Source organism: Acipenser ruthenus, chromosome 10 (genome assembly GCF_902713425.1).
Source record: "Acipenser ruthenus chromosome 10, fAciRut3.2 maternal haplotype, whole genome shotgun sequence".
NCBI classification, from domain to species: domain Eukaryota; kingdom Metazoa; phylum Chordata; class Actinopteri; order Acipenseriformes; family Acipenseridae; genus Acipenser; species Acipenser ruthenus.
In genome coordinates, this window is record NC_081198.1 from 9,423,873 (window position 1) to 9,540,615 (window position 116,743).

General features: G+C 35.9%; 1 protein-coding gene and 1 pseudogene across 7 annotated transcripts; both read right to left on the reverse strand.

Moving 5' to 3' along the window:
- Nucleotides 1-293: 293 nt before the first annotated feature.
- On the reverse strand, nucleotides 294-98,735 carry LOC117400738 (netrin-G1-like). Of its 7 annotated transcripts, none has more exons than XM_059031693.1 (10): nucleotides 98,589-98,735; nucleotides 94,606-94,764; nucleotides 88,177-88,812; nucleotides 49,551-50,194; nucleotides 25,889-26,061; nucleotides 17,180-17,206; nucleotides 14,493-14,540; nucleotides 12,198-12,257; nucleotides 6,286-6,420; nucleotides 294-580 (listed from the first exon to the last, which is right to left on the reverse strand). In XM_059031693.1, the coding sequence occupies exons 3-10, from the start codon at nucleotides 88,420-88,422 to the stop codon at nucleotides 333-335; spliced, it is 1,581 nt and encodes a 526-aa protein (XP_058887676.1). In that variant the 5' UTR covers nucleotides 88,423-88,812; nucleotides 94,606-94,764; nucleotides 98,589-98,735; the 3' UTR covers nucleotides 294-332. The 7 variants fall into 7 exon arrangements, with proteins under 7 accessions (XP_058887676.1, XP_058887675.1, XP_058887677.1 ...); XM_059031692.1 differs by lacking the exon at nucleotides 98,589-98,735 and adding an exon at nucleotides 95,154-95,540; XM_059031694.1 differs by lacking the exon at nucleotides 94,606-94,764 and having other exon boundaries at nucleotides 98,589-98,734.
- An 8,532-nt stretch (nucleotides 98,736-107,267) lies between these two features.
- LOC117401318 (protein arginine N-methyltransferase 6-like) lies at nucleotides 107,268-108,492 on the reverse strand (annotated as a pseudogene).
- Nucleotides 108,493-116,743: the final 8,251 nt, after the last annotated feature.

The following is a 116,743-nucleotide window of genomic DNA, read 5'->3' on the forward strand; positions in this document are numbered from 1 at the left end:
AGACTAGCCAATAGCAATCCATCTCACGATTCTCTGAAGCAACCCAGTGTAGCCTTTGCAGCTCGCATTGTGATTGCAATAACTAGTGCAGCTGCCATTACCTTGGTGAGGCTGAAGAAAAACAGTCTATGGACTCCAGACCCTCTCCAGGAGAATAGTTAGTTATGGCTTACTTCACTGGCCTTCATATCCTTGTCAGCTTTATGAAGCAATTGCTCAGTTTGTAATTTTTGTCTTTTCTTGTTTTTTATTTAATATTTTGCTCTGGCACATTCCTTAACACAGCCTGATCCTAAAGCCAGTGGACTGCTTATAAGCTTTTTTTTTTTTTTTTAAAGTGTTGAATGACAACTAATCCCTTGTAGCAGGGCAGTTAGAAGCAGTAGCAGCAGCAGTAGCACTTGGCAGTTGGAAGGAGAGAGAGCTCCCTGGCCAGAGTTTGAGTCGTCGCAACCTCCGTTCTCACATTTCTGCTTCTCGCACAGAATGCCAGTGTATGAGGCAGGGCACTGGCAGCGCTGGTGGTTATGACACACTCCCCCATTCTGACAGCGCAGAAGCTCATTGTCACACACACGGGCTGCAAAAAATCAAGGGAAAGATTAGGGACAGAAAAAGTAGGATGAGCTTTTCAAAAGGCCAATTCTAATTTGTTCCTAGCTAATTCAAAAAATGGGCAATATACAGTATATTCTTATTGTTGTAAATGTCTGTGTAGTTCTTTTACAGGGCATGTAGTGCATATATTCACATGTTGGCCTTAATCTAGGCTATCCAATTACTTTGGTAGTAGAATAGTGTATAGCATTTTCTTTTCTTTGTATTTTGAAGTCATTCTTCTTGATTTGTGCTGCTAAATTCATTTATATATTTGAATGTGTTAGGGCATGTGTCTGCTCTGTTAGAGGAGGAGGACATATTAATTACATTGTAACTACATGGTAAGTACATTGCAACTACACTTCAGGTGTACTGTAATACCATTGCAAAACACAAAGAATCCTCCCTCCTAATGTGTCACGGCTCTCAGGAGCAGTCTAGACATAGGTCTATCTTGTAGTAAAATAAGTGAACAGAACACAAACGTTACTTAACAATTTAAAGATAAAACATGCTTAGTTTAGTTTATAATTATTTAAAATTGATATAAAACATACAGCACATAGGACAAATTCCACTGTTAGAGTATATCACCATGTCAGAGACATTTATCTCTTGTTCTATAGGACAGTGATTCTCAACCTATTCACTTGTGAGGGATGTATATGTGGCTCTCCAGTGTGGCAGCAGACCCCCTACAGCTCATTTTACTACACAAAGAACTCTTCATGACAGGATCAGCACAACATTCTGTACAAGAAAAGACAGCAATCTTCCGACACCTTAGAGCAGATATCAAGTTAGTTTCTCCAGAGCAATTTCCACCTCTTTTTAGGGCCATTATACGAACATTAAAACATTGCAACTATCCAGTTCTTCCTTTTGAAGTGTGAGGTGACAGGGTACTATTTTAATAGGCTCTCACTTGGGCCTCAGGTTGAGAACCATTGTTTCATGGTGTTATAGCAACATATGAGGATTTTACCATACAGAATGTCATATAGCTGTGGCAAATATAGCTTAAAACAATACCATTTTAAATTGGCTTTGGGGTGATTAAAAAAAAAGACTTTTCACCAATATACCACCAACTGTTGGATAGCTCTGAAAATATACAAATGTGTACTACTGTGTAGTATATATTCTTATTATACTTTGTCTTTTTGTGTCTTTGGTTGTGAGTCTGTAAGTATTACCTTAATACATCGAGACCTCAGTGCTGTGAAATACATAAACTTGGAAAAATGATTGTGGGACTTCACTGTCGCAACCCTGAAATCTAATATCCTGGGCTATGTGTGCTAATATCAATGTTTCTATTACAACTGTATACCATGTATAATATTTATGAAAGCATTCAGTTCTTTTTGTATTAATTATTGATTACAAGAGCCCACTGTGAGAAACTTATGGATGTCCAACTGCCCAGAATGTTGTTAAGGTGGAACTTTTTTGTCACCCAGAACATTTGATTAAGTAAAATCAACCATCTAGTGTCAATAATATGGAGACAAATTCCCTCAACCTGTCAGTTCTCTGACAAAAAATGTGAGCTTTAAAAAAAACAAACACAACCCCCCCCCCCTGAAAATGTAATCCTCCTTTTAGAAATGGGGGACAATTTCAAGCTTTCAAAGTTCGCAATCACCTGATTGCGAATGTTTGAAATTTACTAAATTAAATTGTTACTACCTGTACTGTAAATTAAGTGCTTCAAATGCACTTAGAATCCCCCTCTAGTGCCAGCTTGAGTTGTTGAAATTGCCCCCTTTATTCCATTCCCTTTATTCCATAACTATGGAAAAACGTGTTTAGGGCACAGTTCTGAAAAAACTTCTGGTTAATGTGTGAAGCATGTCCTCCAAATTATACCTACTAAAGAAAGAGGTATTTCTTACCAAAGTATGCATAATGTAGTAAAGTGGTAGTTTACAAGCACAGCAGTCTTAGCAAGCCTGTCAAATTGTAATGGATCAGACCTAGTCATTTAGGGACCAAGATTGACGTATTTAATGTAATAACAGTGCTGTACTACTGCATTTGTTTTTAAACTGAACATAACATCTGCTAGCCCCTGAAACCTCCCCTGAACAAAATCTTGTAACATTAGGATATCTTGTACATGGATGACAGCATCTGTTCTAATTAATTAAAATGAAATATAATGATCTACAGGTGTATGAAATAATGTTTTCCCCAGAGCATCTGATGACAATTAAAGCACAATCAAAACTAGACATCTTAATAGCATCTGCAGGATGTCTTGCGAAAGATGGCAGTTCAAGAACTTCCTTAAAAATGACAAGGAACCAATGTTTGTGAAAAACCGTTTGGGTTATGAGAAATGGTTCAAACCCTCATTTGAGAAGATGGAGGATAATCCTATTTTTGATGGCTGGTATGACCTACATTTACCTCTGTAACTGTACAGGATTTGTATATGTGCATGTACAATACACATTTATCATTGGTTTTCTATCTATAATATAATGGTGTATACAGAGGATGGCCTGGTATTTCATGACCTGGGGGTCAAAGGTCACATTTTTGCCATGACCAACTTAGTTTGTGAAATGATGGGGTGTGAAGGACAGATGGATAGATGGATGAAGCACATAGTGTGCCATGCTTCATGTGGGTACAGATACATATCATTGATTTAAATAACAACGGGGAGAAATCCAGAACAAAGGGTGTGGCAAGCAAAGGGAACAGTTAAAGACCTGATCCATAGTTCAGCGCTTTTAAATACAGGGGTCGGTACTGTATTTTCCACCCAACTAATTCAGCCTGCAACAAACTCCTTTGTTTTAAAAAGGATATAGCTCATATGTACACAGACACATCTTATCAGCTGTAAGTACCCATTCTGTAACAAGTACTGTATTTTTAATGAGCCCTACAATAATATATGCATCCTGGTATTGTGCAATCAAATACGCATTGGGTGATGCAGTAGCAACACCACCTCCTCATCCATGGCACACTGTTAGTTATTTGCAGTTTACACTGTTTTCTTTGTCTGATTGATATCACATGCATGCACAGATCTGGCAAACTAGAAAGCATGATTCAATACTCAAGGGAAACTTCTGAAGGCCCTCTGTCCTCTATCCAAGACAACACTGTTTGCACAGCTTTTGATGTTTTACTGGCTTTTGTTTGCTGCATCTGGGTTACTGAAGCACAGACCTTCTCCTTATACAAGGTTAAATAGACATAAGACATGCCCTTGTGCTGCTTACCAGGCCCTTAGCTCATTCTAAAGAAATGATTATAAGAGGTTTAAGTCTCTACAGATACTAAGCTTGCATTGAAGCAGAGATCCTACAGGGCAAAGCTCCCAGATCATATATATCTTTGTGTCTTCAGCCAATGTTTTGTTTTGTATCACACTTATATGAGTATTTTTTTGTTTGTCAGTTTTTACAGGTACACTGTTGTGTGGGCCCGTCAAAAGTCATGATGGATAAAATCATCAAATCTGCCTACATAATTGGTGTCAGGAGTTGAAGACCCGTGTTTGGAAAACTCCCTAGCCTAAAAAAGATTATTGAGAATATACAAGGTCATTTATAGGTTTCTCTGTGGTTAAAGTCAAAATTCTCAAGCTTCAAAATAAAAAAATAAAAAAATCCTTATGCAAAAGTGTAGAAAGAGATTAGACTGGTCTAGTGATTTGCATTGCTTTGCTTTTGAAAAGAAAAGGGCACAGAAATCTCATCACAAGGAGTGTTTTGATTTGATGTTGCCTCCCAAGTGCCAGGGGTTATTTGAAAGGTAAAGAGTGCTGTGAAATTGAGTTTATAAGAACTCATGAATATATTCTGTACTGTTCATAGTTAAACCTTCTGAGTCAGAGACAAGTGAACAAGAAACACAATAATAAAAGGTAAAGCTGCCCCAGAACATTCTTTAAAGGGTACATAAGGACCTTTTTATTTTATTGTGTTACGTGTTCCCATGTGTTGCTACAACTGTTTACGTAAGATGTGTGTATTTTAATTTTTTTTTTACATTTTGACCACTTTTTAAAATTTTTAAATTACATTCCCTGCCTCAAGATGGCTTCACATGTACCCGCATGGACCTCTCAGAACTACATTTCCCATCCTCTTCCTGCTCATATATGTAACTGAGATGGATTTACCAGTAAGCAGGAGGATGATAGGAAATGTAGTTCTGAGAGGTCCATGCAGGTACATGTGAAGCCATCTTGAGGCAGGGAATGCAATTAAAAATTTTCAAAAAGTGGTCAAAATGTAAAATAAATAAATAAATAAATAAATAAATAAATAAATAAATAAATAAATAAATAAAATACACACACACCTTACTTAAACAGTTGCAGCAACACATGGGAACATGTAACACAATAAAATAAAAATGTCCTTATATACCCTTTAAGAAATGCAGTCAGCATGAGTGAATAAGATGAACTCGGATTAAACACATATCCTGATACTATGAGTCTTCTTCATGGTTCGGCCAAATTTAACTTTCTCTTATTGTAAATTACTTCTTATAATATGAATTCACCCATCATGAATTTCCTGTTTGTGTAAATTATTTTTACATACAATTACCCATTCATACAGTTAGGTTTAAAAAAAAAAACTGTATAAATGGGTAATTGTATGTAAAAATAATGCTAATGCATCAATGCCTTTCCATGCAGCATAGAAACGAGTGACTAGTGCAAAAGAAAATGGATTATCCTTGCAGACAAAAGGGGAGATGTTGAAAGCGGTGGATAATGCACCAGCATACACGAAAAAAGAAAGATTTCAGGCCTATGAAGCTGTGTATGCAAGTCGTCAGCATTTCCGAGCTGCTCATTTTAAAAATGCAGATGATCAGAATGGGACATGCAGATTTCAAGTTGCAATGCACACTTTTTAAAAGTTCACTTACAACCATATTTTCAATAAAATGGACAGACTTAAATGTATAAAACCTTTCATTGTACTGTAAATGAAATTGTATTTCACTGATCCTGTAGCTTCAATAAAAACTGATAATATGCATCTGGCTTAGACTCCTGATAATAAGAATTACTGATATGACAATTTTGCCAGTCTCTAAAAGTTAATATTAATGAGAGTTGACTGTCTATATACAATGCTCTGTATGCTTTGAAGTTAGAGCAAGATTAGTGGTTATATTTTTAGAATACACTTGTAATCTTGAATATAAAGTAAGCAAACCAGAGTACTGTAAGAAAACACTATTTGTTAATCACCTCATTCTAAAATGATGATGCTGTACATGAAAACTAATTTGATCTTGGAGAGAAATTATTTTAAAGTAAAGGTAGGTTATAAGAATGCAAATTTTAGAAACCAATTCTAAAAACTCTTATGGAAAAGTGGTTAGAACCCCAGGCCATGCTTTAAGCTGCATATCATTTTTGCTTACCAAACAGAACCAGCAAGTACGCTTATTGTTTTTACTTTTTACGAAACTCAATCATGCAGGCCAGCGACACATTAAAGCTTAAAAAAAGACTTGCAGTCGGGTTACAGTGAACAAATCCAACATAAGGTACAGTAGCTTATCAAATCAGAACAAAAAAACAGAATCATCTTATATCTGCTACTGCTACATATTTAGCTACTCATGCTAGCAATAGAAGCCATGACTGCAAGGTGCAAGAGAAAGGCTGCACTGGTGTGTTCTACTTACGTTGGCAGCCATTGTGCCATACATATCCTGGCAGACATTCATCGCATTTAGGCCCTGTTGTTCCCTTCTTACATTCACAAAATCCTGTGTCATTACAGCGAACATTGTCTGAACCAAAGGGATTACATTTACAGTCTGCAGAAACAAGACAACACACATACATACACACTAGAGACTAGTTCATGGGTTAATGATTTAACAAGCCAAATAAATAAACTCTCCAAAACTATTATTATTATTATTATTATTATTATTATTATTATTAAGGAAGGCCATCATTTGTACAGTACAGTATAAGGTGAGAAAATCATTTTTTTCTTTTGATATATTTTTTTTTCTTCTAAAGATCAATGTATCACTTTCTCATAACTGCCAACAACTGACACAATGGAATGTGCTGTGAAATGTGAAGAAACAATACTACTTGATATTATGTGTGATCTTCCTTTTGTTTGATTAGAAATTAAATCAAACTAATAATACTGCAGTGTATATCACAATATCGATATGCATTCCAAATTGATAAGAAAAACATGTCAGTGAAATTCTGTTATTACATATCTCTTTAGCTGCTTATTACAATCAATTATCTACATTTAAATTGCCCAAATGAGTTGACCGTTCTTTATTTAGCTCTATTTCTATTCCAAATAACCTTCACTTTGTATAATGTTCCACTTACATAAAATTCTGACGCAGATATATATATATATATATATATATATATATATATATATTATATATATATATATATATTAGAAAATAATTGATCATTTACGAGCAGAATCACAGTTAAACTAAAAAACAAGACAGTTTATGGAATACTTTTGGTACTGTAGTTGTTTAAATTGCTATTTTCTTTCTAAAGATGGTAACCATTTATTGGTAACTGTTTTTTTCTTTTCTCTAGCTCACCAAAACACAGTCTTGTGTGTGTGTGTGTATATATATATATATATATATATATATATATATATATATATATATATATATATATATATGTATATGTTTACTAGCATGCAGTACCATTTATAAAAAAAGGGTTCTAAGAAATATGATCGTTAGGTGCATGTTTTAATAATATTTTGTAATGGTCTTATTTATTTGAATTCTGGTTGGGTTTCTACTTTGCAAAATTTAATAATAAGAATAATAAAATGGTTTAAATAATGCATTTGGATACCACTGTTTTGGATTTCACATGTATTTAATAAAAATAAATACATACAAAACTATGTTAGTGTTTTAAATACCATGAAGACAAAATTAATCTTAAAGCATACTATACTTGGAATCCGTGAATCAGAATTCATGTTTTGTGTGACATTATGTTATTAAGAATACTATTGCTTTGATCTGACACCAAATTTGCATTTGTCATTTTAAGGTAATAAATAAAATATTTTGCCATTTGCAAATCAACAGGGAATTGTCAAATTGTATTAGTCTTTCCAATGTGAACAAGATTACATTTTTCTCCCACACAGAAATGAAAGCTTCTCATTCATTTACAGTATGTTGTAAAATTAAAGAAAAAAATGAGCGATTGGTGTACAGTCAATCTCAAATTAACATTTTTTGAGCATACCTTAAATTATGAATGTCACAATACAGCATTATGATTTACCTTGAGACATTGTTTAAATATTATTAAGTAAATGACGTTACATTTATTCAGTTATTATTTTTTGGGTCTTGGCAAATAATCACACCATCCCATTAGTGTAACAATTCTAAATATTAAAGAACAATGAAATACCAATATGTTCCTAGGTATAATTGTAGTTTTGCCTACAAAACCTGACATGGCAATGGTATTGTAACCGACCTAGAAAAATGAGCATTGGCAATAGATTTCAGACCCTTTAGTCTACACTTGTAACTCACTGCAGACAATGGTGTGCTTGCAGACATGTTAAAAACAGGGCCATAAAGGAAATGTTATAACCTGCCAGCATTTCCTAATTTAATTTCTGTATTGAGTTGTTAATTATAAATACAGTTTCTCAAACTTCTATTTTTTTTTTTAATAATGCTGTATTTGATTGTTGAAATTAACTCACCTTAAAATCCATTATTTTCAATCTTAATGCGTTGTCAAATAATCAGACAATATATTTACCATATTGGTAAATATTTTAAAATGATACATTGAAATTGAAAATTAGATCAGCATGGATTTCAGATGTATAATGTTCATATTTCATGTATACAGTATAATCAATATTCCCATAGATATACTTCAACAGCAACAAAAAAAATGTTTAATGTATCTACACTTTGTTTTTTCCAGAAAAAAAAAAAATCCAAAAAAAATCAAGATATAGTTATGAATTTCAAATATCTTGGCTTTGCTGTTGTGCAGAAACCATTTAAAGCAGAGGAATGAAATGAGGAAGGTGGAGGCACTTCCTTTTGTGCAGGAAAATACAATGACTTACCGCGGGTCACAGTGCGGGGTAACATCTATACGAATTCAGTGTTTTCATAGGGAAAAATGAATATGTTCTTTTATGACTAAGAAAAAATGTATATAATTTTACAAAAATAGATCCAGACCTTAATAATGCCACTATTGTACTTAGTAATGTTAACAAATGGGTCAACTCCCATGTAGGGAAAACAGCAGGAGGAATAGTATAGAGTTTAAGTGGGACAGTATTTAGATCCACCAATTTGGTTTGTTTCTCATTAAACATGAGTGAATTAGAGCTTAAATAAACACTTTCAAAAAGATGCCAGAATATCTACTGTCCTTTAATTCTGGTTTAGAAAGGGCTTACAAAGCATCAGCACAAAATGCCATTTGTCTGTATAACCACTATATCTAATTAAGACCCACTAATAGCATTTTAATGGTTTGTCATTTGGAGCATTAGTTACAATGAGGACATGAGCTATTAAGGGAAGTACAGTATCAGTAAACAGATACAGTTACTTTTTCATTAACAGTGTGATTGGGCTTCCATTGTGTTTGACGCAGTTGCAAAAAGACAAAGACAAAGTGAAATTGGGCAGAACTGTACGTCAAGGACCACAGCTGGAAAATATTATTGGACCTAACAAATAATATTTAATGGTATAGGAACTACTGTTTCAGATATGATCATGCCTTTATATATATAATTATCAGTGATACATTTTAGAGGTATAATGTCAATGTATTCTAGGATAGAAAATCTGTCCCAAATGGGTAATTAAGGCAATTTCCCATTGTCTTCACAGATGCCTGCAGAAAAAAGCTATCTGATCCATTGAAAAAAAAGCTCATTTAAAAGAAAAAAGGAAAATAACTTGTCATACAGATCTGAAAGAATAGCAGTGCTTATTATTATTATTATTATTATTATTATTATTATTATTATTATTATTATTATTATTATTATTATGATGAAACTAACCTATGCAAACATTTTCATCGTCCAGATCTGCTGAAGTATTTCTGTAGTAGCCGAGCCTGCATAACTGGCAGTGCTGCCCTCTAGTGTTGTGTTTACAGCTGACGCAAATGACTGTGTTTAGCAGCTCGATGTAACTGCACCGGTTGGAGTGGCCGAAGTATTCACAGTCTTGCAAGGAAGAATAGAAATGTATACAAAAGTGTATACAGCAGCAGATAGAGAGCAGGTCACATGCTTGAGTAAGATGGAGAATAGGCAAAGAGCAATGGCTACATAACAGCACAGACACAGACAGCTGGCTTACATGTCAGTTCACATCAGGCTTATAATGGGCTGCATGTTGTTAGATAGCATTAGTTTCAGGCACATGAAACAATGGATGGGCAACCAGAACACAACAACAACAATATCACAGGAAGTTACGTGAAACTCTAATACATGGAGATATTTAAACAGGCATGAATATACCATGCAATTTGGAACTGTATTTGCGAGACTGTTTTTTAGTTTTTTTTTAATCAAAAGTTTAGTGAAATGAAAAAGGAGCTGGAGCTTTCAGATAGCAGCTTTTCTTTCTTTATTTTATTCCGAGCCAGGAAGACACTGTACTGTACAATGGGATTTGCCATGAACTTGTAATTAAAATGACACTCTGGGATGCATAACATTTTGCCAGAACTGTACATATTTCTTCCATTCACACTCATACACAAACACACACATGCACACACACACGCATGCACACACACACGTACGCACACACACACATACACATGCACGCACACACAATATAATATATACACAATGTGCATTACATATCTAAACATGTCTTTAGTTTTATTCAGAAGTTTGAAGTTATGGATAGAGGTAAGCACATATACTTCAGTTGTTCATTTACAAAATCGAAACTTTAGACACTTTCAGAGGCTGTACTTTAAATCTAATACTGTAACTATATTGTTACACTACAAATATTGCTTTACAGATTGTATTATAATCCATTACAAAGCTATTGAACTCTTGAATGTCCTAAAAACTGCTTTTAATTTTCAGTTTACTATTATTTTGTGCTTATTTGTTTGATCCAAACCATCCTACATATTTCTAGTTAGTATTATATGAAGTGTATCTATAAAATATAGTGCAATTCAGTTATAACAGTGAAAGCATCCATTGAAAGCAACATTTATAACTACAGTAGACTGTCTTCACAAGTTATTTTATGATAGCAACTGATTTATCACAAGCAATAATGTACTACTCCTAGTTCTTATTCTTGTGCTTACCTGTGCATCACCCCCCAGCCCATAATGTAGCACGTTTCTATCAGAACTAGCCTTTATACACAGATGTTGAAAGCTGAAGATATAATAAAGTAAGTCAAATACTGAAGAAGGCCCGGATAGAAACGTTTGTCTATTTGTCTAATTCTTTTTAAGCTTTTTGAATTTGTAGAAGATTATTGTTGGCAAGTTATATAAAATTATATTTAAAAACAGTTTAATAATAATAAAACAAGGCCAATCTTGTGGATGAATTGACTTCCCCTTTAAGGCCTACCTATATTTAGAATGTGATTTTACTTAGTGCTGGGTTAATATTGTATCCCAATGCTTTACTTCAGAGGAAAAGTCAAAATCCAAATTGTGTGCAAATCCCTATTTACAATGTATTTTATTAATCTTATTCCTTTACAAAAGTAGCCTACAATGATCATGGAGCAAAAAACATGAATAATGTCACATTTAGGTGTGAAAGCAGGATTACATTGTGCAGCAGCAAAAAAAAAAAAAAAAAAAAAAAAGCGACTAAAACTACTGATTACTTTTCTCTCGCATTGGGTTCACAGTAATATCCAGATGGCAAATGTGTTTTATTTTAAATATGCACAATTAGATTTGATTTCCCTAATGTATAAATAACATTTATTTATTAATCATATTTGCTCAGCACTGAAACAAAATGGCAAGCTGGGTTCTGACACATACCTGCATTAAGATATATATATATATATATATATATATATATATATATATATATATATATATATATATATATATATATTCCCTACTTTGTTTTCTGGGTTTAATACAACAAATTCAATTGCCACTTTAAAAAAGAAAATATACATATACTTTAAAGTGATGCACGTGTAAACTAAGTATACTATTTTAAGCATTCAGTAATTATTGGTTATATAAGAGTCATGTTGTTATTTTTTAGTACTATTGTATAACAGAGTAATCTGTATTCCTCTGTATTGAAAGGGAAATATTACCCCATCCCATACAGTAATACACAGTTAAAATGATCAATATCTTTGTAATGTGACTATAACGTTATATACTGTACAAGCATACTATGCATTAGTCTAAAAAGGGGTTAGTCTGGTTGCGTGCCGGGTAAGTACCACATATACTTCACGAGTATTCTAGATTCATACAGTGTGCAAGTTCAAACAACACAAACTAACACAGGGCGGGGGCACTGTATGAATCTCAGAATTCCTACCTCTCTTGCTGTTTGCAACTTGAACAGAGGGGGCAGTTGGCAAAGCAATTTGTGGAGCAACTAGATAATTTGAAAAAAAACAAAAAAAAAAGATCATGTGTACATTAAACAGAGAAAAGACGGGCAAAAAAACAAAACTAAAAACAACTCATTACTACGGGTGAATACAAGCAGCAAGTAGTGTATTAGGTTATTTTTTCCAGGTTAAAAAAAATAAAAAAAATACTGCCTTAAACTTCGAACACGTCATACTGTATGCTACAGACGAAAATCATCAGAGAAACGTTTGTCAAAATAACATTTCCTGTGAACTACATCCTAATTTATGTAGGCGTTTTCTCAAACTCAGTAGTTGTACAGTATCTAACTAAACAGGGTACAGTATCTAGCTCATAATGCTTCAGTTGCTTCAACTGCAAATGGTACTGTGAAAACAATGCTATTTATAAATGTGATAATTAAGGTTACATTTTACTGCCACATTTTGGCTGGGAATGGATTTTTTAGACCCAGCGGTAATAAAATATTTCAAATATCTGTGGAATAATTGTTACTATGTTGCTAGGAAGTCCACATACACCTGTATGACTTTTTGGAGCCATGTTTCAGATCCCAGTATAAAAGTTAACAATTTCACCTGTAACAAATAGTTTAAAATATTTAAATATGTTCAATACTTGTGCCTGTTCTACTGGAGACAGCACATCAGCATTCTTCAAACAACTGCTATAAAAATACACATACACTTTACCTTTACTGGACTCTTTACCTACAGGTCATTTTGAAGGGATGTGAACCCATTAAATGCTATTGTAAGGGACATTTAAACAGACTCTTTTTCTTAGGCATTACCAGAGAGTATGGACTGGTCAGTAATTCGGTCCAGGCGTGGTTTGTGCCTTTGGTTCCTGATGTGGAGGGTATTATTGCTATTATATGTAACTGATGGAACATATGTCATGTTTTTTTTTTTTATTATTCAATAAGATTTTGGGTTTTCATACACCTCGACAAATTCCTTTTTTTTTATAACATGTACTGGTATTATGATGTTAGACCTCACTCACAATGGGAAAAAATACTATACTACTGATGATTCATTTTTAATTGAAGGTCATGTTATATATCAATATAAAGTGTTGATCTTTTATTACATTATTATTGTTCCCAATTAGTACTCTCAATAACAGTGTTTCCTCTACAAAATATCCAAAAGGTCTGAATTTTGCTTTCTACTATACTAAGAATTAAGCCAATTGTGATTATTTGTTTATTTAGCAGACACCTTTATGCAAGGCGACTTACAGAGTCTAGGGTGTGTGAACTATGCATCAGCTGCAGAGTCACTTACAACTACGTCTCACCCGAAAGACGGAGCACAAGTGATTTGCTCAGGGTCACACAATGAGTCAGTGGCTGAGGTGGGATTTGAACTGGAGACCTCCTGGTTACAAGCCCTTTTCTTTAACCACTGGACCACACAGCCTCCTTTGAAAGGAACATTGCTTTTTTTTCTCCACAGGGTGTTTTTTGTTAAACAGTATTAAAAAGTACAGTATTTTCACCAAAGTAGAAAGGTAATGAATGTGTAATTATAATATTTGTATATACAGTTTGCTCATATATTAATAACACTTGATATGCCACTACACCTTTAAGTACTGTATTCTGTCTGTTCTCAGGTAAGGCACAGCACAGACAGTCTGTTCTTTAAAGCTGCTTTGTTGCCAATGGACCTGTGGCTATATGACCTAGTAGAAACCTCTTCATCTAAACTAAAACCTGGGAAGAATTTCAGCCAGCATTTTAAAATTCTCAGTGCAGGCTCACTTCGCTGGTCTGTGACAATAAAGAGCAGTTGCATGATGTTTGCAAAGTACAATTACACCAGGGAGTAGGTCGAGGTTGTCTTAAATCAATGTACATGAAATCCCTACAGCCTTTTCAGTTGAGGAAAATAATAATTGCATATTCCAGTTCTAATTTAAAAGGAGCATAATTTAAAGCAAGAGAAATTTGTGGAAAATGTTTGTCAAATAGAGCTGGTTTCCATGGGGAAATTGCCTAACTGCGGAATTCTATTAGTCATTCTTGGGAAGTCAACATGCTTTATGTAGAGATGTGCAAAACATGTAATACGACGGCTTACGTATGCCTTACATAAAATGAATTTACTGCACAACCAAGTTTTTTATGTTAACGATTTACAATGCATGTAAGTAAACTACATAACTGTGGTGTTTCTAAAAAGCAACTTCACTTCAGCAGGAGTATTTGTTTTTGCAGAAATCCTACCTTGCTTTCGGTTGTTAGCAACCTCTAGAGATGAAACACTCGGCCATACTGCATGCATCAGGAGAAATCAGGAGTTGTTAATTGCACCTACTACACAACACATTGTTACCTGTACAATACTAAGTGAACAAAGACAACTACAGACATTGGCTACTTAATTTGCCCATAAAGCACAACATATGACTGCCAAGGCTGACAAAGATGAGCAATTGATGCATCCCAAAAGAAATCGAACAGACTTTTGAATATTGTATATAATTGTGCAGTTTAAAATTGTTTAAAATTAGCTGCATTAAAATAATATAGAATTTGTCCTATCGGATTGGTACTAGTTGTGAAATTAGTTGTTACCTTATCTTTTAAATCTAGTATTTTTATTTTGTCAAATGACTTAGGGCCAGTTTTTTTATTCCAAATTGTTATTTGAATATTGCAGTTTCTGGTTTGATAACCTTATTGGGTGTATTTTCCATTCTGATAAAAAAAAAAAAAAAGCATACAAATGAAAATTTGGAGTAAAGCGTTTTGAGAATCTAGCCCTAAGTATAAAGGATAAAAAAAAAAAACAATATTCAACTTGAATTAAAAAAAGGAAGATTGTAAACAGCTTATTTTTGGACTTAACAATACTTTCAACATATTATTTTAATAGCACTATATGATGATGTCTTTTAATTTAGTGTATGTTCAAAATAGTCTATCGTGTATGCTCAAATAATGTATAACCTCATAATTACATACGATTATTTATTTCCTTATGCGGAAATAATAGTGCTGAAGAGCTGGTAATGGAGTATTCTCAATACCATGTGAAGCAGAGACAGCAATAAAGTCTACTAATGAGCATTACCACCCAGAAACAGCTCATTTTATGCTGTATCCTCTTTAATTTCTCTTTAAAACAATATTGGCTTCTGACCCCGTAGTCGCTTCACTCCAGGGTTATATAAGCTCAAAAGGGTAATACACTAGGCTCTGTTCGAATTCCTGTAACTGTAGCTGAAGTCTAAGGAATTTAACATTAAGTAGAGTTATCTGAAAGAACCCTCACCCTCTACTTTTTATCCCAACAATTAATAGCATGTACCAAACCTCCATTTATTTGTTTTATAGTGTTAACAATTAGTAATAATTTATTTTGGGAGTCATTAATTGCAAACACTCGACTAAGTGTGTGCTTCTTGGTCCTTAGTTCAAGCTACAATAACATCCTTTAAAAAAAGGTACCCTGCTTACCGCCAGCATCATTTAATATTAATCATAAGACTGTTGACAGCCTTAATGGGAATCTCAGGTTTTAGGGAGAAAAATAAAATCGAGGTGAATAGAAAGGACACATTTTTTAATACAAATACATCAAGATTTATTTTGTAAATAAGCCTCCTACTTATATGTTGCCACACATTTACAACAGCTTTTTGAAATTGTATTGCATTTAATACAATCAAATTTCTGGTCAGCCATTTTCAGGCTGGACTTAAATGTTAAATGGGTAACAATATAACGTTGTTGATGTTGTCACCAGTTTGTCCTATTGAGATGACAGACACCTTTTAGAAAATATGCTGCATTAAAAATGGACAGCATTCCAGTGAGGTGATTCATAACATGGATTTAGCTGTTATTTTTTCCAACCCCTTTAATTGGAGTTACTATAGAAGCTGGATAAGATTTAATGATGGTGGATTAAAAGTCCTTAAAAACACACATATTTAGGTCAAAAGAGCCAATGCCATCTGGCATCATCAACCACTTGTCAACAATGTGTACTTTCCACTCACCTCGGATACTATACATTCCTTTGAGTTTCCCGTTTAAGAATTCAAAAGCAAACATTTACCAATAGAAAGAAGTGCTGAATGTGGTGGACCATGTTTGAATGATGTGAAAAGCATGCAGTACAATTACAATACAGTTCATGCACATAACGAAAAAACAATGGCAACAACCAGCATAGGTTTTCAAAGTTCCACTTATCCATTTCTGTGGTAATTTCACTTGTTTTGAGATCTCCCCCATAATTTTTTTTTTTGCATTAAAAAAGAAAAAAACAATTGCTAAAACAAATATGTAGTCTCAGAAAAAAAAGCCTGTCGTTTCTTTAACTTTAACTTAGATTATGCAAGGCTTTAAATGCACTGTGACTTATGCCTTACTTGTGTGGCTCATCTTCTAATCAGTCATTCAGCTTTTGTAACTCTACACATCACACTGCTCCAGGGAATACTGGCTGGAAAAGATAATGCCTTCCATTACTGCACTATTTTATATTACCAAGACCTTTCTGACATTATACTGCCAGACAATCCTAGTTTTGTTATTAAAAAAATGATATTGCTTTCAATGCAGTTTTAAAAATGTACCAAAAACCCAAACTAAATAATCAGCAAGTTTTCCACTGCCAGAGTATGTGTTCTTTCCAAATATAATTATTACTATTCATTTTAATAAAAAAAAGCCTGTCTGAGACGCATTGCTGTTCCCAGCAATAGCCGGAAATAATACTAATCAAATTATGTACAGTTATCATTAAGTATGCTTGTAATTCAATTTCATATAACTGCTTAATGTACTATAATGTATCTACGGACGAAATGGAACTAACACAGAAATGAATATTGGGCTGCAATTGGACTTCATGTGCTAAAGGACAAAGCAAAGCTTGTTACACATGGATTTTTACTTACTAACTGGACCGGGGTTATTGGGAATACCTAGAATAAAAGACAAATAACATATAGTTTAATGAAACAGTTATGCAGTATGATAAATATGATACCATGCAGTGACGCTGCAACCTTTTAGCATTTTTTTTCTGCAAAATCCCATTTACCCATACAATTTACCATAAAAAAAACAAAAATTGCAAAAAGGTTCTAGGTTATTATGTAGCAGTGGAGTAATGCTCACTCTCCATTCTTCATAGCATAATTAAAACCTATTTTTTATTTTAAGCCTGTCTAAAACTCTTGATTATTAATATCTTGTCAGGGTCTTTCTTCTATCCATTATTCTCTTTAAGAAATGACTACTGCAAAGTGACAGCTGCCAGCTGAGGCACGAACAAAGTAAGGGATGTGCAAAACAAATTAATATGGTGGCTAAAATGACTTACCTGTAACCTTTAAGGTACCATATTTGCCCTTGATTTTAATTAGAAATGTGTTTTGCACTATTTTTGACCCCTGGATTTCCAACGATTCCTGAGACAGCTGTCGGTCTAACCCAACATACAATAATGAAATATGAGTTCAGAGTCACATTGATGGCTTTTTTTTGCACAGATTAATCACAATTTGCATATGGTAAGTTACAATGTTTTCAAAACAGTATTGGTGTGCAGTTAGGAAAGCAGGGGGAACACATTGTAGTCTATAGATAAGACAAGTGTACTATATGTGCATTTTCTAAACACAGTGCTTTACTGAAACTCTACCAGCATCTGTGTGATGTCTGTATCAGACGAGCAGCTAGGCAGCTGCGTTCTTGGCTTCAAGGATTTGTGATTATTTCCTTTCCTCCCTGAAGGGCACTCATTAACAGCATCAGAGAGGAAAGCACCCCTGCTATGTGCAATCGATATCCCAAGAATCAGCCCATCTCTCTTTCTGATCCAGACAGGCATAGTTATGATCCAAATTTACGACCTTCTGTAAAATAAAGCAGGTCAAAACACGAGGACACTTGTGTGATGAGCCATGATGTTGGTTACATAAAATAATAATACAAATATAATACAAAAATAAAAAGTGTAGTCATCAAGACTGTGAATTCAAGTTATTCTAGTTTGAAATGCTGTATTTGTTTCAGATTTTTTTTTTTTTTAATTTAGTCGTTGCCAATTAGTTTTTACTATTTTCTCCCCAATTTGAAATGCCCAATTATTTTTAGGCTCAGCTCACCACTACCACCCCTGCACTGACTCGGGAAGGGCGAAGATGAACACACGCTCTCCTCCGAAGCGTGTGCCGTCAGCCGCCCGCTTCTTTACACTCTGCAGACTCACCGTGCAGCCGCCTCAGAGCTACAGCGTCGGAGGACAACGCAGCTCTGGGCAGCTTACAGGCAAGCCCGCAGGCGCCCGGCCAGACTACAGGGGTCGCTGGTGCGCGGTGAGCCGAGGACACCCTGGCCGACCTAACCCTCCCTCCCCCCGGACGACGCTCGGCCAATTGAGCGCCGCCCCCTGGGAGCTCCCGTCCACGGTCGGCTGTGGAATAGCCTAGACTCGAACCGGCGACGTCCAGGCTATAGAGCGCATCCTGCACTCTAGCGAGTGCTTTTACTGGATGCGCCACTCGGGAGCCCGGATTTGTTTCAGATTTTGAATCATCTCAATGTCTTTGTTTCTTTTTATATCCATTCAGGTTTCAAATTCACCAAGCCAGATGAAGATGATAGTGGGAATATCTAGAACAATTTTGCCAGACCTTCAGGGCATAACCTTTCTGTGTTTCAACTGCAGCAATTCCTAGATAAAGGTAATTGAACATTAAACTGAATGATGAGTGATATCGTTTGTCCAGTGTATTGCTAAACAAAGTTACTTGTAAGTGTATATTTAAAACTATTGCCATATACACCTCTAGTTAGTCACTAACTTATGGTTATTCATTATTTTATCAAGGAAAATGTTTAATTCCTCAATTTATTTTACCTTCCCTGGATGATTTGAATCACTTGTGTGAAGCACAGTAATCAGATATACTGACAGAATACCGAAATCGTCATGCAAGTGTGTTTTTTTTTGGTGGGGGGGGGCATTTTGTCTACTCCATAATATCTGTATCGCGGTCTATTAGCCCATTTGATAAAGAAAAGTGAAAACATAGGATAAAGAAAAGTGAAAACATAGGATTGCAAGTTTCTGGAAAAGCAATCTCTTGTTGAAGATAATCCTGGTTTATACACTTATTTTATTTTATATAAACCAATTAATAGTTTGGATAACTAATCACTGTTGGGTTTATAAAACAAATTGTTTTCACTGTTAGGTTTATACATTTTTTTTTTTTTTTACAGCAGATCTGTATCTATTTATGTACTAGCAGCAAACCTCTTTTATATAATGGGTTACATGCAGCTTGGGCCAGCTGTTGAAGATCATGTGCCACTTTATTAGATTCATTTTCTATCACCATCCTTTTCATTTCACCTCACCTGACAGTTATCTTCTTACACTCAGTAATACAAATGTAACTGAACAAAAAAAATATAAGACTGCATAGGTTGCTCATGTTGATCAGGCACCTCATTGATTTTTCTGCTCCTCAGTTCTCAGGCTGAATTAAGGAAGCAAAAGTATTTTGAATGTGATTGGAATTATTTTTTTTACTTTTGTATTGTATGGAGGAGGCATATGCTCTGGATAATATAGTTTACAAATATATTGTATAGGTAACTAATAATTTGATATTCTCTTAAAGCTCATCTTTCTTTGAGAATCAATCCAGATAATTGAAATGGGATTTATCCTCAACATTTAAAAATGATTTCCAGTTTTGACCCAACTGGTTTGTGAAACACAAACTGTATAGCAATTATGCATCTTTTATGCCTCTTATGCTACAGTTCTGACAAATGAGATCTTATTAATGACAAATTATTAATTACCATCAAAAAAGAAAAACGTTAATAAATGCAAACAAGGTTACTTACAGTATCTACAAGTAGAAAATGTAACAGCTAATGTGCCTCTCATCTTTAGGCTCAGGGTGCCTCATTACTTAAACCAGTTCCAGATCAAGATATTTTACAATGTAATACTTTGGGCTTGCACTTTCGTTATCCAGCAGGAGCTGGAATTGGGAATTCGGGGAGGTGCTGATGATTTCAATCCAAGTCCATACTAAAAGCTACAATAACTGAAACCTGGCAAAGGTGTCAACCATCCTTGAAACAAATGAAAAAATCTAAACAAATATCACAGCTGGCTTATCAATTTAATTATTAATTTATCAGACCGTACACACTTCAGTTATGTAAGGTGCAATGCTATATAAAGCATTCTGTAAAAAAATATGTTAGCTTATTGTATTTCCAGACCTTTTCTGTACATTAAAGTTTGGTACTTTTGTCTGCTGTGCATTTATTAATGCCTGTGTAACATGTAATTATGACATTGAATTATGATGTATCTACAGCTGGTGTTGTTCTGCAACTGAACTTCATTTCTACTGGATGTGTGTTTATCCCATTCCACTAAATGTAAACAATAGCATTCATCCTAGCACTGTAGAGTATTATTCAATTAACATAATGCCTTGGCTGAAATACAATTTCTCTTTAGAAGACAATTATGCTAACAAAAATAAACTGTACAAACCGATATACTACTTGTAACTTAATTTCTTGTTGGTAACATGACACTAAACGAATACGCCTAACTGAATATCCACTGCTGATACAGTTATTTAATATAATTTACTGTAATATAGCTGACAGTACTTAATTATCGCTACCTGTAAAGGAATAGCAGCATAGCAACTCAAATAAAACTACCTGGCTAAGTGATACCCTTACCTTTACAAGTCTTGTACTGTCTAAGGACCTGATAGTCATGTTATCCTAGGCAGATGCAGTGATACTAACTTCAAACTTCCATGTATTGTAAAGTTGGGCTTTAATCATGTAACCATTTTCGATGGAATGGGAGGTCAATGCTGCACATACTAAAGCAGTTCTCCTACTAACACACTAGAGGGCACTCTTGCAGAGCCGCAAAGCTACCCGTTTTCTGGAGGGGTGTATGAGTGGAGCTGTAAACTCAATACAGACCCCTAAGGCCCAGGTGTAGCACTGACAAAGGACTGTAGGATTGAGTTGTAGCACTGCCATCCCCCTAGAGGGGGCTTCAGTTTCTAAAACCTGCAGATATTGGGAGGGGTGAGAATAATTGATTTGCAAGAAAGAAGCCAGATGGTGACTCAGGCTGTGAAGTTGCAGTCACATGTGGGATTTCAGGGATTGGAAAACAATCCCTGAAATAATAATATTCACGGATAACAATCCCAGGAAACAATAATATCGGGGAGTCAATATTTAGAAACTGTAAAAAAAAAATTAAAAAAAAGAAATTGAAGGTGAAAGCACAGCGCCAGGAAGGGAAGAAAGATGCAAATTAGTGCAGAAAATAGAAAAGCAGTAAAAACAAGCAGCAGGAGGCTTCAGTTGTGTGAAAACACTGCACAGAAAATAACTGTGAAAATGGAGGAAGAAAAACATCTCTCACTCATCTTAACTCACTCCTGAAAATTTGATTATAAGTCTCAATCAAATAGCCCAGTTAATTGCTGTTGCTAAGCAGCTGCATTGAGTCTGATGGGTTTTTTGTTGTTTGTTTTTTTTCTTCATCGGGAAGCTTCCACGGGCATTGAAGGTGAGACTAAAATGTATTCTCTTTAGTCTCACATTGATGATGCATGAAGCCCTTGTGGGGAGCTAACTGGAAACTTATTTTAATGGTCTTTACTAGAGAAAATATAGATATGAACCAAAAATAAATTTTAAGGATGTAATGAAAAACAGAAAAAAACAAAGCAAGAATTGGAAACCAAATGATATGAATGAGGGTCTTTGGTTCTAGTTTTCTTCTATAGATATACGTAACATATGCAACATGTCTTTATAGAAGTAAGAGCTGGCACCATCTTGTTTCCTTTAGTTTTTTTGAAAATACAGTTTTGTGCACTAGGTGGTGCTGATGCGTACTTTGGCTGATCTAGCCTTCATTACATATATCTATGGTAGGCAACTGAACTTAACTTAAAAGCAGCATACTTACTTTACCTGATAAAAGCAAGCTCTTGGGAGCCATAGTCTTTATTGCAGCACAATCTGTACAAAAAAGAACTACTGTATGCCAGAAAGAACTAAAATGTCTTAAATATAAAACATCTGTGAATTTCTTGAAAAAAGGTTTTGCGGAAAACACATTTGAAAATAAAAAACACAAACAAACAAACAAACAGAATGAAAAGTATGGCATGGTCAGATGTCTGCTGCTGCTAAACATAATCATATGGACAGCTAGAAAAAGGTGTATTAAGCAGTCAGTCAATGCTAGAGTATGTTTATTTTTTTTTTTTGTCAGTGTGGCTCCACAGCTCCAGATCTAATGATGAATAACAATGTCAGTGCGTGGTAGGGCATTTTGGCAGCATTTGTGGTGGTGAATACTAATTAAAAACTAAAATGTATGAGCTCTTGCCAGAAATAAAGGATGCAGCCTTGTTATTCCTATCAACTACCTAGTTATGATGAATGTCACAACAACATGTTTTTAGGGTTGTGCAGTAAATTCAGATTTGCATCTCCAAACTGACTTATATGTCAGGCATTGGTAAGGTTGTAAAATTATCATAAAAAGCGAATTGATGAATTGCCTAAAACAGAGAAATATGTGTTTAATTGTGCATTTCTTAATGATGTATTATGTAACAAGATGAGATCTACCTTATCCTAAAAGAAAAAAAAAGAAAAGAAAAGAAAAACCCTGTAAGCTAATAAATCAGTCAATATTAGTCACACAAAATCCAAAGTCCACTCCAAAGGTGTAGGAAAATGATTAAAAGAAGAATATTAAATCCTTGTGTTCACACCTTTGGGAATTACAGTAATATTAGTTGTACAGCTTAAACCAACACACACACACACACACACACACACACACACACACACACACACACACACACACACACACACACACACACACACATCTTCTTAACTTGTGCCAGACATATTGCATTTATTTCCATATTGCATTTATTTCCCTACTGAAGAAATTATATTAAATTGACATTGTTTGATCGACCTTTTTACATTTTCCTGGCAGAATAACCTCTTGAGATTCACATCTCAAGCATGCTGGAATATTTAACAGTAAGTAACAAAAGGCAATACAAATACATACAATGAAAATACATTATAAGTAGTAAAACATATAACAAATGTTTCAGGTGATACATATATAGAAATAAGTATGTGAAAAAGAACTCGGGTGCAGCTCATGCAATAGAAAGACCAGTTTGAGACCATCATTCTTGCACCCCATGACCTGAGGGACCGTCATAGGGAAGCTAATCTGTGATTCAGTGCTTAGTCTGATCTCAGTGAAGGTAATCAATAGATTCATTAAAATTGTTGACAATTCATTCTAGGCTGAGTCAGTTGAATGTGCTATACAAGAAACAGTAAGAGCCGTTGTTAGAGACAGAATAGTGTACAATTACAGGTACAGTCTACTGCAGCCAATCCCTCTTTTTAAAAAAAAAGTGTATTCATTTCTATATAATCATTATCTGATGTTGTAATTGTATCCTGGTGTATCTGCTTCTGTAACAAAACATAACACCAATTGTCACAGCAATTTACCATATTGTGCTTTCAAATGGACACAAACGAAATGATTCCAATGTATATTGTACAGGTAGAATAACCTTGGGATGGACCAATATGGAACTAATACATTTTAACATTTTAAACCTCTTTGAAATCTTTTATTTTTATTTTTATAATCTTGGGCATACCATTAGGCAGAACAACAAAAAGCTTCACCAAAAAGCCTGTTACTGGACTTCAATACAAAGTACGCTGTGAGATTAGTTAAAAATACTTTCTTTATTTATTATAGAGCCCAGATGCTCAGTCTTGCCTACTAATTGAAACATTCTGCATTCCTATACAAAAGACATAAACACAAATAATATGTTTGATATGAAAACAGATATGAATGTACAATAAAATAGTGTAGCTGCCATTCGGGCACTAAGTGGGTGCATTCACCCTTGTAATGAAAATTGCGCACATTCCCATTTTAAAACTCACTCTTGGCCCCCTGCAACGCCTTACCCCACCTGGCAGAAATTCAATTTCTAGTTCATATATTGGATAACAGATTTTCTAATGGAATATGTAACAGGTGTGCTCACAGTCTCTTCAATGGTGATGGATAACCTGTAAAGCCATATCAGATTACTAGATATATACCATAAAAAAGCTAATAAAATTTGTATTTTCAACTCATTTGTCTCCATACGGCTACCATATGTTTAATATCTTTCCATTTAAATTGACCCTAATTTGTTTTATAAATCACATTAGCTTTGGCTAAAATTATTTTATTTCACTTTCTTTCTGGGAGAGAACACAGTGCTTGTGTCAATGTTTGTATGCAGTTATTAATATATAATTTTTTTTTTTCAACAAAATTTGAAATAATTTTGTTTGATTCAGCTTGATCGGCTGTGTACACCTGCAAAGACACTTGTAAATGTTCTGTTGTTAATACTATGCTGTAAATTAAATCTCCTAACCTCCAACCAAGCACATTTCACAGTCTCTCATAATGCAGCAGTGTGGAGTAGTAGGGCAGCAGTGTGGAGTAGTGGTTAGGGCTCTGGACTTCTGACCAGAGGGTCGTGGGTTCAATCCCTTGTGGGGGACACTGCTGCTGTACCCTTGAGCAAGGTACTTTACCTAGATTGCTCCAGTAAAAACCCAACTGTATAAATGGGTAATTGTATGTAAAAATAATGTGATATCTTGTAACAATTGTAAGTCGCCCTGGATAAGGGCGTCTGCTAAGAAATAAATAATAATAATGCTCAGCAGAAAACAAGTAATCTCATGGAATTGTTAGCCATGAGAAGTCTTTTTCATGTAACATGATTTTTATAACAAATGCTGGGATTTGTTTTTAAGCATAATATACTGTTAATTTTGCTTGCATTGCAACTACATATTGCCCTATAGTATACTGTTGAAGACAGAAACATAATGCATTCATCAGGAAATAGCAATGGCTTACTCCAGCATGACAATGTGTTTGGGGGGCAAAGTACCTGTTTTCAACCATCTGGTCTGTACTGTAGTGCATGTGAGAACTCCCTTGTAGCTGACACGTACGTCTGCACTAGATTTAGATAGGCAAAGTGGCCCCCTGCCAAGACCCTGGGAGTAAACAAACTAAGACTAAGAATGAAGTAGATAGAGGTGAAGAGGCTGGTGTCAGAAATACATACAGTATTATGTGTATTATGTTTATTTATTCAATAGTGTTATTTAACCATGATATAACCTTGAGAGTAAGTCACCTTGTTTCCCAAGGGGACCCTGACTCTCAGCCTAGCAATTTAATATGGAAATAATTTCTTACCATCATTATTTAACTGCATTTTATCTACAACATTTTATCAACATTAGGAATATAGGGATTATATTAGGTATTAGAAATATAGTATTCGCTCTTTCTTGTTACGATCAGATCCCAATGGAATACTTGTTCAACCCTTGGCTTGTTTTCCTGTTCCCCTGTTGTCACTGGTGGTGCATTTACAATGAATTACAAGACAGAGTACCCTGCACTTTAGGTGTCATTCTTGTAAAAATCTACTCACAGATATTCGCAGTTCCCTTTGGAATTGGCAGGTAGGAGCCAACACTCCAAGCACGGCCCTGGTAAGTTTTCTTACATCTCCCACAGTCTGGACCTGTGGTGTTGTGCTCACACTCGCAAGACAGTTTTCCGCCATCAAAAACGCAGGTGTTGGCATGAAGATTACACTTGCACCTGTCAAAAAGAAGACAGAGTCAACACTTGCAACTTTTTAGCTGCAAAGTTCAATTAAAAGAAAAAAAACCCTGAAACCCATTTTCCAGCCTAGTTTGCCCTTGACGGCTTTTTGTTTGTTTATTTTTTTTGGCTGAAGTTCTGTATTTCTCTTTCTGATTAAAAGGACGAGTCGGTATCAGATTCACAAGAGATAAACCGCTGTCGTAGCTGTGAGCTCTCATAATTAGCTTGGCTAAAAAGCAACATGTTAATATTTGTTTCTGTTGAGAAGAGCTTATCCTTCCCAGCTAAGTAAAAAAAAAAAAAAAAAAAAACATACAATGGCTAAAATACAGAGCTGGAAAAAACAGAAAGCTAAAAGTATTGTTTTGGCTGTCAACCCTTCATCAAGAAGTAGCCTGTAAAATCAGCAGGGATTTATTGTGGAAAATGAAAGAGTAAAAAAGCTGCAAGAGAGAGTTGAGAGAAATCAGTGGATTAGTAAGAGTTAGGAGTGTGGGTGGCTGTGTGGGACTTGACAAAGCAATGTTCCCCAGGCTGGGGGATCAATTTACTGCATTTAAATGAACGCTGCTGCGATTTGGGTTTTTTTAGAATGCAACTCTTACTGCCTTGATGTCAGTGCCATCATACATTTACAATCTTCATTTCAAACGTCTGTATCAGATCTCAGAAACTAAGTGAAGGTTGTGAATAGCCAAAAATGGGACAGGATGCCCAAGGAAAAACAGTGGTTTAGTGGCTCAGTTATAGGCACCTTTCCTTAAGCAGAGATCAACCAGGGCCCCAGGTCAACATGGAATAAATTTGATTATTATGTCACATAATATCAGAGTATGCTTTTATTTTCGTTAAATGGTTAATTGTTTTCTTCAATTTCAAAACCAGCCAAAAGCAGACTAACTATGGGTGTTAAACCAATTTGGCAAGTTTTGTCATCAATAATCCCATCCACAGTTTCTGTGGGAATGGAATGCATGGCTATTTATGTGTTGCTCTCCACTGCTAATCTGTTGTGTATTTTTTCACCCAAGATACTATGTTTTCAGTACTGGAACTGTGTGGTTTGCTAATAATAAAACAATGACATTGATTTAGATGTACGGCAGCAGAGGTTATATTTGTGCCTCATGACAGTGATCTGAGCCATACGTGAGAAACAGAGAAGGGTTGGCAAAGTATTGGGTGTATCAGTAATAATATGCCCCTCCTGGGAGTTATCTTGTATCTGCCTGGGTTTATGAAGGATTTACTGGTCTAAAACTTCCTCAGGGCAGAAAATCTCTCTCTGGACAATAGTGCTACAATACAGTACACCCTCGCTATAACGCCCTTCATTATAACGACCCTTCGGCTATAACGAACCGGGCTCCTGGACCCCAAATAAAAAAAAACAAAAAAGATAATATAAACACACACTGTCAACATCCCTGTCTGTACACACGGGATGCCATCTCCGCAGTGAAGTCAACTATTTTGTCTTAATAAAAAACTGGTGCTGTGTAACTATGCCGCTGAAACGAAAATACTTTTATGTTGCAACAAATCTGGAAACTATATTGATCGTTTGAAAAAAGGAGAAACGCAGGCATGTCTCTGTCATGAATAAAGGTTGTCAAAAAACACTTTTTTGGCAAAGCAAAATTGTTTAAAAAAAAAACTTGAGGATCTGATTAACTTTTCATGTTAAATTTTCATGTCGGGTTGATTTGGAATAAAAACTCAGTTTGGGATTCTTGCACGATGGATTATGATTTGGTGTACTTTGAAACGATTCATATCAGGTTGATTTTGAATAAATGTTCAGCAATTTTGATTGTCCTTTCGCTATAACGAATCCCTCGATATAATGAACAAAGGCTTGGACCCCAACAGGTTAATTATAGCGAGGGTGTACTGTACCTACATCTGGACACAAACCTTAGAAAAAAAACACACTGTGAACTTGAATACCCAATTAGCACTGGTTTTAAGGTGCTAACATTTAGGTTTGCAGAAATGTATGCTGACTCAAGATATAAATATGCTAATTGAATAAAAAAAAATTACATTTAACCGAATGTCATGGAAATGTACTCAAATGGGCCAGATTTAAAAGTCAGAAGCCATCATTATCACGCAGCAAACTGTTATTGATGCATATGATTTCTTTAATGCTTGTGAATTCACACAACTAAGATACTTTCAGTTATGAAGAAAATACATCATTATGTAAATCACAAGCTTTTTAATAGAGCCTAAAACTGCTGGGCTCAGATCCATTAAAACACTGTTACAGTCCTGGCTGTGGCTAGGAGTTAATGGATCGCCTTTGTGCAACTTTAGCGGTGCCATTTTGATACGCTCCCTGGTGTAATATTATCTATAAAAGCACAGGCTATCCTCTACTGGGACAGGTGTTATTACATAAAGGAAAGCTTGAAAATGACAGCTGAAACTGTAAGATGTTATTTCATCTGGTCTTACATGGCTAGGAAGAGTGTTAGTTTTCTTGTTAACAGAAAAGCAGTTCTATTCCATACTTCACTGTATCACCCACTACTATTAAACACTCAATAGTGCTGAATTGAGAAACAACATTTCAACAACAAACGTTTCTACTAGAAGTCTTTTTCAATTTCTTCAGACACTGAAACATACGACAGTATAGTACAGTGGAATCAGACACGTAATGCCTTCAATTGGGAAGGTATAGTAATAGGAGAAAAGAAAATAGTTTTATTAAAGCTATGCAATATCTGGTAAATGGTGGGGAAATTGTCTGAAACACAAATATGAATCTGGGAGAAATTATCTGAATCTCACCAAAAGGAAGAATGCATTCCTGTTTAAAAATACAATTTAGAAATAAATAATGCTTCCAATCGGAATGTAAAGTGCCCATGTTTTTTCAGTATAATTGTATCCAGAAACAATATTTTAATTATAATAAAGCGATTCATCTGTGCAGAAAATTGCATCACGGGTGGACTTGCTCCAAACCCCCGCGGCTTTACCCTTGGCACGTAGAGGATAAAAAACATAAAAACTAAAATACAAGTCTGTAGGCTCTTATCCTGTGCTTATCCTCGGAGGAGATGAAGATGAAATATAACTTCAGATAATAATTCCACAAAAGTCTGTTTAACAAAGCCTTTATGTCATGTTCCTCATGGGTTCTTTTGCAATAAAGACTCCTCATTAAATCACATATTTTTCTGCTTCAACCAGGGATGTGTGCCACATTCAAATTCATTGTTTGCAAATTCATATAGTTGTGAGTATAAATGTTTTGTTTTGTGTGATAATTTTTCTTAGAAAGCATCAATACGAGCCCTGCAGAGGTCATTTATACATATTCATTGAGCTCACAGTGTGCTCCTGTTTCATAGTGACTGGATGGGGAAGATGTTGCTATAAAATTGAACACCCGCTTCTTCTGAAAACCAAGCATTTCTTTTAACCTGCTGGAAGGTTAAAAACTTATGGAATGCAAATTTAAAATGACATTTAAAAATAAAAGTTATTTCATGACAGCGTATCTGGAACCAAATAAACAGTTACGGTAGTTCTGCAGTTGTTGAGCGGCCAATGGCTGTTGTCTCCCATCTCTTTCCACTCAGTATGCTGATTACTGTAGTTTATCCAAACTATTCACATCCACAACCCCCCTGTCCTCTGGGACCCTATAGCATAAAATATGGGGGCAAGTTGAACAACTTCCCTGCAGCGATATGTTTTTTAGAGCGAAGTTTGCAAACGTCTCCCTAACTAAATTTCCCTCCAAGTCAATCAACTCAACTTCGTTCAACTTCCTAATAACTATAATTATATAATTTTGTTGACTGTTTATTTATGGAACCTTTCTTTCTGACAATTCATAAGCAGTGTGGAGTAGTGGTTAGGGCTCTGGACTCTTGACCGGAGGGTCGTAGGTTGAATCCCCGGTGGGGGACACTGCTGCTGTACCCTTGAGCAAGGTACTTTACCTAGATTGCTCCAGTAAAAACCCAACTGTATAAATGAGTAATTGTATGTAAAAATAACGTGATATCTTGAAACAATTGTAAGTCGCCCTGGATAAGAGTGTTGGCTAAGAAAATTAATAATAATAAGTAAAGTTACTGTTCTCCTATTGAGAATGGGAAGATTTTATATAACAAACTTCTCATGATGTGATTTAGTTTCTTAAATAAACATATGGTACATGTTTTTCATTTTTGTTTTTAAGCCTTCACAAATACACCTGCAAAGGTCAAAACCACCTACTGTATGCCACTTACAGAAGTTTATAGTTTATTGTCACAAAGACGGCCGGAGTGGGTGGCGTCAGACCAGATGCAGGAAGTAACACACAGAGACTTGGAGTTTTGGTGAATCTGAGCGCGTGATCGCGCTCAGCATTTAATAACCAAACAGAAAATAAAAGTTTGGAACAGACAAAAACACTGGACACGGCACTTGCGCCAAAATAAATAGACAAACAAAACGGACTAGACAGTGCACAACAGACAGACGAACAAACACGGTGAGTGAAAACACTTTAACTATTCGCTTTTATAATTTACAATTACCTCCGTCTCCAATCCCGTTCTCCACTCACCGAACACCCAACCGCGAGTGAAAGAAACGTGCATCTATATATACTATTGTGCTGGGATTCAATTACTAATTAATTATTCACTTGAATCCCAGCACGTGAATTAATTCTGTGCAACCCCGTGCTCACATATTACATTTAACCAGCACGTGAAGTGATTTGTGCTCTCCTCGTGCCTAAATACAAATCTACACTTTTTAAATACACGTGAAACACAGACCCGTTTATATCCCGTGTACCAATGACTATACACCAACATTAACACACGCAACATACAACACATAACACACAAATGCACACAGGGGCGGGGCGCATTGCCACATTTATATATAACTTTTAAATGATAAACTTGTTTTTGCCTTTTTTAGCAATACACCCAAGAATCAACAGCTGACAACATGTCTCAAGACTAGACTTTCATTATAGGGCCTGTATATTTTCCCGCTAAGCAACATGTATAAAAATGTCAAATATTACTTGGTTCAACTTATAATTACATATATTAAGTCTGCAAACTGAAATACAATTGTACGTTATGGTGAAATCTTTTAAAGTAACTTGTGTGCATTCCTAGAAACTAATGAGCATGAACTGTATCCCTACAGAAGGTTTTTTTTAATAATTCTTAACGGATGGCAATTCATTTTAATCATATGTACAGGTGCTGAAGTAATCAAACTAGTTACAACAAATCAAACCTAATTTCCAGTAACTGAATGCTGTTCATGTCACCATTAAGAGGCCTTCCACAGCTTGGTAATTGAAAATACGCCAGCATTGGTTATTTAATTTCAGACTTCATCATGTTAAGCAGCATTTAAACAGAATTTTAGAGTCAAATGTTAACAAAACAACGGTGCCCTGGAGGTGAGTGCAGATGATTAGTTAAATTTGTATTTAGGTAAATACCATTAAGTTTAAAGAGATTGTTTCAATAGTGCATACTCAACAGAGCTGCCACATTACATTTGCATTGGGGGTTACTTACAAGAGATGCCCATGAGTCAAACACATTGCAGAGGTCTACAAATCTATTGCCTTCCATTTCAAACTCTCTAACCTGCCCTGTGTCAGTGGTACCTCTATTATTGAACTGCCCAGGGTGAAGTATAGTGGAGACAGTCCCTGGCATTTTAAATCTGCAATGGCTGCAACTAGCTGTGTTTTTTTTTTTTAGGGGGTGATAATTTCTACAAGATTAAAAGGTTCAAATTCTAATAACAGTCTTGTGAGTACACATCTCACTGATGATAGTAAGAGGACCTGCTCTCACTAGTAAACCTATCAGGATGGCAGACTGCCATGATATACGCCTTTAATAATTGGATGAAGCTGCTTAACGGCTCAGCATCGGATTTCGGATCCTGATTACTACTTTGGCATTCGACCATGAATTTGTGTTTTATGTCTTTTATCAGACCATATAATGTGGATGTATGAGCCCAGAGCACTTTAAGAGATGTCATTACTATAACTTATCTTTGGCGGATATCTGTATTTAAAACATGTCTATTACTTACAGCTCTACTTCGTATTCTGTGCAGTCTGCAATTTACATTTTGGCCAGACTGTTTAGTGTTTGCAATCTGTTTTATCCAGCTGTTTTGACTGTGCATGATACTTTTGCTCAGTTTACTGAGGTGGGGTTTAGGAGCAGTATGGAATCCACCAATGCCTCTTTCAATAAAGGTTCCATTCGGAGCTTGTAGATATCAGTGTAGAATTCACCAATATAAATATTGGCAAAATATTAAACCTTGGTTTGATCAGAAAGTCTCATTGTTTTACTTAGGACCCCTGTAGCAATGAAAGAGATTATTTAAATTGGATATCCTGAATAGTAAATTAATTAAGACATAAATACCGATAAGATTTCCTTCACTAAATGGACTGGTTCTCACACTTTAAGTTAAAGGGATACATTATACCCTTATTTTTGTAGTCTTATTATCATACCATGGTGTCCTTAATTGTCATTTATTACTCTATCTCAACTCGTTGATATTTGGCATGTTTAACAAAGTCACTGGCATATTTTTACCTGGACTGTCTCTGAACAAGCAAGATTAAATGAGACCAATATATACATGACCACTAGGGGTGTACTAGGGATGTGCACCAATGATAATTCTCCCCTGAAACTCTGTGTTTGTTAGAGCTTTTATGGAGTACTGATATTAAACTGGTGTTATCAATCACACTGCGCTTTTAAAGACAGCCAACAATGAATTCTGAAAAAAAAAACTGCACATTGCCCAACATTATTAGTGTTATTAAATCTATACTTTCAAAACAAAACAAGCTGTAGACAGTGGAATATGGGGAACAGCTGGAGTATCCACGAAGTAATTATTATACCTATAAACTCATAAAACAAGTTTGTCGCTAAAGAGGATTGGCTGAATTTGGCAGCCCTGAATACATTGCTGCACAGAATGGTTTTCATTACAAGTGGTTATTAACACAGTTTACTCTGTGTGAGTATTCTGAAAAGACTCAAATAGTACAGCAATGATTAAGTTATCCTCCTGAAGAACGTAAACAAAAAGTCCGTTTAAAATATTTCAGAAACAGGTACAGTATATGTTTAAAAGCAGGAAATATTTAAAGGCCAGAAAATGCTATATTTAAAATCTTGTTGTTAACCATAAGTAGAAATGATAAAGTATATATAATCAAGTATATTCTAGCTAACTGGTTTGAATATGGGGCAATTTAATATCCCCTGCAGTTGTGCGTGGGGTTATGCTGACAGCCAGCTGTGACTGATTACATGGTATGTGTTTGTGAAATGGGTTGTTGTCTCATCACAGAAGTCTGAACCAAACACAAAACAGAATTAAAGTCTGTGTGAAGGTGAGGTCAGGAACAGTGTTCGTCATTGAAATCTGTCAACAAAAAGAGTCATCATGTAAACGGTCTAAACCAGGTAGAGCGAATGGAGGGGGGGGGGAGCGTTTTGTATAACATGTGCAAATGCTGACTGTTACTTAAAATGGGCCAAGCAACTAAACCAGTGGTCCATGATTAACAATGCAGTATTGTTTCCAGCCACTGCATTCAATTGCCTTGTATTTATTGTATTATGCTCACACTTGAAAAAAGGAATACTGCACTTGCAGCTGCTTGTCACTTTTAATAACAGATCATTGGAAAATAAAATCATTATCCAGTCATAAGAAACACAGACAGGATGTACTCAGGGTATTGCTGTAATGTTGTTGATGGTTAAGGGTGACACAGTGATGACTAATGTATATTGTACAGATAGCCATTGGTGTAAATGGCCATAAAAAATATCTCTAGATTTGTGGTACGTTAAGTCAGAGATGTCTACAAGGATAAATTGTTTTCTTTTTTATTATTATTTTGAATTCTAGACTACTGCCAAAGAAGGATACTTGTCATTCAAAGCACACCAAGTTCAATCTGAGACATAAAAATGCAGTGACAATGTCATGTCAACAGTGCTGCTAATTTTAAATAAGAATAATAAGAAGAAAAAGAAAATCAATGTCGAAAATCAGAATCATTTCATCAACAGTGTCTTGCTAGGAAGTGTTATTCGTGGTGTAGTTGATTTGAGTCTAGCTGGGGAAAGATATAATAAAGGAACCTGGTATTATATGCAAGATTGACCAGAAATGCAAAAATCGACCTGAATATGTATGAGGTTTTGTGGATGTACCTGTTTCTCATGACTGAAACACTGCTGTCAGGTTGTCTCCTGAAACGTCAAGGTCACAAATCCCCTACAATACGTTTCTATATTAGGACACTTCCATTGCAGCTATCATTACAGTATCATACAAAAAATGTATCTGAAATTGGGATTAATAAAAAAAAAGGATGTCTTCTTTACTTTATCCAAATTGCCAACTTTTTTAAATTTTAAATATTGGTAACCTGACTCGGTTCAAGTAGTTTTTAGTTATAAGGGAACAGCACATTTATTTTGCTTTGCACTGCTTAAGACAATATCCCATAATGCAGAAGGTTTCTGCACACTACCACTTTACTGTTATGCCGTCTCATGTTTCAATGGTAAAATTGATCAAGCCCTTTGGCACAAAAAACAAACAAACTTAGAAAGTTATGTGCAGTCCTGTTGAGTTACCCAACACCATTAGTAATTAGTCAAATTAGCTTATGCCGCAATGCAATTCCAGTACTCCAATTTTCAGATGAAATGAGTACTAAGGTGAAAAATCACAAGCAGTTTCAACCATTTATCTCCATGAGATAGTTGACAGCTAAACCCCACATTGATCTGAGTTAATGGTATGGTAATGAGTTTGTCAGTGTTTAGAAGCATGGTGCTTAAAACACAAGCAGATGATAAATGCCACTGCCTTTTGATTTGAGCCTTAAGGAATAACAAACAGTTGATAAATATCAAGCAAAGACGCGAGTGTTGATGGCCTCCATAAAGATATAGTGAGCCGAGCATAAGGAGTTAATCATCTAGTAAAGGGGTGGTGATTATAACTGTTTGGATTTACAAGAAGCCAAAACAGATTTGCCATTTGATACAAGTCATGGTTTTAAAAACTCTGCTTACATCAACCACATGTATCAGCCTTTGCTCTTTTAAAAATAACAATAGAAAATCCTCTAAAATACATTTACTGTACATTGTATTTTAGAAAACTGACTTGCTATAACATGATAAGGAGTGAATTTGAGTGAGAACTCAATTATCTTTGAATGGTGAATTATTTTAAGGAACACATGGAGTTTGTGAAATAGGGCCACTGTATCAAAAAACCTTGTAGTTAGTCAAGTAAAATTTGGGAAAATGTCATATAGCTGATTCAACCAACCTTTAAATCTTCCTGAGACAAATTTTTAAAAAGTGATTTTAAATCATTAATTTCTGTTTGCATCCACATTAACAAACTGGCTTGAACTGGAACTCTGTCAGCCCCAATTAGGATTGTGGGCAAGATGTTTTTACTGGATGGTTTAATGTTGCAGGTGGAAATTTGACATTAGATGTATAGGAGCCTTGGCTGTGACCAGAGACTATGGATTTTCAGTTTCCAAAATGTGCATGAAAATTGAAATAAATGTAAAAAGAAAAAAACTGTTTCTATCCATGGTACGCAAGTTAAACAATACATGAATTTGAGGTATACAAGCTTGTATTTGTAGCTTACGAACTACAGTATTAAGTTTAGCTTTTCTGTTTATTTTTCATCTCTGCAAAAATGTAACTTTGTTATAATAAATTATTACCAAATCAATTTGTAGCTTGCTTATGAACTACATAATTCACACTAATGTATGATTACACTATGTGACACAATTTTTGTTCCTGGGTAGTAAGTGTTATTTCCTAATTGCTTATGCCTCAAAAGTATAGAAAACGGCTATTATTCCCCACAAACTTTGCTTTTGTGACCAGGACAGTGATATTTTGAAATTTACCTATTTCCAATGAGAAAACGGGCGAATTTGTGTCTTTTCGTTCACATAAAGTCAGAAAAAAACAACATATGAATCCAAATTAACATGTATTTATACTAAAGTAATACAAAAATGACTACAAAAGATTTAGAAGTGAGTAGTTTTTCGAGATTTACGATTATGCTGTAAATCACTTTCACGAATGAGCCCCCAAATGGAGTCTCCCATCATGTTCTCGTTATACTGTCCTTGGTAGCGGCGTTCAAAGTCCAGTATATCCTGGTAGAAGCGCTCGCCTTGCTCCTCCGAGTACGCTCCCATGTTCTCCTTGAATTTATCAAGATGAGCATCAAGGATATGGACTTTGAGGGACATCCTACAGCCCATTGTGCCGTAGTTCTTCACCAGAGTGTCAACCAGCTCCACATAGTTTTCGGCCTTGTGATTGCCCAGGAAGCCCCGAACCACTGCGACAAAGCTGTTCCAAGCCGCTTTCTCCTTACTAGTGAGCTTCTTGGGGAATTCATTGCACTCCAGGATCTTCTTTATCTGTGGTCCGACGAAGACACCGGCTTTGACCTTTGCCTCAGACAGCTTAGGGAAGAAGTCTTGAAGGTACTTGAAGGCTGCCGACTCCTTATCTAGAGCTCTGACAAATTGTTTCATAAGGCCCAATTTGATGTGCAGTGGTGCCATCAGCACCTTCCGGGGGTCCACCAGTGGCTCCCACTTGACGTTGTTCCTCCCCACAGAGAACTCAGTCCGCTGTGGCCAGTCCCGCCTGTGGTAGTGCACCTTGGTGTCCCTGCTGTCCCAAAGGCAAAGATAGCAGAGAAACTTGGTAAAACCGCCTTGGAGACTGTGACAGAGATTGAATGATTCTTGGTGTTAGATCTCCCTCTCGACCTGTGAGGGCACGGTGCAAGAGGAACAGAGTACCCTTAATTAAATGGCACGACAATTTATTCCGTAGGGTAGGTGGAAGTCTGTCATTTAGGAGAGGAACGGAGCTACGGTATCCAAACTCAATGACCCCGACGGTAAACGGTGTGCCATCCGAGGATTGGAGGAGCGGATGCGCTCGTTAACTTAGGGGTCATGAGCGAGGATATAAATAGGGGGGTAGCGTACGTGATTGGTTCCTTTTTTGCATATGGTTAGGAACAACCTAGAAAAGGAGACTGTATATTGAATACCGTGAGTGTTATTTGTGAGTCTGTGTGTTAACACTGTTTGTCTTGGGTTTGTTGTATTCAAAGAATACTAACCCACACGATCCGGAGCTGCAGCCGCAGGCCAGCGTAAAAAGCGGACATCACTGCTCACCTTTTCCACTAGAGGAACCGTCTTTGCACCACTAACGAAATCACGCACTGTCTGTGTATATGTGTTTTGTGTGGGTGAACTGGACTTTGGGTTACGGGTCAAACCCGCTGGATTATAAACAGAAGTGTTACACGCCGCTGTCATTATTGTTTACAGGTTTTGCCTTGAGGCTCTGGACATTTAATAATTTAAATAAACACCCTTGCACCTGTACAACATTGTCTGTGTGATTAATCCGCTCTGCACTGCACTCACCTGCACGTATTCACCACTTTGCCACAGAGACCCATCAGGAATGCCACAATTTTGAAGTCTCCTATGACCTTGATGCCATCCAGCTGCCTATGTATCCACTTAGGCAGCTGGAACTAAACTGAACTGGTGGGCTTAAGGCCCCTGTATTTATACTACTATTTATATTACTGGAAAGTTCTAGAAGTTCCTCCAAGTTTACTCAGCACTGAATCTATCTGGAATTTTCTGGAAAATAGGTAAATTTCTAAATATCACTGTCCTGGTCACAAAAGCAAAGTTTGTGGGGAATAATAGCCATTTTCTATACTTTTGAGGCATAAGCAATTAGGAAATAACACATACTACCCAGGAACCAAAAAAAAAAAAAAAAAATTGTTACACGGTGTTATCAAGAACCATGTGTGAATGTGACACACATCTGGTTGAATTAGTAAAAAAAAAAAAAAAAAAATTGCCCTGTTCGATTTAAGAAATAAATGTTAGAGTCTCTTGTACAATGTTGCCAGAAACAATATGTAAAGCATTGAAATGTGCCAGCTGTTACTACTAAATAGTGTGCTGTACATCCCACTGCTGCCACAGTGCAAGGAGGCAGACAGGCATGGTCTATAGAAGCAGACAGGCATGCTGTATAAACACTTGTTCTATTGATCCATTCTTATTATTATTCCTTATAGGACTAAATACATTTTACCTCTCTGCTAAAATAATTGTTTTTTACAGGAGAAGAGCTCTGAGGCTTTCCATTAATAATAACATTGTTAATCTTGCAGAAAAAATGAAAGAACATTTTGTACAGAACAAAATCTGTCCACAGTCTGATCTTAAATAATGTACGTATACTTGCACTATGTTGGTTACTTTTCATTTCTCATGGATATTTTTGTTTTTTCTTAGGCTTAAAAACCTTTTTTTTTTTTAAATAACACATTTTAATGCAAATAAAATGTCTTTCTTCCAAAAAAGGTTACTTATTTTACTTTGTATTATATCTGACAGACTAATCTTAACTTATATACAGAAGAAAGAAAGAGAAAGTGAATGCCACTTTCTACAACCTCAAGGGTTTTTACCTCAGTGTGAGATTCCTTTTTTTCAGATGGTTTCAAGTGAATAATTAATTATGTTGTTAAATGTTGATGCAAAACATTTCTTCTAAATTAAAAATACTGCCTGTGAATTGGGCTTTCCGGTTGGTGGGTAGCTTACTTTATAATTCAATGTGGAGTTAAAGGCAAGCTTATTGAATCTGGATCCGGCAGTTCCACGGAACAAGATTGATCCAGCACTCTGCCAATTGCAAATGATGGGGCCATGAGAAGTTCAAGCAATATGGTGAAGAAATTAATTCTGGAAATATGTATGCAGAGATCAAAGTCAGCTCTGTGTACAGTGATGTCTAAGCAATCAGTGTGCTAAAGTCAAAGAGAAGTCAAGGTCAGTTTTTCATATCTGGATGCAGATTGAAGGTCTTCCAAAGATTTGCAGTTTAAGAAGGGAAATACAGGTATGGCCAAAAGTTCTGCATCACCTAGATTTTTAGGATTCAGACATAATTAAATATATATATATATATATATATATATATATATATATATATATATATATATATATATATATATAAGTTGTATGTAATTTAATATGTCAACGTAACATTATTCAGCAAGTTTTATTCGACTTTATGGAGCAAAATGAGTTCATTCTATAGGGTGATGCAAAACTCTTGACCATAGCTGCAGATTGACTGGATGAAAACTAGCAAACAACATGAAAATATTTTTATGTGGCTGTAAACTAATCAGCGCTTTTATTGAACTGTGTAATACGTAACAAAGTCTTAACAAATGATAATACTATGTTAGAAGTACAGCTGGACATCATTTTAACAGCTAAAAAGGGAAAATCAAACCCAACCTTGACATTTCAGATGTAAACAATAAATACATTAATATAATCCAGTTTAAGTGGCATTTTCATTTAGATTCAACAGATTTAGATATATAAAACAAAACGCAGTTAAATTAATACAAAAGACAATAAACAAATTCAATATTGCCTTAGAGAACTGAAAGCAAACAAAGTGAACCGGCGAACCTGTGCACCACAAGCGAGCATCTAAACTGCAATGCAAAGGAGACGGGCTTGTCTACATTCGTGCTTTTAGAGCCTTTAACCGCATCTCTTCTCACCGACAGAGGACAGAATCTGTAGAAGCAGTATATCACACACAACTGCCTGTTACATATAGTTATTTAAAACATAAATTGCAGGCTGCATTGTCCTACTTAGTGTTATTAATGCAATTTATAGCATCTGCATATTTTCAAAATAATTTGTATATTAGTTAGATTTTCCATAAAGAAAATAGAGTAATGTGTCACCAAACTATGCAAAAGTAGAACAAGCCCTTTCTGAGCAGTTCTTTTGTGTAACACATTCTTGTGTAAAACAAACTAGACATAAGGAACATGCAAGCAGAAAACTGAAGACAACCACACATCCGTTTCTATAATAGTTGGCAGCACATTTTGTATTTCTCAGGGAAAAAAGCCACTTCGTTTAAGACCAAGATGACCTTTGGCATTCTAAAAGTCGGAAAGGATTCCTAACAAGTGACTGCCAATAGCTTATAGCTATTGTGATGGGGTACACCTTGTCCCTGTATTATTATTTGTATATTTTGTATTATTATTATTATTATTATTATATTTGTATTTGACGGTGGGAAAGCCGTGTTTTTATTGTTCGTTTTGTTTATTAATTTAAAAAACCTGCGTGAATGTGGCTGGAGCCTCAATAAGGTAATTGTTTTATTGATAATTAATTAAGGCTCCAGCCACAGCTTAAAAGAACCAGCTCCAGGCTAATTGGGAGAGATATTTCCTTTGAGTTAGAGACGGGAGGACGGTTTGGAACGAGATCATACATCCAAAGCAACTGCTACCGCTGTACCACTCGGTATTTGTTTGTTTATGTATTTTTGGCCCTCGAGCCCTTTTGTTTGGTATAAAGTGTTTTGTTTATTGTTTGATTTATTATTAAAACCCGAGCGCAAACGCGTCTTGTTTCCCCTACCTACCTTTGCCTTTGTTTTGTATGGCTTCTTCCTGGTCCGTGACGTCAGTACTGCAACCACTCTGCCACAGGTATATAAAGCCTTTTTCACACTGGCACTCCTACCTGGGTCCGGACCCGGGTCCTGGCTAACCGGGTCACAATCCCGCATAGTGTGAAACCACATACCTAAGTCGTTAACAAAGGTCCCAGTGACCCACCTCAGGATGTGGGTTGACAAGCTTTGACCCAGCAATAACAAACAGCCACGCCTGCGGTAAAAGTTTCACTTCCACAAGGAACATTTCTATTTATTCTGTTTAGCAATATTTTTGTTGCTTGAGACACACCATGAGCCAGATCGCAGCTGGAATGAAGAAACTATTGCTCTAATCAACATTTGGGCCGATGGTTCAATCCAGAGACGGTTGGAAGGAAGCATCTGTAACAAGCTGCTTCCAGGGCATTGATGCACACATTGTTTACTTGCATCTGTCACCCAGGTCAACCCTGCTTTATCAAAAGGAGTGTGAAATTGCGTACCCAACCCGCATGACACCGGGTCCTGCCCGGGTAGGTTCTAACCCGGGTAGATCATGCCAGTGTGAAAGGGACTTAAGATGTCCTCATGAGATCCTATCTTAACGTGGGTCAAAAATACCTTTAAGAAAGTGATAGTCTGGGAAGTAACAAAGTAAAAGAGAGAAAGTAATAGTAACTCTCCTAGAGTACTTAAGTCAATAAATCTGTTTTCAGTGTTTCAGTCATGTCTCTGCGCTGCCTCCAAAACAATTGTGATAAAATTAATTATAGAAAAATCCTAGACAATTATATAAGGTTCAGCCAAACAGGCAGAACTGAATGTATTTTCTCAGCTGGAACCTACTAATATTTTAATAATTCCAGTTTGAAATCTTGGTCTGACTGCTGTGCCAGAATTAAGGAAATAACCTTCCAATGCATGAGACCTAACTTGACTTCATGTTGTCATGTCAGTATCTTCCGGAGTAAAGTCAATCTACCATGTACAGTAAGTACCAGGCTGAGCAAACAAAATGGACCAACAAGTAAACAGGCATTCAAATCTTCCTGCTGCAACATGTTATCTTTAATGTAAGCTTATGGTAGAAGTATGTTTACATTTGAGAAACCACTGCCCTTATAAAAGTAATACTACATTTACAATAGTTTACGGTGGTTTGCCATGTTTTTATTTTTATTTGATTTACCATATGTTATATTCTGTACCTATGCTTTACCATGCTGACATGAAAGCAAAAACACACGGCAAGGTGTTCAAATATGATCCAGTATATGCATGCCTCGGAGCGTTGTTAATAAACAGCCTACAAAATCATATTTAAACACCCTGGAGTGTATTATTGACATATCTGGACAGGTTGGAACACTTGCTAGCCAATGAGATTGCTCTGTGTACTGTCATTATACAATATGCTTTATTACACTTTGCAATGCTTTTTACTATGGTAACATTTTATACAGTGCTGTAGTTAAAAAAAAAAAAAAAAAAAAAAAAAAAAAAAAAAAAAAAAAGCATTCATGATAAAAATAACCAAAGCACCAGAGACAACATTAACCTTTGGCTGGAAAAATGCCAATCTGGCAGCACTGGGGGAGTAGCCTAAAAGTTGCACGTGAGACACATGCATTACCTATTAAATGTTACCTCAAGTGCAATGTACAAATAAAACATGAGTTTGTATAATTTGTTTTAAAAAAAATCTATATTTTAGTTGGTGTTCCGGTGCTTTAAAATGTAGGACTACACCACTGGTTTTAAAAGGGTGACACCAACACTAATAACCTCTGTCTTTTTTGTCATTATTTTATTTTTGTATAAGTACATACGCTTCTTTAATGTTATTGGTCAGCTTTAGTGACGCAGGACGGAGGCTTGCATTTACCATTTTACAGCTACTTGTTCCATTGTTCTTTTTGAATTGTTCAATTGAAATATACCCATTAGGTGAAATGTATCCAAGTTAGTATTCTTATACTTATCAAGCCTTTTGGTTGAGTAAATTTCAAAACCATGCAAGTCGGTCAGCAAAAGGAGAACTTTTTACAGAACTTTGTGCATTGTGTGACTTGTAATAAAAAAGCAGTCATTTTCTTTACTGACACTAGATGGTAGAACAGTACAAAACAGTCTATTTAAATCAAATGAGGCCAAGATGAAAACACATCTAGAATGACTTATTTAAAAAAAGAAAAAAACTGGTGGAATTAGCACAAATAGATTTTCTGTCCTGCATTCCCAAGCCCAATTTACAACCCCAACAGAAATAAAGGATAGACTGTTGAGGCTATTAAAGAACACTCAGGTAAGAATCCTAATTGGACAATTAATCACCTCACAGCAGATCGATAAGTAAAACAGATGTCTTTAAAGTAAATGTAAAGGAATAAAAAAAGTATAAATTGCTGATTGTGTTGTAAAGATATACGATTTTCTATGATGAACATAGATTACATTATTATTAAAGCAAATAATCCTAATATGATTTTATTGCTCTTAGGTGGAATCTAAATGTAACAGGCACTTCCGTTACTGATTCTAACCCCAGAAGATGTAGCAACATTAAAAGCTCCAGCCGACATCCTGTTACACATACAGTCTTGCTGAAAAGCATATTTCATTGATATGAGTTTTAATTCCACAGAATTGTCATCTTCATGTCAGTCCAAATTGTATGCGTCTTTTTTGAGCAATCTGAATGGAACACCATAACAAGTTGACAAACACTTGGTCTACACTGATGAAGGCATTAGTGAAAACCCAAGACACAGTTTAATTGAGTTTTTCTGCTACATTTTCAAAATCTATATTGTGCTGTATATCCCACCTCCCACACCCAACACAGAATCATATAATCATATGCTCCAAAGCATATTTGAAGGTCTTCCAGCATTGGTCATTTTAGAATATGGTCTTTTTGAGATAGGACTGAATGATATAGGACTTGTGTGTGCTGCTGGAATTATACTGTAATACCTTACAAGTGTACCATAATCAATTCTGCCATACAAGTGAATTACTGATACACCGCAAGCCTGAATTTTTTCACTGTTTATTTTTTGCTACAAAATGTTGGTGGAAATTGAATTGGATTCCCAGAGGCAGTATGGAAAATTGGGGAAATAGCTTTTTTTCCAAATCACCTTTTTGCCGTGATTGATAAACAGTAACTTATGATATCCAACAGGAAATAGCAAAACTGGCTCGGGTAATCTACAATTTAAAGATCATCAATCTTTGTTCAATGGATTAATCTCAAGTTATTTAAAAACATGGTGGGGCAGATAAACTCTTCTGCCACCTTTTTCAAAGAGAAAAAACAAATTGTTAATATTTCTTGTTTTAAAAAAATATATACACTGAGGAAATAGCAGTGTAAATGTGACATTGCAGCAAAAGCTTTGCAGTTCTGTCTAAAAAATACTTTTCTACTTGTAGTCAGTAAACCTTGAGTCTAGAATCAGGTGGTGCAATGTGTTAATGCATTACCATTCTCAACTGCATATGATGGTGCTGGCTTGCCCCCACCTGGGAGGCTAGCTAGGTTACGCCGCATAGTTTCTCCAGGTTCTACCACCTTAATGTGGTAGATCCTACTTTGCCTTCATTAGGCATGAGGGTCCTTGAGGTTGCACGCTCGCACCGCTAACCCTTGGGTTATGCAGTCATGATGCGTCCCTCATATGCTGCCGTTCCTTCTCCCTCACGACTGCTCTGGTATACTTTCCCATAAGTATGTTGTGGTTGTCTTCGAATTGAAAGGGAACCTTAGGTTACTTACCGTTACCCTGGTTCCCTGAAAGAGAAGACGACCACCACCCAGCAAGGTCGCATCGGTCGCCCTCACGGGTTGGATGCAAAAGATATCACTGTTTAATCCCTCAGGGGGTGGGTACGACTGCATCACTCCAGGCAGGGGCCTATCGGTAGATCTGATATAAAGAGCTCAGTGAATCCATTAAGTATGTTTTGGTGGTCGTCTTCTCTTTCAGGGAACCAGGGTTACGGTAAGTAACCTAACATTATCTTTACTAAGTTTAACCATTTTATTTTTCCTGGTTTATTTTTCTATATGATAGCTTAAGCTTTGAGCTATTAAGGTGGTATTTAAATACTACACTAAACCTCACTCTATGTTTTTTGTTTTTTAATAAAACTTTTCATCAGCTAATAGACAAAAGGTTAGGTGCCTCACTGTACATAATGAATAGTGTTTCTATGCTCGCAATCAAGGGATCCTTGGCTGGCTTTTTCCTGCTTTAATTACTTATTATTGATCAGATCTTTTTTTAAAAAAAAGAAACCTTGTGATTCTATGTAGATTCTTACAGAGTAATTAGGAAAGACACATACATTTCGTTGTCTCGAAATCTCTTAGCCTACTGATGCAGTAAGACAATTGGCAAATGCTTATTAATCAATCAGATTTATCTATTATTTATCATATTGAATAAATAAATCCTTCAATTGTATTTTAATGCTACAGATCAATCTCTAGTTCTCTTTTATGCCATACCATAAAAACTAATTTAAGGTACCAATGTAAAGTAGTGGTGGGCAACTGTGGCCCTTCATATCGAGGTCTTTGATACAGCCATGTACTAACAGTAATTGTTAAACTGGACTAATTAAACCTTAATTCAGGTCCTAAGCAGTACCAGTCTCATACAGGGGATTGTAACTGGGACTCTTTCAGTTAAGCTCTTTCAGCATCATAATATATATATATATATATATATATATATATATATATATATATATATATATATATATATATATATTATTTATTTCTTAGCAGACGCCCTTATCCAGGGCGACTTACAATTGTTACAAGATATCATATTATACATTATATCACATTATTTTACATACAATTACCCATTTATACAGTTGGGTTTTTACTGGAGCAATCTAGGTAAAGTACCTTGCTCAAGGGTACAACAGCAGTGTCCCCCACTGGGGATTGAACCCACAACCCTCCGGTCAAGAGTCCAGAGCCCTAACCACCACTCCACACTGCTGCCCCATATATATATATATATATATATATATATATATATATATATAGACACACGCACATACATTTAGTGGGTTTTAGTGTTGTAAAGAAGCACTATGACTGAAATTACAAACAAACCTAGTCACAATTGTGTAGAAATGTTGGCACAGTAAAGCAGTAGAAGGGAATGCGGAGTCAGACTTCACTATAATACAACCATAATGAAAAAGTTGCAAGGCTATGAGGATGAAAGGGTATGGTGTCTTTTGTAACCTAACTTAGAACCATACTATAGTATGTGATTTCTGCAGTCTGTTTTGTATCCCATGCTGACATGGTAAATGTACTGTCACTGAGATGTGAAAGACACATTCTGGTAAGCCTGGTTTGCAGTCTGTTATACACGATAAAGTAAACTGTAAATGCATGCGTGCTTCATGCTGGTAGTTCACATGATTTAAAATAGGTACCATGATGTGCACAGAAGGAAGCCATTCGTAAGTCATTGAACAGATGAATGATGTATTAAATGCTGCAGACACATTATTTAGGATATATTACTACATTCGGCCAGTGGCCTCTTCCTTACAAAGCACTCTTCATGCAATGTCTTCATGCCGGCAGGAATTGGCTGCCAGTGAGGCAGAAAGGTAATTCAGCAGCCACCCTTTCCCAAAGGATCAGGCTAATACCAGAGCATCACCACTTTGCAGAAACAAGACTGCCTAATCAATCAACAAGGTGAACAGCAGGGGCAGTATTTGCAATAAACCTAAGAAGACCTCACTTACAGTATAGTATGAAGAATGTACATTCAGAAAAAGGTTTTCAACTTGACGGTGACTTTTAAGTGCATTTATTACACCGTGTAACAATTTTTTTTCTTTTGGTTCCTGGGTAGTAAGTGTTATTTCCTAATTGCTTATGCCTCAAAAGTATAGAGAATGGCTATTATTCCCCACAAACTTTGCTTTTGTGACCAGGACAGTGATATTTTGAAATTTACCTATTTTCCAGAACATTCCAGATAGATTCAGTGCTGAGTAAACTTGGAGGAACTTCTAGAACTTTCTAGAACTTTCCAGTAATATAAATAGTAGTATAAATACAGAGGCCTTAAGCCCACCAGTTCAGATTAGTTCCAGCTGCCTAAGTGGATACATATCTGCATTTTTCTGAGATGGCATCAAGAGGCTGCAATGGTGGCATTCCTGATGGGTCTCCAAGGCGGTTTTACCAAGTTTCCCTGCTATCTTTGCCTTTGGGACAGCAGGGACACCAAGGCGCACTACCACAGGCAGACTGGCCACAGCGGACCAAGTTCTCTGTGGGGAGGAACAACGTCAAGTGGGAGCCACTGGTGGACCCCCGGAAGGTGCTGATGCCACCACTGCACATCAAATTGGGCCTTATGAAACAATTTGTCAGAGCTCTAGATAAGGAGTCGGCAGCCTTCAAGTACCTTCAAGACTTCTTCCCTAAGCTGTCTGAGGCAAAGGTCAAAGCCGGTGTCTTCGTCGGACCACAGATAAAGAAGATCCTGGAGTGCAATGAATTCCCCAAGAAGCTCACTAGTAAGGAGAAAGCGGCTTGGAACAGCTTTGTCGCAGTGGTTCGGGGCTTCCTGGGCAATCACAAGGCCGAAAACTATGTGGAGCTGGTTGAGACTCTGGTGAAGAACTACGGCACAATGGGCTGTAGGATGTCCCTCAAAGTCCATATCCTTCACTCACTTCTAAATCTTTTGTAGTCATTTTTGTATTACTTTAGTATAAATACATGTTAATTTGGATTCATATGTTGTTTTTTTCTGACTTTATGTGAACGAAAAGACACAAATTCGCCCGTTTTCTCATTGGAAATAGGTAAATTTCAAAATACCACTGTCTGGTCACAAAAGCAAAGTTTGTGGGGAATAATAGCCATTTTCTATACTTTTGAGGCATAAGCAATTAGGAAATAACACTTACTACCCAGGAACAAAAATTGTGTTACATAGTGTTATTATTATTATTATTATTATTATTATTATTATTATTATTATTATTATTATTATTTACAATGTACAGTACTGTACAATCATGTTGCAATAATGTTTAGTTATTTAAAATCATATATTGGAAAGGACTGTTTTCATGTGTTACATTGCTGTTGTAAAATATTCCATCTCCTTGAGATTTGAAATGAGCTGATTCAATATTGCCGTGTTTGACAGAACGATATAATGCTTTGATTGTCTTTGTTGAATTCTAATTGCAGGGTTTTCTTTAGTTAAGCTGGAGATGCAGTAGGACAGTACACTTGCAAATTGTTCATCAGTAAAGAGGTTCATTTTCTTCTTTAAGAAGTTATCAACTCAGCTTATGAAACAGAAGGGCAAGCTTCATAGTTTGTGTGCATTTTTGTATTTTAATATTCATCTGGTTCTATTTGTATTGCACTCCATTGTCATTCTCTAAACAAATATTGAAATTGAAAAATGCAATGCTCCATTCACGGAAATTGCATGTGTTGTATTTCATTAATCCCGGTTTTGAAACCAATTCATTATCATTGGGGTCACTGCATTATTTTAGAAAGTAAATAAGATAACTTCAAATAAATAGAATTGCGTACAAACGGCTCACAAGGGTAGGTAACTTGAATGTGCTTCTAGGGTGATGACATGCAAACACACATTTTTACATAGTCTGAAAAGCTATTACAAAATACATTAAGGAAGCTCATATTACATACTGTATCTGAAATTATGAGAGACTTCTGCTGGAGGATCAAAGACAGAACTGGAGAGGTTGTTACCCATGTCAAGCAGCCATTAAACTATGTTCTCACTGAACTGCATTAAGTGTCTAAAGAGAGCTGATAAAACAATTAGTGTGAAACTGCTGAATATGGAAAAAAAGGTGCTCTATCGGCCGGCGCTATTACAGAATGTACAATTAAGAATTATTACAGCAGGAAATTCAATTAGGTCTTCTTCTCTGCACCTTTTTGTATAAATCCTGTATCATTTCTTTTTTCTTGTAAAGTACCGCTACTGTTGCAATGGGATTTATAATTTGCCATTAAGCCCGTCATATATCAGTAGCTAAATAAAAATAAGTGCCAGAATCGAATACATTTAATGTTACCTTAAACCCTTTAAGTGTTATGGGACACTGTGTAAAGTTTACAAGAAACACATTATGCTACCTTTGCCATGTTCCATGCTGTCCAAATTGCAACGCTATATTTTTAAACATCTTTTGACATTTTTAATCACACATCATGGGTCATAAAATTAACCCATAACATGCATTTCTCAACAATTATTCAGGAGTGTTCGGCAACAAACAAACAAACAAAAAAAAAAAACTTCTATAAATCGCAGCGTGACCAGATCACGCTTCCCCCTGCAACAATGCTGGTTTTCTGTTCCCACAGCAGGGGGTTCTGTAATACTTTAATGTACTTTATATTAGAGATTGTGTTGCTTGCAGGCAATAGCTACTAAATTAAAATAAGATTGCAAGACTCCTTGATACAGTATAAACAAAATCATGAAAGAAAATTACTATGAAATTTAAAATGCAGAATTAGTAGTGTATTACTGTATCTAGAGCAACTTACTATATTCGTAAGGCATGTAGTGTGCATACATACCAAAAGGTTGCTATACAAAGAAATAACTTAGTAGGGAAAGCAGCAATATTTGACTCTCATGTCTGAATTATATCAATACACTACAATGCACTGTTTATGAGAGATTTAAAGCTCAGTTGAATTATTCAGAAAAATAGTAAGAAGATTGTGAAGTACAGTTCAAAATACCATAAATGTCTTACCTTCCTTGTATCTTTATGTCAGATATAGCATAGAAGTATCTTGACAAGTTGTCCTCATCCACCATTGTTGCTCCTGTCGCTGGCCTCAGCAGTTTTATCCTGAGGTCTGTGATTGTGAAGAAGTCTCTCAAGTTCTTGGTTGTGTCAAGCTGTCCATAGAGGGAGGCCATATTGTGAAGCCGAGGTCCAGCGAAAAAAGCAAATCTATCTTTTATCTCAAAGCGAACTGTTTTATCATATTTCCACACATATCCTCTGGAGTACTCTTCTGTACAAATGATATCCAGCAGGGTGTGCTGAGTGAGATCGTGGACTGTTTTGGGCTCCATTGTAAAAGCATCTAAGCAGTCTGTAGCGTAAAACTGGTACGGCTGCCAGGATCGTCCGTAGTCCAGGGACTTCTCAAGAACCATCTGCTCTGGACGTCCGGACTCGAATGTTATCAGTATATCGTCTGTAAGCTCAACGGTCTTGTTCCAAGATAGAGTGATGTTGACCAACAGGGGCTTTGGGTATTTCTTCCAGGAGGATGACTGCCAAAAAGTTGTCGGGTTCCTGCCTTCAAAATCGAACATCAGCTCTGGTGGGTGTGCCAGCTCTGGTGTGTTGGCGTCACACTCGTTATTGCACATGTAGGGATTCTCCTAAAAAAAACAAAGGGGGGGGAACAAACAAAATGTTTAATATAGAACTGTTTTCTTATTGTTGTATGTAATTTAATACAGATATCCCCCCACAGGTACTGCAGCAAGGTAACCATTTCCTTAGAAATCATAAATGCTTACTGATTGGAAAGTTGGGGTTACACTGCAATTACTCAAACAGTTGTACAATTACACTCATGTTCAAATTATGTTAAAGTCACAAATCCATTTCTTCATGAGACAGGCTTATTAGGAAGTTAAACTAAATATAAAGACTAGTCAGTATAGTACGCAACAGCCCGTCACATGCGTTGCTATTGCTATCTATGTTACTGGATTAAAATGCAATTGTAAACTTTTAAGCTAATAATTTGTGTTTAACTGCAATTGGCTTTTTTTTTGTTTTTCAAAAGAATATATATATATATATATATATATATATATATATATATATATATATATATATACACACACACACACACACGCACACACACACACACACACAGTTGTAGTCAAAAACACACAGTTTTAGGAAAAATATTTTGTAGCAAATTTTTGCTTTTGTGGATAAGGAAAAAAAGTTACAAGAAATAGATGTCTACAATTTATTTCACCATTTTTTTTGAAAAACTCAAAAAATGCTAATTCAAAAGTATTCAGTTCCCTTTAATGATATGATAGTATTGTCTACAAGGTGCTAGAAATTTCAATATGATAATGCAGAACCTAATTCTAGAAAAGTCTAGAAAATGCTGGATTGTAGGTAACCATTCTTAGAGAGTATAGAAGGATTAGGCATAGCATGACTGTTCTTTCACCAAGAATGAATAAGAATCCAAGATTGACTGCCAAAGATATTCAAAGTGAATTGGCTGTAAGTGGGACTGGGGTTTCCATTTCAACCATAGGTCGAGTATTGCATGGTGAAGGTGTCAATTGTAAGTCGCCCTGGATAAGGGCGTCTGCTAAGAAATAAATAATAATTATATATATATATATATATATATATATATATATATATATATATATATATATTAGCTCAAAGAGCCAGCTGCCCAACGTTTCGATATGTTGTACATATCTTTCTCAAGGGAGCCTGTGTTTGAATCAAAACATTGGAGGTATTTATAGGTTTTTGACGGCATGACAACTACTTGTTATTGTTTACATTCAAATTCATGATTTATTCTTACATGATGTAATGGTGTTCTATATATTGTGACATCATTTTTACTTCTATCTTTGCATCTGTATTAATTCTAATTAACACTACTTTATATAAACTTATATTTGTATTATATCATGCAATGCTGGCTCTGAGGATCAGTCTAGATTTGGCCTCCTCAGTGCATCAGTATGCACAACTTTTGAATGAATTTTGTTTATTTATTTAAATGTTATATATTTATTGAAGTTAATTAGTTAATTCTTTTCTGTTGAGTCCCGCTGGCATAATCGTGTTCAGCCTATTTATCCATTTACTTTCTTTTATTCTTCTATATGTCGCATTGGTTATATATATATATATATATATATATATATAATTATCAAAACTATTTGAACATACAATGGATTTTTTTCTTCTTAAAATGCAGTAAAGAATAACTTTGAAGCATTTCTCTTTTGACTCAAATTGATCAAGCCTGGCCGCTACTTCTTAGAAATACCCTCTTTTAAAACATTTGTACTGTTTGCCACAAATCATTACACCACAATGTACTACAATCTCTGGGGCTTGATCCAGACATCTGCTGTCCTATTAGCTGCAAGCTAGGGAAGTAATTCTGGAAAGACTTCACAAAATACTAGCTCCAATTTATCAGACAAGATAATCCGCCACTTGATTAGGTAGGAGATGTCAGCGACTTTGTCTGAAATGCAGCCGAGGTGATTGGAGTTCAGAAAGGTAGAGAGAAAACGCTTCCAATAGTAAGCTTTTACTTCTTTTTTTGTCCTCCATGGCAAGGTCAAAATGAAGCGTAGCTCTGCAGTGCTTTGGGGCATCTACAGTGCTTGTCGTGAGCTACTGTGTTCTTATTACTCTTCTTTCATCCTGGAGACTGCAGCTTTATGTGAGGGACAAGTGGCTTTCTTTAAATTAACTGTTGCTTCTTTGTAATTGAATAGAGGTCATTTTTTTGGGCTAATCTGTTCATTTAGATAGTGTATTGGCCTTATCCACTACCACTTTAGTCCACAGGAATTGCTGGGTGTCCCATAAGTCAGACATAATATGCATAATTGTTATATTGGTTGCCCTTTTATTTCTTTCAATTGTGAAATGACTTAAGAAAAACAGGAACAAATTCAGATTATTTTGTTGTGGTGCATATAGTCAATGGAGTGTGGTTGCTTCATTGAACAAAGAACATACTAATCGGCATAATATACTATATTACCTATAATGCCTGACCTGTGGGGCACCGTGTACGTCCTAATATGTGGCTGTATATACAGTAATATTTAATGACTAACTAATATATTTATAGACATGACACATGGGTTTTTTTCTTTTTAAACTTCTGGCCAGTAACACATATTTCCCTCTTAAGATGCTACTGACTAAAGGGAATTTGACTCTGGCTGCTTAAGGAGCTCATATGATAGCGGATGATTACCAGCAAAACACACAGAAGGCGTTCTTTATCAGACAAGGATACATTTCTTCAATCAGGCACAGAATTACGCAGCTTAAAGCCGTGCTGTCATGGTGGATAGATACTAACACAAAGGGCAGAACCTTTCATTAGAGCCTACCCTAGTACTGATTTAACACAAAACACTGCTGTGTGAAGATCAATATACGCTTGCTGGCCATTCTAATCTGGAGCCTTCAGAAAAGTACTGCAGATAGCCATTGAAAATCAATGGGAATGTTCCGTTTTATTTTACAGCACTGAGTGCTCTATTAGGAGATTAATGGTTTGTGGAACATTATAATAATTGACAATGGTAGTGCTGTAGCCCAGACTGTAATTATAAAATCTGTTCCTATTAATCCTAATCTTATCCATGCAGACAAGGAATCAGATGAGGCCATGTATTTTACAGATGGTGAAACTATTTAGGCATAAAGGTCACATTAAATTGCAACTAATGATGTCTTTTTCCAAAAACATCTGAGATTAATCCAATATTGTATGTCATTGATGAAATGAGAAGTGGTCTAAGTTGAAAATTTCTCAGGAAGCCAGTGAGCTGTGATAATCCTGCAGTTGTCGCCCTCAATAAAAATGTTCCAGGTAATTTCACTAGCTAACCATAAAAGCCACATTACAAATGATAATGCCCCCACCCTCACACAATGTGACATTTCTGATTTCACGAAGCCTTTGAGAAATTCTTAATGGTTTGTTTCCTCCTGCTTTTACTAATTACGGTATTGACATGATTTGTACTTTCTTTTTAGAACGTGACGTGCACTTTTTCTGTTAAAGTACTTTCATAACCCTTTTCCTTTTTAATTGACAGTCACCGCTTTGCATCAATTAGCAATCTTTCAAAAAGTTTCCCAATGCCTCGAGAGGTTTTATTTAATTTGAATTTAAATGATTTCTGGTTTGAAAAAATACAACTTATTATTTCACATATTTACCTTGTCACTTAAAATAGATAACTTCCTGTCCCTCTACTGATACTTTTGTTCTCATAACTGATATTTTATTAGACCAAGTTATTAAAATAAAAAAGAGATGGTTCAGGTTGACAGTTCTGGCCTCCAGATTACACGATCATAGACAGAAGATATAACTGGGGAATATACATTTACTGTCCACTGACAGAAATGGTTGACATATTGATCAAACAAACCAAACATACCCAACTCATGTGACAGATATGTCTAAGGAAAAACCACACCACAGGTTTCTCAATATTGTAGTACTGTTCACTAAAAATACATTCTATGGACAGCGGAGATCTCATGAAGAAATACTAAGAGGATATTACTTATTGCCATAATATTACATTTTTAATGAATGTGAACATACTTTATATTCTTAGCAAACATAGCCCTCAGTTACAGTTAATATTGCTCCGGATTCAAAAAAACGAGTCTGTCCCATGTGGAATCAATAACAGTTTATACAATGCAGTCTGAAGACAGCTTGTTAGCTGATCTATTTCTATGTATAAATCATGTTTTACGTGTAAAAAATACAACAGTTCCCTTTGAAAATCAAATATTTTGACAATATGAGTTACAATATGGCTATTAGGAGCAAAGTTATTTTAAGAAAGCCTATTTCATTCCACCCACCTCCTCCCAAGTCAGACGAGGGTTCATCTGATTACTCTTACTCAAATGAGACCTTGCCTGCTCAGAAAGATTTCTCTCTGTCACAGGACTTGATTGAAGCTGTTGCCTTTTTCAATCTCTCTTCCTGCACAAGCTAACACCTTGTCGACTTTTTTCACTCAACAACAAAGACAGAGGGGCTTAACCTCGCGGCAGCATGAATATTGGAAGATGTATCACAGATTACAGGCTGTAATAGACACCTGGGCAAATCCCAGCAGAGGATTATGGTTAGGACTTCAAAATGGTAAAGGCCATGGAGGTCATCCAGGTCCATATACTGAAAAAGTGTGGAACTAATTCTGATAGCAGCTTTTGAGACAGTGATACCTACACTGCTGCCATAACCTTACTTACCCTGGAGATATTGAACTTGATTATAGGAAAGATAAGTCTGAATTGGAGATGGCTTAAGGTAAGTTGATAAAATATTGTAGGTGTCGGCAGTTCATAAGAAATTCAATAGTGCCCATATCCTGTTTATGTATTGATTTTTTTTTTGCAGTATTGCCTACTATAACATTGGTAGATATTATTCAGATGGACCTTTTAAAATTGAGAACTATTGCCCTAAAACTGCTGATGCATGTTTTGTGGGAATAGGTGAATACTCAAATATGTTTTAGGATAAAAAAATCCTCCTCATGTGCTTGTAAAATGAAATCATATGATATTATATTAGACCTTAAACACTCAACTCCACTGAGTAAAACATTGATAGGTCTTACTTTGTTCCATTAACAGTCCATGTTTTTCTTCTGCAGCTGAGTCTTCTGGTAATATGTGGTAATTAGAACATCAGGCTACCAAACAACAACTAGACTGGTGGTGAAACTCATTTTGACATCCCTGCTTAAAACATTGCTCTCAGATGAAAGCAGTGGCAAGGAAGGCTTTGTTAATGTGAGCTCTGTAATCTTGGTTGATAACTAGCTTCTCTGGGTGCTGAATACTAACGGATGGAAAAGACTTTCAGTCACTCTCACCTGGGCTGAATTTAATCCAAGGTCCCAGACGTGAAAGCAATAATATCACTTATAGACCACGAACAGCTTCCAGATAGAAATTACTTCCAGTCATTGTGACCTGAGCCACAACATAACCCAGATCCCATAAGTAAAAGAAACTAGCAAAGTTGGAGTAACGCGTTACTTAAGTTGCTGTAATAATATTAAATTTTTATCAATAACGAGGTAATATAATGCGTTACATTTTTAATGGGAGTAAAAATATTACAGTTACTTTCTGCAAAAATTACCAGGCTTGTCTCGTTACCTTTTTTCTGGTGGACACCTACATTGGTGGTCTTTTCTTTTTTAAATCCAAAGTACATTTCAGTTAAGTTGTAATCGCCAATGTAAACTACTCTTTAATGTATTTACAGTCAACACGCCGTCAAACCGGAAACACAAACAACTCGGCTTATGGCAGTCCCTAAAGACGTAACTGCTACTTTCCTTGGACACCTGGAAACCCTGAACACAGCTTTCATTGCGTGTGTGCGCACAATCAGGATTAACTAACGCTTGCTATTCTATTATAAAAAGCTTTTATGTAACTTTTTTTTTAACGTTCACGCCTTATGACTTTCGCAAAGTCGCATGTATTGTAGTAATTAAAATTTGTTATAACCAGTCAATTATTAAGAGTTGTTTGTTTGTTATTCTATAAACATTTTAAAAACCTTTGACAATTTAATAAATTAATTACCAGACATACAGTTAAATATGTCTGGCTCCTTGGGTGTGTTCAGGTGATATACCTTAAAACTTGAACCAATGTATAGCAGCCGACACCTGTTTGGCAGAATATTAACTATTTCAAAATCTAATCAGACTTCATACATAAGCGGTGGCTGTACAAAAGTCACAACAGTATATTAGTCTCACCACTTATATTAAAGACCTAAATGCCTTAAAAAATCACATTTACCCTGAATATAAGAGTAAATTATTGGATAGACTTGTGTGTTTGTGAAGCAGACTCAAATCCCAAGTTAGAAGCCCAGAGGCAAATTAGTTGCCTACAGCTTGTTTTCCAAGAGGGACCCAATAAACGAAGTAGACAAATACACATTTAACATCATCAATTCTCAAACACATTAGTCAGTGATTACTTATACTTGGTGTTCCGCCTTTCCAGTTTATTCTGAATTTTACCGAAGAATTACAGATTTTTCTAAACTGCAATGGTAACAGACCCATATTAATATACATCAGACAGTGCTGAGCTGAACCACCACAGACCTAGGCAAACCTGTAAAGGCTTTTCAACACTGTGCCCAAGCAATTTAGAGATTTGTTTTTTTCCAAACATGTAAACAACATCTCCATAGTCTATAACAGGCAACAGTAACTTACTGGGATTGAGGTCTCCGGGTAACAGTAAAGTGATCTCACTGAAGGACAAACCCTCTGCAACATCAAGTCCCCTGAGTGCAGTGCACGTAACTCACTTTGTGTAACATGTAACTGGTTTGGAGGATAAATGTACAGTACAGGAAACAAAATTGAGTCCTGCATTATCTACATTATGTATCCCGTGTGACAAGTTTTGATGGACACAGCATTTTGAATAATTTTGATGACTTCTGAAAAATAACTAAATAAAGTAAAATAACAAAACAGAAACGTGAAGTATATGTTAGCATTGGAGAGTGCTAAAATCCTCCTCCATATTTCTCTTAATTTTGTCTCAAAGAACTATTTGGTGATTTACAGTACTGTAGTTTTACAGATACTTCCATCTTCTGCTGGTTTGAATAGTTTACAAAAGCTACTTAAAATTCTGATCTTGGCAGGTGGAAGCAAAACCCTGCAGTATTCATTCCTCGGAGGATTTTACTTTTTGGAGCTGGAAATGAAAATGTATTGACACATGAAGCTGGGGAATTACACTTTCACCCATTTCCAGACTTCTGTTTTTAGCATGCAAAGGGTAGGGAGACTGTTACAATTAATGAGGAGAAGCTGCATAGAATTTTTATAGTGTAGGTTTAATATTATAAGCAGGGGTCCACACTGTATTGGGACACCTTACAGGTAAATTATATAGCCAAGAATGGCTTATGTTTACAGCAATGAGGTTGCACACTATGATAATAGCACTATTATTAAATCCATTCCATTAATGAAATGCATATTGCATTAAAAAGGGTGTTTACAATGACTTTGATACTGCAGAAATATTTTAATTTTACTTACCCATCTAGGTTTACAGCAGGTGTAACTAGAGCTTGTGGTCATCTCTGCTTTATTCATCTCCGAGGACGGTTGAACGTAATTATTTCTTAAATGTTTCCATTAAGATTTTCATTAAGACCATAGCACAAAAAAGATCTGTTAATGTGAAAATTGTGCCAAGTAGCTATCGCTATAATACCACTGAAGTCTTTTTTTTTTTTTAACTACGTTCTATTAATACGTTCTATTAATACATTCTATTATTATGTACCTTACAGATTAGATATCTGTATCTAATCAGTAAGATACATAAGACGTAAAAAAGAATCTATTAATGCAGTACCATTATTGTTTTACATAAAAGTCCATAGTTTGATACATTCTTTATTTTACAATTTGTAACCCTTATATTCTTTTTGGCAGTATTTGACCCAGTAGCTAACACTGTGACAAAAAACACCAGTTTTACATTCCTCCTCTTCTTGTCACACAAATCAGGTGGAATTCATTGTAAAAGAGGTGCTAAAGACAGTAGTGTTAATTAATATCCAGAAGGCAGATGAAACCACATGATAAACAGATTTGTTTCTAAGTTAATACATTGTGTGTAGGATGTTTGTTATTGTACAAAGTGATGTATTCTCACACAGTTTGGCTGAGAGAACTGTGAAGCAAACTTGAGTGATTTTAGCGGCCCAAACTTGGCAAAATGATGTCTCTTAAATGTCATTAAAGTAATATTCTTACAAAAAATATATTTAATCTTAAGAAAAATGAAGTCTTTTGTTGACACATTAAAGTCAATGATATAACAATTTAAACAATGGCTGCAATTCTATAAGAATTCCAATTAAATTGATAGTTTTGCAATGATTATTTGAAGACTTCACACTATATATATATATATATATATATCGGTGATTGGGAAATTCTGGCCTGTGATTGGTTAATACCTCCATAGGAGGAAAAATAGATTGAACTATTGCCCTCACATCCTTACACCACTGGGCAATAGTCTCTGTCTGTCATGTGATTGGTTCACATCACTGTCAGTCCCGCCACTTTTCAAAGGAACGCCCTCCACCTCCACTCCTAAACAACAGGATAAAATGGCTGAATGAAAAAAAAAAAACTGCTGAATGGCGATTCTGTGACCTAACAGAAAATGAATTACGAAACATATTACAATAGAAATAAAAAAATAAAAAAAAACTTGCGGTACGAACTTCAAATACATTTTCTGTTATTTATTTATGTTATTTACTTATGCTGTATCAGCTATATTTAAACAAAATACTGTAATGCCATAAACATTTTCGACCAAACTATTTGGCAAATCACACCCAGAAAACCTATTTTGCTCCAGAAATGTTGGCGCCCTGTTGCACTGGTATTGTATATTACTTCATTATTTGTACAACACTAAGATATTCGTGCCAAAAACTTTGACATTTTTTTTTGATACGCAAAAAACACTTAATAAATATTTATGGCTTTACAGTATTTAAAGTCATATTTACTATCCAATCTTGTCTGTCTTATTATTTTGACTGACTCATATATTAAATATGTACTGCAGACTCAGCTAATAGTGGTAAATTAATTGCCCCTCGGGAAGACTACTGTTACCTGTCGGTAACAATAGTCTTCCCTCGGGTCAATAATTTTCCACTATAGCCCTCTCTCTCTCTCTCTCTCTCTCTCTCTCTCTCTCTCTCTCCATACAGTATATATAGTAAGAGACAGATGAAGGCAATATGTTTATGAGACTCGAGGGTGTCAGAACAACAATACACCTTGTGTGGCATGAGGAGAAAACAGTTCAGGTGATGCTGCGCTGCCAAACATTGAAATGGTCAGGCCACCAGAGTTTAGCTGCACCAAGACTATACTGCTAAACTGACAGGGTTGAGCGAGCAGAACATGTACTGTTAAAAAGCACACTGACACAACACTTTTTGTTGTTTATGAGAATAATGAGGTAACAATAGACAGTACAATATTTGTTAAAACAATAATCAAAACTACTATTCCTCATGTTTGAATTATTATTTTCTATACCTCTGATTAAAAAAGCACATATTTAGAGAGAGAGAGAGAGAGAGAGAGAGAGAAAGAGAGAGAGAGAATAAAAGGCAATATAACTTGATAACATGCCATCCCAATTGATTATTACATACTTTATTTTAAGCTGTGCTTCTGCATTTTCCCCTTACTTCTCTTTATTGTCTATGTGTTTCAAGATTGTTCTCTCTTCGGTCAACAGAACCTTTTTTCCAGCGCTTTGTTCTCACTTGCTTAGTTCATGTTGACAATTCCATGGCTGAGATCGATAAAACTGACAAGGATGACAGAGAGTAAGCGCAGAGTATGTGTTATCAGATCAGATGCCTTTGTAATGCAACCCACCTGCACCGACAGATCTTTTTCAAACTAAAAAACATTGGCTCAGTACCCCGAGTCCCTTTCTTATCAGTTTCTTCAGAAATGACTGTGCCAATGTAAACGGCTAAGAATGATAGTACAAGTGTGTGAAAAATAGTACATTCCCAGTACTGGTGTAATCTGACCCCAGCCTCAACCTTAACCTTATAAAAGGGGTGAGTGCAGGTCATGATACTACTGTTATATTATTCTGACCACCAGGACACTTTAAAAAGGTGTCAACATAATTTACTACACTGTTGTCCACCTATGGTCCAGATATAAAACTTGTGCTGTTCATTTTGTATTTAATTGCTGAATATATTTACGCTGGAATGTAAGAATAAAAATGTCTCCAGCATTTGCATTATTGCCTTTTTTGTCTTATTCTAAAATACTGTGATCTGAAAAACCTCCAGGTTGCATGACAAGGAAGCTTCTTTATATGATTTGGTCTTGGTTGCTAATAATATGAACTGATAAGCTTCTGGGTAGTTTCACTTTCTCTTCTAGTTGTGATGGTGCATCAAGGTCCCATGTGACCTTCACTCCAATTACACAAACTTGATACCTAAGGTTTGAGATAAGTATCAAAACACATTTGATCCATTACAGTGTATGGCATACTGCCAGGTCAACTCAAATTAATAATAAATGTTGATTGCTGCTGTAACTGCTGTAATTCTGTAACTGTGGTTTAGTCTTTTCTCATATGTAATTTTTTTTAAACAAAATTAAAAAGTAGGATTTCAAGAATATTGGTAATCATTTCTTCAGCAAACATTAGGTTTTTTATCTTGATTGTAAGTCGCCCTGGATAAGGGCGTCTGCTAAGAAATAAATAATAATAATAATAATAATAATAATAATAATAATAATAATTTAAAAAAAAAAAAAAGATTTACATATTAAAATAGGGATAAAATCAGTACAAAATAGTTTTTAATTGAAACTGGTAAAAATCGGGGAAAAAATTCTCAGAAAAAAACACATTACATGTGGAATATGATGAGTAGCAGTTCTGGTTTCTGATTAATAATGTCCTTGGCATGTATGATGAAGCAGAATCTGTACAAGTCGAAGCCACATTTTCCCAAGTTAGCTGGTACTTTGCGAACGTTTGGGCAATCACTGTGCTGATGGAAATAGTATCTACAGAAGGTATGAACATGACATCAGCACACAACAAGCCAGGTTGATTCGCCTTGAAATCATAAAAAAAGAAAATTGACATCGCCATTTTCTGTCAAATATTTACGATTAAGATTGTCGCCGTTATTAGACAGTGTTTTATTACAGACAGTACTGTCGCATGAAGTCACCAATACATACCTCTCTGCAATAAACAGTGTCTGTCCAGCAAAGCACAGCGCTCTGACAAACTCATTAACACAGTCATTCTGCACTTTCTTTTTATTAAAGCATGTGTAAAAGCAGGATAAATGGATTGCTTGTCTCTCAGTTCACTTTCTTGTTTTAGTTTAATGTGTTGCTTATTTTTCAGTATGTTCTTTTGTCAGCGTGAACATGTACCTCAATGCAGCAGTATTTGCAGCACTATGCATCCTCTGCCTCTTCTGACACACTTCTATTTTTGCTTTTTGCATACTTCGAAACATTTGTTTTCTTTTGAATATTCATAAACTGATTTACATTTTCTCTCCATTCCTCATCCAGTAAAAAGATTCTATTTTCGTGTATTTACATTTAGTTTTTGATCAAACCAGTAGTTACTATGCCCAGCGTATGTTTCCCATATCACATGGCCGTGTGTGATATGGGGAACACCAACTGGATGAGCCCATTGAAAAATTTGCCAGTTCATATATGTTATTATTATACAGTGTGGCCACTTTATTAAGAATAGCCCCTGAAATAAAGTAGGCGAAACATGAGGCACCATTTATTGGGCTGTATTTCCTACACTCGTACAATGGACCATCAGACAGGCTAGCTGAGCTGGAGGCACATCTCCACCACAAGGTAGTGATGGAAATGGAAGGGAATGGTGCTATGGCAGAGTCAGAAGAGACAGAGAGAGGGAAAGAGAAAAGTTTGAAACTAGGACTGGTCATTGGCAGTCAATGTGTTCCAGCAAGTGTTCCTTCCAGAGGGGGCCGACAATATTATACTGTACATAGAAAATTGAATTTTCATGGTTAACTTTCCTCAACAAATGTCAGGGAGTGGTTAGCGTTTGCTGAGCTGATACAATCTTGGTATAATGTATAGTCAACAGGAGGATCCCCCTTAAAACACAGTGTGGGGATGTTAGCAGGTTACCCCTATTGGAGTTCAAACTGATCAATAATGTATATGTTCTTCCACTCAACACCAGCAGCATATCAGTATACTCTATGCCAAATAGTAACATAACACTGTGCTCCAAATTCAATTAACATTTTAGCTTGGGGGAAATATTATTGTAGGTAATTAGAATTCAATCAAATTAAATTTGATTGTGTTAACTTATTTCCAAACCTTTTGTTCCCTCAGCTGAAATGTCAATTAAATTATGACTTTTATAAAATTATATTATATATTATATCATAAGATCATTTGAGAAAAGCACTTGCTATATGGTGCTTAAATTACATTTGAGCTACTTATTTGTGCCAAAGTCAGGACAGAGTGCCTCGTTAAGCTGCAACATGCTTTCTATATCACCAGTGGTTAAACACAAACTAGAAAAGCAAACCTACTGACCTTCTAACAGTCTGCCTGGATAGGATGTCAATCCATGATTTGCGATATTGAGTAAAAAGTATATTTAATAAATATGTAATGTAACTTTTCCCTCCTCCTTCGGCAGAAAGGTTCTGAGGGCTATCGTTCCACTGAGGTGTCCAAGCAAAGGGGGAAGGCAGAAAGAAAAAGAAAAGACCACACCGGCTGGCACTTGTGGCAGCATCAACTGCTCTGTTTCTGAAAGGGTACAAGTTCCCAGTGCCCCCTGTCAGACCTTAAACGCATACCACAGCAGATGAGAAGCTCAGCAAGTAAAGCAAATGACAGCTGGCTAACAGGTGCACTTGGCAAACTATTACATACAGTATAAGTTAGGTTTGTATTCATTCTGTATTAGATAGCAGCCAAGCAGCAATGGGCAGTATTGGTAGTATTATTCTCCATTTGGGGACTAGCTTGTCATTTGTATGGCATAGGATGTATAAATGGTAAAAGTGTGTACGACCCTTGGTTTTGTGGGGGAAAGGTGGCTGTTGACTCAGTTCTAGGTGCAATGTGACTGGCAGAGGCAGCTTGAACTCACAAGTCAGGAGGCAGTTAGGTTAGGTTGGGTTGTGGAAGTGCAGTTCAAGGTCACTTTAGCTCATCACTTGCTGTAATAAAATTCCGAGTTCAATAATGTTCCGAGTCCAAATCCCTGTGGTTTGTTTATTGGAAGCTGTGTTGTAAGTTTTCCTCAGAGGCAGGAGGCACCATTTACTTATATTTATATTAATAATAATAAAAAAAAACTTTTCCACACCATGTGTTTTGCCTCCTTCAGCCATTTGGTTTTCAGATGTATGTTTATAACAGTTAGGTTTTCATTTCATGTAAGCTATGGAAGGCAAATTGATGTTGCTCATGTGTTGCTCTGTTTTCCTTCTTTTTTTTTTTTTGACTGACTCGTGAGTAAGTGCGTAGGTAGAAAATGATTTGCCTCTGCATTCTGTTTCATTGATGTGTGGGATCTCTACCCTAAGATGCAATGTCAGTTCTGCACATAGGGTGTCTAACATTTCTTCTTTGAATCTCATTAGGTACTTTTTTTAAACATGGTAGTTTGATTGCATTTTCCTGGTACTGTTATGTGATTGGAAACTAAGCCACTAGAATAGATACAGAGCTCCAACCTTGTTTATAAGACTCCTAAGACTTATGAGGCATACTAATGTGGAAGGGAGAGGATTGTAAAATACATGATTTAGTACCCTGTCCGTTTTGATCAATTTAATTTCTGATTTTAATGTAAAAAAAGAACTTTAAAGATTTTTCTGCAGTTTTGCTTGTAATTCCTTGAAATATATTTCTGTTGACCTTTGTGTAAAGTCAAGAAAATCAATTTCCCGTTTTCCTGTATACATTTGCATTACACTAGACCAGTGGTTCCCAAACTTTTTCAATGTAGGGACCACTTTGGTGTTTGCATTTTTCTCACCGACCACTTGCCATGCATTTTTTCACAACAGCATTTTGAAACTAATGTGTATGTGTATATGTATAAGTACATGTAGAAAGTAAAGTATGTATATAACCTACCTAACTTAATGAGATTCCTAGGCTTGAATCTTCACTACCAGTTCGTCAAGGAATGTTGTCGTTTTATGTTTTGAACATTGCTGATGGCAAAGTTCCTATTTCTTTTGTTTAAAAAAGTTTTTTTTTTTTTTCACATTCTGAATGCTTTGTAGATAAATGGTTTCTCAATTTTGCAGGATTAAGAGTTTTGTTTGACAAAACCGCCTGACAAATAATGCATTGGGGCTTGGGTCATCCTGGGATCCAGTAACTGTAAATACCAGTGCTGGTATTTACAGTTACATATACCAGTGCTGCAACCGTGCAATCCTACAACTTGTGTAGCAAATTAATCTATCCATTTCTAACACAACTTATTGCACTAACTGAGTTGCCAATAACTATTGCACACCCATCATAAAATAAAACAGATAATACAGAAAAATAATACAGAAAAATGCAGACTACATACATATCTTATAATTATATACAATGTGGTTAACCCTTTAAGGACCAAGCATTTTTCAGTGGGATGCTCCCTCAGGACCAGGTTTTCTTTTGGCTGAGTTGACACTCTTCCTATAAAAATTCACTAAAAATCTATTTTTTACAGTAGATTCTTGGAATTTACAGCAGATAGTTTTTGCATCTGGATCCAAATTGAATCTGTTCTTCAGAGATATCGAGACTGGCAGACTGCTTCAATTTGAGATGTTACGAATGTTTCGAGATTCATGCATGGTAGAGGATCCTAGCAACAATCTAGATCTGCAGCAGCTTTTGGCTTTTACATGTCAGCTGCATCTCAGTTGGAGATTTGGAACTGGAAGTTGCCGACTTCAAGGAGTCAGACATTTGGGTTGAAAGGTTTAGCACTCAAATCTGGAAAGCCTTGCTTGGCAACACGCAGAACTAGCAAAACTGCACAAATTGACTGATCGCAAGGAATTGAAGAGTGAAGATAGCCTCATTCTGTAAACTTGGAATGAACTTCCACTTACATACGGCACAACGCAGAATGTCAGTTTTGCTCTCTTAATGATGTTTGTCTCCACCTATATGTGCGAACAGGCATTCTCTCCCACTTGAATCACATCAAAAACTATTTGTGCTCAAGATTAACAGAAGAAAGCCTGAAAGCTTGCATGAAACTAAACTTGACCAGCTATGAACCGGACATCAAAGAAATGAGCAAAACGATGCAGCAGCAGAAGTCACATTAAAGAAGCGCACTAGAAGTACAATAATCAATTTCAATTTGTTTTTTCCTGCACTTAAGTACATAAATTGTGTGTTTGATTGGCTTTTTTGCAGACCACTTGCTCTAAATTTCCATTCAGTTTGGCTCTCTTGTACAAAAAGGTTGCCAACCCCTGCACTAAAGCAACATATTCTGATACATTGATTATGGTATAAGTCTATATTTGTTATACACTTGCCTCTAAATTACTTTTTCAGTTCAAAATTCTCTTTCTCTCAATTTTGGGTTATTCATATAGGTGTGTTCCTAAATTATAGACTTTAATTTAACCAGTAAAATTATTTTTCAACTTTTTCTTTATAAGTTTCAAAGCAAGCAAGAGCTAGCTCTTATTTTTCCAAGTTCATAGTTAATTATTTTCCAAAAAATAAGCTCAAGTATACAGATACAGACACTAAATAAAATTGTCTAAATACAATTAAATAAAAACACACAAATACAAAGAAAAATGTTGAAGGTGACTTTTTCAGATAGAACACACAATTAACGTTGTGTCCACTCTTAAAAACACTCACAAAATGTTGGGATAATGCAGCAATGTGTACCTGTCTAGCTTCACCTGTCATAGGAAGAAAAAAAAAAAAAAAAAAAAAATAATCCAATTTTGTTTACTACTAAAATTAAATAATCAGACACAACCAGATACAAATTTGAACAGAATCAATAACCCACCATTTGAATGTACCAATATAAATTGAACATAAAAAAGTTAAATAACAAAGCAGATCTGATTTACTATTGTCAGTATTAATAAACCAAGGTAACATGTTGCACAACATTTCGATTTCGAATTCCACTGGCTGCACTGACATTCATCCACGTCCATGTCGTGGTCTTAATAAAAATCTACCAGTAAATAACCAACTCCAAAAGGTTTGGGTAACATTATTGTGACCCTTGCTACTGTTCCTAAGAAAAAGCCAATCACACACTTTCCTCTGATTTTGTTTTATAACTGTCTATTAAAATAGGGGTCTAGCTGTTGAATAAAGTGAGAAGCATGTATTTTTTTTTAGGTTTCTGAAAACTCCAACATGGGCAAGAGAGGCTGCCAGAAAGTTCAGAGCACTCTGCTGACTGTCTTTCATAGCTAACTAGAGCAGAGGAAGGAAATAAGATGAAATATGTTAACAGGGCAGGCTTATTTTTTATTTGATTCAGGCTAAACAGGGAATCAGTAGTAATAGTACCTCAACTTGCAATAATAAATAAAAAAAGCACCTTCAAATCTCATTCATGTGGACATCTAATGCTGCAACATCTGTTGGATGAACACAGATTCTGTGGCATTTTGTGAAGAAGAGTATGAGCTGAACTAAGATCTATGTAGAAGAAGTAGAAAAAAGTTGTACTTCCACACCCTTTGAATGTGAACTGGTTGTGAATTAGATGTACTGTTGATTATCTGTGCCTAATCCTTTTAAGTTAATGGATGAATAAGTTTGTGTTACTCAATAAAAGCCTGACCAGATTTCTAAATCCTTCTGCGGTGTTGTGACACCCTTTGCAAGAAATCCATACAGAATTCATTTTTAACAGGAGAAAGCCAAGCAGTTCAATCAGGCACTGTTTCTTGTTGTCTTGATATCAACTCATAGCATGAACGAACAACTCAGTTTGATCCGTTATTCGGGACAGTAAATTAGCAGCTAATACAAGTTTTAAATTAAGAGCTGCCTTGAAGAGTTTAGAATAGGGGAGTGTTAGGGGAGGGTTTGGGCAGCAACATAAACATTATCTGGCAAAACAAAAACGTTTAGCTTGCTGCAGCAGCTTGAATAATGTTGTTTCTTGCTTGTTTTATACAGATACAATGGTTTTATTATACTGATAAAATTGCCTTTTGCCTAAAAAAAAAAAGTCCCAGATTAGTGATAATTAGGGTCTGTGAAACCAGCAGTAAATGAACATCACTTTGTGAAAACTAAGAAACGCATTTTCCAGACCATTCCAATTCTGCTTTAAGCATCATTCACTGTGATACTAGGAAAAGATATAACAAGATTCATGCATGAGTGAACTATTATATTGCAGCAAAGGTCAATGATACAGTAGATAGAGGTGTTTAATGATTTATTTGATCCAGTAATGAAAAAAAGGTTAAAGAAGGATATCTTCTATGAAACACATAGTAATCTTTTGTTTTACTTAGGTACCTGCATCCATGGTAACGGGTGTATGACTGTCGATGGAAACTAATCCATTCCCCAAAGAGGAGAAATAAGACTGTTCTGCTTTGTCAGTACAGGTATTCAGTGCATTCATCTTTATTAATTAAAACCACATTCACAGCCTGACAGCTATCACAACCAATGACAGAGTTATTATCAGGTGGATTTTTTAATTGTTATGCTTCAGGCTTGCAGACATCCGAACAGGGTTTATTGAAGATGTTTTGTAGCTGCCAGTCAACACCATATCTTGTGTATTTCACAGAGCCTTCAAATACACTGTATTAAATATTCATTAGGTGGGCTTACAATAAAATGGAAACCATGCCGAGGGCCAAAAAAATAAAAGTATTAGGGAGAGATTTGTTATCGACTAAGACATGAGTTGTAATACCTTTTTCATTATTTTAATTGCTTTAGTATGCAGCGACAGACAGAGGTGATAGTGTTTAAAAAACTTTTTTTTTTAAGTTTAAACTTGGTCTGATCCCCACTCATTTTGGTGATTAGTTATTTTAAATATATTTATTGTTTTTCTATTTTGGTGTAATATCTGTTCTTCAGTAGTATCAATACGTCCCCCATGAGGGGACAATTATTTATTAAATAATTTGTTCTTCACTTCCTGATATTTATTCGGCCCAACACAATATTGCAAGTATGTCCGGAGTGGGGGCCATCTCTCCACTTGTTTGTTTTTTTTTCTCTCCACTGACTGGGTGAGATTAGTCCTTAATAATAATAATAATAATAATAATAATAATAATAATAATAATAATAATAATAATAACAAAATTATAAAAATAAAAAATAACAATCCTCCAGTATTGATTGTCACTTATTAACCTATGTTTCTTTACTAACCCTTATTTTTTTATTTTATTTTTTGCATTGGTGGCACAGATGCAGGGAGCTGGGGGTCCTCTTTTGGGGGCAAGCGACGTCACTTCCCAACCTTAGGCCCAGCCGAGCTGGCCTAAACCTACGAGTCAGAGGGGACTCCCGGCCAACTCTATCATTCCAGCTTCCCCCTGGGGGCAGCATACACGCTTTCCAGCCTTAGAGCCCTGATCGGTTCGGTCTCACCTCTGAGAGGGCGACTCTATCTGAGCCAAGGGGAAACCCTGTATACTTTACTAACAAACTTGCTTTCATCTATGCCAGTGTTCCTCTCTGGCCCCTTTGAATGTTCATTTCCTTCTCTTTCAGAATTCCTGTCGCCCCGTGTGGCTCTGTCTCGGAGGTCTGGCCGTCCCGATCTCCCGAAGCATAAGCGTTCCTTGTTAGTCTGGGCAACTTCTTCTAGTCTTCTCAAATGTATCCTCTATCCTTCTTTTCATTTTCCCCTTAGGAGAAGTAAGTCTGGCTTCCCAGCCTTGGAGGCCGAGCGGTTCAGTCTCAGCTTCACGAGGGCGGCTCTCCGCGAGCCAAGGGGAAAGCATATTATCTTACAAAGCATGTCATCTTCCTAAAGTCACAAGCACATATTTCTATTTCAAGACCCAGGGCTTATTCCTCGCAGCCCTTGCTCCTGTTCTGTGAATTTCTTTCACAATAAAATGAAGTCCATAGTCACTTTCATTCTAAGCTGTGCACACAGTAGCTGCTGCAGAGAAGGACAGGGAAAGACATCACACTGGAAAGAGTTGAAACAGCCCTGTGACTGCTGCTGTCTGACCTTGAGAGTACTCTTGCCTGTGTCATCGGTGCCTCAGTGAACACTGACAAACAGGGCCACATTATTCAAGATATGAAGCTGAAAGTAGTGCTAAATAATACAGCAGGACCATTTTAAAATTACATGAGCTTTTTTTAAAAAAAGAATATGTTTACTTACTCTGTCTCTTTCTCCCGCATGCCACATTTATACACAATGGGCTCCGAAAACGTTTTAAAATCTGTATGAATCTGTATGTCCGTATTACTCTCTAGATTCTACATGGAGCCTGCCTAACAGATTTCTAATGAAGTGCTGTGCCTTTAGACCAATCAATACAAGACAATGGAAGGGATAAGGGTGGAAGTAGCTTTTAAGGCACCCGCTAGCTTTCTAGAACATAAAGGGGCAAAGGTACAATCTTACTAACAAAGGAGTGCAATGAAGCATCAATTCAGACCACTACTTGTCAAAAACAGCAGAACTACCATACTGTATATTGCATCACACAGATATACATAATCTTATTTACTGCCTACTAAGTAACTTCTTCAAACATATTCAAACCTGGGAAAATTCTTCAGCAAAGTGTGTCAATAAAGTGTCAATTTCAGAGCAGCACATGGCATACTTATCTGTGAGATGTCCTGATGTCAGATGATGTTCTGCCCGTTTGGTCGGGCTTACATCCGCTCTTAAAAATCTGAGTTAAAAGGCAGTGCTATAATCTACTGCTAAACACAACTCGAGCAGCGGCATTAAACAAGAAGGTTTATTTTTTAGTTTCATGGTAGAATTAATATTGTGTACATGTCCTATAAATAATTGCTACGTTTATAGAAAGTCAAAATGATATATGTGTCATGAAACCTGTAGCAAAACCATGGGCTTGTTGGGTATGTAGTATCCTTAGGTTTGCTCTAGCCGCAAAACCACAAGGAAGTTCTAACGAGCAATCAATCGCTAGAACGGCATTCAGACTCCTGAACATGCTGTACAAACAGAATAATTAATCTAAATACTCATCTCAGAAGCAATTAAAGCAGTCAGCTGCTCTTTGAACATCTCTGGAGTTCTGAAATGCATTGTGCATATTAACAGGGAGATAGGATGACCAGCTAGATAAAGATTGTGGTTTACCCTTTCCCTCTTGTCAATGGCTAATGATGGAACCAATCCATAATGGTTTGCTTTTGACAGCCTATACATTAACCCCAATTATGACTTCTGAAAAAAAAGCCTTATTATTATTATTATTATTATTATTATTATTATTATTATTATTATTATTATTATTATTATTATTATTATTATTTTATTTATTTATTTCTTAGCAGACGCCTTTATCCAGGGCGACTTACAATTGTTACAAGATATTACAATTGTTGCCTTGCAGCAAAGGTGCCTGGTAGAGGTGAACTGTAGGAATGAAATAAGTAAAAATATTTTAAAAAATTACGCAGTTCCATCTGTTGTTTGAATGTAATCACTGCACTTCTGGGATGCAAACTCCTCATCAGTTTTACTATTTAATGTGTGCTGTAGTTATCTGCAGCTGTGATTGCTTGCTGTTAAGCATGCATAGATTGTGTAACTCAGTGAACATCCCTACGAAATCAGACCACGTCAAACCCCAATCAAGCTGCTGTGGATGAAATGGTGGTCAGACCTGTGCCCAAATTTCTAATCCAAGTACAATAAATGTTACATCAAATGCTACATGCCTGAAATTTTTAATAAATCCTGGTATGGCCAGAAATGAATAACGACCGTCATTTGTTGTAGTCTGTGTTAGACCTCATCCCCCGAAGCGACAGTCAATTAATACACCTACACAGCAAGGTGAACAAAGAAAGAAAAACACAGTACCCATCTCAGGCCAGCAGAATAAACAATGTCTTTAGCGATTTACAGTACTGCACTACAATCACAATACTTTCCTTGAGGTCATTGTTTAAAATGACCTCAAGGAATCTTTTTCCTGATTTCGGATTTTTGTTAGTTTTTTTTTTTTATAAACACCAGTGTTTGATACATTGACAGCAATGATGAAACTAGAAATGCATGAAAATCTATGACAAAAACAACCTTTCTAAAGGGTTTTAATCAAAGTGCTTTCAGAAAAAGATGGTGCAAATTGGCACAATGTAGTCGAAACAAACTAGGAACATTTTTAAATTTAAAAACAAATCAAAATTTAGGCTTTTTTTTTAGTAGTTTTTCTTTTCAACACAAGCTGAACTATAACATTTAAAAATAGATTTAATGTTTTCATGAATAATTGATGACAAACAATGTAAATAAAAGTTAATATTTTGATGTATTCAAATTTAATAAAAAGGCACTTAGTAATATCTCCCTGAGAACTTTGGAGAAAAAATGCAGCAACTAGGCCCATTCTGCAGAAGTCATTACAGTACTATCTGCTCAGAATAACTTATAGGTAGGCGTTCCCCCCCCAAGCGATAATGGTAGCTAGCAAGTGAAAAGTGAAAATATATATTGTTATTTTGTTTAAACAATATATATATATTGTTTAAACAGATTTTGTGATAATTCAATTTTCTTCTCTGAATTTCGCAATTTCATCTGTATTCTTCGCAACGTGGTTTTCATAGGGCCCTACAAAAGGTTTCTACAATAATTTATAATGAAAAGAATCTTAAGGCAAAAGGCATTAGTATCCCTTGAAGGTTATATTTTCCTGGTGTGTGAGAGATAACCTTACAACTTAAATGACTAATATATAAATAAATAAACAGTTATACAACATAAATATTGAATGCTCTCCTTTCCTTCCTTAACTTTTCTCCAGTACTTATTTTCTGTTGTAAGTGCCTCTGCCAAGCAGATTCATTCTCTAGTGCCGAGCTAATGGGGACTCTGCGGTTAACAGCTATTTAGGTACAATTAAGTAGTTTACATGAAGTTACTATACAGTATATGTAGAGGCACAAGAAGAGACATTTAAAAAGCATGGAATAGAGGAGTCAGGTGGGTAACTGGGTAAATTGCTTGTAAAAATTAAACAATTTACTCGGTAATCAAAATTGTTACACAATTTCTGTAATTGCATAGCTGTTAGATTTTTACAGAAGTGCATTGCTTCCATACGTATATATACTGTATATATTATCAAGTAGCTATCGTGTAATTTCGTGATAGGGAATTATCACGTAATTGCGTGATAGGGAGTTATCACGTAATTACGCGATAGGGAGTTATCACGTAATTATGCGATAGGGAGTTATCACGTAATTTCGTGATAGGGAATTATCACGTAATTACATTACAGGGAATTACCACGTAATTTCGCATGGAAGCTTTCTCTATAAGAATGACTATGTGGTCTTTCATTTCCATGTACTAGTAACACCAGCTTAAAATTCAATTTCTGCAAGTGTTTCATATGATACTTGTTTCTTGTTGTTTGTATACTCTTAGTAAATTAATCGTACAACCAAAAATATTTAAAACAAACAGCATTTATTTAATTTAACAACAGGTTTATATACAAATATATATATATATGTATTGCAGCAATGCGCTTCCATAGATTTTACCCTTACAGTAACCTGGGTTGATGTAATTACTGTTTTTTTTTTCTTCTTCAAAAAGCACTGCAAGTTATCTGGTTGCTACACACAATTCCTAAACTGTTCACTGATGATTGCCTTGGCCTAGAGACAGTGGGCCAGCTGACGACTGAAGCTGCAGCTGATTTAAACCTTCTTTGAATGGCCTTTCTCATTAGGGCTTTTTTTGGATCTGGAATTTTAAGCAACAGTTCTAAGGTGATGCCAGTAAAAGGTGTGAAAATAAGTTTATCTAACTTCAGCCGTTTCATTTTTTCTCATGGGTGCAGTTTATAGAGACTACTCATCTGCATGTGTTTCACTGTTTACCTATAAGAGGCACAGAGACTAATAATAAAATGTGGATTATTCCTGTATGAATACCAAATGGTCCTTAAGGCCTATATTACATATTGACACATGAGAAATCTTTATTGTTCTTAAAAACTGTTTTTCTGTATGTATAATTTTGTTTATTATTATTTTTTTTCAATTTTCAGACTCTTCTTTGTGATTAATTGCAATACTGGGGTTATTATATTCGTGTGGTGTCCTCTGTTCTATGATCCTTACTACAGTGTAACTCTTAACAGTTTAGATCTGGTAATTTAGGGGACCATTTCAATTCTAATATTTTTAGTGTAAATAAATAATACCAGACAGCTGTATGCAGTTTATTTTGTCTTGCATGCAATGTTCTTCATCTTCACAGCTTGATATGTGGATGCCTTTTAATTAAACTACAGGACTAAGTTGCAACGTGCTTACCCTTGGTTTCTAAGCACTATACAAGGTGCCTGTATGTTGCTTAGAGCCAATGAACAGAAGCAATAGATTCTGCTTTCAGACCTTATCCCCTGTCCGCCTGCTCCTACAGGTAGCAAGCACTGAGATGCATTCATCTCAAACTATACTTTAACATTCTAGAGAACATGTGATGCAAGTTACTAAAAATTAATTTGTTTGGTTGTTCCATAGAAACAAACAAACAAAAAAAAAACATACTGTATTTATATATATATTTTAAAATGTATGACTTCATTATTTACATTAGACTTAAATAGTAAAATACTGAATGTTCAACACTGCTACATTAGTTACATTTCCTAATTATTTACATAATATACTGTAGTACTACTGTTAATAAATACAAACATATCTCATAAAGATATTATAATCAGACTTACACATGCAACTAAAAGTAGAGTGGTCAATTAAAATAAAACTGGAAATGAGTCCACTTCATCATCAGTAGATACTGCTATAGGACTGTTCCATGGAGGAATCCTGTCTATTGCTTTATATGCCAGTCATGCATCTGTTGAGCCTTCAAAACAGAAAATGCAGACAATATATTCACAGCCTGGCATTAAATTCTCTACCAGTCTTGATTCATAGTTGATTCTGTGATTGTTAAACAGCCTAATCAGCAAGTTCTAATTCTCTAACCACCTTTGCAGTTTTGTAAGAATTATCCATTCTCTCCATGGGAATAATCAGCTAGACAAGCTAATTCAAGGGATGGTTCGTGCCTTCTATGTTGTGAAGATTCCACTTAACAAGACATAGAGTAGGAAATGTAAATAGAAAATATGGTGGGGTTCTTTGTCAGTTTCCTCTGAGATTTAAAGGCCACAGTATTCTATTTAAGACTATTGCCTTATTGATTTATTACTACTATTGTAAATGAGTAAGGTTTTAAAATCCAATTTCTTACCACTTATTAGAACTGGCAACAATGTCCCCTTTTCCTTGTAATAAGATTTTTTAGTTCTTTATTTATTATTATTATTTATTTCTTAGCAGACGCCCTTATCCAGGGCAACTTACCATTGTTACAAGATATCACATTATTTTTATATACAATTACCCATTTATACAGTTGGGTTTTTACTTGAGCAATCTAGGTAAAGTACCTTGCTCAAGGGTACAGCAGTAGTGTCCCCCACCTGGGATTGAACCCACGACCCTCTGGTCAAGAGTCCACAGCCCTAACCACTACTCCACACTGCTGCTTTTGCATCTATTCACAAAGGTTTTTTCTGAATAACTCATGAGTTAAAGCATTTTAATAAGGCACCACTTTGACAAACTATCCTTGAAACCAGTGCTACTAAACACCAATACAAATGCTAGATAATCATCTATTTAATAATAAACTAAGAAATATCATGTGGTACAGCACTGTAATCAAAATAAAATGTAGAGTTTATGCTCCAAACTTTTTAAAGATTGGTAAGGCCCTAATATCACAATTCTGCTGATGTTTCTTAAAAATAGACTGCTAACATATCCTACTTCTACCTATCCTTTAAAATGATCATACTGCGAATAAAATTCAATGTAACAGTGAATTTCAATTGCCTACAAAGCAAAACAGAAAAAGCTGCCAATCCACTAAAATATGATTACATTGTACTTCTTGCATTATAATCCCATTGAAATGCAGTCTTTATGGTTTTCGCTTGATGTTTTAAGATTAAATGTTTCAAATCATACAATAACATCCCCTGTTTAACTAAACCTAAACAATACATTTTAAATCATATAGTACATTAAATCACCCACTTAAATAATCAAAACAATACAGTATTTACAATACATTGAAATCAGCAAGGCTTTGTCCTACCCCTTTTTATTATGTGCAGGGCTTTCTCTTGCCCTGCTACAGTTTCACAACAGGTCTTTTCTTTAGCCTTGATACAGCTCTGATACAAAGCCCCATCATCCCACTGTACTGCCCAGACTTGCCCAATCTGTTGATAGTTTCTGGCCAAAAGCACATTAGCAATTCATCAAAAGAGCAAATGTCATTATGTGCAGGAAGACAGAGGAATTATTTTTGCATTTCATTTCCAGTTCTGATAGCATTGTTATTGATTTCAAATTTTCACAGTACCGCTAAGGCCAGACAAAACAGAACATTATATTTGTGACCTGTCAATCCTTGTAATCCAGGGGCTGGCTGAGATCGGAGACTATTAGCATGTTTTTTCAGTAGGAAGCCTCAGAGTGGAATACAGTCTGCCAAACAGAAAACTTCCTCAGAAGGGCAAGAGTTCTCAAGACTATTACTTCAGCATCTTGAGTTAATTGTCTTTATAAAAGTTTACCATAGTATTTCTGCACTGTAATTTTGCAGTTTTCCCATGGTTGTAATATGAATTTACCACAGTTTACCATGGTTCGCCATGTTTTACCAACCTCCCTGAGCTTTACAATGCTTACACTATGCTTTATTACTCTTTGCTATAATTTTACTATAGAAAACTTTTATAAGGGTGATAATAAGATTTAGTAGCATTATCTATTCTACAGGGGGCTGTGATGGTTATAAAATAAAAGTCTATATGCTGTATCTGATTTATTTTTCCAATCTATTGGAAAAACAGATGCTTTTAAGAGACAGGTGCTTCACCTGGGAATGTGACAAACCTTTCCCTATTAGTGGTTGACACCATCTGATTATTAATGTGTGCATCACTTACACTGTTAATGTGGGCATAACACCCAGCTGACTGTCACAAGGTCTATTTCTTTTAGCATTTTACACGTTTTGCTATTTACAGAAAAATCTGCATTTAAAAAAAAAAAAATGTAAATCAGGAGATCTGTCTACTGTACTGTAAATAGTTTGTCATTCTGTGCACTATTGGCGTATTTTGTTCCTAGCTTTGTCACAACAATCTGCAATTGTGCGTGTTTTGTTTTCCCACCATATAGAAGATGCATACCATTTTTCTAATCAATCCAGTAAATTGTTCACAAGTTAAAAGACTCACAAACTATCACTGAAACAAACAAACATCCAAAGATCATTGCAATACCATGTATAATGATAGAGTGGAGCATGTAACAAAAAACTACAGTAACTAAAAATGTTTAGAGAGTTAAGGGGTTATTTGAATGTGTGCATCTTGAACACTTCATTATTCTCTATGTCTGCTTTTTACCACATGGAGAGTCTATACTAAAGCACAAAGGAGTCATACCTAAAGGTTATAAAATATCTTTCATGAGTCTCTATTTTAAGGCACAGTTGCATTTACAGCATACAGTATCTGTCCTTGTAGAAATTATCACACAATTTTTTTTTCTTTTTTTACCTACCTTCAGACATGCCTGGTCAATCAGTCATTACAGAAGAATCTTAGCTATGCCTGGTTAAACCGTTTAGCGCGTTGATTACCTTCAAACTTTGTGACTAGGATCCATCATGTAACTGTCTGGACATTTCAAATTGGTTATGTAGAGATCACAAGATTTTAACTTAATTTTAGATAATAATGGTGATCTCGACATAACCAATTTAAAATATGGATATCTTGTGATATTGACGTACCTATTTTTCACATCCTTAGTGAACCACTGTAAAAATAGTTGTGGTATTATCTAATTATTAAAACCATGACACCAACATTCTGTTGTATAACTTGGCTCTTCTCCATATTATAATATGTAATACTTTAGTAGCAAATTGAAAGACGATTCCAAAGCATATACTGTGAATTACAAGTATTGTTGCAAGTACTGTACTGTGCTGTGTATGGGTTTCATTAACTGTATCATTGCATCTTCCTCCGAGGTGTAGCATTGAAAAAAACATACACTTTTTTCTGTTAGTAACAATCATCTGATTTTCATTAGCAAACTGCACTGCAAGTGAGACTTCCCTCACCTACAAGCAAAATCTAATCACCAGCTGGCAGATTGGGAATTAATTGTAAAACAACTGTAGGAGAGAGAAGCACTATTGGCATTTATTATATATGGTCTTTTGACTCTGTGAACCAAAATTAATCAACAAATCAGTCAAGATCCAAGATTCACAAAATACATTGTTATGAATAAAATCGAGTTTATTATTCAGGTTATTGACATTTTTAGATAAACACGAGTTACAGTTTTGTCTAGAAGGCTCAAGTTCTGTTACATGGTTCTTCTTCGTATTGAGTAGTTGTCGCAGATAGTCAGTAGTTTGCAAAATGGTCAAAATGTTTAAAAAGGTAGTAAAATACCCTATTACACAACACATCAAAGTTAAAAATGATGTTTCCTACTGTAGATATGTCTGGTTGGAAATTCATGTCACATCAATGCTCGACCAGTTCCTACTATAATACCTTGTAGTTAAAGGGTACATCAGCACTACATGAAAAATAAAACATAAACTATCCCACCTTGCTGTTCCGAATGTATTTGGCCATTGTATAATAATCTGTATGCGTCCAAACATCTGCATAATGCAATACTACCAAATTTCCAAAACTACTGTTCTCGAGCATCTCTTCTGAGCCAAAAAACATGACTTCTGCATGTACCCTCACATGTGCTCTGAAACGTACCGGCACATGCCCAATGAAGCGTTGTATAAGCTATATTACCTCTGTGTGGAAACACACTAGTCTGTGTGACAAACATGGTCCGTCTAATTTTCCATAAGGAAGGAACTTGTACCTGCTTTCGTTTTGTGTAGTAGACATCTTTCACAATGTACATGTTTCCTTCACATGCTGTATTTTGATGTATTATTATGATTAATGTTGCATTCAATAAAAAAAGCAGGGAAAAGAAAGCCCAAGATGGAATTGTTCTCATTTCCAACTGATGAAGGGACCTACCCACAATTATAACAGCACTGTGTTATTTCAATATACTTCCCCAAAGTCTTAGATATAGCTCCAGCTGATTCCGAATGTTTGCAGAATTGACACGTATCAAATAACTAGTAAATCAGATTTGGAAACGATGTATTTCCTTTCGGAATTAGGTCTTTGAGGATGATCCGACCTAAAAAAATAAATATTTTTTTAATAAAAATGTTTTCATCAAAATACAGCATGTGAAGGAAACATGTGCAGTGTGAAAGATGTCTACTACACAAAATGAAAGCAGGTACAAGTTCCTTCCTTATGGAAAATTAGACGGACCATGTTTGTCACACAGACTAGTGTGTTTCCACACGGAGGTAATATAGCTTATACAACGCTTCATTGGGCATGTGCCGGTACATCTGACAGTACACGCAGAAGTCAAGTTTTTTGGCTCAGAAGAGATGCTCCAAAAGAATGATTTTGGACATTGGCAGTGCGGCATTATGCAGATGTTTGGACGCATACAGATTATTATACAATGACCAAATACATTCGGAACAGCAAGGTGGGATAGTTTATGTTTTATTTTTCATGTAGTGCTGATGTACCCTTTAATTGTTCCCAGAACTGCATCAGGAGTTTGTACAAGTGAAGCTGGCTCTAGTTCAAACATATACTGAGAAAAATGACTGCATTACAAGAACCAGTTTCACTAGTACCACATGAACCATGTGAACCAGTTTCACTAGTACCACATGAACCATGTGAACCAGTTCCACTAGTACCACATGAACCATGTATAAATGTGCTGAGGGAGAAGAATCAAGTGGAATACATATCATGGTAGGTGAAAATGCTGATGTTCTTGCTACTCACAGAAGATGCTGTGCTGGCTATGTGAACAAAGCCGTCACTAAGTCACTGTCTTATGCCAAGGGCGAGATTGAAAGGAAACATGAAGGACACCAGACTTAGATCAAAAATGAAATGTCACAGCTAAAACATACAGCTAATATATGGGAGGACTTTTTTTTAAGTTAGGTAGGGCAGCTAATGAAGCTTCCCATTGTACACCAGAGACACCTTTACTTGCTGATTGCAGCACAGGTATGCTCTTTCTGTATTCCCAAAATAATGCTTGCACTGTTCTTGAATTAGTACAGCTACATCTTTACTCTAATGTATCCTGAAAGGAATAAATACCCATGTGGTATACCGATTCAGTCAAAGTTTCATACCCAGCAGTAATGATGTTTTTAATAATGCTCTTTCTGTATTCCCTAAATAATGGGAATAATTGGCAATCAGAGTCTTAGAACGCCATCCGTTCTAAGCGCCAGCGTCGAAAAGCCAAACGTCCATGGGCAGTCTGAGCTGTGGCAGTCCGAGCGAGGACAGGTAGAGTGCAGACCTTTTCCAAATCACTCCCAGTGGCTACTAGAGGCCTCATTCCAACTCTTTAGATTAGGTATATTTAAGTAACATTATTGAGGTGGTGTTTTAACTGGATGATCCACTGTTGTAATTAATACCAGGTGAGTGCGGTTAAATTGAATATAGGTTGATTTGCAATTTGATCGGTTTCCACACAGCTTTTGAAGTGCATTGAAACTATTGTATTGCTTAAGTATTGTCTTAGCGCAGTTTAGCAGCTGTTAACCACTTCCCTTACAAAGTGAGGGTGCGAGGAGAGGCTGTTGGAGAAAATACGAACCTAGCAGCACTCTGGAAGACGCCAACTACTAGACAGATCTGTACCCTCCCACTACTACTGCACCTCTCTGTGTCACCTATCCAGCTATGTCTCTCACATCCCTGTTCTCTCCTCTCGCTCCTGACCTCTGTCCTCTCTCCCCCACTGCTCCCCTAACCCCTCTAACCTCATCCCTCTCCCCTCCTGCACTCTCTCTGGTGCCCTCTTCTGCTAACAAAGCTGATTTCATCTCTGCCTTTGCCTCCCACCTCTCTCTCGATTTCCTTGCTCTCACTGAAACCTGGCTCTCTCCTGATAACACTGTAACTCCTGCTGCCCTGTCCTCTCTCCACGTCCTGACCCATACTCCGTGTCTCACTGGACGGGGAGCTGGGACTGGTCTTCTCCTCTCTCCTTCCTTACTCTTCTGTCACCTCTGACCTCTCCTCACTCTCTGTTAACACCTTTGAATTTCACGCTGTCCAACTAACCTCGCCCTATCAACTCCTACTAATTGTACTGTACCATCCCCCTGGACCACTCACTCACTTTCTCGATAAACTCGACTATCTTCTCTCCTCCCTACCCTCTCTGTCTACCCCAACTGTCTTGTTAGGTGATTTCAATATCCATCTCTCCAACCCCACCCACTCTGCTGGATTTCTTCCTCTCCTTCACTCCTTTAACTTCTCTCTCCATCCCCTCCTACCCACAAAGCTGGCCGTCAACTGGACCTGACCTTCTCCAGGGTCTCTCCCCTCTCTCCCTACTCCACCCACCCCCGCTGTCACCTCCCACCATAACCTCCGCTTTCTCTCCCCCTCTGTCCTTGCCTCCACCGCTCTCTCTCACCTCCCCAGTGCCTTCTCAAGACACACCTCTTCAGACAACACCTGTAAAACTCAACTCTTCTCTCTGGACAATATAGCACTCTGCCTTTAATGCACTTTAACTTGCACTTATCTGCTCCCTGTTTTACTGTATTTAATTCTATCTGTAGTATTTTATATTTCACTTGCACTCGTATCTAACCCTGACGTAACTATCAACACTGTTATCTGCTCTTGAACTGCCCCGATATCAAATTGTACTGTGTTTTGTATTTGCTCTTATTAGGACTAAAGTCATTGTATTTTGTAACTTGCTTTTAATTGTACTGTAATTCTTGATATGTATTTTATTTTGTATACAACTGTAAGTCGCCCTGGGTAAGAAATAAATAATAATAATAATAATAATAATAATAATAATAATAATAATAATCAACAAAAGGTATGTGAAATGCAGAAAAAAGATTGTGCGAGCAAGGGCTAAAAGGAAGTGACGGGTAAAATCAATGTGCTAATAAAGCAATATAGATTAAGATGGTGGTTATGTACCCTGGGATTTGGGCTCATTTGGGAAGATATTTAGCTCCCAGGCTTGCCTTTGGCTAAAGGCATTCCAAGTTGGCTTACCATAGATAAATACTCACCTTTGTACGTACAGTACAACCCAGCATTTCAGGGTTTTACTTCTGGTATGTGTAGGTTAGCTGTATGATGATCTGATTTTTACTCCAATATCATGACTTCAAAGATTTATCGGAATAAATGAGTAGTTGGTAACTTGCTACAGAAAACTAGACTTCTGTCCCCTAGCTTCAAACCAAATTAAAAATAAATAAGCTTGTCAATTTAAAAAAAAAAAAAAAAAGCTTGTAAGATTTGTGAAGACCACTGGGAAAAAAAGGTGTCAGATAAAAAAAATAGTGAAAGGATATGGTGGTTGAGGTGTAAATGCCAGCACTAAGATATTGCAGATAGCGCTACTGTGTTATCCACAATGCCTCTATAGTTTTCTCATCATTAGAAATGTAGAAGGACATCTAAAGGATACTAAGATGCATAAAAATAACTTTTTATTTTTTCTTTTTTTAAAGGAAGATTTATCATTTCTCAGTTCTCCCTAAGAAAGAATTACCCTGCAACTGAAGATTAATTATCACAGTTAAAGTTAAGTGACAATTATTAAGCACTGACTTCATTTTGAATACAACTAGATATGTTCTGTCATGGCATTTTATCCAGCTTTGCCACAGTGAAAATATGTGAAAGATTTCAGTTTTTTTTTTATTAGGCCCCCAGTTATTCAGCAAGTTTCACAGTTCCTGATTAACAGTAGATTTACAGTAGACTCAAGACTGGTCTTAAACGGGATCTATAAAACCAGCCGATGAAGTTAGGGTATATTAGGGTACATATTTTGTAGCAATGCGCAAATCTCATAAAATGAATTAGAAACTGTATTTTTGTGAATAAAAACAGTATCTACTGTACCCCTTATATTGAGCCTCCTGTTTCCCATCAAATGGCGAAGTTACATATTTTGAAACAGATGTCCCCTGCCATGCAGCACATTTACACTGTTCTGTTTTACTGTCAGATCTGTGCAAACAATATGTTATTCAAATAGGCGTATTTATGTTATAATGTGGAAACAGTTTTAAGTATAATACTGCTATTAAACGGAACTCCACTTAACATCTTTGAAATATTGAAAACATGTTGATCAACCTTTTAACCAGTGAGAAAAATAATATAATTCATTATTTACTGAAATTTACTGGGCTGCTATACCTTAATGGCAAATTGCACATATTTATGACAGGTGCAAAACAACACTACATATAATCTAAACATTCATGGGTTTGCAAAAGACAAAAGAATGCAGAACGCCTCTCCCATAAAAAATAAATAAATAAATAAATAAATAAATAAGGAATCTGTACAACTGTACAATACCTGTGGGCAACCACTGTGCTTTTCTTATTACACCTGAACACTACAGAGAAATGTGAAACGTTAATGGAAATTTCTAGTATTTGATTATGTCAACCCATCAAATCACCCTGACAGAACCTATATTTGAAAGAAATCATACTGTTCGAACTTTGTTTTGTAGTGTAAAAATTAAACCTATAATGTGGGCTGCCATTTCCTGATAAATGATCCACATAAGAATCAATCAAGTGTTCAACATGAAAAGGAATCTCTAACATAAAATACATTCATATCTGCCGTATACCTTAAATTTTGTCTCCTGGATGCATGCTCTGGCAAAGTGAGAGAGGCAGAACTACATGCAAATCAGTACCATTAACTGATGAATAATGCGAATGAGCAGTGCTTATTATAGATAGCGTGTCTGCAGGAATCTTCCCAGCTGCTCCTTGCATTTCTTTGTGAATTAAAAACTGTGTGTCACTAGGAATTAGAAACAGTAACTGCTGCATGGTGACAAAGCCTTACAGAATCATGTCACTTCAAACTGCAAGGTGTGTTGTCATGCATGGTGGAGGAAGGTTGTTCCATTCAAATGAAAATGTTGCAATTTCCCTTCACCTTGTTAATGGGTTTCTTTGAAAACGCAATCGGTTGATGGCTATGTGGCAGTTGCCTCAATTCACCCTCACAAGAACACCAGCTACTGGCACTCATGCAAACTATAGCTACATGTCCCTTTCCAGTAAGAGGAGAAATCTTTTAAGAGAAGTAAATGTGCTGGGTCTAGGCATTTTTTTTGTCTTGCTGCTAAAACCTTTTTTTAAGCTTCATTGATTTTTTTTTTTTTTTTTTTTTTTTTTTTACCAAACAATATAATACATCTTTGTTATTTTAGACAATAATGCTCACTTTTCATTTTAACTAACTGCACTACAACAATCTGGAATATGGCATGGTGGAAAACACATTTTGATCAAATGTATCAAATGTGGATAACCAAACTGATGAATAATTAATGTTTTAATTCTAGGTTATACTGTAAAGTAATATTAGTGTTGGTGTTCAATATGTGAGCATTGTACAATATCAGTCATTACTGTTCACTATATATGTCCTCAGCCTCAATTCAATATCAAGGGGTAGATATATGTATAGACGCAGCGCAAAAAATTGCAGAAGCAAAATTCAAATTGCATTGCGGCCAGGTAATTATTTTGCACTGCGCCCTATGTACGCTTAAGAGCTAATTCAAATTACTCAACACCCACAAATAATGATCTGCAATCATGATAATGAGGGTCTCAATGAGCGCATCGGTCTATTTAGTGGCTGCACTTGCAGAGTTAAGAGTACAGAGAGCAGCAGTCGCTGTATGATATTTCTGGAGCACAAAAATACAAAAAATATATATGTCAAAGAAAGGGCAGCAAAGTCCTCTTGGTGCACGGAAAAGAAAACTTTTCTTAGAAGCTGAGAGTCCTTACAGCTGAGGTCACTCAGCATGAAACGGATTCTGGAAAAGCCCCAGCCAACATCAGTTATGTTAGTATTCTTAGGAAATGGTATGTATTGGCCTGCCCTTTTTTGAAGTCAGCAGTTCTGATTTCCTGCTTTTTACCTACAGCATATTATGCAGTTTTAAAATTGCCATGGATGCCTATGAATTGTGTATCAGTTTGACATGTCTAAGAAAGTATTGCCACTGTAACAATATCTTCCCTTTGACTATGTCATTTAAATGTGTATTTCAATTACATATAAACTGTAATGTGACCTACAAGTATGCATCTTCAGATGAAAAAAATAACTGAACAGAAGCCTGATATCCATTACTGGAGAAAAGTCTGAAAAAAAAACAGATTCAGTTTATAAACACACATTTAAAACTTTGGTTTCTTATCAAAACCTTTGTTTTCAACCAAAGTCATTTCAAATGCATTAATACTATTTGTCAAAAACCCTCTCCCAAACTCCAATGAATGGCCCTCAGGAGCATTGACAACGGCGGATCGGGTAAACGATGGTGTATGGTAGTATGACTTATCATGCTGTAATGCTGAACAAGACAGCTTATGATTGGGTTTGATTCCCAACAAAACAAACCAAAAAAATATGAAATGAGTCACTGGAGCATAACTGTCCTGGGGGAAGACAGATCCTACAGTTCTTGGTTAGGAAAAATATTCACCTTTGGGACCTAATTTTATCACTTGCTCCATTAAATCCTGCCTGAGATAAGACAAGCAATACTAACAGTATAATCCCATAATAAATCAGCATGCTAAATGCTACACCTACACTATCAACAAAAGGGAATTGTATAGTGAAATAGATACCGGTACAAAACATATTCTTACATCATTTTAACATTGCATTCCCTCTGCAATACCAAAGTCCCTTGTGCATCTTTTCATTAATTTTATAACCAAAATCATATTATTTATAGGAGGAACTTCATGGCTCTTTCTTAACATACTTTACCGTTAAATGAACCTCAGCAATTAAGGACATGTTGCATTACTGTCGGTCTCTCAGGAATATATTTAATGTGTATCTCATAATATTATGCTGGAATTGCATGCACAGAGGAGTTTAATAATCTCTTTGTTTCCTAATTTAGTTTTGATTGGCTATGAAATCCATAGAAGCACTCAAGGGCTCACATTTCTCCAGTCATCAGCACTTCTCTGCCATAAATTGTACAAATGTACAAGGCTTCTTCCGTCTGGGAGCTTCTTTTCAAAGCCTCTGTTTAACCTATCCTGAAAATTAGCTGCAGTCTGGAGATAATTGCAGTTAATTTTACAAAAGCAAGCAAGGCTCCTGCTGAGTGATGTGATAGGCTATCAGACTCGAAAACAACCCAATAACTTATACAGCTTTTCCCAAGGTGCTTTCATGAGCGTGCCCAATAGGTTCATGCTTGGCATCACTAACATTTAAAAAAAGCTTAAAGGGTGAATACTTTCTCAGGTTCAATGCATTCCATTTAATGTCATTATGGCTGCTGGTGTGAATTTGAAATAATGTACAAGGAATACACTCAAATACTTACATAACTGTTTAGATTACAATAAGGTAAAACATAAAACACGAAATTGCCCTGTCTTACTTTCTTTCGCCGTTATGTTATTAATTCCAAATTGGTTCATTAGCTGTGCAATCAGTATTGTAAATACATGACCAGCTTGGGTTTTGAGTTGGACTGCAGGGAAAGCGGGGGCCTGTTTCTGCTACTGCCGGGATCGATTTTTAAGTGTTCTTGAAAATTAGAATGCCTAAAGCCACTTAAAGAAAAACACTGATATTATATATAACTGGAAACCGTGGTTAGTTTGAGAAAGCTCTCCCCTGGTCCTATACAGCTGAGATACAGTGGGCATTACTTGCTAGACAGATAAGCATCCTGAGCTGAAGTAATTATTGCAAGCTGTAATTTTAAGCAATATAGACTGGTTGGGTAATGCAGTGTGTGGAGTATTGGTTAGGGCTCTGGACTCTTGACCGGAGGGTTGTGGGTTCAATCCCCAGCGGGGGACACTGTTGCTGTACCCTTGAGCAAGGTACTTTATCTAGATTGCTCCAGTAAAAACCCAACTGTATAAATGGGTAATTGTATGTAAAATAATGTGATATCTTGTAACAGTTGTAAGTCGCTCTGGATAAGGGCGTCTGCTAAGAAATAAATAATAATAATAATAATAATAATAATAATAATAATAATGACAGCTTTTGAGAAGCTACATTCTTAACCATCACAATTACTGTAAGAAGCTGTAGTTATTAACCTGGCCACGGGATACAAGGCTTTAATTTCGTGTCTAACCCATCAAAAAGGTATTATTGACCTAGCGGCTGGGAAATGAAGGTACTGAAATCTGTATTCAGTCAGCAGTCAAAAAGAATTGTGTTTTATTGGGCACCAGTTGACTGCAATGACTCTTTCCAATAAAGACATTATTTTTTCATGAGAAGTTGAGTTCTACATTGTCCATTGCCCATGGGATGAAATGATATCCAATTGGCAGTCATGATTAAAGCAAGAATGGAAAGCTAGCCCTTTTTATAACCGTCGTATTTCTTCATCAATCGTCAGCATTTTTCTTTTAAATGTTTCCAAAATGCAAGTTTGAATAATGTATCCTGTGAATAAAATACGTTAGCTGCAAACATTGAATAATTCACTTTCTTAAGTCTGTGTTCACAAGTTACTAGGTCCTCTGTTACTATCTCTACTCATGGTGAGCATTACATTGTGTAGTCCTGTGTTTTTGAGCCTTTTACACTTCAGATAAAATGCACAATAAAATGTTATGGCATATGACATATACTTTTTGATAAGCTTTGTCTTTAGATAAATGTTTGAATCACTACAGATTCAGTAATTCAACTGAAAAACAGTGTTGTGGTTCTAACATTTTTTTTACTTTATCATTATGATTAAAGTGTACACTGGACAAAGTCCCTTTCAAACTGTGCTGTTACCATTGGTATGGTCTTTATTTTCAATGTGTTTTTCTTTCTATCACACCTTTCACGTGTTTTAAAAACTCAAGGTAAGAGCATTCAAACAACCAAAAACAGTTATTGCTTGTGTTCTCTTAAATCAAGACCTCAGTTCTTTCTCTGAACTACAGAACAGTCTTTTCCCATTGTGTTGCAAAGACAATTTGAAAGCTTATAAAAATTCCTTCATAAAAACGAAGGGTATTCCCTATAAAATGTTGTGCTGCAAAGTTCATCCACTACATAATGTTTTCTATTTTGTCTCAGGTAATGTTTGATACTACCAGTATCACTAAATCCAGTAGTTACGGTCAAAGGATGGACGTACTTAGTGTACATTATTTACTTGCTATATTTAAGGGTTAGCTCACTATTGGCAATGATTTAGGTACGAGCAAGTAGTTTACTTGAGTATAGTCTAGCTATACTATCTATAGTCTAGTTTATACAACTATGCAGTGCCACATTTGTTGTGAGGCATACAAAAGTAGAACAAGCATAGTAGCTAATCAGTCATTTAGTGTACTTTTTGGCAAAGGGTGCTCTTCAAGAAAACCAACTTTTTCTAAATATTACATTTGAATATTAAAGACAAAAAGAATCCACACTTACCAAAGCGCAGTATGTCTCGGGTGGGTCTCCACATGTGATGCCAGGGGGGTCGAGCTTCACTTTGAGGTATTTGGTCATGTCAGTCGCCTCTGGTTGACAGGCCATGTAATCCCAGGTTATGCCTTCATCAGAATAAATCTGAGATTTGCAAACGTCATAATGTCCCCAAACAGAAGGGTAGTGCTGCATGGCATGAGACAGAGCTACCCAAAGGGCCTGCAGTGACAACAAACCAGGAAAATGCATTATCTTGTCCTTGTCTCAAAAAACTTGTCTTTTTGTTTTCTTTCTTTTCTTTTTTCTTTTTTAATGTTATCCCAGGTGATTTTAGAAAATAATCCAACTTGTATTGAATTGAGGGCTTTGGCTGGGTCCCAGCATAATCTGTAATGCTTTTTGATAATTGCTTTGGGGTGCTAGTTTTTTGTCTTACTGTGTTATGTCAGTCTGCAAGTTCTCTGATTATTGCAAGCAGTAGAGGATCTTAAACTGATAACCTAAAGGGATGAGGGGTGTTCAGGGCTCATGAGAGATTGCCTGACGGGTTGATAAATCAGAATCACAGGCAAAGTGATGAGTGTCTGCTGTCTAAAGCCTGTTTGCCATCAATCATCATTTTCCTCTCACACCAAGACCCTGTAGGAAACAATAAGGGTGAAAATTATCATCTTGGCAGTTCGTGAGAGACTGACATTTTGTGGTTATTAAAAAATAAAATGATAACTGAAGACTTTGAGGATTATGCTAGGTGGGTGTTAGGTGGTACAGTTTGGGTGGGAATGACTTCTTTAACCACTGGACCACACAGCCTCCTATAAAACAAAAGCGTACAAATTGCTGATCTCATTCCATTTTAATTAATTAGCTCATTACCTATTTACCGAAGACTGCATTTAATTTATGATATTTAAATGCAAGCATAACTGAAGACAGTTTGCAGACAGATTTTGTGCATTGACAAAATCCTGCTATGGTAAGCAGTGTTTCCATAGCAAAGCAATTTACTAATAATTGCTCTCCACTGGCAAAGGACAAAGTGTTTATTGTACCCCTTCAAAAGACCTTTTGAAGATTCATAAATGTGGACTTCAGAACTATATCCTGAAATGGACGTAAGTGGTGAGTTTGAAATAGTTGTCATTAACAATCATGGCAAAGAGGGGCAATAATAATACACTATTTTGATCAAATTGCTTTTGCTGGAAGAGTTGTTCTAAGCAAGGTAACAAAATAGTGCATGATACTGTATGATAACCTAAAGCCTCATTATTTTTTTAAAATGCAATGCATTTTGTAATGTGATGAGCCATACAACCTTCTGAAATACAACTGACTGCAGCTGAAAGACCATTGAACCAAAAATGGGTCTTTACACTACGGCACAATTGTAATCATCATTTTTTGGTTTTAGTTTTTTAGAACTAAAGAAGTATATGGTTTACAGAGAAATGCTTTTTTAATTATTGTCAGATTCTTATTAATCTCAGGGATACTTCCCAAGGGAACAACATGCAAAAAGAAAATGTTTTGATGAAGCAATGTAGAGAAAGCAGTGCCAGGCCAAAGAGCCAGTGAACCTAAATCTTCACCCAATTTTTGTAAGCTATAAAAAATAAAAAATAAGCGTGAAAATTAGCCAGCAGTAATGTACAGTACTGTCTTTTCAAGCTCTCCCCAGTGTGTATTTGGACACACTATGAACTATTTCAAAAATACATCTGCTAATGCAATAGCTTATTATGCATAAGCGTCCAATATTTTTTTAAGGTTGTAATAAAGATTGCAAAAGTTGTTTAAAAAAAATAAAAAAATAAAAATACAACTATAAAGACTTTTATAGTATTAAATGCATTTTTTTCTTTAATAAATATAACTATGATAATACAATAAAGGTTGGTTCCAGATGCTGAAAGTACTGTAAGGTGATACAGTATATTTCTATGTAATTCCTTCCCATTAAAATGACCATTATCTGAAATTATAGATTAGAACCTTAATTGAATGTACCGCACTGAATAGGGAAAAAGTGTCATGGAATGTAGAATCTGATGTATTGAATATTGGAAGGTCTGTGCAAGAAATTCCTGACAAGCAGTCAATTATAGCAAAAATGCTGGCATACAACTAGTGATTAATAGTCTCCCATTACTTTATAGGCATAATATTAATGTATTAAAAATGACAGACCTTTTCAAGAACTAATATGGGTAGGCCCAGTTAGCCTGCAAAAGATCGGTCTAATGAGCTACTACCAATACAGGGCTAGATAAGGACCAAAGAATATTAAAGATCACATGCAGAGGTCATTCCCACTTTCACAATTTACATATGAGTCTTTTCTCATTATTCCATACTTGCATTTCAGTGTCATGGTGGAAGGAACATATCGTGCTCAGCATTATAAGCAAGACTTATATATGGTTTAGTAGCGGATAAATCCTCAATCGTAGATTAAGCCTAATATATTCAAGGTGTTAAATATGAGCAAAACGTAAGCCTCTGCATTTCAAACTATACTGAAAAAGGTTTCAAAGGAAACGTGATACTTATAATGAAGAGACTGTAATGCATTTTATAGTGTGCGTCTCAGTTTACTATAACACTTTAATCATTGTGAACAGCTAGGGTTTAAAAGGCAATATATAAATGAATAATGCTTTTATTTAAGCAATTACGCCCAATATTAAATAACTTCAGACGTATTGCTAAATAATCATGCAGTTATGTACTGGTAGCCAGTTTTCCCCTAAAATGTCAAATGTAACCCTAATTGTTAAAAGTCAGCCTGTTACAGTTATTTTTGTAGTTCTTCTATCTACTGTAGGAATTTCAATTATTAAATCATTTATAAATGATTCTATTAAAATGCAAACATTTACACCAAATTCCTTGGAAAAAAATTGCAAGCACTGTATATATTTTACCTGCATATAAATACTGCAGTTCAGTGATGTAATTTGCCAAGTTAAAAGCCATACATGAACAGTGTTTTACATGAACAGTGTTGCATGTGATTTTAAGATTCTGAAATGCTGCTTTTATTTTGTACCCAGAGGCAGTGGTGCATGGAGGAGTGGTTTAAAGCTCAGCACCCATACATGCCAGTAGCTGGTTACGACTGTTGAGATATACTTATACACCTTGTAGGTACCCTTTTAATACTCCCCCACAGCAGCACTGTGGGGGAGTATCAAAATGCCAAGTAGAGCCAAGCATGAGCCAAACAAGCTGATGGGAATTGTTTCAGAGGCTGCATATAAGTTTACATTCTCCAATCACCAGCATTTTAAGAATGAATACAAAAATACATGAGGCAACTTCAAACCTGTAACTTCTTTGACATGTCTTAATAAACAAACAAAAACAAATATCCTGCATCTATCTTTTACAAAATACCAAAAGGATCACGCAAAGATTAACCTTGCTATGGACACGTAACATTTAAAGTTTTTGACATTAAAAGCAATCATAAATAGGCACATTCACCAAATGATAATCAATCTAATCCCATTTTAAACATCCACTGCCGAACATTAATTCCAAGGAGTTCTAAATATAAAACAAACAAACAAAAAAAAAAACAGACAATTCCCTCAAGCTCTCATCTCATCCCCTCTGAATGTATTTCAGTGTGGCAGACTGTTCCAAAGCCACTTTAATTTTAAGTACCACATAAAGCCAAAGCATTTAAATAAAGAGTTTACATTTCAGTAGCGGCAGTGACACGGTCGAATGATTTTATAGTCTGCTCATGCTTTGCTGCTTGAACAACTGCCATTTACAGTTTATTTGAAATGTAACAAAGCTTTATACATTGGGACCTCTCATGATATATAACTGCTAGCTAATAAACTGTGCTCATTTAGCCAGACTGGCATATTTGTTTCTCCTTTGAACAGAGATGATCAGGGAATATTCCCCTCTCTGTATATTCAAAGGGACTGCTGATGCCTGGACCAAGTGTTCCTTACCACATTTATTCTGTACCCTTTATATATTATTAAAAACACTTTTCTTAAAAGGGTCAGGGATGAAAACAACTTCCATAACAAATGTGACACATACATAAGTCAGACTTGAGATGGAAGAGATTTATTTTTCAGTATTGATAAATCTATTAGGAATGCTTTAAGGGCTCACTATACTGCACTTAATGACATGACGAAGAACGGTCATAAACTATTTAACCTAACAACACTAAGAAGATAAAGTTATCACCTTTATTTTTTTTTGCTTTACAGTTTTCTTTCATTTTGTACCAACTGGAGACATTAATGAGTGTGGCATGTAAATGCACGTCTACTCAGGGCTCTGAGTATGTGCTGTGGTGCCGTGCTGTTTAAAATGGATGCACAACCATAAGTATATTATTAACAACAGTTTGGGAAGGTTTAAGAAGGTTGTTCTCAAGCTCTTGCAATAAACACTAAAAATGTCAAGACAAACTTGACACATACAATTGAAACCTCAAATTCCAGGTACTGTAGGTGTCATGTAAACACTGAACAATATAAGGCATGTTGGCATTCTATTGACTAACCGGGGGTATGCACCTCCAATTCCACCACACATGGGATTGTAGAAATGTATACTATGGTGTATAACTGTGTCTATAAGAATATGACAGTGCTGTTTGGATGACAAAACGCGTGTATTGCCTTTGAATTGAACTCTGAGCATCTTATTTTGCTGAATCAATTTGCAGTAAGGATTGGTATTCCCGAAACAAACTATTAACCAATAATCTATATTAATTATGATAGATGGTACCCCGGTAACAAATTTCAATAACACATTACCACCATCACTGGAATAGGTTAGGTACCTTGTGTAGAAAAACGAAATTCCCCTGTTAATACGGCTTTTTTTTTAAAAAGCAACTTAGATGAATTTTGATTACATGTACCTGTACAGTAGCTACTTGTTTCAATCGCCGTATCTGCCATGGCTACTTGGAAGATTCCCTGCAGCCACATACAGCCAATGTTATTTAGCGTTAAGAAGGTAGAAATCGCTTCTCCAGATACCAGAACTTTGTTGTGCACAGACAGCTGTGACTGCTGACTGGAAACTAGTATTTCATGGTCAATGTGAAATATTTTAACTGTACAATGATATGGGAGGTTTGTAGGATTCGAGTGTTTCTTATTTTTACTGTATTGTAGCCTACCGGTAACTCTACATTATTTGCTTCAAAGTAAGACATACATGTATATGTTTTACTTACTATGATTCTGCCTACCAGCGAGTAAGCACATCTGTATAGATAAGCTGTAATACATATTTACAGTTTTCGGTAAATTTTAAGGATGTGGTGGTGTATAAAATGTATCTAAATATAGCCTAGCAAACGGCAGTTGACAGCAGAACTTGCGAATTGTTTGCATCTAACACAGGCAGTAATCTATCCAATTATAATTGTCAGCTCATTAAATGCAAAAAATACTTTTAAACAGTTATTCCAAAATGTTGTATCATGTTACATTTTAAACTGAATTTAGTAGCTAATACTTGAAGAAATCATTGTGTTACACCGAAATGCAGGTACCTTTTAATTATATCGATACGTATATGCGTGCAATTAACACAACAATAAAATAACAAAGATAACTGTATGTGGCCAATGCCATTTATTCCATTTTTTAATTGACTATACTCTAACATGAATGTACACGATTGTTTCGTCACACTTCAGTCATCAAAAAAAAAAAAAAAAACCTGCAGCACCATAATAATAATAATAATAATAATAATAATAATAATAATAATAGTTACATCTGGAAAAGTAAAATGTACATTTCTCAGAATCTGATATGCTATATTTTACTGTATTTACATCATCCTGACATCTCATTATTTAACAATCATGGTATTGTATTTGTTTTGTTCTGTTATTAATTTTTTAATTACATATAGAGTCGGCTACAAAAACAAAAACACAAACACCTGCACAATCAAAAGTAGTTTTAGCAAATGTAGTTACTTTGTACGCGACCAGAGGGCGCTATCTCTATTCACAATTGAGACATGCCTGTCACATATACCTAATGTACAAGGGTGAATTACTACTTTAAACACTTAAACATCTAAAGGGCACATAAATAATACTGTGTTTGAACTATAACGCTGCAAATAACATATTTATCAGTGCAGGCAAGCAGTTGGGCCAGGAACAGAACCACAGCTCGTGCTCACAAAATTGTTAAAATCCAATTTGAAAGTACATCACATATTAAAAAGTAATATTAATAAAGCATACGTCAAACATGGTCTTAGTTGGTTAACGTAATAACAGTGTGTGACTGAATTGAAGTAAAATAGTAAATTAAATAGCATGGAGTACTGAGTTTAGGTCATGGCAAAATATAACAGGATCCATAATAAAGACGTTGAAATAAACTTTATTGAAATAAAAACAAAAATACTTACTAGTGTGGAGAAATCATACGTTTGGAAACACTCAACGGCGTTCAGACAGATTTTGTGATCCTCTGGGCTCCAACCTTCATCAATGTTCAACAAGTTCAATGGGTCCTTTTTAAAATACGTGTGGTAAATCTAAATTTGATGAGCACACATAAAAAGCGCCTGAGGAAAAAAAAAAAAAGTTGATGATGCAGGAGTTAATGAGCTGACTAAATGAACGGGATTCGAGGTTTCTTAACGCAAGTCAATCACCCTTGAAATGTAGTGCCACTTTGCCTTAGATTGTTGTATAGGATCTAAGTGGTAACTCTTGGCACTTCAAAATAAGAATGATCACTGTCCTGGACTGTTGGGCCAGCACAATTAAACAGACTGTGCAAGGCAACTCACAGTATTCCCTTATGATGATCAAGATCCCGTCACAATATTGAACCGTTTTTCCCTCAAAACGTTTTCTGATACACTTTTAGACGTGCTTTTGGAAGACAGTTTACCTCGTTTCACTCTCCAGACCCAAAAGCAACTCCAACAAATGCAACTCGCGTACTTACAAATTTCATTTTCTTTTATATGAACACGCAGCAGGCGCTCAAAGGGGACATAAATCACTTCAATTAGCTCTGGCGCCGAGGATATCTTCTACAACATTGTGTGCAAGCTTCATCCACAGATTCCTACCAGTGCAGAAATGTCACTGCTCATTGAAGAGATGGTTTGAAAGATTAGACACTTGGAGAGTCCATTTGATGAAATATACACAGATTCTTCTGGGTTTGAATTCTCTTGTGCATCCTTTCTGCTTACACAAGTCTGCATTTAAATAGGATTGGAACTTAAAGGACAGGCAATAATTAAGGAAATGAATCCTCCCGCAGCCACCATCTAACTGCTGGGAGAGATGTTTCAGAGATAAGCAATCTTCTTCAAATGCGACCTAATATAGGGATTGCAAGTCTTCTCCTGCATCCAGACGGCATCGTTCTGCTGGGTCCTAAAGATAGCACTGTCCCCACTGTTCGAATGCTTGACTAGACTCCTGACTGTTTCACTACCTGAAATCCTTGCCGCCTGACACTGAAATCTTTCTGTGCTATATCCAGAAGCTTTTATTGCTGTTCTTGGTAATTTCGAGGTGAAGGTAAAATCCGTTACACTTAAGGAATCCGTTTTTTATTGTTAAAAAAAAAAAAAAACTCACCGCAAACATGAGTAACAATACAAACGTATTTTGTTGGAAATAAAAGTATAAAACATTTGGATTTTGAGAATATACTGTACAATAGAAATATACGAAGGACAAATACCTAAGTCTTAAAGGAAATTCTTTACAGTATATTTATCACTTTAAAATCCTCTATTTCATTTTTTACAATTATACGTATGATAAGATTTTTTTTTTCATTTCTTAGAACACCGCGGTGTTAGTTTATATATATATATATATATATATATATATATATATATATATATATATATATATATATATATATATATATATATATATATTAGCAACTATATCTTAAAATGGAAAGGATATATGTGTTTAAAATGTAATGACGGTGTTGTTCCAGGTGTATGCCTGGTGTTTTCCAGTATTTTTATTTATTTATTTATTTATTTATTTATTGAACAGTTAACAGGTTTTTTTAACAATATTGATTATAATATCAATGTGTAATGTGGCGTCAAAAGTCAATAGCCTAGATGGTTTATTAAATTATGATTATTTTTCTTGTAATTGCATTGGATGTTTCACTGTATGTCTTCCAATCATTTCAATATTTTTTGATAAAACTATAATTATCAATTCAAAATGGTTATATATATATATATATATATATATATATATATATATATATATTATATATATATATATATATATATATATATATATATATATATATATATATATATATATATATATATATATATAACCATTTTGGTAAAATAAAACCTTAGTTATATTCCTCTTTCCTAAATATGAATCATCAAGGTACTTAGAAAATCGGTTGTCATCCATTAAATGTGTGGTCTATTAATAAACCCTTCGCCCATGCAAGATCAGTACTCAAACAATAAGACTATAAACAACATTACATTACGCGAGTACATAAGGACTTTGTTATTCTCTTTATTATTTGTTTCCATCCAGGTTGTCACGTATTACAAACACAGCGTGCTCCAGGCAACAGAAAACCACGATTAGCATTCAAGTACTATAGGCTATAGTTTCTGTTTTGTTAAAAAAAACAAAAAAACTTAAGTACTGTATTGCGCAGTTTATTAAAAAAGAAAACCGAACTGCAAGACCGAGCTGATGCAAGCGTCACTGGATAAGAGCCAAAGAAGAGGCCACTTTTATTGAGACATTTCATAATAAGTAAAAATGTACATTTAAAAAATATATACATTCTGAAAAATACACAATTTCTCAGAATGAAACAGATGAGTAATATTCTGTCTGACTGGTTCGCAGAGATGTTCAGTAAACGTTTACTTATGAATACATACAGTGGTGCGGCGTAGCTCTTTTGGGGACACGGTTCAATTGGGGACCGCAGCTGGGAGGCACGAGTCATAATATTTGTCTACTTGACTGAGGGGGGTTGATTTGATCAACTTGTAGGCTACCTAGCCGGGATTCTGGGATTACACCTGAAAAATATGACTGAAGCAGAGGTGGATTCCCTACTACACGAGAGGGTCATCTCAGCGGAGCATGGAATTATACAATTAAACATTTACTTTATTTTACGTTTTGCCTTATAGTTTTGCTTGTGTGCTTAGCAGTTATGCATGACATACCATAAAAATCCAGTAAAGGGCAGCACCATCCATTGAGTTATCTAGACGGTTAATCTGCAGCAGTTGCTCATTGTCCTGTGCAAGACGCCCATCACATTTCATTCTGTAAGTTTCATACTAGTCTTAAACGAAAAAAAAAAAATCAGTTTCTAAATAACGAATTAACATAGGCCCCCAACTGTATACGCATGTATCCTCAGAGACATATAATTATTTTAATTACACACTAAGTTTGGAATGAGTGCTTTTAACTTATTATACATATGTAATTTAGATAATTACATTTATTATTCACTTTAGCACCTAACAAGACTATTGGAATCTGACTTTAGATACCGTAGTTACATGTATTAAAGAAAAGCACAGTTGTTGTATCTAGAAACATAAGGTGCATGTTTATAAACATTAGCAATTCGGAGGTTGTTTTTTTTTTTTTAAAACCTCGAGTTGCAGCCACAGAACATTATTAACTAGTTTAAAACATGCCAATGAAGTTTTAAAATGTATTTTCAAGTTTTCGATTGGGGGTGTTAATTTCAATGCAAAAGTTACAATGTAGACTGACTATCAGTCCAAAATGAAAATGCTGTAATGATTCCTTGCATATTTTACCCTATAGTTCACCTTGAAGTAACATGCTACTCCAGTGAAATGTGAATAGTCATGTAGGGCTGCAGTAAAAAAAAAATCCAATCAAACAATTCAGTGTAGTACAACTTAACACTTGAAGAATCCTCACCACAAGAGAAGACTGCAAAACATAAATTCTGTAAAAGTGGTCCATTCAGTCAGCGCTTTAATGGGCAGCTAGACCAGTTGATGGCGAGCACATTGCTTAAATCTGGATGCAGCCACATGCAGCAGCAAGCACTAAACAAGGCATTCCCAAGTGTCCATCACATTTAAAAGCAAATACAATGTCACTAGGTTTTCATAGCAACATTATTGGTCTAATACTGTTCAACAAATACAAATACGTTGCGACTTGCAACACAAAGTAATTGCATTACGAACATGGTAACAAGTGGTATAAACACTATAACTTAAATGAGTGCATAGTGGCTATAAATCATACCCGTGTCTTCACTTCACAGTGCATTAACAAAATTAAACTATTGAGTTACCCCTATTTATCCAGCACCTGCATAGGAGGCATTCGTGAATTATGCTCTCCAACTCACCTTTTTTGAAAGTCTAATCCAACTACACTTTCCAGAAGGATTCTGTTTATCCCGTATATTTAACAGTTCCTGATTGAAATCTTTGCAGTTTGTGACCGCCCTTTCACGAGACAGATCTTTGGTATGACTACATCCCTCCACAGCTCCCTCAGACTGGAGTAATCGAAGCCACAAACGACACTTCTTTGAATGAAACAGCACGAGAAACAAATCAAATGACATAATGGCACAGGGCTAGCACTTTAGTTTCGTTTAAATACTCGCCCTGAAAGGCTGCTATATATATATATATATATATATATATATATATATATATATATATATATATATATATATATATATATATATATATAACTGGAATGCTGTAATGAATGGTCATGACTTGCGCTTCTCACATTTGCAGGGAATTTGTTCCCTCTCTTGCAAATAACTGCCAGCTGAAGCTCATTATAAACCCTTGATGGAATATAATGTATCGATCATTAAATGCATGCTTAAACAACAAATTGTGTCACCCCCATATCCTTTTTGTGTAACACTTATACAAGGACAAGTATCCTTCTAGAGCCTCAGAAAATGTACGAAAAACATGACACAAGAATGATCTTTTTAAAGTTTGTAATTCAAGGTCTTACAAGGTCTTACAATGTAAAAAGTATGAAAATCAAATATTTTCTCTCCACACGTACAAGGTTAGAAAAAGATTGCTTGGAAAGGTATGATTTTCGTTGCAGTGCACTACAATAAAAATGGTCCTGCAGCCGTTGGTATTTCAGCATTTGGACAGTGCCCTGTCTGATTATATGACTCTCACAGTTCTCGTTCTCCACAGCAACTTCATCGTATCATCCATAACTATAAAAACCCCAGTTGTATATATGCAGTAATACTAAAAGAAACGTATACAAACTAAGGCTGGCTTAGTCAAACGTTTGCCATTTAATTTTATACACCATTGCAACCGAATTACCCCCCCAAAACATCATTTTTCATGCACTTCTAAAAGTTCTACCTCTTCTGGAGCTGTGATTTTGTAGATATTTTACATTTACAGAATTTACACCGTTGCAAATAGAGGTTATATCACAGTTGCACACTCATACCCTCACTTGTGGTCACTTACAGACCATCTCTTCTGGAATTCCACTTTCAGAGGTGATTGAAATATCAAATCTTTGGTAAATAGTAGCACAAGACAAAGTCCTGTGCGTGTCCGAGTTCTACTTCCTGATTCCGACCAGGACCCACTACTACAGGACCCGACCCGAACCCGCAACACGCAACACGCTGCAACGCCGTCTTCTTGCGAGCGACCCGACCGCTTTAATAATACTTGCAACCCGAACCGAACCTGCAAGTGTTTGTCCTCACAGTCTCACATTCACACATAGATATCTCTACCATTCTCCACTGATTGAGTTTATACAATATGCCATACAGCGTGGTAGCTCTGTCTAGTGGTCTGGCTATATTTTAACATTGAAACATATTAACTATCTCTAATTACTTTACTATAAAATACCTGTCTATTCCTTTCGTGCCACCAGTTGAAAGGGAGCTACACCTGTGTTTTCGCAGAGACGATGTACCCATTTTGTGGTACATCGTCCACAAAATCCACATATCTGACCAGATGCAAGACTCTAGCATAAGTGTACACACATAATACGGTATTAAACAGGTAATAAATATTGAGAAATCATATAAGCTGCAAAGTATGCCTTTTAAGTTTGTTTTGGTGTATATCTGAAACGTGCAACACATTGAACTGTTGTTTCTTTTAATGTCACATTATCATGCATGTCTATCAAATATCCTTAATTGTTGTGCATTTATGACAGTGTAGGGGAAAAAGAAAAACTGATAAACAATATTATTATTATTATTTATTTATTATATATTATGCAAGTCAAATATATGTTTATTTGTATAGCTTAGAAATAATACTGTTAAATGGGCTACAGAAAGATCGACTGCGCCCAGGGTAATACAGTCAATGCAGTTTTATAACTTCAACACACACCCTTGTTGTGATGTTATTTATGACCCCTCCTTCTTCTATGTTCCGCGTGTGTTCTGCCTGCTAACGCAGTTAAACAAGCAAAGAGACATTATTGTGTACCTCTTATCAGTGACGTTCACTCTCCCCATGCAGAGGCCACCTTGGCATTCCTGAGCTCAAATACCACACCCAGCTTCTCAGTTTGTTTGCTGTAGAAAATATCATTTTAAAATAATAATTTGTTTGAATATATATATATATATATATATATATATATATATATATATATATATATATATATATATATATATAGGTAGTGGACAAAAAAATGGAAACACCCATGTAAAGTCTCTTATTAGGGTGTTGGGCCACTATGGTATCCAGCTCTGTGGAATTCTCGGCGGACGGTTTTTGATGAAACTGGCTGCTCGCTCCCCAAGTTGAAATTTGCAGTCAATTGATCTGCAGTTGCTCGCCTGTTTTGCCTTGCACTTTGAAATAATGCACAGATATCACGATCCTGGAGTATGCGCTTCCGCCCACTGTTGCCCTTTTCTGATGATGTCTTTCCCTCGGTGTTCCATGCCGACATCACCTTAGACACCTTTGCTCGTGAAACATCAGCAAGTTGAGCTGTCTTGGTCACTGAAGCTCCTGCCAAAGGCGCCCCAACAATCACACCTCTTTAAAAGTCACTGAGGTCTCCTCTGACAGCCATGCTAGCTATAATTATAGGCAACCAGGCCTGTCCAGCATTTTAATACATGACCCTAAGCATGCTGGGATGTTATTTGCTTAATTAAGGCACGAGCCACACCTGTGCGGAAGCCCTTGCTTTCAATATACTTGGTGTCCCTCATTTATCCAGGTGTTTCAATTTTTTGTCCACTACCTGTATATATATACACACAACTATGACACAATTCCTACAACAGGGTTCAATAGTTCTGAGTCCATGCATGACTTTACACTTTACAGATTTTACTGACTCCTGTCTCTCAATTGGGAATTCTATGTCCTTTAAACATCAAACTGTAATATCTAGACATTCTACATTCAAGGATGAAGCCTTGTTGTTTATCTTTTAGTCTTTCTATCTGTCTGTATTTATCAGTCTATGTGATTACAAAAACATCTGTCTAAACACACACACACACACACACACACAATTAAATTGCTTTTGGTATTGGCCAATCAACTTCTTTGTTTCAAAACATTATGACTTGTGTTTGTGCTTAAAAAGGATCACTGACAGCTTGTGCAAAGGGGTGTCAAAATCAAGGACTTGTAATAACAATTTGTCAATATGTCTTTCCATCTGCTGAACTCAGTGTTAACAGTTACATCCAGTTACAGTAATTCTGTTGGCTGCAAATGACCAGGCTTCTGGTTATTTAACATCACCAATAAAAAAAAAATAAAAAAAAGAACTGTCGGGTGTTTCCGTAGGAACAGAAAGGATGTAGAACTATTTTTAGCACATGGTTGGAAGTGGTAATAATATTAAACCCGTAAATTTGTTTTATTATTATTATTATTATTATTATTATTATTATTATTATTATTATTATTATTATTTATTTCTTAGCAGATGCCCTTATCCAGGGTGACTTACAATTATTACAAGATATCACATTATTTTCACAAACAATTACCCATTTATACAGTTGGGTTTTACTAGAGCAATATAGGTAAAGTGCCTTGCTCAAGGGTACAGCAGCAGTGTCCCCCACCTGGGATTGAACCCACGACCCTCCGGTCAAGAGCCCTAACCACTACTCCACACTGCTGCCCTATGTGTAGTTTTATGTGTAGTACAAGGAGCTGTAACATGTTGATTTAGGCTGTGTGGTACACCTTTAAAGCAACCTGCATTGTTATAGGGGTTAGCTAATTTAATAATTCCATAAATCTTACCTCAATTTGTGTACTTGTGACCTTCCCTTGAAAGAAGCGCATGTTAGCAAACATGTATATCCCTTCAAAAATGCCATATTGTAGTATACAAGGTTAAATAAGTCTGCAATCCTTACTTTCAAATTTTGTATTTCTATCCCATCAGTGTTAATGCACTTTTGAGATCCTTTAACTACACTTCTGCACACTGCGACATGGATAAGAAGCTTTGCAACCTATCGGTAGAATGAGAAACATCTGCTCAAATGGACTTACAGCTCACGCATGCCTAGTAAGTTCAGTCTCACTTGATATTAATTTCCTTTGTATAGAAAGACATTTTCACAAAGCATCCAATAGATGAACTGCAATTCCACATGTAATTTAACTTCAGACTTTTCTACAGCAAACTCATTTTAATTGTTCAGTGTTGGATTAAATATTAGTACCTTTTTTATTTTTGGACTGCATGTCCTACATATTAAACAGGTACAGTGCATCATCACAAAAATGTAACTTTTTCATATTTGCAGGTTGTAGTTTATGTGAAATCCAGAGGTTTTTTTTTTTTTTTTACCAAGCAAGTTGTGTTCGCTATGTAAAGAGTCTTACACATGTTGACAGATTCATGACAGCATTGATTTTTCAGGAATTGCTATGCAATGCCAGGCAAATAAACCCATTTCAGGGTTCTCATGTTATTTCCACGCTTTTAAAAAGGATTAAATACAGACTCTGAATGACAATTGGTTTACAATTGAAATGTGTGCTAATGGGTGGCAGGGAATTTGCTTTAGGTGTTGCAATGCAGTTATTACTTTTTAAGTAAAGGAATGCTGTGCATCATATTTCAGGGCACAAAAGCTTGGATGAAAACTGCATGCTTTCTGTTGTAAAAACAATTACCTTTTAAGGGAGAATACTAGGCACTCGTTTTAAAAGTCACTTTTAATAATTACCAAAGCCATTTCAATTTATAATCTTGGAAAACAGCCCTGCTCCAGCTACCTTATACTAAAAGAGTATTAAAAGAAACTTGTAAAAATTCTTGCTGACAAGCGTTTTGACTAAAAGTCTTCATAATTGTCTTTTAAAGGTGAAAGACAAAGACTTCTAGTCGAAACACTAGTCAAATAAATTACTAGTTACTCTACTTAAATTTAAGGTGTATCACCTGCCACAGCTGTAAAAGCAAAATTAAACCAATCAGTATTGTGAAATATAGTAATAATAATAATAATAATAATAATAATAATAATAATAATAATAATAATACAAAAACTACACATTTTGTTTAGAAAACAAAGTAGAATTAAACAGATGAAAAGCTATTCTAAAAAGTTTTTATTTGGAAAGTGACCTAAAATCCATAATACTTTAGTATTATCAAGGTCACATATCCCATTGTAACATTGAACAAATAAATGCTTGCAATTAAAAGTTCATTTTACAGTGCAATAGTAACCTCTCCCCCATCCCCTCCACAAGCACTAAGCTACTGTTTCTGTTAGAGATTTTCAGTTTCTTTAGCTCTGATCACAGTATAGTTCTCATTTCCTGCCTCCTGCTGCCTAAGTTTTTAATCTCCCATCCTGCCACCTGTCTGCTTAGCATGAGATACCATTTTCACTCCCAAATGATTTGGTTCAGCATTAAACACTGAATCAACTAATGTGGTCTCCTATCCGCATGTATTACTTGGTTACAGTAAAACAAACATTGTTTGAAGGTGAATGCCGACATCTTACAAATGGTACAATCTTTATAACTATTTTAAGGTATACCAAGTAAGTTTTTCACCACTGTCTTGAATGTTGTTGAGTTAAATAGTCAAAATCTGAATTGTATTGCTTACTTCAACACTCCAGCACCCTGCTCAGGAACCACAACACTAAACTGAAACTCCAAAATATTGTGTGTGGTAGCAACAAAAATATTCTAAACTGAAGGTAAGAAAATGTCTTAAAATGTCAATAGAAACCATACATTCTAATTGTAGGGGTGCTCCGTTACTGTACAGTCAAAGTGGACTTATTGCATTGGGTTTTTCTCCGAGGGAGATAAGGTTATCATAAGAACATAAGAACATAAGAAAGTTTACAAACGAGAGGAGGCCATTGAGCCCATCTTGCTCGTTTGGTTGTTAGCAGCTTCATGAAGGATCCCAGGGTGTCAGCTTCAACAACATTACTGGGGAGTTGGTTCCAGAACCTCACAATTCTCTGTGTAAAAAAGTGCCTCCGATTTTCTGTTCTGAATGCCCCTTTATCTAATTTCCATTTGTGACCCCTGGTCCTTGTTTCTTTTTTCAGGTCAAAGAAGTCCCCATTTAGGATTTTGAATGTTTGAATCAGATCGCCGCGTAGTCTTCTTTGTTCAAGACTGAATAGATTCAATTCTTTTAGCCTGTCTGCATACGACATGCCTTTTAAGCCTGGGATAATTCTGGTTGCTCTTTTTTGCACTCTTTCTAGAGCAGCAATATCCTTTTTGTAACAAGGTGACCAGAACTGAACACAATATTCTAGGTGAGGTCTTACTAATGCATTGTAAAGTTTTAACATTACTTCCCTTGATTTAAATTCAACACTTCTCACAATATATCCGAGCATCTTGTTGGCCTTTTTGTATAGCTTCCCCACATTGTCTAGATGAAGACATTTCTGAGTCAACATAAACTCCTAGGTCTTTTTCATAGTTCCCTTCTTCAATTTCATTATCTCCCATATGATATTTATAATGCACATTTTTATTGCCTGAATGCAATACTTTACATTTTTCTCTATTAAATTTCATTTGCCATGTGTCTGCCCAGTTCTGAATGCTGTCTAGATCATTTTGAATGACCTTTGCTGCTGCAACAGTGTTTGCCACTCCTCCTATTTTTGTGTCATCTGCAAATTTAAAAAGTTTGCTTACTATACCAGAATCTAAATCATTAATATAGATTAGGAATAGCAGAGGACCTAATACTGATCCCTGTGGTACACCACTGGTTACCTCGCTCCATTTTGAGGTTTCTCCCCTAATCAGTACTTTCTGTTTTCTACATGTTAACCACTCCCTAATCCATGTGCATGCATTTCCTTGAATCCCTACTGCGTTCAGTTTGAGAATTAATCTTTTATGCAGGACTTTGTCAAAAGCTTTCTGGAAATCTAAATAAACCATGTCGTATGCTTTGCAATTATCCATTTTCATTGTTGCATCCTCAAAAAAGTCTAGTAGGTTAGTTAGACACGATCTCCCTTTCTTAAAACCATGCTGACTGGCTCCCAGGATATTGTTACCATATAGGTAATTTTCCATTTTGGATCTTATTATAGTTTCCATAAGTTTACATATAATAGAAGTCAGGCTTATTGGTCTGTAGTTACTTGGTTCGGTTTTGTCTCCCTTTTTGTGAATCGGTATTACGTTTGCTATTTCCCAGTCTGTCGGTACAACCCCTGTGTCAAAAGACTGTTGCATGATCTTGGTTAGCGGTTTGTAAATAACTTCTTTCATTTATTTGAGTACTATTGGGAGGATCTCATCTGGCCCAGGGGATTTGTTTATTTTAAGAGCTCCTAGTCCCTTTAACACTTCTGCCTCTGTTATGCTAAAGTTATTTAAAATTGGATAGGAACAGGTCGACATGTGGGGCATGTTGTTTGTGTCCTCCTTTGTAAAAACCTGTGAAAAGTAATCATTTAATATATTTGCTATTTTTTTTTCTTCATCTATGATTTTGCCATTTGTGTCTCTTAGACATTTAACCTCCTCTTTGAATGTTCTCTTGCTGTTATAATATTGGAAAAACATTTTGGAATTGGTTTGAGCCCCCTTAGCAATATTGATTTCTATCTCTCTCTTGGCCTTTCTAACTTCCTTTTTGACTTGTGTTTGCAGTTCCAAGTACTCTTTCTGTGTACTTTGTTTTTGGTCCCTTTTAAACGCTCTGTAAAGTGCCTTTTTTTGCTAAATATTTTTTTTAATTGATCTATTAAACTATTTTGGCCATTTTGTTTTAGATTTAGATTTGTCTACTTTTGGGATGTAATTGTTTTGCGCATCTAGTACTACATTTTTAAAAAGCAGCCATCCTTTTTCTGTGGATGTTTTCTCTATTTTACTCCAATCTACATCTGTTAGTCTCTGTTTCATACCTTCATAGTTTGCTTTTCTAAAATTGTAAACCTTAGCTTTAGTCATTACTTTAGCTTTAGTCATACTCAGTGTTATCCCTGTCTTTCCTTAAAGCTGCACATGTGCCCAGTGCTTCTTTACCTGTATTTCTGATTCATTCAAGAAAATAAAAATACAATATATGTTGATATTTTTGCTTTGATCATTATTTGCCATGCCTATAAACTACTCCAGGAGATTATTTCTGAAAATACTGCTTAGGGCTAATCGTGGAGGAAGCATATCAGTGTTGCAGTGGCTTCAGTGCAAAGTGCTTCGCTGCACAACAGAACGCTAATATTATTCCCCACCTCTCTGGAATCAGCCTTGATTTGTCTATTCAGAAGCATTTTGTTTCTTGAATACGTAGTAAAGCATGGCAAATAAATATCAAAGCAACAATAGAGATCCATACAGATCACACATAATACGATATTAAGTACGATGTTAAATATTAGTAAAATTTTGATATAAAGTATCCATCTAAAAGTGTAAGACCTATTCATATAATGTGCTAATTCCATTGCAGTGAGTTCTGTGGCACACAGCAAGACACCGATTTATTATGATTAATTATTTGAATGAAGTTTACTTTTGCACAACACTTTGTTACACATACCTCCCAAAACAATTACATATATATATACTATAACATAGTTATACAAACTTGAGCACGCTGGTCAGAAAAACACAAAACCAAATCATTTTTTAGATTTGTCTTTTTTTCTTTTTTACTCGGGGTCTGGGAACCCCTCTCCCATTAAGAATGTCTTTGATTTATTTGTATGCTCTCCTACCGAATAGTCCAAGTGGACGCATAAATAAATGCCTTGGGTTTTTCACCGAGGGAGACAAGGTGATTTCTCTTGCGACCTTGGTGTCCTGTGTAACTTCAACTGCTTCATCCAGATACAGAATGGATTGTTTCCAGTGGGTTTCCTGTTTAAATGGGGGTGTGCACAGGACTAACGGTCTGTCTTCATCTGGGAAAGTCACCGAAAACCAAATGCATAAAGCATTATTAACAGAAGAGGAACCAAAGCACTCACAGTTGAAACTGCCCTTCACGCTTTCAAGTTGTTCTGTGGTTACTGTATGCAAATCCAGCTCGGCAAATCTGGCAGGGTGGGAGAGCACACTGTACATTGTGACGGAGTTCACAGCGATCTCACTAGTTATCATGATGCACTTCCTCGCAAAGTCATACATGCACATCATATCCACACCATATTGGTCTTTCACCGTGCTCCAGAAATTCAAGCGATCTTCGACCAAGGGATCATTTATAGCGGCAATATAAAGTTCAGCCATGGAGGGCAACATTAAGCCACCTGGCTTTAGCCATTTATCTCGAGCAAAAAGTACAGAATTCAGCATGGATTCGTGCAACGCATACCACTCGCTGACAATCACATCCACGTTTTCTGACAGCTTTGCTTTCTCCAGCGTACCTTTTATGATGGTGATTTTATCTTCCATCTTATTTAACCACAATTTCCTTTGCTTGCTCCGCTATAGCACTCGCTTCAACTGCATATACTTTTTTAGCCCTGCATGTACGCAAAAAACACTCGGTACACACGTTCCTGCACCCACATCCAACACAACTTGTCTTTACTCTTGATTGTCTCAGTTCTTTAAAATGCCCAACCTGTAAGAACTGTTGCGGACCTTATCTGCAATCATCTCTTTGTGTATAGTAACAGAAGAATAACTTTCTAAATACACGTTATCCTGTGCACTTCTGTCCAACGTTCTCTTCTTACTATATAAGGACATTTCTGTGTATGAAAAAAGCACAATACTGTACTGTACTAGTTCAGTCCACTTTACGTCTCCTCCGCCTGCTCCAGCAACTGTAACTTGGAACGCTGGGAGTTGTAGTTCCTACTTAAGCTTGATTCTTGCAAAAAAGTAATTCTTCACGACTGTATGAACTGCAGCTCTCAGGACATAATATGACAATACATTAAAAGCGACGCAAAAAGTTGCATGGTAAATTATTATTATTATTATTATTATTATCGCGAGAAGTAGTTATATTTCAGATTAAATTACGCACCATTGAGTTTTCACGAAAGTACAACATTGCATCAGTGTTATCCAGTCTCTCCTGCATGCTACGTGTCAGATATTTCTTCCTTGATTTGATTCATTAATATATATATATATATATATATATATATATATATATATATATATATATATATATATATATGATTTATTTTAACTTTAGCCTGTGTTGTTTTCCGGTAAACAGGCAAACACCTTCCAGCTGTTCCTGTCAAATACGACATACAGCACCAAATTGAGATGCAGATTCTGATTAGTTATCTCTGCGCACAAGTCCCAATGAGAGCTGCAACATAATTGTATTGGGAAGAAGCTTGTTCCATAATAATTACCAAATGTTTGTCTTTTGCTTCAGCAATTGTTGTATGCAGCATTCCATATGTTATAACAAATAATGTTGTTTTTTTTTAGGTCAGTATAATTTAATAATTGATTTTTTGGTGTAAGGTCCATGCACACAAGATGTACGGAGATTCAATAAACCAAAAATATTTCCAAATTTAAATTGTAATGCAATATATGTGCCATCTGCCATAGGGCCTAAGGGAAATTAGCTTTTGCTGTCATGGTACATGTTCACCTTCCAAAACCAGAACCACAATAGCACAATAATTGACATTTATAGCTGAAATATACCAATAGGAGCAGCAATGATTCTGCATGGTGGAGTAAGGGTTTAGGTTAATTGACAAGTAAGGGAGAAGGGGATTATGTTGTTTATATAACATGCACAGCTTAACGACTTTACAAATCACACTTGAGTGCTTCAAAGCTCTAAATGATACCCAATGTTTGTCAATAGAGGTTCTTATTGAACCTTGGATCAATAGATAGGAACATAAGATAAGAGCTCTTTCAAACTGTGGGCTAGGATTGGATTGGATTTACTATATAGCCTTCCTGTATATTTTGAGAGACAACACTTCCTTTTAGGGACTCTGCTGCATTAACCTGGAAAACGGTTGAGTTCAAATTACATTTCTGTCGTATTGCTCTTATTCCTTGTCAGCTCCAGTCACACCAAAGCTCGACATTTTAATACTGAAACAAATAGCGCTGCCTCCTGTAAAAAGTCAATTGTAAGAATCTGTAAAGGAAAAAACAAACAAACAAACAAACAAACCAACAAAACCCTCAACATTCTTGCTGTATAGTAGTAAGTGTGGGCAAAGTTAGATCTTCATAGTCAAACCTGCTAGGATAGGCTTAAGAAGTTAGCTGTGAACAGCACCTATTGATGAGGGTACCCCTGCAACGTTTGCCTGCAGGTGGCCATTCTTAATCAGCAGCAAAGTACATGAAAGCATCTCTGCAGTTATGGTGTTTTATCTCCTTCTTTTGAAAGGAAACAACCAATTCCATATCCCACTGTAATACAGTTCATCTTTGAAATTTCCACAGTGGGCATTCAAGCTAGCTGGATGCAATAGATTAGCAGGGAACAAGAAATGTGCATGTGGTTCTTTGCTGATGAATAAAAAACATAATAATACTATTGGCTGATAAAAGAATAGTTTTGAACCTGATGGACAATGAAACTTGACATTTCTTACCAGGCCTTTAACACAGATACTGTGGTGACTCCTTCTGTGAGCACGTAATAAACTGATTATATAATGGATCAATCACTCATTCCCCTTTCTCTCTGTAGTGCTACTATTTTGGAATGTGAATTGTGTACGGTTTCTATAAATATTTAACTAGCCCAAAAAAACATAAAAGTTAAATAAGACAAAGAGGGCCATATTCACTAAAGGATGGTAGCATGTTTACCACATGGTACTTCTTCCATCATATTCGCTATTCCTGATACCATGCATTAAATGGGATTGAACTCTTGTTAAATAACATAGTATTTTTTGCTGCTTCTCATTCATTACATTGATTCACTAAGGGGTGGTAAATTTGCCACTGCCTTTACTACATGATAAAATTACCACTAATGGGAAGCAGACGTTAATGATTTTTGTTAGCTTCTCCTTCGTTTTCCGTTTAAACTATGTCCAGTGCTTTATAAGGATCTCCACAGTGTGCTGGCATACCTCAAGGGCATTAATGCGTGTCAATATAGCCTCCCAGATGACCTGCTTGCTGGACAGAGCGGTTTTGCTGGAGAGGGAGCCAAACAAGGCATCATAGTTATTGACGAGCTCAGTGACCAGTATCTCCAGTTCTTTTGTGTAGAGCTGCATGTGGCACAGTTGTGCCTTCTGAGGAGCAGCAGCACAGGTGGATGCCTGCTCAGGCCTTCTTTCATAGAGATTCTGGAGCTCCAGCACACATGGATTGCAGGGTTGCAGTGTCCTGATGGGCCAAGGCAAAGAACACATTGGAATGCGTTGACATGCACGGAAAAGGGAAACATACCACCCTTTAATGAATGAGGCGCAGAGACTTAAGCCTTATCTGGCATTATTTATTTAAAATTGTCAAGTTATGACTACAGTCAGCACTCACATATCCGATCCTACAACATTTTCAGTGACGGTTAAACGCGTGTGACGCATATCTGATTAACAGAAGTAGTATTTTAATTCAGAACGATATGATTCTGAAAATATAACTTGCCCAAACTAAAGAGACTGCACGTTAACTGTAATACAGTACATACTTTTAAATTCATACGTATTGTAGCGGTATGTAAAATTTCCCATTAACGAACTAACAGCAAAATGAAATCTAAATGTTATCCACAGAACTACGTAAAATGTAAAAGGCAATGCAATTTAGCAAAACCAAAAGATAAAAAAAAAAAAAAAAACAGTTTCCAGAATTAAAGCAGTATCCCAAGTCAGTATTCAAAATTGCAGAATACAGTGCTCGATAAGGCCCTAATGTCACAGTTCACTTGCAAATGAAAATGCAACTAAAGAGCACAGATAAAGAATACAATACATCACAGTACCTAAAACTGTTTAATGATTAACTGTTACATTACCCTAGCTTGTCTTGTTCGCTTTGTTTTGGCTGCATTTTTGTCAGGTGAAACTGGAGGAAGTGCTGCGTAACTGCACAATATAAGACAGAGTGATTTGGCATTAGAGAGAATTTAAAAAAAAAATCGCGTTCTGTGACGGATAGTCAGATAAATTGTAACATTGAAGAGATGGGCTTTGTATCAGAAAACTTGTGACGGAGTGTGGCAATGTGCCCCGCCCCTGTGTGCATATTATGTGTTGCGTGCGTGTGTTAATGTTGGTGTATAGTCATTGGTACACGGGATATAAACGGGTCTATGTTTCACGTGTATTTAAAAAGTGTAGATTTGTATTTAGGCACGAGGAGAGCACAAATCACTTCACGTGCTGGTTAAATGTAATATGTGAGCACGGGATTGCATAGAATTAATTCACGTGCTGGGATTCAAGTGAATAATTAATTAGTAATTGAGTCCCAGCACAACAGTATATATAGTTGCACGTTTCTTTCACTCAGGGTTGGGTGTTCGGTGAGTGGAGAACGGGATTGGAGACGGAGGTATTTGTGGAAAGTAAGAATAGTTAAATCTGCTCACCGTGTTTTGTTCGTCTGTCTGTGCACTGTCTAGTCCGTTTTGTTTGTCTATTTATTTTGGCGCAAGTGCCGTGTCCTGTGTTTTTGTTTCAAACCTTTTATTTTCTGTGCTGTTTATTAAATGCTGAGCAAAAGCATTCGCTCAGCTCCACCAAACCACAAGTCTCTGTCTGTTTATTTCCTGCTTCTGGTCTGACGCCACCCACTCCGGCCGTCTTTGTGACACGGAGTCATAAATCGCATGTGATGGAGATATATATATACACACACAATATATAATGAGGATTGATTCTTAATACAAGGGCGGTAAAACGCGACTGACATGTATCTGGGTAACGGATGTCCGAGTGCTGGCTGTAGTCTTTGTCAGGGCTACTAAATATTGCTCATTTTGATACAAAGCCTTGTACAAATATTACATAAATTATTATCTAAACAAAGTAAAAAATAAAATAAAAAAATTACAGTGTGGTTCCCACCGCCCAGAGTGTATCTTGTCAAAGAATTCCAGTCTTGGAGGTAACATACCAGTCACAAGGTGCAACAAAAACTATCCTCTACTATTCAATAGAATCCTGTAGTATAGTGAGGAAATCTCCATTTCTGTTGCACAGGTAATCTATATTAGAAGAGCATTGGTCATCTCCCTCTGTAGATTTCACTGTAGATATAAGGCTTTAAAATGCAAACTTCTCAACTATTAACATTGATTATAGACAGTACCATGCACCTTGTGGGAACTAATCTATAAGAATAGCCTGTAATACTCTCAAAAAAGGCTATTTTATATGTAAACTGCATATCATTCAGCTGTAGCAGCTGTAATGGGAATTCACTTTTATGATTGCTGGAGAATATTTTCACTTTTAATAAAGGCTTTTTTCCATCAACTGCAAGTATAAAGTAATATTTATCATAATCTTTTCTCATTTTCATCTGTTGTTCACCCCCCCCCACCCCTTTACTTTTCTAAAGGTCCTCTCTTATTGCTTTTGATTATATCATATAATAGAGATGTTGCTTTTAAGAGAGCATCATTTATCAAAGGTCAGGTACAATCTAAATCAAATATGCTATATTGGAATGTTAATATCAGACTCCTTTCTTCCAAAATAAAGGTCTATGAGGTCTGCACTTAAGCATCAGTTACCCAGAATTCATCCAGAACTTAAACACTCAAACATAAAAAGTACAACTAGAGAATTTTCTAGTAGACAAACAGATAGTGTCTTACCTTATAAGAGACGTGCTGCATGGAGTACAGGCCCTATTTTTTGTGGACCTAGCCTTGATGTTTCCCACTGTATACACATTATACCTTGCATGTGTTGTTTCCCTTGTCAGTAATGCAGTACCCTGTCCTACAAGACTCATGCATGCTTTGTTTGATTTCCATCTTGGGGCTCTGTTGATAGCATCAAAGTGTGGACCACCTGCTTTGTCTTTCATCATTCCTGACCTTTCCAGAGAAGAGTCTACCACTGTAAGTGCAACGCTGACCTGGAAATGACAGCCTTTAAAGAGAATAGAAAAGATCCATATTCCTTGTGAGGAAATGGCCATTCATTGTATCACTCCATATTACTGTATATAAGGATTAGGATTATATCCTCGTGTGTTTATAGAAACTATTCTGTTGATTGCATGTTTCCTGGTGCATTACTAGTTACAGACATACCCTCTGCAGTAATCTGTTAACTAATAAATACACAACTATACCAGAATTTACAATATTTCCTGTGGTCCATAAAAATTGCACTAGCTAGTTAGCTCTAGAGGAGCAGGCTTTGGAAGCAAGAGGATAGAAATCAGAATATGAAGACCAAACAAAGAGACTATCATTTTGAAATATATTATTAGAGACATGTCTTTGACAACTAAGATAGGTAGCTTCATACTGTCAATCAAGGCGGTCATGGGGTTTTAGTTACAGGAGGATTATTTTTTTTTACTAAACAATAGCAACTAATTAGAAGTAAAAACCTGTTCCGCTCTTCATTACGAAAGCTGTTTGTTTTATTAGTTACTGTATTGTATACACATCTACCTGTAGTAACTAAGAAAATGAGATATACAAAATAACCACAATACAGGATATTTTCTGGTTTCAACAGACTACAAAAAATAATGGTAATTTTTGTTTGTACAGTATTTTGTTTCAATTCTGTTATTTCAATTCGGTATGTTTTATAAGCGTATTAACAAGCATTGTTATGATTAACTATATGATTAATTTGTTCTTTATGTGATACACTAAACATTCTAGAAACAGCATTTGAACCATAAAACTATGTTAACACTTTGCTAGTTCTGGTTGGAAGTTTTCCTCTTCTCACAAACTAAGTAGGTCAAAGAGTCCCAAAGTGGATTTATTTTTTGACTATACTTACATCATAGCTTCCCAAAGAAAACTTTTATTGGAAAATAACTTCTACAGAAGAGACTAATCTATCAGCATGCCATCGCTGGCCCAGCTGGCAGAAGACCCACCAATATGTAAATTGTTGTCACAAGGGACTTATCGCTGTTCGGTTGCTTACTGTAAATAGTTGAATTGTGTTTTTTCTCCCTTGTTCTGTATGTTCTCCCAGTGTCTGTCTGCCTGTTGTGTGAGATTCTGGAGGCTGTTTGTGCAGTGCCTGTGTAGTCACAATGTCTGTGTTTGTTGTCTGTGTAGAGGTCTGAGCCCTCTCAGCCTACTGTGTGGAATCCTGGTCTCACTCCTTTGTGTTGCTCTCTTCCTGGTTAGCAACTTTGCACTAAAGTGGCAAGGCCTTCCCCAGGCTCTGGTTCTGATTTTAAGGCAGAGGAATGTTGCCTAATAAAGACCTAATAATCAACTGTTCCTTGGCTTTATTATTGACCCGGCAGGTGGCGTCTTTTTAAAGATGAACTGTGTTTACTTGAGTTCCTGCTCCACATATGAGAACAAATAACAGTAATTGCAGTTGGCCACTCTCCAAGAAACAGAATGTTTCTAATATAAGGCTCACATAAGGATCAGTATTCTAAATGTATAGTAGCACTTTAATAGTGCATGTTTCTTACTGATCGATTAGTGCTCAGTACAGACAAGACACCAGCATTGGAAACATAAATGAATATGAAACATAAAAGAAATGTCAGAATGTGTTCTTGGAAATAAGCAGCAGTAGAAAGTGAAAGTTGATTCAGTGGAAGGTAGACATGCCTAATGTACAGTTGAATAAATATATTAGATTACCTTTACAAGTATTGTATATGGTATATTTAAAAAAGAAACATTACACTGAGCTGGAGATAACTATAGCCTCACGGTAGTTATGTGTTCTTGTTCCTTTGCCTTGCTATCAAAAGGTCAAGAGTTTATAGTCCCAATCTGGGCATTGATTTAAGAACTAAATATGCCGTCAAAAAAAAAAAAGGGCCAAAATATTTAGTTTGAGTTTTTACAGACTAACAGAGTTAGAAATAGTAAATAAAAATATAGTGAGAGTCAATGAGAAGTCCTCACAAATATAGGAATGCATACGTATGTATGTATGTATGTGTGTGTGTGTGGTTACTGAATTGCCAAGCTTCCCTTTCCTTACTTGTGGGCTTAGTGATTAATCTCCAGGGGAGGTTGAAGGGAACTTGACTGTTGATCAGACATAAGTTCTAAGATTGGCAACCTCACATGAGCCCCATGGTATTCCATACCACCATTCCCAGAATGCACCATGACAGTATATTTGAGAGGACAGAAGAGCTCTAAGGGATAACACAATCACAATATATATTTATTGCCAAAAGGAAATGACACCAGAGCTTTGATAATTTCTTAGCCCCTTTCTTTCAGTTTTTCTTTTACTGCTGTGTGTTTACTGGGTCTTTATTGCGAAAGTCTCCCTCTTTACATAGTGTGATAAGCTTTGGTCTGTAACACTACAGTGCAGAAAAAGCTTTCTCACCAGACATTTAAATTGTATTCAACAGGACATAACCTGTTAATGATGGATATTGTTTAACAAAGGAGGTGAGAAGCCTTGCATTAAACCCCATTTAGCATTGTAAAAAGGGTATTGGGCATTCAAGAGAAAACCATTTAAATGCCTTAAGGAGATGACCTTGGATACAACCGATATGAATAAAAGAATTTGAGTTGCTGATGAACTAAGCATTATAATGGGATGAATTAAATTAATGTCACCAAAGTAAATAATAAATGAAACTGCAGTGTAGAAGTGTGAGGACATTTTTATCACAGGGAGACAATCTATTAGAAACTGTGACTTAAATTTGCACTAGCCTTATTTCTAATTTCTTTCACTTGAGTGAAACTAGGTTTTTGTTATCATCCCGTTTGTGTCTTTCGCATGCAAGATACTTGTAACCCAATTTATACTTGTTGCGCATAAACATATAAAATGTACTTTCCCCTGCTTGCCAGGGAGTGAACAAGTTAGGGGTGAAATTCTGCAGGTACTCACCGGTACTTAGTACTACCGGGACTTATTCTGTCTGCTGTTCAACTCCTCTCTTC

Excerpts from the sequence above, each read along its gene's own strand:
- LOC117400738 (XM_059031693.1), bottom strand. The coding sequence starts at position 88,422 with ATGCATTTTCCTGGTTTGTTGTCACTGCAGGCCCTTTGGGTAGCTCTG. Across the intron at positions 50,195-88,176 it reads CCGAGACATACTGCGCTTTG|GAGAATCCCTACATGTGCAA; the intron begins GTAAGTGTGGAT and ends TGTTTTTTTTAG. Across the intron at positions 12,258-14,492 it reads TGCTAACAACCGAAAGCAAG|TTGCTCCACAAATTGCTTTG; the intron begins GTAGGATTTCTG and ends CAAATTATCTAG.